General features: G+C 42.1%; 1 protein-coding gene and 1 long non-coding RNA gene across 2 annotated transcripts; one reads left to right on the top strand and one right to left on the bottom strand.

Moving 5' to 3' along the window:
- The first annotated feature begins 26,438 nt into the window (after window positions 1-26,438).
- MTNR1A (melatonin receptor 1A) lies at window positions 26,439-93,764 on the top strand. The gene is made up of 2 exons (XM_083460086.1): window positions 26,439-27,058; window positions 89,959-93,764. The coding sequence occupies exons 1-2, from the start codon at window positions 26,875-26,877 to the stop codon at window positions 90,825-90,827; spliced, it is 1,053 nt and encodes a 350-aa protein (XP_083316212.1). The 5' UTR covers window positions 26,439-26,874; the 3' UTR covers window positions 90,828-93,764.
- On the bottom strand, window positions 68,314-129,967 carry LOC310686459. Its single transcript, XR_014515940.1, has 3 exons — window positions 129,932-129,967; window positions 70,064-70,224; window positions 68,314-68,358 (listed from the first exon to the last, which is right to left on the bottom strand). It is a non-coding gene; the product is annotated as an uncharacterized lncRNA (long non-coding RNA).
- Between the last annotated feature and the right edge of the window lie 5,401 nt (window positions 129,968-135,368).

The following is a 135,368-nucleotide window of genomic DNA, read 5'->3' as shown; positions in this document are numbered from 1 at the left end:
GACATTCTAATACTTATTTACTTTTAAAATGACAGTAATGGGAGTCCCTTAGAAAGAGAAGAGGTGCAGGTTGCCATTTCCAGCATTTGTTTAACACTCTTATCTGCCTGTTGTGTCTGATAACTTGCTCTGTGGCAGAAACCAGTGAACCAAATTCAAAACAGTCTGCGAGAAGTGGAATCTAAGCTTCTTTTGATTAGTAGCTTGTTCCAGAGAGAGTCTGTCCCACATGAGAAAGCATTTGGAGGGAAGCAATTATAACTACCTTTTCAAGCCGATGCCATAATACTTTGATATATAACTTAACTATGATGAGGCTTATTATTTACAGTCACCAAAAGAATTAACTATCACAACAGCCTTGCAAGTAATTCTTTTCTGCTAACCCACAAGCACTGATCTTTTTCACTTAACTGTGTGCCCAGACATTATCTATGTTACAGTCTTAGCTCCACAGTAATGCTGAAATTTGGGGCATTCTCCATCAATTAAAGAGAAAAGGAGATTGCATTTTACAATTCTCAAAGGGAAGAGAGCATTTTAGTGAAATTCCAGCGAGTAAGGTGCAGGTTATTTGCTGCATTTAACTTTCCTTTCAAGGGGTGTTTGTGAGTGCCTCTTTCTTTTTCTTTGCTACTATAAACCATCTCTCTAATGGTCTGCCCTCTGCAGCCTCCTCAGGTGGTTCTGCTCAGGAGATGGTGCCACAAGGCAGTGGCTCCCAAGCTTTAATCCCCATGGACCACTTGAAAACCGCTGACAGTCTGGGTGGACCACCTAAATGATTGTTCTGCCCCTCGTGGCCATTGTAATGTGCTTTGCTAGATGCCATATGGATTTTTTTAACCATATCTTTCTTGCTTCTTATATATTGCATTTTATTGTATTGCAATCTGAACTCTATAGAATTAACTTCAGAATACAGCTGTGGCATTTGCCTGTTCTTTTGAAAACGTCTGTACAGGGGGAGAGAAAGAGTTAATAGGTAGACCAGTAGAAAAGCCAGAGGCAGAGCCTACCTGTTTATAAAAGGGCTTAGCCCGTGTTGGCAGACAGATGGAAAGAGAGAGACAGTTAGTGCAGTTGGTTCTTGTGTGAGGGGAGGTAGAAGAGTTAGAGACAGAATAAAATAAGACTAAGAGGGTAAAGGGTAACAGCGTTTCAAATGCATTTTAAGTTTACTTGTGTTTGCAATAAACTACAATCTTCATTGTTAGCTTGAGAACCTGATTGAGACTAAGTGAATTACCGGAGAGAACCTGGTTGGTGGCAGTGGATTGGTGGTGTACGGGTCAATAGTCCGTGAGACGACCGGGGGCTCCGTACAAACGCCACAAAAGGCAACTCCCATTTTGTGCATGTTTGATGCATACGTGGGGGGGGGGGAGGTGCAATGGGGGCGGGGCAGGCTCATTCATGCTCTGCCAATGCGCACGATGACCCGGAATGTAACTCCCACATAAACTCTCCTGTAAAAAAATACAACACAAGAAATAGAAGAAGCAATAAAGATACAGTTACAAATAGACGTGACTAATGAATGGATGTGCTGTCTCCTGTCCTCAGTGGCAAATCCACAAGCATGCTACAGAGGAATGAAGTTTGTGATGCACTGGTTGTCCACAGCAGGGGGACCCAGGGGTGTCAAATTTGAATAAAATATTGAGGGGCAGGTAAGTCTCACCTCACATAATTGATCACAAGATGTGGCGCACGAACACCAGTTGAATGGCAATGCCAATCAACTCTGGGGGCCCTGGCCCCATCAAATATTTCATTGGGGGGGAGGGTCGAAGGGACCTTGGCCCCTAGGAGTTGGTTCCCATGTTGGGAGCCCCTGTCACCAGTTAACTCCTCACCTGAGGCTTGTGGGCAGCTGGAGGAGTCATAATGAATGCTGGAGAGGGGGGAAGGGGAGAAAGATTCTTGACCACCCTTGACCATCTCACAATAATAAGCTCAAAACCACACAAACATCCAAATTCTCAAGCGCTCTGTGGACAAGGATAAAAATCTGAAACATAAGAAAACTTATGAGAAATTGGAGGGCCAGACTCAACGCTAATGCTGGCAGCCTGATACCGGATGAAGAAAAACAGTATTCCAGTTTGCAGAAGCTTCCCCACCTGGACAGCTGGTAGCGATTCTTTCCTGACACAAGTAACCCAGAGACTAGCTTATAAACTGTGTGTTGGAACACTTGTTTCCTGGAGGCTTTAAGCTTGTTTGAGGGAGATATAGGACTCATTGTAAACCTGAGCACCATTGCTAGCCGAGGGTGATGGACACGGTAGAAGTGTTCTGTGTTTCATTTGTGATTTCTAACGAAGGGAGACGATTCTGTAGTTGGGGGATTTGGCTTGAAGCAAATCTGACGGGCTGGCTGTTAATTTGGTTTAGCTTTGTAGGTGGATGGGGCATGGGGGAAAGGGGGCTTGAGGGATTGTACCTCAAAGGCTGGTGGAGTTCTAAGGAGTCACTAGAGAAAATGCTGGAAGCAGGTGTGCATAAAAAAGTACCTGGCCTTTCTCTAAGCTACTGTTGGCATTTGACCGAAGGAAGCGAAATGTTAGTGCTATGAGATGCGGTCCAGAGGCATTTGCCTACTGATGGAACCACTCTGAGTGCTTTAAACACCACTCTTTGAAAAGTATGTTCTATCAGAAGAAGCTTTTGTACTGGACATCAGTGGGTAACAGGTGATCATTGCCTTGTTTCTTGGGGTGTGAACCCTTCTATCATAGGCTCTGGTTGTATATATGATATATGGTTTATAAGCACATTCTCTGCTATGCCTCATTTCCAAAGGAAACACAGACTTCAGGAAAGTGACTGGAAACTCTGGAATCTTACACCACCTGGAGATTGTTTTGGTGTGTACAATATACCTTATGGTTGGAATTAAAGCTTACTTGCATACTGCATTATGTATGTATACAGCTATATAAACAGCTTTTTACCTTAACTCTGGTTTTTTGCATAAAAAAACCTGACAATACATGAGACCCAAAAAGAAGAGTTGGATTCAGTCTAAGTAAATGAGTTTTGATTCCTAAGTCATTAAAGTTTCCTCTAAGATTGCAGGAGATGATAGTTCATTGGCTTATGTTATTTTCTTGACTCAAGAAAAAAGGGTTTGATGCTAATTTAATTTTACTCTGGAGACAGGAGACATATTGGAAGAGAAAACTAAGGCAAAAGAGGAATCTCTATTTGCCAAGAGACACACTGTCTGAATACCAGTCTGTTTGCTTTCTCTTGGTGTGAATTGAATATAATTTCTCTTTACAACTTTTGGTTTTGTATTCACCAGATCATCTCTTTTATATCTCATGCAGACATCAAGCTAGGTATTTTCTCTTTCCACTCCCTGCCATCAGGCTGGGAAATATTCACATTTTATTACCATCTTCATTATAAGTTTAGATTCCACTGGACTGAGATTTGCCTTGCGCTTCAGTGACACCATCTTTTCTGGGCTGCTGATCCCAAATCATTTCTAAAATAACCAAATTGTGCAACTAAAACATGAATTGCCTGCTCAATGGAAGTAAACAGAACAAGCACAGGCACCGCCAATAATTCATGCAAATGTGAATTTGTCAGAGGCTGATCACATGGAGGAGAAAATAGCTAGCTGGTGACCAGATCAGCTGAATCAAATTAAACCTCCACCCCCCTTTGTTTTTTTATAAAAGGGGCACATTTGATAATCGTATATTGCTTGATAACCGTAGAAACATTACCCCATCTTTTTGTGTGTGTGTGTGTTCCTGAAATAATTCAAGGCACAGATCTAAATAAATACAAGAACTCCTATTTCCTTGCCTCTGGCCAAATTTGAGTTCATATGTTTTACATGCTTTTGGTTATGAAGGGTATCCATTTATATTAAAATGAAAATTCAGCCCTTCTCTTGTTGGCTTAGCAAAAACTGTTGTTTGCCAGCTTTATTCCCTGTTCCTGTGACATCCCAAAAAGCTGTTATTTGTCTAGTGGTGAAGAAAACTTATAAATCAATAACCCTGACAGTACACAGGCTGAAACTCTTTTCCTTAATATGCCCTGAACAGTGGTTCATGGTATGGTGTATATTTTTCCTTCTCTCTTTTTCTTTTGCAGCAAGTGTATTCAAGAATAGCTCATATACCAGCTCAGTCATCTGCAGCTGTAGGATCTGTAGGATATTGTGCAGAACTTTTCTGCTCTCCAGACAGACTAATACATTTATACTTGAAAGCAAGCAACAAGGCGTTGGAACTTATGAATAGCCTTAGAGCGCGCTCCTGCTTCTCACCAACCAATTTCATTTTTCTGTAATTCAAGCCACTGGACAATGAACGTAGTAATTGCTAGGAAATTGGGCTGGTAAATTTGCACAGAAGGGTTTGTAATAATTCCTGCTTGCACAAAGGTTAAAGCATTTTGAGCACAGCTTATGACTGGAACTTTAATGTGCTTTTGAGTCTGTAACAGCAAAGGGGGCCTGTAGGTATTTGAAAGGTAGGCATCAGCTAAAGCTTAACCATCCTGCTTATACTGGGGTATAATATGATTTCCTGAAGTAGGGCTGCTTTGTCGTGAATTCTGCACCATGGTGGGAAAATTACTTCACTCGACTTCGTATATCATCATTACCTGCCTGATTCCCAGAGGCTGATAAATGGAAGCACCAAAGAGCAAGGAATGAAAATGAAGGGGCTGAAGGGGGGGGGGTCTCTCTGTGTGTGCCTCCTTCTCATAAATAAATCATGTTCATTTCCTTGGAGAACTTCATTTCTCCTACTCTCAGTCTCGTACTACACACAATCTGGATGATGCCTGTTTAACGGGGAATCTCAAGTCTGAGGCCCAAATGCATACCTTCCAACATTTCTCCCATGAAAATGGGGATGTACTATTCATTGGTGGCAATGATAATTTTATTATTCATACCCCACCCATTTGACTGGGTTGCCCCAGCCACTCTGTGTGACTTCCAACATATATCAGAACATAATAAAACATTAAAAACTTCCCTATTTACAGTTGCCTTCAGATGGTTGTATAGTGACTTATCTCTTTGGCTTGGTGTCCGGTGTGGAGAGTCCTTTCCTCTCCCAGTAACTTCATAGGCAAGAATCACAAGCAGTTTGTCTTTGATAGCCCTTTCCATTCAGTCATCTGGCTGCACAGCAAGAATCTATATCTCTCCACAGAGAGAGGTGTTGGCTAGTCTGAACCCTTCCACTTCCATCCCCAGCAACATCCTAGGCACCAACAGGAAGTTCCAACCCTCTGCATTTTCTGTTCTTTAATACGGCTGGACCTGTGAGCCTAAGGGGAGGGGAGATTGCCCCGGCTCTCTAGGGAGGACTCTGCTGGCTGTTCCCTCCTTTCCCCCTCTTCTCCAGTATCTCATAGCTACGTAACTCCTGCGGAAGTTGTCCTCTCTCCTACTGAAACTACTCGGAAGAGGGTGGGGCAAATTGTTCACCTCCACCTCCTCTTCAGAGAGAAGCTGATCTGGTTGAGGATGCACTTTGTAATCCTCCTGTTCAGACCATTCCCTGACACTTAGGGATCATATAACCCTCCAACATTTCTCTGATGAAGGGACCCCTGACCGTTTAGTCCAGTCACGAATGACTCTGGGGTTGTGGCACTCATCTCACTTTATTGGCCAAGGGAGCTGACATACTGCTTCTGGGTCATGTGGCCAGCATGACTAAGCCACTTCTGGCGAACCAGAGCAGCACATGGAAATGCCATTTACCTTCCCGCTGGAGCGGTACCTATTTATCTACTTGCACTTTGATGTGCTTTTGAACTGCTGGGTGGGCAGGAGCAGGGCCCGAGCAACGGGAGCTCACCCCGTCGCAGGGATTCGAACCGCCAACCTTCTGATCAGCAAGCCCTAGGCTCTGTGGTTTAACATTGCGAGAAGCAAAGCTACAGGGAACCAGGCAGAGGGCCTTTTCGGTAGTGGCGCCCGCCCTGTGGAATGCCCTCCCATCAGATGTCAAAACGATAAACAACTACCTGACATTCAGAAGACATCTTAAGGCAGCCCTGTTCAGGGAAGTTTTTAATGTATGATATTTTAGTGTTTTTTTGGTTTCTGTGGAAGCCGCCCAGAGTGGCTGGGGAAGCCCAGCCAGATGGGCGGGGTACAAATAATAAATTATTATTATTATTATTATTATTATTATTATTATTATTATTATTATTATTATTATTATTCTGGGATCAAATCAGAAACTGAAACAGCTTCTGTGAATCCGGGACTGACCCTGGAAAACAGGAACAGTTTCAAACTTGGAAAGTCTGCAAATACAGCCCTCTAGGACTCTCTATCCAGCCCTTGGGATTCTGTCAGGACACATAACCCACTCCAGCTTTCACTGACTGACCCCTCCTCTGTGTCTTCTTCAAGTGATGTTGCCTGGCTGGAGTGTGTCCACTTGAACCGTGATATTGACCCTGGCTTGCCTGGATGGAGCATGTTGAGAGGGATTAAGCATGGCTGAATGTAGCCTTCCAAAGTTGAGCTCCTGGTCTCGCACCCTGGAGCAGCAGCATTCCTACCCACCCTCCATGTCTCTTTCCCACCTCTGCTCTCTTGGCATTGGGAGTCAAGGAGGTTCCACATTCCCTTCACAAGCAAGGCTTTGGGTGTGGCATGCAGGTGGCGCTGTGGGTTAAACCACAGAGCCTAGGACTTGCCGATCAGGTCAGCGGTTCGAATCCCCATGACGGGGTGAGCTCCCGTTGCTTGGTCCCTGCTCCTGCCAACCTAGCAGTTCGAAAGTACATCAAAGTGCAAGTAGATAAATAGGTACCACTCTGGCGGGAAGGTAAACGGCATTTCCGTGTGCAGCTCTGGTTCGCCATAAGTGGCTTAGTCATGCTGGCCACATGACCTGGAAGCTGTACTCTGGTTTCCCCGGCCAATAAAGAGAGATGAGCACCGCAACCCCAGAGTTGGCCACGACTGGACCTTTTACCTTTACCTTTTTACCTGGTTGATGAGCTGATAGCATAGGCTTGTCTCAAAGAATAAGCCACGTAGGTCTAAGTACACATGGGTGTTACAGTTATATTAAAGCAGTTACAGTTCCTTTAGTTGTTCCAACCATTACTTGGATAAGTGGTCATGGTGTTGCTACTTAATTTACATGGGGAAAACCTGTCCATCTTTGCTTTTATTCACAGCTTCACAAGTTAAAAACCCTCACTAGCAGGAAATAAAATTGGTTTCTGAGTCAGCAAACCACTTCCCTACTTTGGAAAGGGGTTTTTTTATTTTGTTTTTGAAAAACACCCCATGTTCCTCTGCGCTAGAATTATTTTCATCATTTAATAGGAGAAATCAAATAAGCAGCCAACTGCTTATGTGTTTGTTTGCTTATTTGCATCTTCCTTTGATGCAAGCATTTCAAAAGCATTCAAGTAGGAGTTTAGTTTATCCCCTTCCTTTGTTAATGGCTCTAGTTGCCTCTCTTTTCCTTTCAGAACAAACAGGTACAATTTTATTATTATTTTTGCTAAATTTCTGTCAGCTGATGGGAGATTTATAGTAAATGTAAAACCAAATGTTCACTTGGGCCTTGGTTTCAGGCAAGGTTTGTATTCTTTTAACAAATGGGTGATATGCAGAAATTTAACACTGAAGCTTTCCCAGTAATGGAGTAATGCGCCAATGGTGAAAGCTTGGCAGTCTACCTGTTATTCATTTATTTAAAGTTTTATATCCACAGTGTGGTTTATGATAGAACTGTGATGCAATACTGTTTGTTCAACTTGTGCTTTAATGAGTATTGTGCATTGTATTCTTCCATTTGTATTGTAGTGTGCACTGCAATGTAACTGATGGGGGAAGTCTTCCATCTGGTCAGGTGAAAGTTGGTTTCACTGTCACTGGAGAACTTTAACTGACACAGATGAGGAGGGGTTGGTGATAGAACTCTCAGTATGCAAATGAAGGATAGAATATATGCATATTCTGATTGGTGGGTACAGGTTTAGAATTTTCAGTTATACCATTTGATTGGACGGGCTGGACTAGAGGGGTCAGGAGAAGTGTATATATAGCTGAGTACTAGTCAATTTGGGTTAGTCTGTAGTGGCCAGAAGGAGGCAGCAGAGGAAGAAGGAAGAAAACCTGGAAGGAAGCCAGAGTTGCTTTGTTGTTTGAAGACTTGCGGGGGTAGCTAAATCACTTGGTTTAAGATGAAGAGATAAGGGGAAGAATCACAGAGAGAGAGAAATTGAGAGGCAGTTTGGAATACCAAGCTCTGGTGTCTGGTAGGAAGATTACACAACAGGGCAGCAAAATCAGAGCTGTGCTTCAGAAGGTGAGTAGAGGCAAAACAGAGGCCTCAAAAAAAAAAAAAAAAAAAGCCAGGTGTAACTGGGGTGCAGTAACTACTACACCAATATGGCAAAAGAGTTTTAATGATGTATCTAAGTGCTTCTTCAAAGTTGTCTTGCTGTACTGAAATAAGCTTTTGGTATTTAAAGCGACAGTAACAAGTTAACAAAGTGCACACCCATTTCAAGAGACTCCTATTTCAAGTACTCCCATAAGCTTGTACAATACATAATCATGAAATAAATCCATGTAAAAAAAAATGTTGGTTATATCTGACCTTTAAGCATGATTTTAGTTTACAGTTACCAGGGGTTGGGGTTAGTTAAGGGTGCAAAGTGTACATAGGCGCCAACTCCATGGGGCTTGAGGGGGCCCGAGCCCCCTCAAAAATTCATTTGGGGGGGCTCCGCCCCCCAATAATCTCCGGCGCCCCTCCAGCAGAGCGCCATCGCCGCCCCTTCCCCAGCCCAAAATGCACAGGGTCGGGCTGCATGCCTCCTGCCCTCCCTCCCCAGCAAAAGCTCCACCCAATTTCCTTCGGAGCTGATTAATAGGCGCAGCACGAGGAGGAGGCGCCACCTTATTTGCATATTCATGAGCTTATTTATTATTCATGAGCTTTCCCGGGGCCCCCCAATATTTTTTATAAGTCCGCGTCCCTGAAAGTGTATAAATGATATTAAATGGTGGCAGTGGTGTGGATTTAGGAAAACCACTGGAGAGGAGGTTGAGGAAAATATCCCCTTCCTTCCACAATCCAGGCACTCTTGGAGGAAACTGATTTTCGAGATCCACTTCAATCTGAGTTTAGTTTTGACAAAGAAACTGCTTTGTTCTCCCTGTATGATGATGTCTGTCAGGAGAGAGACAGGGGGAATGTGTTGATGTTATTTCTCCGCAACCTCTCAGTGACTTTCAATACCATCAACCCTGGTATGCTTCTGGAGTGGTTGTCTCAACTGGAGGTGGGTGGCACTGCTTTGTGGTGCTTCCAGTCCTACTTGGATGGTTGTTCCATCCAACCTTGCCTGATTCTGCTGGGAAGAAGGGACCTACTGAAGAGTGTCCTTATGTGGCTGGAAGCTACCACTGACACCATCCAGCAGTAGCCAGTGTAACTCTTCTCCCACCCCCACCCCCAAAAAAACCCAAACCCAAGATGTTTCAGGATCAGGGATGGTGTGTAGTTGAGTCAGCACTGCATCCATTCCTGAGCTAGCACTGTTGCCATCACTTGTTGGGTAATGGCATCTTTGCTGAACCAGCTAGGGAACTGGCATTCTGAAAGATATATTTTTTGTTTGCTGGCATGATTGGTGGAGCTGTAGATTTGGTTCCAGCTACACCATTCCATGGTGTCAGCCAGGAGCTAGGATTGCAGCATAAAACACCAATCCTGAAGGCAGCAGTGAACTGAATATGGTTGAACTCATCTCATCTAACACCTGCTAGTTAAGGTAAATCAGCACTCTTGCACTCCTCTGTCCTTTTCTGTTTATTTTCCTCCCCTCTTTTCCATTTTCCCTCTGCGATAAACTCCTGAGGCAGCATGACCAGCTCTGGGTGATTTAAACCTTGTCACTCCCTGTCAGAAACAACTGTGAATTCAGGGATTTTATGTAAATAGTTAATTATATTCAGAAACAAGGGCACTTTGTATTGTAGTGGGATTCATGTGGCCACTTATTCCTTGAAAAAGGAATAAATTAAAGATGAGGCATGATGGAAACAAAACTGGAATTTTATTAACAAGCACTCTTTGAGGGATAAAGCTTAATAGTTACACTAGAAAAGGCAGAATACTTATTTTTAGTCAAAACACTGTTACAGATTCAGCTAAGAACTCTACTTAAAACTTTCCTCTATAAGACTGTTTTTATTAAATCCTATTTCTCCTAGAATGGCTATTAGGTTTACCCTGACAGTAAAACGTCTCTAGCCCCTTTCTGGGATTTCTTCATTTCCCTATGGAAATTAAACCAGTTTGTCCTTCCTAACAATCCCTTAATCATCCAGCTACTTCCCTAGCCAGGCCCCATTTGTCAATTAAATGGTCAGATTCTATCTTTTCACGCTCCACTCCCTCCTGATTGGTGGTTGTTATGCCATCTTGATTACTCCATCCTGCCAGGATTGGCTAGTGGGTCTCCAGGAGGATGACCAAAGGTCTCCCCATCACACCCTTGCCATTAGCATATTATTCTCCCATGTTTGAAAGGCTCTGCTTTCCTTGCATCCATGTCTTCCCCACTCCAGCCATGGCACAATCCATTTGGAGTTCTGCTGACACCAGAAATCCAACTTTGGTAGGGCAAGGGCTGCAGATGTTTTCAAGAATAGGGAGTGGATGTCCAACATCCCTCTCTAAGGGTAGATCTCTCTTTCTGCCCTTGGAGACAGAGATTTGATGCTGCCAATGACCTTCCCAAAGGATCATAGCATTGGAACACAAATAAGATAGCAGCATAAAAGCATCCCAATCCAGACTGACAGTAATAATAAAACAGAGAGTAACAGCCATTTTAAAACTCCAGACCAGCTTCTGCAATGAAAAGAAAATTCCAACACAAAAGGAATTTAAGGCCCATTTAAAAGCATCAGAATGGTTGGTGGGGAGGGAAGTAGAGCCTTTGGGAGGGACAGTGCTTTTTTCGGGGGGGGTGCATACCCCTAAATATTTTGTGATTCTAACAGGAGAAGAAACTTTTTTTTTAAAAAAAAATATTGTTTCTTCTCTAGCACGGTGAATTGTCAGTTCCGTTGCTACCCCTGATGGCGGCCTCATTTCCTGTCACAGTGTTTCCTGAGTCTCAGACGGAAGCGAGCGTTTAATATGTGAAGTAGGAGTTGGAATCTAGCATGGTGATTGGTCACTTTCCTTATTACCACCTCCAATGGTGGCTTCATTTCCTTTCCCAGTGTAATGCATGTTCTTTGTACTTTTGTCCATTTACTGTATTTATTTTCCCTGATTTGAACTATAAAATGGTGATTTTCTTGAGTCAAAATGAGAGTACCCCTAAACATTTTATTTTATTTTATTTTGTAGGGGAAAAAATCATTGGTAAGGAGAATTTCACAGCATGGGAAATGCTAGGACCTCAGTTTTCACTGCATTGAGAAACACATCACTCTTTTTCTTGTTATTCATGGAGACCTAGCCTTGTTTTCTCTAGCAGCGTTGCAGGTTTAGCAAATAAAAGAACTGAGCAAATTTATCTTTCTTCATCTGACGGTGTGGACAGAAGTGCTTTGGGGTACATTGAAGCAGTGTTGCAGCTGAAGAAGAATTTGTAGGAACTTCCATCCCGGCAGGGCCTCTTCCACTGTCTCTTGTTTGCTCTGCATCAGTGGCCTGATATCACTTATCCTAACACAGCCCATCAAAGTGACAGATACTCTGCAAGACATATGATAACAACCTGGTGGGAAAGTGTCAGGAAATGACTTTCACCCTCCACCCCTCTCCTTATGCCATGTGGGAGTGATGAGAACTGGAACGGATAAAAGGGCCATTTTCTTGCAGAACAAAAAGGGCTCACGTTTGTCATCTTGTCCAGACACATGCAAGCAACACACAGAGCTTCCTTTGACGTCACAGTCATTTGTGCTTGGGGTAAGATGACCCAGAAGCCCAATAGCACACAACTATTGAAAGGATAGGAAGGAAGCCGGTTCTCTTTTGCAGCTGGTCAGTCAGTGCTGGGAGAAGGGATGAGTTTGGGTGCTGGATGTAAGCTACATGTAAGAGATTCAATATTCCCTATCTCCTAACCATGGTTAAAGGATTAAGAAGAGGCTCCTGTAGCTTCACACAGGCTTGGCACGACAATTTAGTATCCTCAGGCAGCTACCTACCCACTGGATGCTGACCAATGATGTCTGCTACGGCTTAGCATATTGATTAATACTAATAATAATTATTTTATTAAAGCTTTTTCATAATACAATAAGATAAAAGAAACTAATATAAATAAAAACAAAAACAGAGAAAGAGAAAGAAAAAGAAAAAAGAAAACACAGAAAATAAAAGGGGGGAGAAGAAAAAATTAAAGGACTTCCAATTTTCTGCCTGTCATATACATAAAAGAAATTATTCTGCTTTCTGTTAAGCAATAATTTCACATTCTTCAGACCCAATGTCTCCAATACAATTTTCTTTTCACGCAAAAAGTCCAAATGAACAGATGATTAATGGGAAGGTACACCACTCAGGATGAACACACAATGTCACACAACAGCCCTTCAAACACATCAGAATAAATGCTCAATAAAGACCATAGTCTAACCTCTGCATAAGCTTTGTGTGAGCAACTCAGGATAATTGCTCCATAAAAGGTCATCTGGAGAAGTCTTCTCCCAAAGAATCCTGGGAACTGCAGCTTGTTAAAGATACTGTGAATCGCAGCTGTGGTGGGAAACTACAGTTTCCAGCATTCTTTGGGGGAAGCCATGAACTTTAAATGTCCATTGAATGTGCTTTAAATGTATGATGCACATCTGCGCTCACTCTATCTTTATACATATACACCCATAAAGACAGACACATATCTGTAAATGTATATCTTTTTCCATAGATGTATACTGATAGAGTTGTCTATACGCATGTACAGAGATGATCCATTTTCACAAAGTCACAGGTGAAGCAGACAAGCGAGTCAAACTAATAATCTAATCTGCTGTGAGTGCCTCATCCTGGCAGCCAAATGTTTCTTGGGCAAAACGATGGCGCCACAGCTGTTGTTTTCCAGGCCAATTATTGCACAGTTTAGCACATTTAAAGAAATATCTTCTGAATGTTGCACGTATTGATTGTCGGGACAGGCGAGGTGGCATGCCTCCCTGTTGGCAATGAAATGACAAGCGGAGAGAAATTCTCAGCTCTCCGGAGTTTTATCAGTCTTTCAGCTAAACATTTGATTGGGATATTTACGCAGTAGGTAACGATTTAAGCAGTTCACACTGTGCATAAATACACAGCCCCAGTGACACCTCGGAGACAAGGGCAATGCCAGCGGGGGGACTTCACTGGCACTGATCTCAATCATTTAAAGGTACTGTTTTTGCCATGAAGGGCTGAGTCAATTCCTAATAGGATTTCAAGGCTCCTTGCATCTCCTAAGAAACTTCAATGGCTCAAAAGTTCAAAGTCTTCTGCGTCACGGAGATTTGCTAGCAATTTTCAGTTGACTTTCGAAAAGCCCGCAGTTCCATGGGGTGCCATGATTAACCTTTAACTAACCTTGAACAAGCCTGGTTTATGTTATTTGCTCTCTCCTTTTGTTATACTGATGGCATGGATTCAGGGCCAAAGAAGATAATTTGTCACACAATGCGTAAGTTGTGGAATGCGCTCCACAAGTCGTGATGGCCACCAAGCTGGATGCTTCAAAAGAGGACAAGAGAATTCATAGAGGTTGTCAATGGCTATTAGCTAATTGGTGTTCCAAAAATCCTGCTCTACCTGGCAGCAAGTCAGTAAGTCAAGTCCCAAGTTCAACAGGTAAGAAACGCAGTCAGGGGTAAGTCCAAAGTCCTGTAGCATCCCAGCCAAGGTCCATCAAGATGAGCAGTTGAGCAGGCACAGAACCTCAGCTCTGCTGCCCTTTTGTATTTTATTTTTATTATTATTTATTAATTGAATTTATATACTGCCCTGTACCCAGAAATCTCATACTTTGCATGCTGATTGCAGCACCTGGGCTTGATGAGTCATATGCCCCTCACCTGTTCCAAGCCTACTCCAGCTGAGGAATCACACCCATCTTCTCAGAGCTAGAGAGCTGTGGACCCATGGCTGTCTCAGCCTCCTGGAGCACCCCTTCCACTGCTCACTATACCTTAGAGCCCACCATGTTTATAGACAGAGGCCCCTCTGACTCTGGTGATGAGTCCTGCTGCTCTGGTTTCTTGGCACTGATCCCCTTGCCATCCTCCATCATCCTGTGAGTACTTCATTCCCCATCCCTAGCTTGCCCCCGGTGTGCCCCATTCATGGCTGGGCTGCACCAATTGCCAGGACTCCTCCCTGTCGCCCTGCCAGTTCATGACAATTGGCTGTGTTCTGCCTCTGAATAACAGTTGCTGGATGCATCTTCCCATTGGTACCCAGTTGCTGTGCCATGAGTTCTTGCCAACAGATTTACATGCATGTGCATGCAGAGGCTTCAGTCCAAATGCACAGTACCAGACCCAGGAAAGCATCCCTGCCAGTAGGTCTACAATGTCTGTACAGTCAGGTTTCCATTGAAGCCCACACTTAGAGGGGACTCCTGTGTCACCAAAGCACAGGCAGCTGTTTTACGCAGTGTCAGATCATTTGTTCATATGTTCTAGTGTTGCCTACTCTGACTGGCAAGTGCTCTCTGCTAATGCTGTATGTGCCTGCCTGATAACACCACTGGAACCTCCTAAGGTCCTGGATAATGTCAAATAGCTCTTTATTAGCATTTTAAAATTAAATACACCTTGCCACAGTTTGCAAAGCAATAATGGAAAGGGAAAGGGGCAAAATGCTAAAAAGGAGGCTAAATGGAGATTGTCAGCCTTTGCAAAATCACACTATGATTACTCACGATATTAGAAGACTTGTCATTTCAAAGATCTCTGTGAAAGAAGGTCTACTCTAAATGACTGGCTGCAATGATGAGACAACTAAAATGTGACAAAATATTGAGACTGTCTGTATTCCACAGCTGCTAACTGTACATTCCCAGCTGCTGGAGCTAGGATGTGTGTGTGTAATTACTGTATTTACTTGAATCCAATGCTCACTGTTTTTGGCCAAATTATGTTGCGAAAATTAAGGTGTGCATTAGATTCGATGGAACATTAGACTTGAGTGAATATGGTAGGTACTGCTGTCATTACAAGAAAGCCAAAAACAGCAATGATTTTAGAACAACCATGAGAGTAATAGCCTTCACTGTGATGGAAGAAAGGACAGAGAGGGGTCAATTCTACTGCAGGGACTCCTGGCTCCCTGTTGCTCCTTGCCAGCAGAACCCAGGCTGCTTTCTGTAGGGTCTGCAGCTACTTTTCCCATGAAGAGTCAATGACAGTGAAATGACCTCAAATAAGAGGAAATTCATCTGGGGACAGAACAGGCAGCAAACATGGTCCCTGATCCTAAAGTAAGGATAATGGGGTGAGGAAGCTTTGTCTGTAGCCAAATGGAGGGCAGTGAATGGCTACCATGTACTTGAATGGCAAAGTGTACACCAAGGATCTTAACTACACCATCCACAAGGAAGCAGAACCTGTCCCTTGTCTATGATGTCTATTGCGACGGGTTAGGCTTTGGTCCCAGCTCAGGAATGTCCCAGAGAGTCACAATTTGCATTCTGACACAGAAATCAGTTGGCCCCATTTACTTTTTTTCTTTCCCCATTTGTATTATCTACCCATCTGTTCTGGTGCTGGCAACACGTGCTAGTTACAGCTCACCTGGACTACTGCAGTACCCTCTGCATGGGGCTGGCCATATTGACTTGGGATCAGATGGTCTGGAAACCTGTCTTCTTCCACATGAAGGCTTAAGAGCTCCAGGGGAAGAATCGTTGCTGTCCTGCAGGCATATGATGTGTTTTTGGCAGGTAAAGCACAATCTGTACATGGTACCCAGAGCTGAAGTGGTGATTCCCCCAAAGTGCCTCTTGGCACCTCTTTGACTCGGACACCAAAAAAGCGCCATGGACAAGTGTCTACTAACAGTGAAACTGATCTCCCTCACTCTCACCTTGCCATGGAAGGAAAATATCAGGGTGGGGGATGAGGGGGAAGGTAGAGGGAACACCAGCATGAGGAGAGGGCAAGCTTGTAATCAGAATGATTGTGCTGGAACACTGCAATCCCAGTGCTTCAGAGCACAAAAGCAAATCCCTTTTAGTTCTCCCTCACCCCAAATCAACATAGTAGGAATGGTGAGTTTTGCTGAGGAATGCCGGCTGCCCATCCCAGAGGTATGCTTTTCAAGCATGAGAAGTGACAGAAGTGGCCTCAAACTGCTAAATGGGAAGGCCAAGCTCCAGAATGGTCATGTACATAAAGTGTGCAGGGTAATGCTGAAAGCATTACCCAGAAAGCATTGCCACAAATGTGAGATGCTCAGTAGTTGCCACTAGGACAAGGGGTAAAAAAGAGAGGCTGCCACGAGGGCTCCCTCATCACAGGGGAAAAGCTGAGCCATAGGAATAGAAGCACTTCACTATTGAGCAGTCTGGCGCCCTTGGCTCATGTTTAATATTCAGCCACAGAAGTGTGCAAATAACTTAGCTTTCCTCCATTATCTGAATATAAAGCCTGTATCCGGAATAGTCAAGTGATCTAGCAATGAGTTTCCTTGGGTGATTAAAGTAAGGAGTCAAACCCCAGAGTCCAACTGAGAATTCACACAGGTTGCACTGCAAATAAATAAAAGCAAAACGCTCTAAATAATCTTCTCCTACATAAACTTATAGGGAAGCAATGGTAGAATGCGTTTCTTGCCAAACACAAACTTACAAAATTACTGCACAATGTTATTGTTAATGACATCAGGTGCACCTTTGGGTAGGAAAAAAGACTCCCAGACAGCAGTAAAAGTAAATACAGAAGCACCAGACGGAGGAGAAGCCAGCCGGCATAATATCCCAAAGAGCATTTAAACCTGATTTTTTTTAAGCATCTCTATGAGCTTCAGCCGAAAAGTAATTAGAAAAATCAAATCAAATGCATTGAGCTACTCCATTAGACCAAAAGTTATCAAAACCTCCACAAACAGTTGACAGAAAACAGAGCAGAGCGAATGCTTGCAGGGAAAGTACTGTGTTAGCATGAACATTAACTCAGCAGAGAGTGACCTACTTGGATATCCTAGACACCATCTGTTCCCACAGATTTTCTGTTCTCCTAGGATAAAAGTTGGGGGATTGTTCTCCATCGTACACCACCTGACCCGATAAGAGTTGGAGAGACCACTTTTGTGGTTGCTTTCATTTGCTTTCAGAAGGCTTAGGCAAACTGAATGTGAAGCAGCAGTTAACATCTTAAAGGGGAAATCTTATGACTCAGGATGACCAGAGAGAGTCAGTCACTGGCCACTTGGGCGAGAAGCATCATTCAGAGCAGATCTGTGCAGACTGGCTGTGGTTACTTAGCAGTCAGGTTGCTTACACTCAGAGCATGATGTGACAACATGAAGGATCCTCTGATTTATTCTAAGCAAAGGAGGACGATGTTGCATGTATGACCTTAAGCAAACTACTTGAATGGCGGTTAGGAGTTGCCAGCAAAACATTAGAAACCAGACGAAAAGAGAAAATAAGTTGCAGTGTGATAAGAGAAGGGGGGTGGGGCCACCTCTCCCAGAATCTGAATAGCCTGCTTTGTCTCCTAGTCCTTGACACACGCGGGGACACACACAACCCTCCTGACAGCATTTTGGAGCTGTTGCAACTGACTGCATGTAGCTGATCTGGCTTGAGCCCAGCTGTGGCTTGGTTTTGCCTGATGTTTGAGCACGAGGCAGCACAGGCTCATTAAAAAAAGAGAGAAGCCACTACAGCAGGATCAAAAGTTCATGACCTCATCCTGGCAGCATTTTGTGAATGGGGTGGCCACCATTGCACACATGCCTCTCTCCACCCGCACAGTGCCCTGGACTCTCCACTTTCTCTTTCCTGCCATGACCTGGTCACTCTGCTCTCCCCTCCCCCAGGTTGCTCCCCTCCCTCCTCCCCTCCCAGCAGCTCAACAGGCAGGATGAGGTCCATTTCATCTTTCACCCTTTATTATTTTTTTTACAAGGCAAAGTGACGCCCTTGCTGGTGCGCTACCCACCCACCCTCTTCACCCACAACCCAGAGGCATTCTGGGAAAAAGCATGGCTAATGGAATGGTCTGGGAGATGCTTTAGTCCAGCAACATCTGGGCAGTCACAAGTTTCCCGTCCCAGATCACTGGAAATAAGGTATTTTTTTCCAGTCTAACCAGATGGAAAACCGTTTTTTTTTCCTTTCTTCTAGAATCTGTTATGACTGCAGGTGTCAGTATAACATTGTGAATGTACTTTGGGGTAGCCCTCATGAGAACTGTAGGTGGTGCTATGGGACATTGAGAAAAAGACGAATCCCACAGTGGGAAGTGACATGGAAAATCTCCAGTGGATTGGCTCTGAAAATCTGCAACTGGGTTGACGTATTTTCAGATTTTGACAAGTGTTATAGATGTTTTTGGAGCTGTGAAGGTGTAAGAAGAGTGGAGCAACAGGAATAGCTTATTCCAGTGGGTGGGTGCCCACAAGGGGTCTCTTTCAATGTAAATTCAAACTGTATGTTCTTGTTTATTATGCAACCATTAAGCACCCGATAGCTCCTCTTCTTCTCAGTCCCCTTACCATGTCACTGTCATTAATGAGGAATCACATATCCAATCAGCTGCTTATCATTTTTAAAGCTGTGTTGGCCTTGTGGTTTTCATTCTGGGAGTTCCAGATGATCTGACTGAACAACATTGCCTCTGGTTCTCAGCATCTTGTCAGCATTACAACCATCTGAATCCCAAAGATTTAAGAACTCCAATCTATTCTATAGCTGCTGTGCTGCCACAGATGGTTCCCCCCCCTGCAAGCACTGTGTCTCGATGTGATGCACTTAATAGCAGATAGATAGATAGAACAGAAGGCAATGCTGATACTGAAAGCAAGTGTGCATATGCTACCCATTCACATTTTGTCACATGGATTTGCACACTCTTTGTTAAAAGGTAACATAAGTTGTACATAGCTCATGAAGTTCTATTTTGTGTGTGTTCTCCACCCTTCTGTCTGCTAACATCTTCATTAAGTTGCTTGCTTTGGGATTTACATGACCAAACAAGATCAGCCATGCAGAGATAACAGCGCACAAGCAATGCTGCAGTATCAGGTGAACACAACAAGGGCAAAGCAATGACAAATGAGCACTGATAGTTAGTCAGGGTTGAGAGCAAGGAGTTGAGGCGGCAATAGCCTTAGGACTTCTTGTGCATCAAGAGACATGAGAGTTGAGGGTTTTCCTCATGAGAATCAAGATTGTGTTAGTGAACAAGATGTTACTAGCCAATTGTAGAATGCCACTGGCACTGCCAAGTTATTTAATAATCTTTTTGAAGCATGTGGCTATGGTACAAACGTAGTGGGAGGCCTGTAGCTCATGCCTAAAAGAAGATCCCAGGTTCATTCCCTGGTGCCCAATGTTTTTTCAGGGGGTACTCAAGGGTACACAGTACTGGCACTTCTTTTTTCTGTTAAAAAGTGTGGCACTTAATGTAACTTCATGGTGAGTAAAGGTAAAGGGACCCCTGACCATTAGGTCCAGTTGTGATCAACTCTGGGGTTGCGGCGCTCATCTCGCTTTATTGGCCAAGGGAGCTGGCGTACAGCTTCTGGGTCATGTGGCCAGCATGACTAAGCTGCTTCTGGTGAACCAGAGCAGTGCATGGAAACACCGTTTACCTTCCCGCCAGTGTGGTACCTATTTATCTACTTGCACTTCGATGTGCTTTTGAACTGCTAGGTTGGCAGGAGCTGGGACCGAGCAACAGGAGCTCACCCCGTCACAGAGATTCAAACCGCCGACCTTCTGATTGGCAAGTCCTAGGCTCTGTGGTTTAATCCACAGCGCCACGCGTGTCCCTTTATTTTTCTAGGAAAAAAAGCACTGCTGGAACCTTCTGGTAGGGCTGAGTCTCCCTGTAAGAAACTCTGGAGAGCTACTTCTAGTCATTGCAGGCAATACTAATGGACCAATGGTGTGACTCAGGAGGGGCTGCATCCTATGTCATATCAATAGCATATGATAAAATGATGGATTCTAGCCCAGTTCTGACTTCCAACGTTTGCCCTTACTTGGGAAGAACAGATAATGGGACACAGGGCCAGATTCTGCTGACCGTGACAATCCACTCTGACATTTCTTAGCCTGCATGCAACAGGTGGTGGCGGAAGACAGAATAGAAAAGGACCCACTAGGATTACTTTATCCCATCTACTACCTTTCTTTCCTTGCAGGGGGACTGTGCTTCCATCCACTTGAGAATCTGAGAACAGGACAAAGTTTTCCTTCTTCTCCAGCACTGTCCTCTCCCACAGGTAGGCATTTCCCCATGTCTTTCTGAAATCGACACATAGTTATTCTCACATCAACCCAAGTGGCTGAGTGCCAACAGGATTGGAGCCAAGAGAGAGCCACTAGGAAACAAGAGTGAGGTATCACATACAGTAGTACCTCGGGTTAAGAACTTAATTCATTCCGGAGGTCCGTTCTTAACCTGAAGCTGTTCTAACCTGAAGCACCACTTTAGCTAATGGGGCCTCCCGCTGATGCCACACATGATTTCTGTTCTTATCCTGAAGCAAAGTTCTTAACCCGAGGTACTATTTCTGGGTTAGCAGAGTCTGTAACCTGAAGCGCCTGTAACCTGAAGTGTATGTAACCCGACGTATCACTGTACTTTGGTGACCTTTTCAATCTTACTTGTAAGCAACTGGACCAGACCGCATTTTTTTACTGGAACAGTGGCACTGCAGAAGGACATATTTAATCTTTCCCTTGCACTCCTATAAAGGTAAAGGTAAAGGTAAAGGTAAAGGGACAGGGACCATTAGGTTCAGTCGTGGCCGACTCTGGTGTTGCGGCACTCATCTCACTTTATTGGCTGAGGGAGCCGGCGTACAGCTTCCGGGTCATGTGGCTAGCATGACTAAGCCGCTTCTGGCGAACCAGAGCAGCGCACGGAAACACCATTTACCTTCCCGCCGGAGCGGTACCTATTTATCTTCATGCACTTTGACCTGCTTTCGAACTGATAGGTTGGCAGGAGCAGGGACCGAGCAACGGGAGCTCACCCCGTCATGGGGATTCGAACTGCCAACCATCTGATCAGCAAGTCCTAGGCTCTGTTGTTTAACCCACAGCATCACCCGCATCCCTTTGCACTCCTATAGCACTCTTCTAAAAATGCTCTCTTTTGGCACTGCTACTCCAATCAAAGTCTGTGGCTGCTTTAAAATGGGGGTGGGAGAGTTAGGTGACCCTATTACAGATTCCCCAAATTACATCTATTTTACTATTGGTAAATGTCTAGTGCTCTGTAAGACATGATTAGTCTTTAAGTGGCTTTTAAGCTTTTGTCTAGAGACTTTCCAGGAGTTCCATGGATCATCATTATAATAATGAAGGAAAGTGCTGAAGAATCAGAGCTTTCATTGACATTTCCATCACATGCTGAAGAGGCAGCACCATTTCCAGTTTAATGTCAAATGAAGAGCATCTTGTCCCTTCAGTAGTACACTTGCTTGGACCACAAATGTTAAATAAACCCTGCTGGGACAATGATCCAATCTGTACTTATTCAAAATTATTGCAAATTTATTTCCTGTCACACAGGGGAAAAAATGTCTTTTATGGGCCAAGGGCTGCATTGATAGGCATCTCTTCAGCTGTCACATACCAATGAAGGGCGTGGCCAACGTATGTGCACAGACACACAAGGTATTCTCACTATAGATGCACATTCATCACACATATATGTACCCAGACATATGCAGCACACCCACCCACTACACAAGCAGTCTCATAATACTGCTAAACACTCATACACTGTCATACCCAGACACAAAACCAGCATTTCCAGACTTATCTCAGCACTGTGATGCTTAGTGCTAAGATCAGAGATAAAATATCCTTCTAGCTGTCTTTCAGACAGCAGCCAGAGGGATCTTTTATCTCAGCACTGAGTACCACAGCGCTGAGATAACTCCCATCAGGACATAAAAGACCCATTTAGCTGCTCTTTAGAAAGGATGTCTGAAGAGTAGTCAGAAAGATCTCTCATGTCCATTCTCACTGCTAAGCACCACAGTGCTGAGACCAGAGATAAGCCCTCTGCCTGTTCTTTTAAACAACAACGCCCATTCATTCATTGGAGGGAAGGTGAGAGAAGATGCTGCCTTTTATCTCCATCTCAGTGCTGTGGTGTGTTGAGAGCAGATCCTCTTTAAAAAAAGAAGACTTGTGTGTGTTTTACCTGATCCCTTTAGAGATCCCTTTAGAGATCACACTCTATGGAACAGAGCGCTTTATCACTAAATCAGATAGGAGATAGAGCTGTGGGTGTTGGCAGGCCACAACTAGCAGTTTGTCAGGCTGGATTTGGCCTGCAGGATACCACCCTGGCTGTGAAGAAAGACCATGCGGTGAACTGCAAAGAGCAAAGAAGAAGAAGAAGAAGAAGAGTTTGGATTTGATATCCCACTTTGTCACTACCCGAAGGAGTCTCAAAGCGGCTAACAATCTCCTTTCCCTTCCTCCCCCACAACAAACACTCTGTGAGGTGAGTGGGGCTGAGACTTCAAAGAAGTGTGACTGGCCCAAGGTCACCCAGCAGCTGCATGTGGAGGAACGGAGAGGCGAACCCGGTTCACCAGATTACGAATCTACTGCTCTTAACTACTCTTAACCACTCTTAACTGCTCTTAACCACTTCACCACACTGGCTCTCAAACACAATACAAACAAATGGTAGGAGCACTGCTCTAAATCTTTGCAGAAGCTGTGCTAAAATGCCTAGCACAGCCCCGCCTCCTTCAACACTGTACATTTTATTAATGGGTCTTGGCTGCAAATGCGTGGAAAGTAAGAACATTTTTCTTAAGAAACTGTGCAAGCTTTTCATCTTCCTCTGCAGTACACAGCATGGGTAGCTTGAAGATATGAATGACTGAAGCTGCCTTATGATAAATGGGACTATTGACCCACCCCTAAATTAGACTCCATTCTAACTGGCCTCAACTTTCCAAGGTCCCAGGTAGGATCTTTCCCCAGCATTTCTATTGAAAATCCTTTCCCTTGCGGGTGGCAGGGTTTGATCTACAAGGCATGTGGCTCCAGATGTTCACATCAGCTATCTTAGTTTAATTTCATGTCTTCTTTGTTCCATATTTGTGTGCATAGTGATTCTTGGTTGAGAGTTATCACAAGTTCTTGGTGGGTTCCCGCAGAGGGTGAAAATTGGCACCTGGAGAGGAATAATTCAAAGAGAGAGAAATTTTCAAGGGTGAACACCTCCTGGTAGGAAATGGCTGACAAGCAGCACAGAGATTGTCAAGGGTTGTGGCTGACATATGTCTATTTTGTTATGTTTCCATCAGACAGGAAGCCACAGTTGGGTGCATGGGAGACACTCACAAAGAAAGTAGTGGTGGGTGAATGAGATCTTTGGGCTGAAAAAGCCCCCCCCCCCATTCCTGCCATAAAGAATGCCATCCTTTTTAATGACCCTTATAATTTCCCTTTCCTTGTCCCTGTTACCCAGCAGCCAGTTCATTAGGTTACTTTTCTGGAATATCCAGCCTGAGAAAGAGTTCTGTGAAACTCAAAATCCCCTGTGACATCTTTCAGACTGACCAAAACCATCTACAGCGGTACCTCGGGTTAAGAACTTAATTCGATCTGGAGGTCCGTTCTTAACCTGAAACTGTTCTTAACCTGAGGTACCACTTTAGCTAATGGGTCCTCCCGCTGCCACCACACGATTTCTGATCTCATCCTGAAGCAAAGTTCTTAACCCGAGGTACTATTTCTGGGTTAGTGGAGTCTGTAACCTGAAGCATCTGTAACCTGTAGTGTCTGTAACCTGAGATACCACTGTATATTGTTTTGCTCAGAGAATCATAGATTTGGAAAGGACCTTAAGGGTCATCTAGTCCAGTCCCCTGCAATGCAGGAATATGCAGTTGTCCCATAAGGGGGTTGAACCTTCAGCCTTGGTGTTAACCACACTCTAACCATCTTATTCCTATTTGAAGCATCCTTTAAAGCAGCTGTAGTGTGACTCTTCATGCTCTTCCTGAGGTTCTGCTGGAGAAATGCTTAGATGAGAGATACATGCTTGCGCTTTTGCCTTCATAAGGACTAGATACTTTCTTTTAAAAAAAAACAGAAAGCTGTGATTCTCGAGAATATCACAGTTTTGAGGAAGCTTTCTGGTGAAACCACTTAGATCAATCAATCCAGAAGAATAGGGATTTGAAATCAAGCCTGAATCAATGTGGCACTTAGGAAAGCTGCTAGGTTCTTTCTCTGTTTTAATTTTTCAAAGGCTGGTTTAAAATAGCTTTGTTTTCTCCCAGCGCTAGACTGTCTGAGGATGGGTAATTCCGTCTCAGTGCAGTGATATACTTAGAAGCCCTTCAGTTTCCTTCTCATCATGCATTCCTATGACTATGTGATGAATACAAATAATAGAAAACTTTCCTTCTAGCATAGGGCACATGTTAGAGCACTGGCTGCTATTTTTAGCATAGCTTCTTCTTCTTCTTTTTTGAATGAGTGGTGTGCCAACACTATGGCAAATAGAATGCTACTGCATCTTCTTAGATCCTGCTTATTTTAATGCCAATCACTCCCAACAATTTTTTTTATTGTTATTCAGCTTGTTAAGCAGCTCTCTGGTTCATAATTATCTGATTCCCCTTCTTTATTCTTTCTTTACTGTTCATAATAGGTTTCAAAATGCCATTGTAATAACAAAATGGTAAGGATCACATTGTTCAGCCCAGAAGATTTTATGCCATTTAATAAATGGCAACGGTGTCCTTAATTGGCTAAAATGTTGCTATTTAAAACAGTGCTCTGTTAAACACTGTGTGCCGTGCTCTGTTAAGACTTTCCTCTACGTTTTCTCAAATAGACTTGAAACAGGAGAGAAAAGAGAATTGACTCCTTGCTTATTGGCTGTCAGTTGTTAGGGCTGTATGAATAACGTGAGGAGGGGGAGAATATGAATTACTGCAGTATTTAACAACACACACCTCTGGCAAACACAGCTGGCATTCTCCTTGAGTTGGGAAAAACCGTATTTCCACGACGTTTTAATGCCAACCAGTCTTTTTTATAATTCCCACTTAGCAATACACGAAGTGCGCCCATCTTTTCTACTATGTAAGAACCCCTGTTTTACATTACACCCCCCCCACCCGCTCTGTCCCGTTGCTATTCTGGGTGGTGGCCAGAAAGCGGGAGGGGTAGCCTCTTTTCTAAGTTTCAGCAATGAAATCCCATTTGCCTTCGGAAATCAGGGGGGAACTGATATTCAAGAGGAAATGCTCCCAATATTGTCTCCGATTTTGGGAAGTAGATGAGGTTGCTTTCCAAAAGGAGGAGAGAGAAAAAGTCCGCCTTTCCCATATATTTCCGAGTCCGAAGGGGAGGGGGAGATGTAGAACGAGGCAGTCTTTTCTTGTCCTCCCCCTGCTGCTTTCCTCCTCTCCTCCCTCCCCTCCTCTGTGAGGCGAATGCACGTGCTGCTCTGGGGGATTCGGGTCCCGAGGTACCTCCCTCCCACCCCCCATGCTGAGCAAATAACTGTACGAGGAGCTTTTAATAGCACAGCCTGATCAGAACTGACTGCCGCTCTCCTCGCTTCCAAGCAGCCCGTGCTTCCTTCTGTAAAGCTTCCAGCCGTCGAGAACCCATCCGGAAAGTGTTTAATTAAAGTGATATTTATCCAAAGTATTATTATTTTTAAAAAAGCAAAAATGCAAAAAAAGCAGCCAGGCAAACTTCTTCCTTCCTTCGTCTTCTCGACGCCACCCCTCCCAGTCCCGTGCACAAAAACTCGTTAAAAAGGCTATAAAGCACCGTCGCATCTTCAGGTGGCAACGGTCCCTCAGCGACCTGCAGCCTCCAAATCCGTGAATGAACCTGGCTGGCTTTCTGAATGGGCGAAAGAATGAATGAGCGGACGCGCGAATGCATGAATGAATGGGGAAAGCGGGGAAAGAATGAATGGGGCTGTGCTGGAGGCGCGCGCGCGCTCACCCTCCCTCCTCCCCAACGTTCCAGCTTTACAACTCTACCATGAATGGAGGCGCCAGTTCCGGCGAGCGCCTGCTGGAGGAGCTGTGGCTACGTCGCCCGCTTCGGCGGCAGCTGGAATCCCCTCGTAGCGCACGTGTCCGGGGAGGGGGAGGCCAGGCGCCAACGCTAGATGTCACCTGGAGGCAACAGTGGTGGCGGCGCGGAGGGGGGGGGGGCTGCCGCTGTTTGGGGAGGGGGGCTGGCTATGTGGATGGCGGCTGCAGCTGCAGCAGCGGCGACGGGGCGGGCGATCCGCGCGGAGAGTAAAGGAGGAGGAGGAGGTGGAGGAGGAGGAGGAAGCGGGGGATGCTATAAAAGTAACTCGCCGTGGCACATGCACACTTGGGCGAAACTTCCCAGTCCGGGCAAAGAGGCGATGGCAGGAGCTCGGGAGAGGAGAGGATCGACGGCAGCAGCGGCGGGCTGGCCGCTTGGCATCGCGGCGGAGCCCGAGGGGGGGAAGGAGGCGCTTTAGCATCCTGCTGCCTCCCCTCCAGGCAGCCCCTCTCTCATGCCGGCTAGGGCACAGCCAAGGTGACGCTCCCTGCCAGCTGGCGGCGGGCGCCCCGTCCTGCCCCACATCACACCTTCCCTCCCCAAACTTCGCAGCCCCCGGGACGTGCGCGGCTCCCTCCGGGCAGCATGCGAGGCAATGGGAGCGCGCTGAACGGCTCTTCCCCGCCGCGGGACGGGCTCACCTTGGACAGGCCCCCCTGGGTGGCTTCCACCTTGGCCGCCATCCTCATCTTCACCATCGTGGTAGATATCCTGGGCAACTTGCTGGTGATCCTGTCCGTGTACAGGAACAAGAAGCTGAGGAACGCGGGTGAGAATCGGGAGGCGAAGGCGGGGTGGCCAGGAGGACAGAAGCCAGGAAAAAAGAGGGAAGGAAGACCATGAGAATCGCCTCGGACGTGCCTACGAGCAGCAGTTGGGGAGGGGGCTGTGCTGGAGCGGAAAGGGGAGGGGGCAAAGCGGGCAAGAATGGCAAAGCCCTCCTTTCTTGGCGTATGCTTTGGGGGGGCGCGTTGATGCACGACCCCCCCCCCCTTCCTTCGTTTGCTGTGATTGGAACGGCGAGTTTCTCCGGCGCGCCAGGAGGAGCCGTGCGTGCGCTTTGCTTGCCAGGCTCAATCGAATAGTGCGGGGCAGGCGGCGAGGGGCATTCTGGGAAAGCAGCGCTGTCGGGCAAAGGCAGTGAGCGAGCGAGAGCACGAAGCTATCCTTGCCGGGAGATTATATCAGAATGGGCGCGCGAATGTTGTGGGGGGGAAACGAGATTGCCTTACCTCTTTTGCCCATCCTCCCGGCTCCTCCTTTCCTCGGCGATGCGCCTTAGAACTTTGACGCGGCTTTGCATCCCTTAAAGAGTGACCCCCGCTGCTCCCCGGTTCATTGCAAGGCAACAATTCCCGCTTGTGACAGATGCCGAAAGCGGTGCATGTGATGGTTTCACCTCAGATCAGTGATCAAGAGGCAGCGTGTATTTTTAGTGACAGCCACACAAAAAATAACACACCACAACCCCAGCTGCTATTTAAAGTCCCGGCTCAATATATGATCTAGCATAGGGCAAGACAAGAATTGTTTTTCCCCCAACGATGCCCGATATGGGGTGGGGGGGAATACTTATGTTGTCCTTAGTGATGGAGTCTACGTTATTGTTTTTCTTTGGTAGATGCTTCTAAATAGATCTGTATTGAAAGTATTTGTGCAGAATGAAGGTGTGATGGTTGTGAGATAACTCTGCAAACTCGAGGAACGTAAAGCTGGTGCTGAGGTAAACTCAGTGGTGATAAGCTCATTTTGCCCTCTATCCACTTGTTATTTACTCCGTTTAACGACTGAAACCATCTGATAGCTACACAGATTTTAGGCGGGGGGGGGGGGGCAGGAGAAGATCAGTGATGGTCTCTTGAACAAATCTGTCTTAGTTTATGGATTATTGGTTAGACAGACAGGGAAATTCTCCTTCAGAGTCATTCTGCTTTATCATGTCAGACCAGCTGGTGTGCACATATACTAAATCTATGCACTCAAGCCCGCTTTTAAACTTTCATTGAGGGAGGGGGGGAAACAACCCACAGAGAGGCGAAACACGTGCAAGGATTTGCGTCAGCAGACCGAGCAGAAAATTTGCTTCCACATTTCTCCACCCACCTTTCCAATATTGCAAAGCACTGGTTTGTAGTCTTTAATGGAATGGCAGGATTTTGTTGGACGGTAGTACCCGGAGACCTTCCTTTGGGAGTGCTTGTGCTGTTTTTGAAATCTGGTAAGAAAAGATAATTAGATCCTGAGGACAACTTTGCAAAGCTCTCCTATTTGCCTGAAGTTTTTGTGATGGCCATAGGGCGATTTTCAGGACTCTCTGGTCTTCTAGAATAATTCTAACTTAAATGGTTACTGAATGAGTTTGTGGGCACTTTTTGCCGTGAAAATAATAAAGGGTTTTATTTATAATCCCCCCCCTGCACATATATGTTCTTTTAATTATGATATAGCCAGAATTTTGTTGGTTGAATAAAGGAGAATATATAAAGTTGGATTGAGACACAATCATGCTTAGATTTCTGTGAGTCTATTCTAATCATAACTAAGTCTGGATATAGTAACCCATAGCATTAAAAGTGTTGTCCCTTTGAGATCTGCTGGAGCTGTTCATTAAAGTTAGAGGATTTCTGCACTTGGAAGTTGATGTACATGAGGGATTATAAACATTGTGTTGTATTACATATATGAAATAAGAAACAACAACAAAAGTGTTTGCCTTTCTCAGCGTTTGAACATTAATTTTAGATTTCATTGGGGTTGCTGCATACATTACATTATTTTCTACATGGAAAACACTTCCATGTTGCAAATAACACGTGGACCATATATGGATTCTTATGTGGGACAATGCAGTCTGTGCATTCCACACTAAGTGCGTATATGCATATCGAGAAACCATGGTTGGCTGCAGCTTCTCAGGGCATGCAAACCGTATGTGAATGTGGGAAACATTAAACCTATGGGATCATTATGCATGGCAATTTAGGTATATCTTGCACATTACTTCCTATATGAATGTTCTTTTATTCTAAGGCAGGTGACATATGAAATACTCTTGTATGAAATCGATGGGCACATACACAAATGGTGCACAGGGTTCAATCATTTGCTGCTTCTAATGTCTTGTTGAGTTTTTCTCTAAACTCACCAAATCAAGCTTCTCCTAAGTGGGAGGGCCATAAATGAGTGGTGGAGCTAGTCAAATTATCTGATGGATGAGCTCCCCTGATTGTGATTCAATAGAAGATCATAGTGGGCTAGATGGCCCAATGGCATGGCTCAGTTTATAGAATGCTATTTAAGTATCACGGTTCCTTGGGTGTTCTTTCCTTGAACTGAAATAGTCTTGATTATGTTGTGGCAAGGAAGTTTGCCTCAACTTATAGAGAGCTCATCTGGACACAGGGTGGTTTGACCCAAGAGGTTAATTCCTGCTGCTTCCTGTAATGCAATTGCAAAAGTTGCAAGGGCTAGAATGTACAATAGTATTCTCTCCCTCATTTTCAAGTCAGGACCACTTCACACATTATGCTTTTCAAATTAAGATGATTTATATCTACATCTAACACAGGAATGTGTACTCTTTGGGAAACTCCTGTCTGGGAAATGTGATTGACTGCTGCTCTGTTAACCGCTTTTAGCCAGCAGATCGTATCAATCTTTTGCCTTTGACCCAGTGGGCAAGGCCACTCTGCCTAATGTGTGAACTAGCATCCTGGTGTGACACAGAGATTACAAGGGAAACTTGAGTGCTCTTGAGTGTCTTGTGTGAAAATACCCATATATATTTGTTCTAATTAAATGCTGGAACCTGTGGGGTCAGGAGTGGGGTGTCATGGCTGGGAGATGGTCAATTGGACTTCAGGCTTTCCTAGAAAAAGCTACCACTGTTCAAGGAACAGCTCCCCCATTTTAAGAGACATGTTGCTCTCACCAATGACAATCACATGCATGTCTACTTGCTCGATAGCATCGTGTTTCTTTTTTCTTTTCTTTTGCAATATTGCAAATATTGCAATATTGCAAAATGTAATAGTACACAACTGTGAGATACAAAATTCTTGGGATCTTCAACCACAGTTTAGTAGGTCTTGGGAAAGTGACAACCATAATTAACTTAATAAGTAGAACAGGTCTGTCTTCCTCTGCTCTAATATAGCAATTTTAACTTTTTATGTAAGTTCCAGTAAAATGACATTTAAAAGGCTTTCAATTAATTAAGCTTTCTGAAAGAATAAAGATGTTCCCTTTTATTAAGACACTTTTGGTTTGTAGATTATTGAAAAGAGGGAAGTATTTAAAAGCAAATATCCACCAAATGGCTTAGAATTTTTGTTACAATCAAGTGGTATATACATTTTGTTAAATAAATAAGCTATTCTTATAATGTGGGAGATTTGCTGTCACATTCTGAAATATAGTATTAGGCTGTAACTGTTATAAACTCTGTGATTTTGAAGTCTTCAGTCACACATGTGCATATCTGTGCAACTTTACACACTATTAAAAGATAATACACACTATTAACAGGAAAGCAAGTTAGGATTACCAATGTTAGTGAAATTGCACACCAGCTGAAAAGTATATTATCATTTTGTGGGTGTATGAGCAAGGATTTTCATTTGGTTCTGTTGGTGCTACTTAATGCTTTGAATAATCATAATTTTATTATATACAACATACATCTATCCTTTTATTTTTATTTGCTAACAACAAGGAAAATGCAACTATTTGCAGAATCAAAATGGAACTTTGTATATTAACCTGACATTACTGTTGTGAAAAACTGGACATTGGCTGGACTGGCCCACATGGATCAGGTGAGGGAGGAACAGAAGATGCCTCTTGAAGAAAATGTAACTCAATGAAGATTGCTTTTGCTCCTCTGCCAAGGAAACACAAATTAAGACAACTTGGAGATGGTAGTGGTCAGTGGGGGATCCTTTTGTGTCTCTGTTGTTTCTATCTCATTGCAAAATGGTTGAAGAAAACATCACAGTGGATATCTGGACTTCTTTTATTGACTTTGGATTAATAAAACAGAGAGACAGACAGGACTATGCACAGTAGAAAGGCCGTAAAAACACCTTGACAAGAATTGGTCTCTCCTGCCCGGCAGTCAGAACATTAGTAAGAGCCAAAATGTGCTCAAAACAGAGGAGTCAGTATTCCTAAGAAGCTATGTCCCAGCAAGCGAGGCGCCTCTTGATACAAAGAGCTCCTTCATAGTCACAGGCATGGCTTCAGTAGATGCTCTTCTAGACAAAGGAGCTGATGATGCTACTGGTAGGATCCTCTTTTATTTAATGTACTTGACTGTCAATAAGTTTCATCTGATCTTTTTTTGGATTTAACAGAACCCAGGAGAAAAGTCCAGTCCCTTTTGCTTGCAAGTGCTCTCCACGCTGTAGTTGCTTACACTAGAACCCTGTTATTGATGTGTTCAGTGAGGTCTTGCATGTATGGGTTGCCCCCTTCATTTCAAATGGGGACAAACAGATTTGCGTGTGCGCATGTGCGCGCGCACACACACAAGATCTGCTGCCTCCGTTTACATGTATGGGATAGGAAGGGTTTTGTGGGTACATGGGCTTCCAATTTGATCTGATTTACCAGGTTGAAGAACTCATTCCCCCCCCCCCCCTCCATGTCTGCTGGATTGTAACCTTTCTAAAACTTGCAGAGGATACATAGAAGGCATAAGGATTTTGATGTGTGAACAAAACTGAGCCTAGAGGTCTTCAATTGATTTACCATTATTGATCCATGGGTATCTGTGGTTAGCTTCTCTTTATCGGGCATATTTGCAAAATGACATAACCCCAAAGAACACAACACTTTCCTGTTATGCCAGAATGGAACATTTCTTTTGAATTCAATGGCTAATTTTTGTTTCACAATTACTGTTAATCATTTGGGCAATGCTAGTTGAAGGAAAGGAGGGATGGGAAAAACTTTCAACCATGTTAGTGTTCTTGAAAGTGTCTTCCCATTCTTTCTCTACCTATCCTAAGCCCAACACCAGAGAAAGAACTTGCAGTTAGCCAACCCTTGTTTGGGGTATGAACTATCTCATGAAACAATCTGAGGCCTGGCCAGCCATGTGAAATTATAATCAGTAATAAGAAAGTGAAAAATATATATTTTCAAGTGTGTGTGTGTTTGTGTGTGTGAGCGAGAGAGAGATTCCACTCTTGGAGTTCCATGTATAGAGTTCTGGGTGTATCCTGACACATGTACTGTGTGAAGTTCTCACAGTTAGTTGATGCCCAGTCTTTTTATTATACAGCCTTACTGCCCATGAAAGGGATTGGTTGCACTGCAGAATGTACTTATGTCCTACATGGGCCACCATCTTCAGATCAGAGTGACCTGCAAGTGTTGGACTACCATACTGGCCTTTCGGCAGCTCCATGAGCTTTTCCTTCCCTGTGGCTTGTGAGCTCACACAGTAGCTCATGGTAATCAGGGAAATTAGTGGCGCAAGTCAGGTAACTTTAGACTACGAACCTTGTGGTCTTGTGACCCTCCCCTTGTTTAGATCATAGTGTATTGATTTAGAATTTATTTAGAAATACAGTAAGCTAAGCTGCTGCATTCCAACACCCCCCCAACTCCCCCGCTGAGTGGGTCTTGGACTTCTGTCAACATCACAGAAAAACTACACCACATGCAAAGCACAGGTCTGTTTCACTTCACGCATGAAATACTTTAATATAGAAAAGCTATGTATAAATGACATATATTTAGTCAACTGAATATTTGCCTGTTTCTCTAAGCAGGGATGTACTACCAAACATGGTGAAATAGACTTGTGCATTTGCCACAGTGTGTGTGTGTGTTGCTACACAGAAACAATTTTAATGTAGGATATTGCCTTGTGTGCAACTAAGCCCTGAGAAGTCTACAAACCTTTGTGTAATCTTTCTGTGGTAAGGACAGACTTAACACCCAGACATGGCTGCTTCTTCCCAGAATGCATCTGGGAACTGTTTGCTTGGGCAGATCCAGGTCACGGGAGTGGTTAAAGAACAATAGGGTGGTCTGTGTAGCTCAGTAGAGACTCTGCTTTGCTTGCAGAATGTCTCTTGTTCAATCCCTAGCAACTCTATTATGGGGGAAATATGCCCTGCCTGAAACCTTGGAGAGTACTGCAAGTCAGTGTAGATCCGGTATCTTTAAGGCTTTCTGACCTGGGACCCACCTTTAACTCAAATATGCATTTGGGGACCCAAATTCTCCATTTTTACCATACATTTCTATGGTGGCTGAAGACCAGTGGTGCAGGCAATAATGAGTGAGATGGACCAGTGATATAAGGCAACTTCCAATGTTTCTAACTAGCAGAGAAGTAATCCTGTGCGTGTGATAGTCCCTCCTTTCTTCCCTGCCAGAAAAGGGGACAATGGGAATGACTTTCAGATTGTCTGCCAGTCGGAGGGAAGAAACCACAATTCAGCACATGCTAGCTTCATCCTTGCTTCTTTTGATTTGGCATTCACTCTATTATGGAGATTCACTACTATGCAGATATCAGGCTGATAGGTTAAAATCAGATTCCTGGAGTTGAGAAAAAGAAAAGAGCAAATGAAAAAGAGCTAGGGCAAGTGTGCACAGCTTGTGGCACATCAACCTTAACAGCTGGCCTAACAATGTGTGGTGGCCTGAATCATAGAATTGTAGGGTTGGAGAGGACCACAAGGATCATCTAAGTCAGGCTTCCTCAAACTCGGCCCTCCAGATGTTTTTGGCCTACAACTCCCAAGATCCCTAGCTAGCAGGGCCAGTGGTCAGGGATGATGGGAATTGTAGTCTCAAAACATCTGGACGGCCGAGTTTGAGGAAGCCTGATCTAAGTCCATAACCCCAGCAATGCAGGTATATTTAGCCCAACATGGGGGTCAAACCCACAACCCGGAGATTAAGTGTCTCATGATCTGCTGACTCAGCTATCTCAGTGGAGGGCTAAGAAGTCTTTGCCAACATCCTGGAATTGCAGAATTGAGGGAGGAGTCTCACTTTCAGGCTGTGGAGGGAAAGTGGGCTCTAGTATGGCCTGTGAAGATGTGTTCACCCTGGCGGGTCATGTGTTATACGCCCATTAAGGAGTATTATCCCATGTACCTGCATGTTAGATGTCTGTCAGTACACTCCTATGCAGGCCTACTTGGAAGTAAGTCTCACTGCGTTCTGTGACTTTTGCTCCCAGGTAAGCCTGTATAGGACTGCAGGTTCCAGAAAACAGGAATGATGTCAGATATGCTTAAACACTGTTCATATTCTCCTCTGAATATTAATATCCTTATGCCTTCATTGTTATTCATGCAAAGTAAGCAAAACCTCAAGAACAAAGGAATAGAGCAAATGTACACCACATTCTATAGAATGATTATTCAATTATTATTACTATTTTTAAAAATATTTGAACTATTAGTGACTAGACCTGCACACCTTACACACGCAAAATACCCTTGTTTCAGTGAACAGGGGCCAGTCATTTGGCATTTTATTACAGTGAATGGACTTGCTGCTTTTAGTCATAATGCCTCCTTTTGCAATATCTTGTGTCTTTTCCCTGTTGCTCCCATTTGGCACAGGCTGGGGGTGGCACTGGGCTGCTGTAATCTGCTGTTGCTAAATACAAAAACAAACACTCATCCACAGTACACACAAGATTGGGGAAATCCCTCTTTTTGTATAATATCCAGATTAATTTTTGTCACACTAGAATCCTTCCATAATGAGAACGCATGCTTTAAACCCATTCACAGAAAAGCTTTGACATACAGCAAAAAGGTTTATTCCAGGCTCAATCAGAAAAAAAATATATTTATTTGAAATATGTCAATTTAATGTTGGGTTGTTGGGTTGGTTTTTTTTTTAGTTTGGAGGGACCGAGCTCATTCTTTTTGCACACTCTTGATATAAAGCACAAAGCAACCCAAAATAGGTTTGTCTCACTCTCAGCTCCCTGTTCCCTTGCACATTTTGATTGAGACACAGCAGCCCAGTTACACAACGCTGATTGCTTTAAACCTTCTCCTTAACTATTGTCATTTGGAATGTCAATTGGCCCAACTTTGTAGCCTATGACTCCATGTTCTTTTGAATGGGCATCACTTTAAGGTTCCCTTGTAAGTATATGACTGATTAACCTCTCTGTGCAAGTCCCCCCCCCCCCATCTTCACTTCCCTCAACCACCTTAACCATGGTTTAGCATTGTATCTGCACCATTACTAACCATGGGTAATTCAAACCAGGGTTCCTTCCTTCTTCTTTTGAGGATTGGCTATGATTTCCTGGCTGTGATTTCTAAGGGCAGCATTAGATGCAGTGCTAAACGTAGTTAAGGCTGACAGAGGAATGGGAGAAATTCATGCTGAAAAGTGGAAGAAATTCTCAAGGCCTACCCTCAGTTTGCATGGCTTACCTTTGGGCCTTTGTTTACAACAGAATCAGGCAAAGTGTACCCAAACTATAAGATCAGCAGGATCATGTAATACAGCAGGGCTGGGGACTCTGGGAACTTCCAAATATATTGAAGCTCTCACCTTCAATGACCATTGGCCATGCTGGTTGGGGCTGATGCAAGTTGGGAGTCCAACCCTGGGAGGACCACATATTCTTCATCCCTGCAAGACAACTTTGCTGGATGGGACATTTTTCAGGAAGGAGATTGCATAATTGAATGTTCTCCTATCAAATATGCTTTTATCTCCTTTTTCGTTAACATGGGAGGGCATTTGAGTCTTCAATCTTCCATCTCCAACAGAAGGATAGTCTTAAGAGCTGCACTATGTGATTCTGTTGATTGTGGAGCTTGGCTTTCAGTTTATTCTAATGAACTGTTTAAAGATGTAATAAGAAGCCCATGATGGATAGCTCAAGCGATAGAGAATGAGATCCTTAGTTTCAGAGTCATGGGTTTGAGCGCCACATTGGACAAGAGATTTCTGCATTGCAGGGGCCCCTGTGGTTCCTTCCAGCTCTATGATTCTAAGTATATGCAAGTCTACATTAATATCCTGATCTTAAAATTGAAGACAAGCCTCTTGATTTTCTGGGCTTGTAGAATTGGACCTGGGTTTCTCTTTCTCTTTCTCTTTCTCTTTCTAAAATATGTGTGATATTTTGAATATCAGCCTAATTCCTCTGCATAGGTATTTGTTGAAAGACCAATGCCAGGTGCAGAGTTGAAATGCTATTGAAAGGAAAAACCACAAGCTGCCACTTTCAATCACATTGTTCTTGATGGTCTATGAGTACAAACTGAATTCTGTTTCTAGTCTTATATATAATATGTCTTATTTTTCATAAGAAACAGATTTATTTATTATTTTTTGCTATTGTTGACTTGCATTTTGGAGTAAGTACATCCTTGTCATTACAGGTGCCTTTTGAACTGCTTCTGGAGATCCTCAACAAAAATGGAGGATTCAAGAAACACCTGGATCATCAGAAACACCATTTTACTTGTAGAGCACCAACTCCCAACACACGGACTCAGGATCTGAAGAGAAGCAAATGAACAGTGGATGGCAATGAGCATTTGTGTTTCAAACTTGCCTAACACCCAGTAGCATAAATGGTAAGAACATTATGTATGTTTCCAAGGGGGTGGGTTGACGCTCTGAGAGGTTGAATTTTGTCTGCGGGTAGACAAAACCGAGAATAATAATTTTTTATTTATTTTTACAAGTTTCTATTCTACATGTTTTTCCAAGAAAGACTCAAGGTGGCTAACAAATAGTAATAAAAACAGAACAATTGTAATCCCACTAACGCATGGATATGCTTTGAAATTTAATAAGTTATCAAACCTGTTTGACAAGCTTCAGTAGCACAAAAATGACAAAACTGAAGAGTCGAGGAATTCCAACAACCACCAGAAGCATTAGAATTATGAGGCCCGATGGACCTTTCTTGACAAGGGTGGCCTGAGACATTTTTGCACCTGATATGAAATGCCCTTGATGGGGGCAGCATGAGGCACCACAAGGACTTCCTCTCAAGGCAAAACCCTTGGAAAGCATCACTGCTGGGTGGGTGGGTGGGCAAAGCTGGGTGGTGGAACACCTCCTCTCTTGCTGACTCTGCAAGAGGGGAGACATTCTGCAGAGCTTTTTTGCCAGCCTCTCTCCACCCCTAGGGATGGCAGGAGAGCAGCAGCAAAGCATAGCTTCTCCACTGGTGGTGGAAATGTTGGATGCCACCTCTTGCGTTTCTGCTGCCTGAGGTACCTGCTTCACACCTCCATATTTGTGGGTCGGTTGCACTACTTGGCATGGCATCCCACACCAGAAAATGCTGTACCCTTTGACAAGATTGGCAGATTTTCAGCATGGCCCAGATGATGACTGGAACGTGCAGGGAGGCGCATACATAAAAAGGCAGATATAATTTATAAAGTGTGCCTGCTATTCAATTCTGAAACTCAAAGTCTTGTACTCTATAAAAAGCTCCCAACGCACATGCGGTTAAATGTAGCATAAGATGTGCATGAAATTAGGCTGCACTTCCATACGTCTAGCAGTTTCTTTCTTTCTGAACCGAAGGTTAGATGAAATTGTTGCCATCAAAGGGAGCCAACCATTCTTCCTCAATTAGCTGGGAACAAACCCTATTGAACTCATTGGGACTTCCTTCTGAGTAGACATAGTTAGCCTTGTGTTTTGGGTCACTTGAGCCACATGGAAATGAAGACCTTCCTCTTTAAAGTTTCTGGAGACCTTTCAAAGTCTCCTGGAGGGGGATGTTAGCAAAACAGCTTTGAGGAATGTATCACTGGGGGGCTCAACACATGCTATCTGATATATTAATTCTCCAAGTACAGCAGAGGCCTCCCTCTGAGTGTCTCTGCCTTATAGAGTAGCTGTAGATGCATCACCAGAAACAGAAGAAATGTATCTCCACAAAAGTGGATGAAAAAAGACAGAATTGCATAAAATGTGCATATGCTAAAATAATTACTATAATATACATCAGAATGCAATAAATTTCACAATCATGGGCTGCAATTGTATAACCTATGTGCCTGCTCAGTCTGCTGCCCAGAGGATTGATGGTCAGTTTCAAAGTTGGTATTCTATGGTTCTTCATCTTTAAACTAGATGGTAGAGGACTCTCTGAAGGCAGTAGGGTTATGTCCCAAAAAGAGAACATTTCTCTGTTTGAAGAGCCAGTAGAAGATAGTCCTTTGATAGCTCTTCAAATAAAGGACCGTTGTCTGTAAAGTAGGACACATGGCCACCTTAACCACATTCAGGGTGGCTTCCAGAGACGGGGTCTTTTTCTTGGTGGCACTAGCTATAGAGCTTCCTCCCTGGGCAGGTGTTTCCTTTGATGCTGTCTTTGAGGCACCAGGCAAAATCAGTCCTGTTATATTCTATCTTTGTAAATACATTTAAACAGTATGGGGTGCCCTTTTCATGAGCTTTCTGCTGCTCAGCTGTCATTTAATTGGGATCTACATGCGCTGATTCTATCATTTTTATTAGCTGCCTTCTATTCTATGGTTTTTATCTTTGTATTTTTGTTAGGGTTTGTTTAAGCTTCATTGTAAGTCACATCTAGGCCATTTGGCAATAAAGTGAGATATGTATTTGGATTTGTGGGGGGACATTTTAATGCCTATATTGTGATGCTTCTCTCTATGAATGTAAACATTTGTAAACATTTTTACTTTTCAATGTTAACATAATTTTTAATGTTAACCTTTTTTAAAAAAAAACTTTTGAGAGTTACACTTTGCACAAGTGAGTACAATCAACAAAGTCTAGTTGTCATTTGAGTCTGTTGCAATCAATAGACCTTAGTAGGAATGATGTTTCACTCCTTTGCTTTCAATAGGAGTTAATCACAATTAGCCTGCAGTGAATCATGCCCTTGATCTCTTTCCTACTTTTTATCTGCATTTATGTTACCCTCACAGGTGGCCCTTTCTGCTTTTCTTTTCCATGTTTTGTTGTTTAGGGAAGTTTTTAATGTTTGATTTTTTCACGTGTTTTTAATATTCTGTTGGAAGCCGCCCAGAGTGGCCGGGGAGACCCAGCCAGATGGGAAGGGTATAAGTAATAAATTATTTTATTCATTCATTCATTCATTCATTCATTTTATCAGTCTCTGTTTTTGTAGCCCAACTGTGCCATATGCTAGTAAGTGGTCTTTAAGCCTTGTAGAAGAACAACAATCTCTTTGTTTACTATTTCCCAACCTACTAAACGACTCAGGGGGCAAGGGTGAAACACATTTTATTTTGTATTTGGGTCGTGAACAGATTCAAGGTGGGAACTTGCTCAGAGTAGCTTGTGGCTGCCTCTGTTCTGCTAGCAACAGTTCAAACAGAGTGCTCACCACCAGTGGGTGACATGGTGGGGTGGCAACACTTACCTGACCTTCTGGCAGCTGAGTGACTGCCGTTTATCAAGAGGGAGATGACAAGGTGGTAGGGAAATCAGTGCAGTGCAATCATATTGGCAGGAGTGCCAGCTTGACTCCACCAGTGCGTTTGCCTTGTACCAACCTCCTTGCTGCCTCACCCCTCCCACTATGTAGCAGTGATTCAGCTGTCGGGAGGTCAGGTAAGCCCTGCCCAGTGGCGTAGCGTGGGTTGTCAGCACCCGAGGCAAGGCAAGTAATTTGCGCCCCCTAACCCGTGGATTTGTGCCCCCTAACCCGTGGATTTGCGCCCCCTAACCCGTGGATTTGCGCCCCCTAACCCTAACCCCCAGATGTTGCGCCCGGTGCAGCCGGCCCCCCCTGCACCCCCCACGCTACGCCACTGGCCCTGCCACCCTATCCCACCATCTGCTACTGGTGCTCACCTAGTTGAGTAACACACTTTTTGAATTCTTCACCCTTCAGTTCAAAATATTTGTATCCCTCACACCATTGTAAACTTTTATTTTTTTAAAATGTCGCAGTTCATACGACCTTCTCATTAAAGAAATGTTGTGTGTATTTCCAGGCCCTGAATGACATTAGAATCAATAAGGGGTTTCAAAATTTGATTAGCAAAGTTCCTTTAACTCTCTTATCTCTCAGTTGGTGGCAGTGGTTTTTCCCATTCCAGAGTAGTATCCACTTAACTTGTTTTCAAATGCTTGAAATCATTTTTAACAACTCTGAGACCAAAAGTTTATCCTGGGCATAAAATTTTGTTTGAAGTGCTTGAAATGTATGAAAATGTATTACAGATGCCACTGATGCAACATCAGACATTAAAGACAATATTTTCAAAGGTAGAAATCATTGTGACATGACTCTTTCTCTTTGACCCGTCCTCGTTTAACTAGAAGCAAAGTTACTTGGAAATGGATTTTCCCGCTCTAGCTGTGCTCATAGTTTCTTGAATTGTGTGTCTCTCGTGAGGTAATTGCTCTGCATGTGCAGTTTGTTATGATAAATCTCTAAGTCAAGAAGACACTTAATGATGAGCTCATAAATGTTGGCCAAAGGGCCTGTGATGAAGGGCTTGGGGCAGCTTGTTCTTTTGTTGTCTTCTGTCAAGGGACAAGGGGGATACCACACATCAGGTGTAGCTATGTGCTAAAATGTACATCTGTCTCCATCTCCTGTCTCCACAGTCACTGTGGCCCATTTTACAGAATGTATTTGTGGTGTAGGTATTTTACCTTGGTAAACAGATTGTGTGAGAACTTCCCATGTTGCTATCAGTGGTCCCGATGGCATCGGCACAAGAGTGTGTATGTGATGAAGGAAATCCATGGATATAGTTCCACATTATGGAAAAAATATGTGTAGATGTAGTTTATTAATGCTTGGGCCATAGGCTATTCACATATAAGACATATAAGACAAATAAGTAAAATACAAAACCCAACAGGAAAAAATACTGCAAAAAAATCAAATTGCTAGGAGTGGCCACAGTTGTTTTCTGTGGCAACGAAGGATACGTAAACTTTCATCCCAAGACCATGCTCGGTCCTGTCAAAAGTTGAAGATAAAGGAATAAAGAAGGGCAATCTAAGTTTACCACATTCTTTAAGGCTTGGAGAATGCAAAAGTTTATGAAGGACAGTTGTGGTCTGCATTGTTCAACATGGCAGTCAAACCAACCAACTCAAAAGGGGGTGATCATGGCGGTGACACAGGTGCTCAATCATATTGCAATGACTGGAAAAGGAAGCAGCGTGGGAATGTACAATAAAGGGGATAGGGAATTTGAGGCAGGTGTTCCCGTCTTTCCTATCTGCCTTTGAGGCTTGCTTGAAGTAGATAGATTGATCTATGCACTTTCAGAACTACAGTGGTACCTCGAGTTACAAATGCCTTAGGTTACAAACGCTTCAGGTTACAAACTCCACTAACCTGGAAGAGTTACCTCGAGTTGAGAACTTTGCCCCAGGATGAGAGTGGAAATCATGTGCCAGCAGCACAGCGGCAGCAAGAGGCCCCATTAGCAAAAGCACACCTCTAGTTAAGAACAGTTTCAGGTTAAGGACGGACCTGCAGAATGAATTAAGTTCATAACTAGAGGTACCACTGTATTCTGTCTGGAGTACATGGTTATATAATAAGCCATGCTTTAATTCTGATTTGTTTAGGTACAGTATTATAGTTAATTTATTCATACACTCTTAGAATGAGGAGATGCATTTAATAAGTTAATGAGCTGTTCGAAACTTTTGGATAAATCCAATTGCTCCTATGCTGTATGAAAAATGAAGGGTGTGATTGAAGCTTCAGAGTTTATCATTATTACTGTACAATGGAATTTAGGAAAGCGTGTTCTCCTTCATGGAGAGCACGTGTTGCGGTGGGGGCCGCCAGGACACTCCAAAGTTGGGGGCGGGCTAATTGATTGTTGGCCACTGATGCGATTGGGGCTTCCCTTGTTGTTGGGAAGAAGTTAATGTTGCCATTTATTGATTGACAGCCAGAAATAGTAAAACTCCTGGCACGAGGCTAGGGCTTCCTCTTTTCGCACGTGCATCGGATTGCCCGTCCCTCCCTCCCTAGAATAGGGTTGTTCGCTTTGACCTTGCTATGCCTGTCATGGGGTCGTCTGCTTTGGAGCGGGGGCCTGGTAGGAATTTTGTCCATCTGGCTGATTGGCTGGGGCCATTTGGTTTTTGCCTACTGCGTAGCAAATCGTCACAACTTGTAAGGTTCGCGGTTAGGCATTGGTTTATGGTTTGGTTGGTTGAGGGGCATGAATTGGCTGTGCCTGCCCCTCTAATGCTGCTGCTGCAAGGGATTCCGTTAAAGGAATTGGGAGCTAACTATTGCTTGTCCACTCTGTCAAGGGGGCTCAGGCCATAGCAATGAGCTCCTGGTTGCATTTGGGGTGAGGGCAGGTTCCCTGCTCCGCGTAACCCCCAAGTGTATTCCCCCGTTCTGACTTTCGCATTGTGCGGAATGTCAGACTGTCCCCCACGGTGGGGGCAGCTAGTCGCAAGCAATGCCTACGCAACCACTCACAAATTTGTATTTTAATAAAGTTGTGGCCAAAATTATGCCAAAAATCTTAAACAAAAATTTCTGTGTGATGTGTGAGTTATTGGGGTGGACTGGGGACCTCGACACGCAACACAAAATTCATCTAATTCTTACAAATGGCAAATCAGTGTCTGTATGTTTTTTCTGCTGTTGCTGTTGTTGCTGCTACTAAATAATAGTAATAATAATGATGATGATGATAATAATAATAATAATAATAATAATAATAATAATAATAATAATAAGCCTGTACTATGTGCTTTAGTATGTGAAGCATGCTGAACATTCATTAGATTGGCATAATCCTTACAGCAGCCCAATGTGTCAGTATAATTTTCACTATATTACAAATGAGAAGCAGAATAGCTTAAGGCCCCCTCGTGGGTTCACCGTAGAGTTGAAATATGAACCGAGGGTTCCCCAAATCACAGCTGAGTCTCTTAATTAAGGAACCATGTACCAAGACACTGAAAAATAACAGAAAGGTTTCTATGAATAAGATAATAAAAGGGAGCCTGTGGGTTGGATCTGAAGATTTTCTTCCTCTAATGGAAGAGGTTTTCTTCAATGGAAAGAGTCTTCCATTGATAGAAGGAGTCGTCATGCTAAGAGAATGAGGCCTTTTATCAGAGGGAAGACTCCTTCCACTTGAGGAATGGAAGAATGTATGCTATGAAGAGGCATAGGAATGGTACGTATATTGTATGGAATCTCCTGTTTCTTGCTGACCTAGAAGTTATTTTAATTTCAGAATGAATAACTGCCAAATAAATCAGCCATCCTCAGGACTTGGCACAGATATTTTTTTTCTAGTTCACTGATGTTCAGTTTAGCTGATCAATACCATCCTTTTTGTTAGCAAGACATGTCAGCTTCATTCGAATGTTAGCTCTATTAGAGTAGGTATGGGAAATTTTTAGGCCCCAGATCTTGCTGAACCAGAACTCCCATTTTCCCTGGCCATGGTCTGTGTTTGTGGAGGGACAAAGTTTCCTCACACCTGGGTTAGAGTGTCACGATACAAAACTGTGAAATGAGTAGGTATCTATCAATCAATGCAATCAATCAAATACCTTTATTGGCATCACGGTTTCAAGTAACTGGAATATTAAAAAGACAAGGGTGAAACTATCAAGGGTTATAAGGTCACAAATGAGCAGGTATTTATTTGTACAGTTAGCATAGGATCGCATGCTTGGGGATTTTCCTCAGCACTGTGTGGCTGTTTTAATGATGCAATGATGAAATTGTCTGACTGAATATTCCTAGTTTTTAAATCAGTTGGAGTTGCTGATTCCTCATTATCACTGCCAATGGCAAGATTTCAATAGTTTATTGGTCCTTTTATTTTTATGGGCATTTTTGCAGGTAAAGTTGGCTGTGACTGATCAAGCATGTATTCAACCTGTTTCCTGACTGAATAACCAACCAAGAGGCATCTTGTCACAGGAGTGGCAGGCCCTAGGCTCAGTTATTCGCTAGCTCTGAACCACTGCAGATGAATAAGGAAGTCAAGTCCTTAAGTCAGCTAGCCATTTCCAGGTAGATTTAATCCTGAGCTTCACAAATACATTATAATTCTTTTAAGGAGAGGTAACAGAAGTTTGTGGGATGCGGGTGGTGCTGTGGGTTAAACTACAGAGCCTAGGACTTGCCGATCAGAAGGTCGGCGGTTCAATCCCCATGACGGGGTGAGCTCCCGTTGCTTGGTCCCTTCTCCTGCCAACCTAGCAGTTCAAAAGCACGTCAAAGTGCAAGTAGACAAAGAGGTACCGCTCCAGCGGGAAGGTAAATAGCGTTTCCATGCACTGCTCTGGTTCGCCAGAAGCAGCTTAGTCATGCTGGCCACATGACCCAGAAGCTGTATGCCAGCTCCCTCAGCCAATAAAGCGAGATGAGCGCCGCAACCCCAGAGCCGGCCACGAGTGGACCTAATGGTCAGGGGTCCCTTTACCTTTACCTTTACCTTTAACAGAAGTTTGGCGAGTGAGTTGGACAGAATCTGTGTTCAGTGCTCCAGGATCTTCTCACAGCTGCAGCTAAGGTATATTTTTTAAGACTTGTGCCAGAACGATACAGAAATGAGACCTTGGTTTTAAAAGGGGGGGAAAGCACAACATTTCTTGCTTAACAGAAAGCCTAAAGTAGCTGTTTCACCTTATACAGCAGGGTATTTTTGCAGGCTAAGCCTGGATTCCATGAGTGGGAGAGGACAGAGTCCCTTTGGGACAACAAAGGTGGATACAAGACATTTCCCAAATCATGTTCTGGGCCAGGAGGGAAGGGTTGGTGGGACAGTGGCTGGATTCAAGAGATCTTAAACCTTGCTTGGGATAACACTAGCATAGGGCAGGGATGGGGAACATTTGGCCCTCCAGATGCTGCTGAACTAGAACTCCTATCATTCCTGGCTATGGGTCATGCCCTCCGGGGTTGTAATTCAGTAACATTTGGAGGGACAAGGTGCCTCACACCTGACATAGGGGACCAGCTGTTAGCTCCTGCAAATTTTACTAATCCAGGCAAAACAAAAGGAAAGAATCAGAGTATCCATCTCTGGGCTTCTTGCTAGTCAAGAGACAATATCTCTGTATATTTGAAAGAAAGAAACACACACACAACGTCTGTGTGTCTGCTCGCTTATGAAATTATGGCCAAGGGTGTTTCTACCAGTTTGGGTTAATAAAAGCTGGTTTATTCTCCCCATACTGCATGAAAAAAATGGCATAGCCATCAACATCTCTTACAAGTTTACCTGAATAGATCAGGCCCTGAATGAATAAACCAAAGCCAGATGTAAAGTATGAGTCTCAAAATCCCTTAATGCTGAGTATTTAACTAATAACATCTTTAAGGACTCTGTTGTACTCATAGAGGGATTAAAGAGTTAAGAAGGGAATAATGCATAATTATGGGTGAAACGAGTCTGTGTTTGATGGTTGAGTGGGAAAATAGAGGCAGTTATTCTGGATTAAGTAACGTGCACAAATATGTACAGTTATGATAGAATCCTGTGAGTGGATTTTTTCTCACAGTATGTTTATTTGAGTGATGGAGTTGTGACACACATCATTAAACAATGCTGTTCAAGATGAGAAAGAGATTTCTTAAGAAAGAAGTCACATCATCAAACACATAGCTTTCAGCAGCTCCAGCCTGGCCAGCTAGTTTTCTTCTCCCCAGCTCTATAAATAACCCATTTGGAAATCAAATGTGCCATCAAAAACAAGACCTTCACAAAGCTTGGCCTTTGTGTTGAAAGGTTGTATCTGACTGAGTCCTTTGTGGTACAGGTCGCCCCCAGGAAAGTGCCTGCACCACTGCTGCTTTGCTGCCATGCCAGCAAGGACTGTTGAAAGTAACTTTAAGTATTGCAGATCACTTCATAATGCTTAAGTATTTGCAGCACTGAGATTGCAGCAAAGCATTGAGATCACCAATGTTGCTCCTGAGAAAGAAAGCCCAGGGGCCAAGGATGCAATATGGTGGCCTCCTGTCAGGGACAGTTTAGAAGCAGAGGAGTGGTGGGAAGAATCAGCTGGGAATCACCAGGGAAAGAAGGCTCAGAACCAGGGGCATGGTGGTGGGACAACAATGAGTGGTCAGAGAGAGAAGAGGAAGAAGACTGGAAGAGGAGGTATTGGAAGCTGAAGAGATAACAGGGCTTATTGTGCTGGGAGAGTTGGTGGCAGAGATTCCAGAATCAGATGTAGAAGCTGAAGCAGGAGAGTGGTAGGAGGGAGGCCAAGAGGCAGAGATGAGACATGCTGGTGAAGAGTCACAATGTCTCCTCCTGCTGCTGCAACAACAGACTCCACTTCCCTGCTGTCTCCCAGAACCAGAAGAGGTCTAGAGTTTCCTTTCCTTGCTTGACTCAATTGACTGAGACAGATAGACTCCAACTATAGATCCAGTCTATGCTCCCCACAGGGATGTCAGATACCAAATTTGCTGTCATTTCAGTGCCAAGTGACTATGTACATGTTCACTTAGATACTTCAGATTTTCTGATGAGCGACTAGTTTTAGCTTCCCTTTGTTTCTTGATACTTTTAGAACAGGCATAGGCAAACTCCGGCCCTCCAGATGTTTTGAGACTACAATTCCCATCATCCCACCCAGACCACTGGCCCTGTTAGCTAGGGATGATGGGAATTGTAGTTCCAAAACCTCTGGAGGGCTGGAGTTTGCCTATGCCTGTTGTAGAAACTTGCTTTTCGTTTCATTAATGGTTATTATGACTGTTTCCATCCCACTGGTATCAGTATTGAGCAGCGTGGCTTCTTGTTTATGTTTTAAAGAAATTAAATAGATGTAAATTGCAAAGATCAAATAGCTTAATTCAGGCAGGAAATCCATTTTTTGTTTCAGTGTTGTGTTATGTGTGTCTCCTTTCAAAGTTTAATATATATTTTTATTTCTGTAATTGTATATTCCGTTGTGCATTCTGAATCACTTGACATCTTTATAGAGAAAACGTCTCCGGAGTATTTTCATTGGAATTATATCTGTTACACTCTTGGAATCCTACAATTCTATTAATCTGATACAGCAAAGTTGATCATTTTAGGAATGTAATGGTTAAGAATAAGGCGTTTCAGATAATTGCTGCAAGCTACCCACTTATAATGTGATTACATTTCCAAATTGTTGGTACTAATGGATACAAAGACCAAATGGGTAGTGATTTTGTAGCAGCATGCCTCCTAGGAATTTTTTGTGTGCCAATTCTAACTATGTCATCCTTTCTGTTATTGGCACCTAAACATATTTCTGCACAAAAATAATTAAATAAAATGTTTTAATAGTATTCTGTTTTCGAGTATGAGATTTTCATTAATCTGCTTCTTTAAAAATGAATGGCTCTGTCTGACTTTTAAGATTATCAAATCTGAATACTTTGACTGCAAGCAAAATTAGTCTTATAAGAGCTTTGCTTGAATCATAATAAATTAAGTCTACAAGGGCGGGAGTGGAAGTTCTTTAATATGCTTTCCTTAGCACATGTTTAGATTCTTCTCTCAATCCTGTTTTATCCTTTTCCCTTCTCCCACACCTACTGCCCTCACTTCAAGAATTTGTATACCCCAGTTACTTTGCTAAGCAGTACTGTGTTTTTACAATGCAGACATAATGTTTGTTAAGATGTTAAAAGAAGGCCACAGGCTCTATCCTCTCTTCTCTTCTCTTCTCTTCTCTTCTCTTCTCTTCTCTTCTCTTCTCTTCTCTCTGAACAAACACCCTTCTCGTTGGTTTAAACCATGGTTTAGCATGGCATCTTCACTAGTATTAACCTAAAAAATAAGAGATCTTTCCTTAACCAGTGTTTGGGACACCTTTTGAAATACAGCAGCCATTTTGTGATATGCCATGCTTGCTCGGCAGCCATTTTGTGACTGGTGCTCAGGGCACTTTCTTAAAATTCCCAGATGTACCCATTCACCCAAAAAAGTTGGTGATCCCTGTTCTAAATTATGATTCAAGTACGCCAAGAAAGGAAAAAAGATATTGAATCAGAAGAGATGGAGCCAGTGAATCTGAACCCCCACCAATCTCTTAACCATGGTGAGAGATTACTAGCGTTCCATTGGCACCTGACTTGCCCCCTCCCGTCTCAAGCAATTTATTCTCACCCTTCTATATCTGTGAATAATATATAATAATTGCAACCTGCTTGTTCATTTGTCTCTCACTTTGGCTTAGTGACAATTGTGTGAATGATGTCATATTTAGCTTGACCTTAGTTTTGGGGTGACTAGCATTCCTTTGCTTTCCCATCTCAGATAGCATAAGGCGTCATCATGGTGCATGGCAGGTCAATAGTGAACTTCAAAGACAACGCATCTAAAGTTCATGAGACCTGAAATGTGGATCTACCGTATTTTTCTGTGTATAAGACTAGCTTTTTAAAAAAAAAACAAAAAATAGGTTTAAAATTGGGGCTCGCCTTATACACGGGTAGTGCTGAGGGGGGTTTTTCTTGATTTGGAGTCCCTCAAAATAGGGGGCGTCTTATACATGGGGGCATCTTATACATGGAAAAATACAGTACAGTGGTACCTTGAGTTACAGATGCTTCAGGTTACAGACGCTTCAGGATGAGAACAGAAATCATGCTCCGGTGGTGCTGCAGCAGCAGGAGGCCCCATTAGCTAAAGTGGTGTTTCAGGTTAAGAACAGTTTCAGGTTAAGAACGGACCTCCAGAATGAATTAAGTTCTTCACTTGAGGTAGCACTGTAAATCCCATCTTTCTCTGTCACCAGCAGTAGATGAAACTAAAACTGAATACTTGAAAATTCCAAATCGACACCCAGGGAAGCACCATAATAGTGCAAGTGAAGCTTGGGCCAACCTCTCCGTGGCATGACAAATCCTCCCATGTAAATGTGGGTCTGCGCTGTTCCCATGTGGGAAATGGGCCAAATGGACATGTGGTCACGTGTGGGTGCTTCCTGTCCCCATCTCTCACGGTTACTTTTCTTCAATCCAAGTTCACTTCAGCTGAAAGTCCAGTTGAAAAGAAACTGCCTGGAGGTGTAGACTTCCATGTGAATGTCATTGTATGGGGGTGTGGTTTGCCAGTGCACCCCACTGCCCCTTTAAATTGTTGCAATGGGCCTACAAGAGGCAGAAGCACAGGAGAAGGCAGGCAAGGGGAAAGTCCCCTCTTGGGCTACAGTTTTCCCCATCCCAGACCCTTAGCTATTGTGGCTAGGGCAGTGGTTCCCAACTTTTTTTTGGCCATGCCCCACCTAAGTATCTCTAAAATCCTGACCCCCCCCCCACCCATGACATATAATACTTATTACTCAAAAAATGAACTCCTATTCATGTGGAGGAAGCCTAAAAGACCATTAACTTGGTCTAAACATGCTTCCAAATTGCCCCCCTTAAAAATCAAATTGCCCCCCTGCGGAAACCATGGGGCTAGGGGCTGGTGGTAGCTGGGAGTCCAACAATGTTTCTAATCCCTGGGGTAAAGGCATAGAACTGCTGCTGTCACATCAGTGGCGTAGCGTGGGGGTGCAGGGGGGGCCGTCCGCACCGGGCGCAACATCTGGGGGCGCACGCTCGCACTCGCAGCTCTTCCCCTACCTGGCTCACTCACTCTCTCTCACTGCAGTGCTGGCTGTGCGAATCTGATCCGAGCCACTGGGTCGTCGCCCACTGTGGAGGGGGGGTGCCAGGCGTGCGGTGCGGAGAGGTTAGGGGGCGCAAATTACTTGCTTTGCCCCGGGTGCTGACAACCTACGCTACGCCATTGTGTCACATGTAGTTTGGGTCTGAGGATTGCTGGCTGAAGGACCTTAGATAGTGCCCTGAATGTTTCCCATTGCTTTGGTTTTCATTCTTTCAGTCACATTGCTTTTACGCAAACTGTAAGAAAAATGCTTTAGAAGACTGTTGTGTAATTTTTGTATTGAATGACACCATTTGGATTGAATTTTGTGCTTTGTGAGGAAAAGGAACCTGACTGATTGTGAAGAGGGCTTCTCAGACATTGTGATTTGATGTCAGTGCTTGTGGGGGCTGTGCAAATCATTGGCATTTCTCTCCTTTGCATTCCTGAGGCAATTATTTCTCTGCAAAGGACACAGAATTACACATTATTAACTGTGACTGAAGTCGGGGGGGGGGGGGGTTGTCTTTCAAAATTGCATCTGTAAGCTTCACATATATTTCCCCCAAATGGCTTATGTGTCAAATTGCTATATCTAATTGTGTAGGTCAAAACATAATCCCCAGCAATGATTAACTGTTTCCCTCAGTTCTTCAGTGGTAATATTTCTAATAAGTGTTACCCTTAAGAATTAAACAAATGACTGTAAAGGAAATAAAGCAGGGGTAGTATTTTGCCTGAACAAAATGTTGTCAGAGAAAAGGTGTTTCTGGCCATAAACACAGAAACAAATTCAATTTACCTGCAATATAGTGTTATTATGGCAGGACCTTAATAAAAGTGCTCATTGCTTTCTTTCAGTGAGAGGGGAAATCTGCTATAGCTAAGCTCTTTGGATATAGTAAATAAATAAATCTCATTGTGTTTAATGTGATTTACTGCATTTCCCTGAGAGTAAAGTGCCATTGAATTAAATGAGGACTTTATTCTGAGTAGGCAAGTATAGGGTTGTTCTGTTAATTTTGCTTTAAGACTTCCCTTGTCACTGGAAAAGGGTCAGAGTGGGAAGGTGAAATATTTATTTAAAAATAACCAATTCAGCTGACAGTGAAATATAGTACCAGCCTTGGTGCTGTGCCAATTCCTTTTTATTTAATAGTGACAGAGTGATGGCAATATGCATAATGATATTCCATGATCTGACGTGTTGGGATTTTTCCTATACCAAAGCTTGACAGAAAGGCATGTGTGGGCATGAAACTATTATCTGTCAAAATGTCACTGGTATTTTATCAGAAAAAAAACAGGTACAGTGGTACCTCGCAAGACGAATGCCTCGCAAGACGAAAAATGCGCAAGACGAAAGAGTTTTCCGTTTTTTGAGTCGTTCTGCAAGACGAATTTCCCTATGGGCTTGCTTCGCAAGATAAAACGTCTTGTGAGTTCTTGCGAGTTTGTTTCCTTTTTCTTAAAGCCGCTAAGCCGCTAATAGCCGCTAAGCCACTAATAGCCACTAAGCCGCTAAGCTGCTAATAGCCGTGCTTCGCAAGACGAAAAAACCACAAGACAAAGAGACTCGCGGAATGGATTAATTTCGTCTTGCGAGGCACCACTGTAGGTCCCATTAATTTTATATTTCTTTTCTGTGCTCCAGACTTTTGATCTGTAGTTCTATATTTTGTAGTTGCTGTTTTTTAATTATGGTATGTTGCAGCAACCTGCCTTCAACATTATTTTTAAAAATGCAAAGGTACTTTCCATAAACACTTTTAATGACTAATACAGTTTTAAAAGGCCAAAAAAGAAGAAAGGTTGTCAGCTAGAGGACCATCAGTTGTTTGATAGTGGGGCTGCTGGGCAACTAGAAAGTCCAACCTACTGATTGGTTCCTCTCCTCCCATCTTCCACTTCCACAAGTAGGGCTACATGGTATCATCAATGCAAGTAAAACTTGCCCTAGAGCCCTGACACAAGTGCCGTTAATGTATAGGAGAGATCAGGACTGTGGAAGGTATTTAAGCTGGTTTGCTGACCAGCTTAAATACCTTCTCCTGACTCTCAATAGTGCTTTCATTCCTGACGTGTTACTGAAGAGTTTTCAGCTGCTTTTAGGATTTGTAACCCCAGCTGGATGTTGTTTCATTGCTCATATTGGCAGGGAATTTCAGAATTCTCTTTACTACAGTGGTACCTTGGTTCTCAAACGCCTTGGTATTCAAACAACTTGGAACCCAAACACTGCAAACTCAAAAGTAAGTGTTCCTGTCTGCGAACTTTTTTCAGAAGCTGAACGTGCTCTGTTTTGAGTGTTACTCTTCTGATTTGAGAGCCACACTTCCGTTTTGAGCGCCACACTTCCATTCTGAGTGTTACACTGGGGTCTGTCTGTTTTTGCTATTTATTTTGCGTTTTGGTTTTTGTGGCTTTTTGTTTTTGTGACTGTGTGGAACCCAGTTCAGCTACTGATTTATTGATTGTGTGACTACAGTACATTGTTTATTGCTTTCATTTTATGGATCAATGGTCTCGTTAGATTGTAAAATTCATGTTAAATTGCTCTTTTAGGGTTGTTTTTTAAAGTCTGAAACAGATTAATCCATTTTGCATTACTTCCTATGGGAAAGCTGCCTTGGTTTTGGAATGCTTTGGTTTTGGAACAGACTTCCGGAACGCATTAAGTCTGAGAACCAAGGTACCACTGTATGTTGTGATTTACAGGTATTTTAAGCTGTATGTATAGTATGCAGTTTTCCACTACAGGATGGAAAGGAATAAGCTTGTTTTGTTCTCCTCAACTCAGTGACTGCTAGTCTCTGTCTTTCCTTTATTATTAACAAATTGATTTTTTTAAAGAGCAGAAATCTTTCAGAAATCAAATCACCACGTATAGCATCCACGTAGTGCATACTCATCAATTTATGAATTATATGTAAAATGGGCATCATGGACAGAATGATATCACAGGTGGTGCTTCCATATTATCTTATATCACTGCAAACGCAATACTTTTCATCAGAAGCAGTTTCACATAGTAACCTGCAAGCCGTCGAGTTTCAAGTTGATGAGATACTGATTGATGTTCATGCATCTACAACTCAACACTTGGAGCATAGCTCCACTTTTGAAAACTGAGCTATTTAGGTAGCCACCAGGATGTTTCGTTTGCAGTATCTTCTAGTCTGAAGTAGCCACGTTGAGCCAACCCTATTTATAAATAAAGGCCAATCTCCATAAAGCTTTCTGGGAATTTATCTTGAAGAAACCATATCTTCTTGATGCCAGATGCAGGGTAATTAGTTTGATTGTATTCATATTTGGAGTTAGAACCTAATTACTGGAAGGAATGGATATCTGTATATTTACCTAAAATTCTCTGCAGAAAAAATCAGATAATCCTTCTGTTTTATGGCGGACAGAATGGTAATAGTGCAAATGGCCGAAACTGAAGTAATGAGCAGCACTTTATTCTGTAATTTCATTGAAAGAGCTAGCTAGGCTTGCATCATTGATAGGCCTGCCAGATAGTGTAGAAAACTGAGAGTTGGTGGGGGGGGGGGACAGCTTCATACCCTCCTATGAAAACCACCCATAGAGAAATGTTAATGATGAAACTTTGCTAACATTGCATATCTAACAGACCTTCCAAGTGTCCCTGTTTTCCAGGGACTGTCCTGGATTTGCAGAAGCCATGCCGGTTTCTGATCTGATCCTGGAATCACCCGCTTTTCCTCGGGACATCCCTATTTTCATCAAAGATATGTTGGATGGTATGCAGTGATGCAAATCCCAAGCCAAGGAGATAAGTAGCTATACAACCTTTAGAAGACATCTGAAGGCAGCCCTGTGTAGGGAAGTTTTTAAAAATGTTTTAAAAGGGAAAGGTACCCCTGCCCGTACGGGCCAGTCGTGTCCCACTCTAGGGTTGTGCGCCCATCTCACTTAAGAGGCCGGGGGCCAGCGCTGTCCGAAGACACTTCCGGGTCACGTGGCCAGCGTGACGAAGCTGCTCTGGCGAGCCAGCACCAGCGCAGCACATGGAAACGCCGTTTACCTTCCCGCTATAAAGCAGTACCTATTTATCTACTTGCACTTAGGGGTGCTTTTGAACTGCTAGGTGGGCAGGAGCTGGGACCGAAAGACGGGAGCTCACCCTGCCACGGGGATTCGAACCGCCGACCATACAATCGGCAAGTCCTAGGCACTGAGGTTTCACCCACAGCACCACCCGCATCCCAAAAAATGTTTTACTATGTTTTTAATATATGTTGGAAGCTGCCCAGTCAGATAGGTGGGGTATGATGATGATGATAATGGAATAGGACGTCCCTATTTTCATCAGAGAAATGTTGGAAGTATGAAGTCCACAAATATTCATCACTAAACTGCTATATATAGGATGCATTTAGCACAATAGTAAGAGATATAGTGGCATAAAATAATACTTCCAAACATGCTGTGTCTGTTATATTTCCACAGTCTGTAAGGAATATTTATACTGTCTCTTGAGATAGATGAAGCCTGAAAGGATTCAGGAGCCCAGATGGAGTGCTTCAGACTGAAATATTAAATGCAGCAGAACTCTAAATCTATCAGTCAATCAGAGTGATGTTTTATTTACATGGATTCAGGTCCCTTCTAGATCATCATTTTATGATGCAATGAATACATAGTTCTGAGTCAGTTGTTGTGAGAGATAATGCCTTTCCCTTGACTAATGCATTTGTTGGAGGGAAATCACATTTTCCCCAGCACTCAAGCTGCAATGAACTGTAATATTTGGGGAAAGGAAAAAATAGAGCATAGATCATCTAGCTAGCCCTCTTCCTTGGCCAATTTATTGCAAGAGGTTGAGGTATAAACTCCTGCTAGGTCCAAGTGAACACTGCTTTAGCACTCAGTAAAACCTCTATCTGTGTGGCTAAAAGGGCAAAGCAGATATGACTCCCCCCCCCCAATCCCTTTTTATGTCTTAGCTGTTGTGAATTCTTAATCACTGGTTTCACATCTAGAACAATAGCTTTTGATAGCACCACTGTCTTCAGCTGACAATTATGGAGCTTCTCCAAGCACAAATAAAAAATGTTCCTTTGTGCATCAAAGAGATGATGGGGGAAAGGGAGGAATACAAAGAAAATGAAATCTAGGGAATGTGGAAAAGACATCTTTCAGAACCTTCTACTAGTCATCAACATGATTATAATTCTGTGTGATTACACTGAAGTTGAAGAAAAGGAAGTTGACATGCTCCTTTTTATACTTGGTGTAGTATAGCTTTGAAAAATGAACCAGTTTTGAGCTGTAATCATTAATACACTTCCCTAAGGTTGCCATTTTATTTCTGTCTATTGGGCTTTAAAAAAAACCAAAACATTTCCCAAGCTGTAGTGTTTATATATTTAACTTTTAGTTCAAAAATATTACACTAAAACTACAAACATATAAACCAACATGTACATGCAGATCGTGCTGTCAGAACCTTTGGAGGTTAACTTGTCATCCACTTTTCCATAGAAATGCTATAATCTCCATTCACACAGCTCTGAGGAGATGGGTCATTAGTGATTTACAGAGAATACATATATTTGTCCTGCCCCCAATGAGAGATAATATAGCCAGATCCAGTTCAACTTTGAAATGTAAAATATCAAAAATTACTCTGAATACCTCATCCCAAAACTTATGAATATCAAGCTTTAATGCATTGCCCTATTAACAAGAACTCAGAATGCGGCTTTCCCCACTGTCATGGGAAATAATACTTGTCACTGGAAAAGGAAATGTGAATTGAATGAGGTCATTGGCACATTAGTAGAAATAAGGAAAACGTTTTAGTATTGTTCATTTACAAAAGAAGGCCCGAGTTCTTCTTAGATACCTTTTGGGTCACAGCCAGCTCAAGCCTGAATTTGACACAAGTAGAAAGGATCTATTTCTCTGTTGTCATAAGAATGTTCTGCCCATAAGCAAGTTTGTCAAACTACCCACAATAGTCATTAACTGGGTCTTTTAAGATAGATGTACATGGCACTAAGCCAGTTATCTCTACATCTTCCATTGAATGTCTATTGTGTAAAGGTCCACTGGCTTAAAAAGTTAAATTATTTCTTCCGTACCTCTCTGCGCAATATGTGTTTATGGCTTCTTCTTTTTTAAATGAACATTGTTTTAAAAAACATGGTGAGGTTGCTATGGGAATAGTACAGTTCCAGCCGACAGTCATGCACTGCCCTCAGTCTGGTATGTGAAAATCTTGCTCATGGCAAGCGAACTATGCCAGGGATTCAGGGAATGCTCCGATTCTGCCATGTAAGAGAATGACGCTCTATTCTCATTCTACTTACACATTCCAAGCATAATCGAACTACCCAAAAAGAAACATGATTATTTTGTGTGTGTGTGTGTGTGTTATACCCCACTTTTCCATGAGCAAGCCTATTCCACTCCTATAGGCTGAGCTCTGAGAAAATGAACACAACCCAGTTCTGCAAATTTCAGCTTGTTTCTGATGGATCAGCCTGTGTGATACCACCAAGAAACCTCCTTCTCTGTTCTTGTATTTCCTTTTCAAAAAAAAGTTTCCTTTAATAAAAGGCAACCCAACAACAATCAGGCAAAAAGAATGAACAATCACATGCCACTTTTAAGACTAGAAAAGGAAGGCAGTCCTCCTGAAGAATAGTGGGCACAAGCAGGTGGCTGAGTCAGCACTTTGATTCACCGCTTTGTGTGTCTGTTATTACCATTGTGATTTGAAGCTTGAGCTTTTGATGCGAACTCTGTTTCTCCCTTGTATGTCTTCATTCTTTGTCGATTTAAACCCAAGAGGAGTCTCTTATGTTGTTCAAGGTGGGGTTACCTTGACAACATCATGGTACAGTTCAGCGTTGCACTCCAAGTTTCTAAAGGCTGATTTGGTCAAAGCTGCAGTTAACTTTTTTTCCTTGTATCTTTCTTCATAAAGACTCATTTCCCCCACTTATATACACACTAATTTGCATTAATATGGAGTGTGCTATATTTGCACATCAGTAGCACCAGGAAAAAAAACAAACTTTCATGATTTTCCACTGGTTTAAATGATTTGCATACCCTTCAGCTAAATTCATTCCAAAGTTGTACAAAAAGAAAACAACAAGGTTTGTTTTATGTTTGATAAACAAGAGGCTTGCAGGGCTGAAAAGTGCTAGCCAAATCTGCAAACCCTTTCTAAAGAGACTGGAGGTATTCCATCACAACAAATGTTAGCAATGTTGACTTTGTCCCTCAACCCAGAAAACACATTTTCACATTTATATGTTTCTAAACAGTGCATGCACACACAAAAATAGAGTTGTAATGTCCTTTCTCCTAATCCAGGGGTTGCCAATGTGGTGACTCTGGATATAATAGTGCCCTTGAGAGAATGATGGTTAATTATCTGCCCTTTGCCCTAAAGGCTCGGGGGTTGCTTATGACAATTCAAACACAACATTAAAACAGTTTTAAACAACATACAAACACAGAAATAAGGCAGGTCCTTAAAATGTACATCTCAAGTATCAAAAGCCGGGGGGGGGAGAGATGTGGCTTCATCATTCCCCCAAAACTATATAATGACACACCTCAATGGACAGGGAGCTCCACAACTTAGGGGCTGCTGCAGAGAATGATCTCTCCTTGAGCACATACACTCCCTAGCTTCCGAGGGAGGTGGAACCTTCAAGATGGGCCCCTCTGCTGATCTTAGCACCCAAGAGGGTCTGTAGGGAAGGAGGTGGTCTTTCGGGTATTTGGGGCCCACGTCATTTAGGGATATAAAGACAAACATGACCAGCTTGATCTTCCCCTGGTGCCCATAAAGCCTCTGAGGCCACCCATTTGCTGCACCGTTGGTCATGAAATGGTTGGGGCAGTTCCTTTTTCTTCCTTGAAAAACACATAGTGCTGAAGGAGGAAGTCCAGTTCTTTCAGCTTTACATGTTTATCCAATGCCCTTTTAAAATGTGTTGGGGAGGGGGAGATTATTGGGATATTCTTGGTTTTGTTTTTATTATGTATTTTGTGGTTTTTATGTTGTGGTTTTATGTTGTGAACCACCCTGAGACCTGTGAGTGTGGGGCAGTATACAAACTTAATAAATAATATGTTTTTATCAAGGCTCAGACTGATTCTACAATATCAGACTTTTTATGTAGATCCCTTTGAAAAGCTAAGTGTCTGTGTGTTCATATGCGTTCTGTGTTTGTGGGTGGGGAAAAATAATCCAGGGGAGTGTGGAATGAAGTTACCAGAATAAATGGCACCCACAGCATTTATTCAAAAAATGAAATGTTCCCATGGGTCAAAACCACTAGCCTGTGGTTGCCATGAGCCAGTTTGATCAGAAATGGACATAATCGTATCAATGTCACACGTGCAAGAAACTGGATTACATTTTACATGAAAAGAAAGCTGATCTTTGCGATAGTCTACTATTTCAGGCTTGTATTTACAAATCTGTAGGTCTTGGCTATACTGTGCTTCAGTTATGGTTGGGAGATGGCAGAGCCGCATAGCAGGAGGTTTTCGGAAAAGTGTTTATCGTTATTGAAGCGAACCTTCCCCAAATAGACATGTGATATTTAATTAACACATGCACACTTTAATTATGGATTTTTCTACTGAACACATTCTCAATATGTGCAGTCCTGCTGGTATATTTATCTTCAGACAGGATTTTGAAGGGATCCCCACCAAGCGCCTCAATCTGTTCTTCCTCTTTGGTGCCTTTTTCTTTTTCCTTAAAAAAAAGAATCTATATGATTGAAATTAACAACAGCCTGCCAAAACTCTCCTTGAGTCTTTTCCATTTTTCTCCATTTAAATGATAGATTTGTCTCATTTAACTGTGTAATAATGGGTATTCAAGAAATAATGGTGCAGTGCGTTGGAGGTGAGCTCTTCTGTTGACTGTTTCGTCATACTCTCTATTCAGATCTGGCTTTAGATTGGGGTTTGTGTGTTTAGAAGTGTCTTGGCCCTATTTATTGGTGAGGATTCTCCCATAATAATAATAATAATAATTTATTATTTGTAACCCGCCCATCTGGCTGGGTTTCCCCAGCCACTCTGGGCAGCTTCCACAAAGACCAAAAATGCACTAAGATGTCACACATTAAAAACTTCCCTGAACAGGGCTGCCTTAAGATGTCTTCTGAATGTCAAGTAGTTGTTTATCTCTTTGACATCTGATCTCCCTTTGTAAAGGGAGAGACCCATGTGGGTGGATTTAATTGGGCAGTATTGCTGCTGACCTTTGGTTTTAAAAAATATTGACTTCCTGGGTTGGGCTTGAGCCAGAGTCTAGGCAAGCTATCAAATGTAGTCAAGTCAATGAAGGGATGGATATGGCAAGTCATGAAACCTACTGGCCACAGCTCCATCATAGAGCACACATTTTTCAGGCAAAACATCCTAGGTTTAATCTCCAGCATCTCCAGGTAGGACTGGGGAAGACCCAAGGAAGCTTCCATCAGTCAGTTCCGATCAGTCCTGCTCAACCATTTGCCTTTTAGATGTTGATGGCTTACATTTCTCATCGTCCCTGACCATTAGCAATGCTGACAGGGCTGACGGGAATCACAGAATAATAGAATTTTAGAGTTGGAAGGGACTGAAGTGCCATCTAGTCCAACCCCAGCAATGCAGAAATTTCAGCTAAAGCATCCATGACAGGTGACTATTCAACCTCTACTTAAAAAACCCCAATGAAGGATACCACACACCTCCTGAGGGAGTCTGTTTCACTGCCAAACAACTCTTAATATCAGAAAGTTCTTCCTAATGTTTCGTGGGAATGTCCTTTCATGTAACTTAAATCCATTGGTTCAAGTCCTACTCTTTGGAGCAGGAGAAAACAAGCTCGCTTCATATTCCATGTGACAGCCCTTTAGATATTCCAAGTTGACTATCCTATCTCCTCTCAATCTCCTCTTTTCCAGTCTAAACATACCCAGCTCCCTCAACTGTTTCTCATACGGTTTGGTTTCCAGACCCTTGAACATCTCAGTTGTCCTCCTGCACACTTTCTAGCTTGTCAATATCCTTCTTAAATTGTGACGACCAGAACTAGACACAGTACTCCAAGTGTGGTCTGACTGAGGCAGAATAGAGTGGGACTATTACTTCCCTTGATCTGGACACTATACTTCTGTTGATGCAGCCTAGAATAGCATTAGCTCCCCCCCCCTTTTTTTTTTTTGCTGTTGTATCACATTGTTGTAGTCTAAATCATTTGGAGGGCGGAACACTAAGGGAGTCTGGTATAGTTACACCATTCTTCCGATATGATATACAGTGGTACCTTGGGTTACAAACTTAATTCGTTCTGGAGGTCCGTTCTTAACCCGAAACCGTTCTTAACCTGAGGCACATTTTTGCTAATGGGGCCTCCTGCTGCCGCTGCACTGCTGGCACGCAATTTCCATTCTCATCCTGGGGCAATGTACTTAGGTACTACTTCCAGGTTAGTGGAGTTTGTAACCTGAAGTGTTTGTAACCTGAAGCATTTGTAACCTGAGGTACCACTGTAAAGGGAATCACCTGTGTCCAGAATGTGGATTTTACTGGGTTTCGTAAAACTGTAGCAGGGTGTGTGGTTTGCCAACCTAGTAGGCTGTCTACAACCAACTGTAGGTACCTGGCTAAAGACAGAAGGGTTAGGGAGATCCTGGCTCTGTAAGCAGAGCACACTCTGAATATGATGGTTAGTGTTTATCTTCTTATTTTATCTTCTGATTGAGTTCCATAAGCCCAGCAACTGAGGCCTTGTCCTGTACTTGCAGTTCTCTGAACTGGTATGCCCATATAGAAGCACATTTCTTTACATTGCAAAAAATAAAATAAAAAAATAAAAACCACTTGATACAGCTTCTGTTTTACAGTCACTGGACAGCTGAGGCCATTATTTTTGCACCATTCAACCTGTCAGATTTCATTAGCTTACTGTCTACAGAGAACTCCCTCTACAACCAATTGCTTGCTAATTCATCTACAGCAAACTCTAAGGGAGTTCCCTAAAAAGCAATTTTAGGCAAAGTATTTGATTTATACATCCTTTGGCAGCACTTAGCCAAAGTTCGGCAAGCGTCAGATGTTTGCACTTGCTCACAAGAGCATTGTGAGATTATTTTCAAAATCTTAAACTGGGGTGTGGGGGAATCTGTTTATGGTCATTTGGAGTGGAGGATATCATGTTAGAATATGTGCTTGCTTATGATATTCTGCAAGATACTCCACAGAAGTCCTCTTTGTCCTCCTAGAGTACTCATCTTCTGAAAATTGTTATTGATGTAATGTGACACAGTTAACTTTTTGTTTGAAAATTGTGTGTCAGACCCAGAAGTGATTCATACAGAGTGTATTATTTTGGATTGTCACATAGAATCCAAATACATTTATATTAAATAGGGCATTGTTTGGCTTTTTTTTTTTAAGCTTTATTTTTCATTATATCCCTCCCAGCTGTCTTCTACAAAGTATACTGAAAATAATGATAACAGATAGCAATTTGATTCTGTAATGGAAAGTTGAATACCAGAAATTGTTTGTGGCACATAATCCATTAGTTTCATATTGTTCCTCAGAGTTCTGACTAGTTCCCAGGTTCTTGTTGTTTTTAAATTGAAATCCCACCAATCAGCTGCTGGGCAGGGAAACAGAAGTGGGGAGTGAATGATGTCCAGTGCTTCTGCAATCCCTACCAAACAGCTGATTGTAGTTTGCTTCTTTTAAAGTGATAGAGGACCAGGAGGTTTCTTGGACTTGGCTGAACTCTGTGCACACAGCATCCAGGATGTGATGAGCCCTCATCCTGCTAGGGATATATGTGTGCACACAAATTTGTAGAGAATGTACAAATGCTAAGATATATGTATGGATGTAAATTTAGATATAACAACTATAATTTAAATAGAAATAATACAATACAATAATACCTCTCACCCTAGCAAAGAAGACTGTAACCAGCTGATCTGTGTACTGTATCTGCTTAGTCTGCTGTCCACCTGCTGGCTATTGAAGGGCCAGTTGAAAGCCCCTGCTGTTTTTTCCTCTGATTTTTTTAACTGAATTTGGATTGGACAACTCTTCAAACAGACCATGCTTCCAGGCAGATGATTCTAAAAAAGTTGAATACACAATCTCCCCAAGCTAAATAGGCTTGCAACCTAATTCTGCCACTGAAATAAATAGCATTCCAGTTTGTGTGAATTGTGCATTTATATTTTGCTTTTTAATAGTTTAATAAGTGCTTAAAGGTAAATGTAAAGGGACCCCTAGCCATTAGGTCCAGTTGTGGCCAACTCTGGGGTTGCGGTGCTCATCTCGCTTTATTGGCCGAGGGAGCTGGCGTACAGCTTCCGGGTCATGTGGCCAGCATGACAAAGCCACTTCTGGTGAACCAGAGCAGCGCACAGAAATGCTTACTTGAGACTAAATACTTATCAATATCTTTGTATTTTCAATAGAAACGTTACAAAAGGGTATGTGCATCTGTCTGCTGTAAAATGAAATGAAATACTCAGAATTAAACTTTTCCAAGAACATTAATATTAGCAGGAATATAACTGGAACAGTTCTAAATAATAATTTTAGGACAATTATCTCTCACTGATGTTCCCAGATTCCTGTTGAAAAAAATGCAAGTCTTCACTGGCAGAAAGGGTGAACTAAAAAGATAGTTCATTATATAGTACTTATTTAGACACATCACATGTTTGATATTGTTCATTGATCTACGACTGTAGGGATCATTGAAAGAATTAAAACTCTGGAAATAATTTGTAGATGCTTGAGAAAATTCGACAAATAACTATTATAGGATTGTCATATATTAGGGTCTGATCCAGTAAATGTTTCCTACATTTTGCTTTTCTTGTTGTTTGATGGGTTTTGAAGATTAATGAGTGAGATATGATGGAACTGAATTCCCAGTATTATAATGATCAACACAACACTTTAGCTCTCAAACAGTTTCGGAGTAGCAGGTGAGGGCCAACAAGAATAGCATGGATCTGAAGTTGTTCAAAAGCATCCAGCTAATTATTGTTTGTATTCTTCGAGTGCTGGTATATTAATGGTTTACTTTCCACATGAGTGGATGTTGTTGCCTCAATCACCTCAGAACATTGGAGGCTTATCTGAACTTTGCAATGATGTGTTGTTTAATTAGGTATTTCCATGTATATTATGTCCTCAACTGAAAATCCAAGGGGGGAAAGGATCAAAACATACACAAACATTCACTTACAAAAAGCCTGGAGGGAATACACACTTTATTAATCTTAGCAATATAGTGTGTGAGGGAAAAATGACATAGACGCTCTGAAACAGCAAAAAGGTAATCTGACCCATTTGTCAGGCTGCAATAGCAAACAGATGTTTAGGTTCATATAGACTTTTTGGGATCCCCACACTCTCCATAACCATCCAGGGGTCCTTTACCCATAGCACCCCCACCCTCCTCATAGCAGCTGTTTTCTGACCGGTACCCCCAGCAGTCTCTCAAAATCTGAAATGTGCTCACTGATCCAAAAGGTTTGGCGACCCCTGCTTTAAGCCACAATAGATATTTTTAAAATCTTGGTTTCTTTGAGGCCAGTGGCTGCACATTTGGGGCCCTCAGGAAGAAGATAGTTGGGGCTTAGCTTGTAGTTAAATCTGCCTTCTGACCTTTTCACAAAATTTCAGTCTTTAGAAAATCATTAAAATAATTGCTTAGAAATGCATTCAAGCAGCTGTAATTTACAGTATCAGTCACTAGAGGGGAAAATGGTCCACAGTTTTGGAATGAAGAACAATGCTAATACAGTGCTTTCCACCTTCCCCACTATTTCTGTGAATAGCAAACTAGGTATTTTAAATAGGACTTGCAAATGTTTTGAGACAAGGATGTCAAGCGATTGTTTAAATGCTTCATAACGTCGTAATAACGATGCAAACCTCTGACCGCTGAACATGAAGCCATGTTGGTGCAGTGAGATTTTGTGTAGTTAAGCAGTGGGAAGTGGGCTGTGGGGTTCTTGTAGTCCCTCCCTGCTCCAGTACAAATCCCCCACTTCTCTTATTGGCTTTACCATAATATTATGACTCCCCCAGTGCTGACCATGGCTAACATTAAGCAGATACACTCTTAAGTATGGTTTGCCAGCTTGCTTCAAACCCTAGTTTCAAACTTTTTTAAAAAACAGCAACAACATGGGAACCATGGTGAACTTTATTATTGCTCACGCCAGTGCAGACATGAAACCATAGCAAAAGCCAACAAAGGAAAGGAGAGAGGAATGCATACCAGAGAGAGGAGGAGCAGGCAGTGAGGCCATTCATGAATGCAAAATGAACTGTCATTTCAGCCTCTTTGTATATGCTGTGAATGAGCGCTCCTCAATTTCTGCCTCAAAGCTTGCATAGCCTAAGTTTGAACAAACGGAATTTGGTTCAGTGTGGTGTGAAATGGAACAGTATCAAAAGGACATCACCCTCCAAAACCTCCCAACGTTCCAGTTTTGTGTGTCCAATGCATTTCAGTCTTTTGACTTCTGTGTGGGTAAGATCATATTCCATTATCTTGGCCTAGCAGCTTCCAGAGGACATGTTCTTTCAAAAACTAAATGTTGATGAAAAACAACAGGAGTAGCTGGGCACAAGACACGGGCTGACTCTTACTCAGTGCTATCTGATGGGTTTTCCCATACCCACCAACTGTCCTGGAAAAAACGGGACATCCCATTTTTTTCTCACGAGAGGATGGTGGCAAAAATGGCCGCTGTGATCTCACACAATTTGGGGCCTGACTCTTGCCCCCAAGAAAATGCTTTTGGGGGGCAGCGATCCCATGTGGGTCATGTGACCTGTGTGGGTGTGTGGTCCTGGAAGATGGCATCCCAGTTTGTGGACACTTTGTATTGGATAGTATGGTTTGCTCTATTCCATGGCTGATTTGCCCCCATATGAAGCAATGAATCATTCAGGTCCATGTACATGGTTTAAAAAGATGGTGAACTGTTGTTGTTTAGTCATTTAGTCGTATCCAACTCTTCGTGACCCCATGGACCAGAGCACGCCAGAGCACGCCAGACGGTGAACTAGAAGGCATTAAAATGCTATGCATCAAGGTTGTTTTCTCAATAGATAGGAAATATTTCTTTTTATAGCAAATTCCATTATCATGGTTGGAATGATTCCCTTTACTGGTCCTTCCTTTTTTTGTTTTATCTCACTTTTTGAGGTGTCTTGTGCCAATAGGATCACTGTCCAGTGCTAGATATCACCCTTCTGTGGCCAATAATGTTGGCATTATCAGCCGTTAGTTACTGACGTATTTTTTGCTTCTTTGCAAAAGGGCCACTTTTCTTATGAAAAATCTTAGCTATCTTTATGGTATATGCTAGAGCAATGCGTGGTACAGTTTCTGTATTGTTGCTGGTTGTGGTGTGCACTTAGTTTATTGTTAAGCATAGAAATAGTGGTGTTCAAAAATGGGTTCATCCCACTCAAAGACTTCCTGTAGCAGTTAGTGGTTTTTGTTCAGTGCACACATTAGGAGATTTTGATAAGGAGCTCTATTCTATTCCAGCAAATTATGTCCATGTAATCTGTAAGAAACTGGGAACATACATTTTGTTAATCTAGTAATAAAGATTAAGGGCAATTTAAAATGGATTAACCCGCATCCCACAAAATTGAACTCTTCAGTATGCGGTGTTGAGCTAGCAGTTTTATAGCATTGAAAGTAATCCTCAATCAGCAAAAATGTCATTAAAAGAACTAGAGAATCTGCTTTTATAGAAAAAAATGAATATAACATTATTTGCAAAAATATGCACTTTAATTCTAAATTTCCTTAATTCACAAATTAATACTCCACCCCCCCCCCCTTTTCGGGTGATATGAGCTGCTAGATCTTGAACAGAAATCTTCAATTAATTGCCCAGACCAAAATAGACTGTGACCTCAGTGAAAGCTATGGGTTCTTTTACAACATACACACCAATTCAGGGCACAGTGATAATTGAAAACACCATTGGGGATCCCCAGTATCCATGGCTGACATTCTCACCTACTCATCCATGGCAGAGATTCTCAACTACAGCTTGAGAACATGGAGGGAGAGCAAAGCCTTTACAGGCAGTTCCCCATTCAGTGTGATTGTGTATGAATGGGGAGCATGGTTTATAGGTGCAAATGCTGGTGTAGAAAGGAAGTAAGGAAAAAGCTTTGGTGTAGGTCATTGGGAGCCACTGTGGTACCCTATCTGATACCCATCATCCTCTACCATTAGCCATGATGGCTGGGACTGAAATGTGTTGTACTGCAAAACATCTGCAGAGCACCATGTTGACAATCCCTGACCAAAGCTCCTTCCTTCCTTCCTTCCTTCCTTCCTTCCTTCCTTCCTTCCTTCCTTCCTTCTCTAGCATTTAGACCTGCAAACCATTGGTATGACTTTCATTACAGCATGTTAAAAAGCAGAGACATCACTTTGCCAACAAAGGTCCGTATAGTTAAAGCTATGGTTTTCCCAGTAGTGATGTATGGAAGTGAGAGCTGGACCATAAAGAAGGCTGATAGCTTGAGTTATGGTGCTGAAGGAAACTCTTGAGAGTCCCATGGACTGCAAGAAGATCAAACCTATCCATTCTGAAGGAAATCAGCCCTGAGTGCTCCCTGGAAGGACAGATCCTGAAGCTGAGGCTCCAATACTTTGGCCACCTCATGAGAAGAGAAGACTCCTTGGAAATGACCCTGATGTTGGGAAAGATGGAGGGCACAAGAAGAAGGGGACGACAGAGGACGAGATGGTTGGATAGTGTTCTTGAAGCTACCAGCATGAGTTTGACCAAACTGCAGGAGGCAGTGGAAAACAGGATTGATGGCGTGCTCTGGTCCATGGGGTCACGAAGAGTCAGACACGACTAAATGAGTAAAAAACAAAAGGAAAGTGCAGTGCAATCCTACCTATCGGTATGTTTATTCAGAAGTAAGTCTTGTTGGGTTCAATGGGATTTACTTCCAGGTCAGTGTGCATAGAATTGTAGTCTCAATAATCACCAATATATCCTAGATTCAGGTAGGTGTTGGTCTGACACAGTCGAAATATATATATAAATAAAAAAATTGTTCAGTAGCACCTTAGAGATCAACTAAGTTTGTTCTTGGCATAAGCTTTTGTGTGCATGCACACTTCTTCAAATACCAATATAGCCTGTGAACCTGGGAGTATGACAGGTCTGCGGAGTTGGGCCCAACAGTGGCAGGGGGGGCTGTTGCATGTGCATGACATCACATGCACAATGCCCCACCCTCCATCAGGCCGCACCTGCCGGGACGTGCTGGTGCCTGCCAGGATACTCTGGCGATCGCAGCGGGGGGTACAGAGGGTGAAAATCGCCCCCAAGCCTTCCTCCTGGTGGGCTGGCACTCAGGTGATTGCAGCAGGGGGAGAAAATCACCCTCCGAGCCTCCCACCCAGCATGATGGCACTCACCCAGGGGGAAGGATGGTGGCCCCTCAATATTGGGGGGGGGCTTAGACCCCTGCCTCAAAATATTGAGAGGGCTGAGGCCACTTCTGCTCCCTATAGCTGGTACCCCTGGAGTATGATCCATGGGACCCACTAAGAACCAATGTCTGGCTATGCTTAACTAGGATTGCACTGTGACGCAACTTCATGGGCCTTAGTTCTGAATACACATCCATAGGATGATGCTATAAGGATGCAATCCTATGTACACTTAACCATGGATAAGTCTTATTTGACTTAAAGGGACCTGCTTCTGATGAAAGATTGGCTTGTAGCTATCTGTAGTTCTAAATGTCCTCTAGTTTCTAAGATTTCAGCAAAGCCCTATTACGTGAAGGCCATTTATCTGAAAATATTATATGTCCCCCCCTGCTGCCGCCCTTTTTGGGAGTTCCACACACTGCCTATTGCACATTCTCACTAGTTTAATGTTTTTCATATCATTTTTGGATAACAACATTAGTTAATTAAGATGATCAATTATATAAGCAGCACCTACCAAAAATACATCAGAAACGTTATACTGTTCCAGCAGACACACACACACACACACACAGAGAGAGAGAGAGAGAGAGAGAGAGAGAGAGAGAGAGAGAGAGAGAGAGAGAGAGAGAGAGAGAGAGAGAGCGAGAGAGCTGAGAAATAGCCTTTGTACAAAATTGCTGAGGCCACATCACAGATTGAAAACCCATTTTAACAGCACCCAGAAGTAGCTTCCAAATCCAATTAGCCCACTATGACCTAGCTAATCCAACACAGTTCTTTAAAAAGGAGTTGTGTACTTTTCATTATAACTTCTTATTTCTTCTATAATAATATATCACATTTCTGCAAGTCTGCCTGGTTTCTACTCCTGAACTGCTTTGCTGGTGTAGCTGGACGAAGGCAGATTACAGCGGGAGGTGGATGCAAAGCTGATAGACTGCATTCAGGGAACCCGTATCTTCTTGCCTGCAAAAAGAGACCCCCATTAGATCCTTTGATGTTATGCTAAGAACTACCCAGAGGAATACCACAGCCCTCCCTTACTATAAGGAGCCAGTAGGACTTTGACCTAAGTAGCCATTATATTCACCCCAAATTCATCCCAGCCTTCAGATTTATTCTAAAGACAAGTATCAATGTATCAAGCATCAAGTCTCTAGTGTCTAACAGGCAAGGAAATAAATGGTCTAGAATGAATGTGGATATATGAAGGCAATGAAAAAAAAATATGTAGTTTCCTATCCATTCAGCTACTGTCTATCTTTGTATCTGCCAACATCTCAAGAACACTTGCAGTATGATATTCTGCTTCTCACTCAATCCAAAAATACCGCCTGAGCTTTTTGACAAACAGCCGACTGTCTGTGAGATTCTTTGTGCTTTTCAATTTCTGTAGCCTTTCAAGAGATGGTAGTTGCTTTCAGCTATGGAAGATTTTTTAAATAAATAAATAAATAAATCACAGTTTAATATGTTGTTTACCAATTAGTCTCAAATTCAGTCTGAAAACCGCAAGCATCTTTGATTTAAATCAGGAGTAGGGAACCTCTTTTAGCCTGGCAAATCTTCCAAGGTCACATTCTGATGATGGGTGGGGCCAGAGACAAGAGGCAAGGCAAAAGCAGGTGGGATAATTTTTCCTATTCTAAGGTATTCTATGTAATTTTATGTATTTTACTTACATTTTATGTGTTTTATATGGACTGCTCCCTTAGTCTTAAGGAGAATTGTATGTAAAATATGTTAAATGCCCATAAAATACATAAAAACCTAAGGAAGTGTGGAAAGTGTTGGAATGATAAAAATGATCAGTTATGATTGGTGGACGGGTGGAATTTGCTAGAAATAGCCTTATGGACTACTTGAAGGAATCTGGCAGGTCCATGAACTGGGGGTTCCCCAACACTGATTTAAATAACAACAAAAGCCTGTCTGGGATCATCTATTCCAGCTTGTATAGTCAAGGAGGATCAATAGGATGGATTTCTTAAAATCCTGTCAACTGTTATCTTGACCCTGGTGTTTCTTACCTTATTGCATGTACAATTTGCTTCTGGCTCTCTATTTACCACCTCCAGTTTTGATATACAGTGGTACCTCGGGTTAAGAACTTATTTTGTTCTGGAGGTCCGTTCTTAACCTGAAACCGTTCTTAACCTGAGGTACCACTTTAGCTAATTGGGCGTCCCGCTGCCGCTGCTGCATGATTTCTTTTCTCATCCTGAAGCAAAGTTCTTAACCTTGTATATTATTAGAAAACTATCCTGTGGCATTAGTGTCAAAGCTCATAGAATGCCAACAAATTCCTTTGGTCATTGCATGTAGAGGCAGGACAGCTATTGAGCTCTATCCTGAACAGTTTCTAGTGCATTGATTCATATAATAATAGAGTTGGAAGAGTCCTTGGAGTCACCTGGTTCAGCCTCCTGCTCAGAGCAGGACTTACAGTCCCAGATACAACTACAGTAAATCTGGCAGATGATCATCTGACCACTGCTTAACTTCTGCAAAGGTGAGACCGCCATCTTCGGAGACAGTCTGTTCCACTATTGAACAGCTGATACATTCAAAGGATTATCTTGCTAGAGAGAAGGAATAAACATATCATACAAACCTTGTCCTATCAAAACTTGTTGCATAGCATGGTAACACAATCCTGCGACTCTCCTACCTGATGTTGATTCTTCCTGTACTGAGTTTCTCCAAGGCTCACTAGCCATCATTGAGAGAATGTGTTGGTCCAGATGAATTGGGTACCAGTTGTCCACCTGAGCCCATCTTAATTATTTGTTTTGGTTCTTTTTCATTAGCACTTTTTGTTATAGCTTCTGCCTGTGGGGAATAAGACAGAGAAGAACATTTTGTCACTTCTGGGTTCTGTTTTATTTTCTCAGCAGAGAAAAGGTAGAGCGGTCTATTACTCTCATTTCATTCCTTGTGTTAGTGGGACATATTCCTTCCTGTCCCACTAACACCAGGTTTACATCATTAAAGAGAATACTTGTAACCATTCAACTAATAGTTTTATAGCCTAGCCATCTTTCCTCCCCCCCCTTCCTTCCCCTTTTCGGTCATGAACCCAAGCTATTAAAGGAGTAGGTTATTGCTTATTTGGAAGAAGGATCGTAGACGTAACCTTCAATGGCTTTGAAGCTCTGTGTTATATATCTATATATCTATATCTTTATACCTTGTCTTTTGCCAGTTGACTATAATTATTGCTAATAACAATAAAAAATAAATAAAAAGAATGCAGCTGACAAGTGAGGATGAGTTAAAGTAGCCAACAACTTAACTGAAACAACCTTCAAGTTCAACCCAATAATTTTCTTTGAAAGCCATAATTAAAGAGACTTTAATACCACAATTGAAAAAATCCTCTCATGTACCTCTGCCCACCATACTTTAGATGACCATTGCAGAGTGGCGTGGAGAGTGATTTATGCCATGCTGAGCTTCTTGGGGGAAAGCATGAGATATCAATGCCACACTTCAGATCATTACTATGGCAACTGGTAAGCCCTGATGTGGCTAAATCTAAGACAGCCTAAGATATTGTATAAACTGCCCTGTGATCTTTGTATGAAGGGTGGTATAGAATTTAATACACAATTGTAATAATAATTGAACTCCAAAAAACACTTGGAAAAAGATAAGTGAAGCCACTTAGACTGCAATTTTAAATAGACTTGCTTGGAACTGAAGCCCATTGAACTCAATGGGGCTTAAGAGTAAATCTGGATAGGTCTGGGTAACAATGGATAATTTGATTTAAGTTATATTGTTGCTTTCAAATAGCAGTTTACCAAACTTTGGGCTGACTAGAAGAACATCTCTATCTCTTCCAAATTTTGGCACCTGTTCCTTGACTTCATACCTGTGGAACATATCCAACAACCTAATTTAGCCACATTATTGCTTGTAGCAATTAAAAACTGCAGTTAGCCAAATTATGATATATACTTTTTCATGCACCAGTCAGCATGGCAGTGCTAGCTTTGAAATGACTGTGTTCAAACTCCTTCCCTACTGTGCAGACTTTAATTTGTTCCTATGGCTAAGATGATTATGTTTTATTTGTATTGCTACAACTGGAAATGTGTTCCTGTAATTAGGTGGTTGATATATTCATCAGTTTCACTGGAAGTTAATTTATTCAAAGCAGTCTCATTTTTTATTGCCCAGATAATTTATGTACCATATATTCAAATCCATACCAAATGTAAAGACCTATTTCTTTGTGGGGTGCTTATGCACTAGAAAAATGAGCCAAAATTGACTTTTCAGAAGTCAGTCACAGCCAGAGCCCCCCACATCCCTGGGCCACTTCCAATATTATTTTGGAGGGTTCCTCCAATCCCCTGGAGCATCTTTTTCTTCTTCTTTCAGTTAGTAGAGTATGAGACTCTTAATCTCATGAGTTTGAGCCCCATGTTGGGTGAGAGATTCCCTCACTATAGGCTGTTGGATCCTCCGTATTGAGGAAGTTTAGTTTTCATTTGAGACAAAAAAATCCCACTTCTGCTTATGAATGGTGTATGTGGGACATTATTAATCCATCTGCAGCCCTGTGCCCTAAACATTGTCTCCAGGGAATCCAGAGAATCTAGACAGTCTCTAGAGAAGCTCTCTTTTATTTTATTTTTGTGGGGGGCGGGGGTTGTCATGCATAGAGTGAGTGTTATTAAATGGATGAACCTGTTGAGCTATGCTTTAGAAGAAAGGTTATGCTGAAATCTCAATACAAAGCTATTTTCCATTCAGGAGGGGGTTGTTTAAAAAGTGTGTCAGTACTGTGTTAAATTTTGAGAGCATGCCAGCTATTAGTCTCACTTCAAATGCATGTCTTGGCAGGTATGTAAATATTGTGTGTAATTTATTGCATGAAGAAATAAGTCTGAAGAACAGTCTGCCTTGGCTTTTAACTCCTGGCTCAAAGCTGTTTAGGATTAAAAAAAAAATATTACAGATGTAAATTAAAACTTTATGAAGCAGTCAGAATCTGTTTAGGAGAAAGTTGTTCATTGAATTAATGACTGCTGAAGTAACTGCATCTATTCCTAGCAGTAGTCATTGTATCTATTCCTAACAGTAGCAGTGGTTGGTTGTGGAAAGAACCTTTTCCAAAGCAATTCGGAGTTTCACACATTTCCCATGCAAATTCTACCCTCAGATGTGCAAATTAATTTCTCCAAATGTGACTTCAACATTTTAACTCGCTGCTGCAGAATAGAATCTGATTGTTTTAAACTATTTGGTCATCAAAACAAACAAACCAGTACCAAACAGCATTTGCAATGATCATTAAAATTACATTCTCCCACACTACTGGTGGGATTTTTTTGGACCCAGTGCACTACAGATGGATTCAGCCCTCCAGTGCACTTATGAAAGAGGAAACCAATTTGCTGATGCTTTGTAGCTAAAAAAAATTGCAGGTGGGATGGAGGGTCCAAAAATAAATCAGTGGCCCCACATAAATAATAAGATGTCTGACAGACAGAATGCCAACTGGTTAAGCTTTCAACATAATAGTATTTACATACTAGGCAAGCTTGAGGTTCAATTTCTGCCTGCCACGCAGCTGTTAGTCACAAGACCCCTGCTTTCCCCAAAGCCAGTCCTAAACCATGCAAAGAACTTGCAGCTGTAAACCAGATATGTTACCGTAGGTCTTTCATCAACTGATTTTAGTTCTCGATGCAAAACCAGATGTGGTATTTCAGATGGCTGTGTGTGCACTTTTCACAGCTTAACTGCATCCCTCCCCCCCCCCAAAAAAATGCACACGCACCACCCCACCAAGAGGCTGGGTAACAACAGTGGATTATATTGTGGGGTTTTCATACACTACAGCATGATCAATGTCATGCATTATGGGTGCTGTAGTCCAGCATCTGGAGGCTACCACATTGGCTACTTGTAGCATAGACAATTCTGAACTGGTTGGAGCAAAAGTCCAACTCAGTGTAAAGTTGCACCCTATGTTCCTTTTGGGCTGAGTAGACATGTATAGGATTGCATTTGTCCAGCATACCAAAAGGGAAAGAAAGTCAATGATTTTGAATTACAGTACTAATCAGCCCTAAAAACAAGTTATTCTAGGTTGTATCACCATCTCTGTATTCAGTTGTCCAAAAGCTCTTTTATTCATGTGATTACTTCCCTCCTCTGCTGCATTTGCAACTACTTCAGAGTGAGATCTTTGTAGAACTGGGTCATCCACAGGGGTTTAATACATGAAAGACCCCACTGCTAGTTAGCTACTGTACTATAGCCACCACATGGAGATCTTTAGAGCACTTTTATCTGTGTTAGCTTGCAGACAGAAGGGGAAAGTATCTGTTTTCATCCACTGAGTGTCATGAACAGAATGGTTAGCTGCCTGGGAGCCACATGGTGTCTCAAAGCTTACTGTGTGGTCCTTATGTGGAGGAACGTGCCTCTGGCCTTTCGCCTCAGGATTAAGCCCTGTTTTTCTACCCCTTTACAGCAATGTGACTGCCAGTTGTCTGACTCTATCCTGCATAGATTCCAACTCCTAGGGGACAAGGCAGTTCCAGCCTCCCCCAATGCATTTTTTGAGAGTTTTGGGCCCCCTCAGTTTTCAGAGGCTGTCCAGCTCTGCCCCTGGCTCCTTGCGGCATCATGCACATGACACTCAGACTTTGCACTATGTCGCATTGTGCTTCCTCAATCCTCTGGAGAAGCTGGCGCCTCTGCTATCCTGAGTGGTTGCTACCCTGTGTTGGAATTCACATCTTCTGCAAGTTGGATCATTGTGGAAAAGGAATTAATATAAATAGTTAGAAGCACACTAATGGTTTGTGGTATTATTGTTTCCTGCTTGGCAGGGGGTTGGACTCGATGGCCCTTGTGGTCTCTTCCAACTCTATGATTCTATGATTCTATGAGACTGTGCTTATAGCTGCTAGCTCAAGATTTGTATTATCTTCATAACAAACTGACCTAAAAGTATCAAACCAAATCTGAATTTTAAGCAAGTTTTAAGGAGCGAAGCACATGAAAATCAACTGATAAGTTCTCACTTTTGTTGGAATATCTAGAACAAATAACATTTATGGGTTGAAGTAGATGTTATAAGAAAAATGGCAATCCTGTCAAATTCTCCCATTCTTTCACTCTCTTTCCTGCATTATTTACTGCAACTTACCCTGCATTTTAACATTGTTGCAATGCGCTCTACTTTAGCCTTGTTCAGTTTTATACCTGTGAGCATCAAATGCAAGAAAGTGGCATCAAGAATATATGAGATAGGCAGACCAGCTGTGCCTTTCAGACAATCTGTGATTGGCATCAGCCTGAACGGGACTACAGAAATATATGTAGGGCTCCCTCAACAGAGACAATCATATTGATTGATCAGGATTTATGTTGACATGTAGAGAGACCTACATATGCACATCTGTGCTCATGTAGGCCCCCTCAGATTGCTGCCAATCACACATTGACTGGGCCCAGGTATGGCATGTCCAGTCTACATTTCAGAATCTGGGAGGGTCACATGATCTGGATAGTCCTTTCACATGTCTGTAAACTATGGGTGTCACTCACATATAGGACATCTATATACAGACCACATGTACGACAGCATGCACAAGGAGTGCACTTGTATCTATTTTGCCATTCATATGAGTGCTAGGAATCGGAGACATGCTACATACTTGTCTGAAGCAGACGTGCATAAGTGTGACAGCGGACATGCAAATTTTTAAATGCAAGTAACATCCTTGAAGGAGATTGTAAAGTATGATACAATCTGTATTCTGCTTTTTCCCAGGGAATTCTCAGCTCTCATGGTCTGTTCCATCATTTTGTTTCGCATGGGATCGATGACCAGCTGTCCTGTGTGTTAGCGCCACAGACATACCACTCCATTTGTTGGTATTAATCTTTCCTCTGATGTGAACATCTTGTGTCAGTTTCCATGTCCAGCTTGGACATGGCGATTCTGATAAACGTAATAGCCAGAGAGATGCCATGTAAAAGCAACAATAACTAGCTTCTGATTTCCATGATATGCTTTGCCTATACACATTTGTAAAATTCCCCACCTCATATCCATTTGTGTTAATACTCTGCATCTTCTATCTTCATAAGAAGAACATAATGGCTTCTGTTGACCATTACTGTGTGGTAGCCAGTGGAGTTCTAGTCATCAAATGACTAGCCCACACAAGGAAGTTGACTTATTACACCTTTTCTCCTCCCATATTTTTCGCACAGGAAGATATATTCTATGCTAGTAGACTACTCCCTGACTTCCTCCAAGGCCCAACAAAGGAACTAGACGGGGCAAGGGTGCCGACTTGCCCCACACATTGTGGGTGCACATCACGTGATGCATCATGTTACGTGTCATGTGACACGTCCCGCCCCCACCTAGTGCAGCATCGTCAGGGAGGCAAAGTGGGCCTTGCCGGGGTCCACGCTCTGCCTCCTCCTCCCTACGCGACATTGGCAGGGAGGAGGTAAAAATGGGGTGGGGGCTGAAAACCCCTCAGCCCCCACCACTTGGCACACCTGCACAGGGGCTGTTCACAGATGCCCATGCTGCCTGCCCCACTGGTTTCATCCCTGATATCCATGAGGATTCTATGTGGCTAGACAAACCTATGGAATGGGCATATCACTGATTTCTATAATTATTTATTCATCGTATTGGTAGCTGTACCATTTATTGCAGCTCTGCAACTATGCAGGGATGTTTTGCCACTTTAAAATGATAACAGTTCCAGCTTCACTGCAACTGAACTAAAAGGGATATAGTTTTCTCTGTATTTTGAGTTTAAAAAGTTGGCGAGGAGAAAATAACCCAGAGCTACTGTCCATAAATACATTTCAAATAGCCCTCAAGAAGATGAATGATATACTGGAACAAAATGGTATCATTTTAATTCAGTTTGCTTCCAGACATTCTGTTTTAATGAGAGGATCAGAGTTCAGCCTGACTGCTTTGGTATTGAAAGCGAACAGATTAAAAAGGGAATCAGGAAAATATACAAAATTGCAAGTTTTCTCATCCCCTGCCAGAGCTAAGAAATTCACGATTTGATTATGTGTGAGAAGAAAAAGGAAGAATAAATGTTTTAACAGTGATATAAGCTTCACAACAGCCTGCGTTTCTATTCCTCTTGGTACGATTTTGTGATTATAGATGCAGCACACTGTACATTACTTTTACAGTAATAGCAGGACTATTAAAAACATGCATACAGGCAATAACTGCAGTAGGGGTCTGCCTTTGTGTCCTTTAATTCTGTCTTATAACCCTGAAGGGCATCATTCCTTTTAAAGAAGCTTCTTGCACTGCGCCCCGTTTTCTGTTGCAAGGGTACAGTGCCAAATCAAAGCTGCCTATTTCCATTGCCAATGGAGCAATTGCAATTATGCTGATAAGGAGCAAAAGCCCAAGTGCAAGAACTGTCAAACATAATTTAGTGTAACCAGTATGTGGCTGGAAGCAAACCAGGGACAGAAAAGCAAAGTGTCTGACATTATTTTTTCTGTGCAGAAGACATTGGAAGAAGCACTAGCAACAAATGTCAGAGGGATAATACTGGGAAGGCAATGGAGAGCACAGAAAGCAACAGCCGAGGCATCAGCTACTTCTTGCAAACTTTGAAAATCTGTTTTACTCCATCAACTTTTTTGTTGCACCTACATCATCCCACTTGCCTAATCTCTGACAACATTTCCCAAAGAAATGACATTGCCTCTTTGACCTTTCACAATGTGTAACAGCTGCAGCACTTAAACCCTTGGTATGTGTGTGCACTTAATACTCCAAGTATTGTGCTGAGCTTAAAGAGATGAGATTCTTGCTCCTGGTTCACCTTTCCTTCTTGATGGGATAACTGGTCAGTAGCATCATTTTTCCCCGTATTGGCAGACTGTGTAGTTCTGTAAAGAATCACAGTAACCTATGAATGACATATAGTGCCTCAAACATTCCCAACTGCTGGTGGTGGTGGTGATGGTTGTTGTTGCTGCTGCTGCTGCTGTGACATGGTTTGATATCCCAGAATAGCAATCTATATCATATAGATCTTATCACATGCATAAATAAATCTTGAAAACTACACATGCAAACTTAAACACATATAATTCATATATGTGTTTCATTACTAATGAAGTCTATATTTCATTTGTAATGAAGTCTGAGTTGGTTTTCTAGTATCAGAGAAACACAAAACAACTTACATAAAATTAATTGCATGCTTAAACACCTTAAACAAAACATATTCTAGTAACATATTCAATACAACTCCACCCTAAGTGCAAATAAGAGCAGCAATATTAATAATAAAGGAAAGCTCAGTAATCAAGGTCCATCCACCTCAGGAAACAAAAGGAGAGAGTTGGCAGATATTTCTCTAAAGCATAATATTCCAGCGAGTGTCTAGTATGCATAGTATTTGGCAGCTTTCAGAAAGCAGGAGTTCCATGTCCCATTTCCCACCACAGGGAAAACTGTCTGCTGGTGAGGTACAGTCAATAAAGTCACTTGAGTGTTGTTGGTCTATCTACCATTTGGATTAGATGTCAAAAGTGGGAAGAAAAACAAAAAACCCTCTGAAGGGTTTGAGATAAAACATGCTCAGGACTTATAACAGTCTCACTTTCTCATATATATGCACTACACTGTAATGTTGAGCTCATCAGTGTTATTTATTGTATATTGATATTTTGGATTAGTATATATGTCTAGTTTCTTAAATTATTACTTATTACATCACATAATATTTTATAAACATTTTTGCCTTCTTTGTTCATGTGGTTTGGTTCGTGGTTAATTAAGATGTGTGTGTTTTTTATTTTCTGGAAAAACAGTGCAAATTGTTTCTTGGTGTAATACTCCTCTCCACACCCACACACATACTTGCAATTTGGAAGATGACTGCAATTAGCCAGTTTGTTCTAACAAGCAATGCAAAAGGAAGTGGATTGTATGAGAGCCTCTGTCCCATTCAGTTAAAGAATATTTTTGTCACTTCAGTATGCCTTAACAGCTGCTTATGCCTTAATGTTATATTGGAGCGAATCTCTGCCATGTATTGTTTAGCCTGTTTTTAAAAGGAAACCTTGCATATTGTTTTGAGAAGTTGAGATAGTGATTCATGCAATGGTTTCATGTCCAGAGCGGAAAAAGCCAACAAATCACTATGGTATTCCCTCCTTAATATACACCTGGGCAGGGGGTAGCCTGTACCATGTGAAGTCTGTTATTTCTCTCACACACCACCATTAATTCTGATTCTTAAGAGCCAGTGTGGTGTAGTGGTTAAGAGCGGTGGACTCGTAATCTGGTGAACCGGGTTCGCGTCTCCGCTCCTCCACATGCAGCTGCTGGGTGACCTTGGGCTAGTCACACTTCTCTGAAGTCTCTCAGCCCCACTCACCTCACAGAGTGTTTGTTGTGGGGGAGGAAGGGAAAGGAGAATGTTAGCCACTTTGAAACTCCTTAAAGGGAGTGAAAGGCAGGATATCAAATCCAAACTACTACTACTACTACTACTACTACTACTACTTCTCTTCTTCTTCTTCTTCTTCTTCTTCTTCTTCTTCTTCTTCTTCTTCTTCTTCTTCTTCTTCTTCTTCTTCTTCTTCTTCTTCCTCTTCTTCCGGATGCTCATTTACATTCTGTTCCCACCCAAAATGTGAACGGTTTTATTTCTCATATTACAGCTCCAATATCTCTGATGCACAGTGTACGGTGATCTTCTCAGTGCTAACCTTAGCCAGGTCCATAGAGCAAACTCCCTAAAAGGGCTCACTTACGTTGGATGATGCCTAATATCAAAGCAGCCCATTGGTTCATCTAGCTCAGCACTGTTGACAGTGACTTGCAGCAGTGTGCTGAGATTTCAGACCAGAGTCTTTTCCCAGCCCTACGTGGAGATGTCAGGGGCTGAACCTGACACCTACCACCGAGCAACATCCCTTCCTTCTTCACCCATATGAGCCTCCTTGTAAAGATCTTCAGCTGTGACCTTTAATGTTTCGCTTCCATCAGAGATGTGGTTGACAGTGACACAGGACAGCACTTTCTTGGCAGTAGCATCTAGGTTGTGGAACCTCCTTTCTTTGTGAACTCCATGCTATGGGCCTTCTAATGCTCTTTAAAACCTTTGGTTTTGAATGATTTGTTGCTGCTCTGCCTTAGTGTTGTATTTGTTGTTGGAAGCTGTTTTCCTGATTCTTTGCTATATTTTACACCTATTTTGCTTTGTTCAGATTTTAGACTTCATCTGTTTTTATCTTGCGTTTCACTTTGAAGGTCTCCAGGTGGAGAATCAGCCTAAAATGTATATAAGCAAACAAATACCTGCAACATGAGTATTCACCAGTGGCTTTTTCCTTAAATGTTTTCAGTCTAAGCTAGGCTTGTCACTTAAGTATGACCAAAAAAAAGGAGGACAGTATGGAAGCTGAGGGCTAGCTCAGTCGGTAAAGCAAGAGACTTTTAATCTCAGGGTTGGGAGTTTGAGCCACATGTTGGGTGAAATATTAGGTGATCTTTGTGGTCCCTTCCAAATCTACAATTCTATGAGTCTATGAAAATGTGTATCTAAATCATATTGGCATAATTCAATGTTGGAAGCCGTGGAAGCCCTGTTGGACATTTGGCTTCCAAAAGAACGTTCAAAAACCGGAACAGTCATTTCCAGGTTTCGATCATTCAGGAACCAAAATGTTTGATAACTAGGCTGTTCGAAAACCAAGATACGACTGTACCTTGTTCACCCTTCTTAAGGTTTTCATCTTCAAACTGACCTTGATAGCTCCTCAAATTGAGGACCGAAAGCTGACAGCTCTTCACATAGTGAACTATCCTCTGTAAAGTAGGACACTTGGGCATCCTAGATGAAGCTTTGAGAGCCATGTGATTTGTCCTTTCCAGAGACCAATACTTGCAATTATCCAACTCTACACATCTAAGTGCTTTTTCTATCCTCTGCTTAACCTGTTTAGGTTCTCTATAGCCTAAACTTTTGTGAAGAAAAAGCTGGTAATTTTGAGCCCTTATTCTGAATCAGCTAGCTGAATTGAGTTGATTTAATATCTGAATCCAATTTTTACAACAACAAATGTTGAGCTCAATAGCATAAAAAAAACCGAAACCAAACATTGCAATCACTATAACCCAAACCTGTTGCAGTTCTTGGCAGCACAGCCTGCAAAAGCAGCAACTTTATATCTTTTAGGTTTTATTTTTTATGTCACAGTCATAGAACCAGTCCAGTTCCTGCTCCTAAGACCTATTGAATGGACTGGCCTTCATGCATTGTTCCTGGAAATGCTGCCAACTACTATGTGGAACCTGTTTTAGATTTGCATATCCTTAGGGATTGCTCATTGAAATAAGTATTAAATTTTCACTGGTAACAAACATATTTATCAACAATGCAAACAAAGGAGAACCAGCATAAAAAGAGCATTAAAAGTTCCCGCCTCAAACAAATTGCTTTGGTCTTCCAAATGGAAATAGATGACTAGAATAAGCTGCTGCAACATTCTCCATGGTCTTTAAAAGCAACAAACTATCAAATAGCAAAGACATGGTGAATTATCATTAAAATAATTTTAAAAAGCAGAGAACCACTGCATATTATGGCAACTGTATTGAATCTACATTAAAGTGCTCCACAACTATTATCACGTGATGATGAGACTCCATTGTGGTGACTCCATATGCAGCTGAGGCAATTTTTTCTATGCCACCACATAATCTTTTTTTTTTAAATAAATTTTTATTGAAGGTTTCAAAAGTTTTTTTTATCACAACAAAAAGAAAACAAAACTATACAATAAACAAAACAAACATAAAAACATAAAAACACATATAATTTCGACCCTTAATTTCTTGTATCTTACTTTCTCGACTTCCTCATACCTCCCCTTTCTGTATTCCAATTTCTAATTAATTGTTCAGCAAATCCTTACTTGTTTTTGACTTAATTTCAATCTTACTATTTCTCTTTAACATATCCATTACCGCTTATAACCATATATTTTCAAATCCAGCGTCATTTTAACATTCATTGATTTTGCAATATTTCTTTAAATAGTCCTTAAATTTTTTCCAATCTTCTTCCGCTGTTTCTCTTCCCTGGTTTCGGATTCTGCTCATCATCTCTGCCAAGCCCATATAGTCTATCACCTTCATCTGCCATTCTTCCAAGGTGGGTAATTCTTGTGTCTTCCAGTACTTTGCGATGAGTATTCTTGCCGCTGTTGTCGCATACATAAAAAATGTTCTGTCCTTCTTTAACACCCCTTGGCCAACAATACCCAAGAGAAAGGCGCCACCACATAATCTTTAAGACTCTATGTGGTACATGGTGTGTATAGCCTTACAAATTCAGTGGTGGCATACTAAGTGTCCATATGGTGGCCTAACATGTGCACTGTTAAGAAGCTGGTGTTTTGCACAGAGATATATGAAAAAAACATTGTCCACTTACATCAGGGCTGGGAAATGCATGGCCCTCCTTGTTGACTTGGGCTTTCATCAGCCCAAGTCAACATGGCCAAGGACCAGAGATGATGGGAGTTGTTGCCCAGCAACATATGAAGTGCCACAGATTCCACAACCCTGATTTACATGGAGGAGACTGTCTTCCTAACCTAGAAGCCCATTCAACCTGCTGCTGGAGAAATGAGTGATATAATTCTGGATGGTTTCCTTTTCCTGAATCTTTATCCAGGAAGAATCTCATTGCCCCTCTGCTGTTATAAAGCTGTTTAAAGATAAAATATTCTTGCAGCCCTGAGGCAATTACTGTGGAGGAGTCAAAGAGTGTTTGTTGAACTGAAGAAAAATAAAAGTACCTAGGAGACTAGCTGTCCATAAATCTTTTCCCCGTTACCATCATATCAGATAGATGCCGACAAGAAATGCATTTATCAAATAATATTTGATGCCACATTGTTGTTATTATGTGCCCTTGGGTTACCTCCAGCACATTTAAAGTGGCTAAATGTCAGAATAATGCACTCACTGAGGTGAAATTCGCAGGGAGCATTATCGTATCCAGTCATTTTCCATTTGATATCTTATGACCTGTGTTGTTTGAAGAGAAACTTGAGAGCACTAGGGCTCCAAAAGAGAAAACCCCCAGCAACGGATTCTGTGCTGAAGGAAATTGGAGGGTGTATATGTATGTTTGTGGAGTCCAGTGGCCTTGATGGATGCCACAAAAAGGGCCTGGAGAAAAAACAACCACATCCTGTGTCCTTGAAATTAGCTATAAATGCAGTGGTATATTTTAAAATGCTCCTGCTTGTCATGACAACCTCCATAGCTATGTGCCAGAGAACAGGCCAACAGTGAATCACACCATTCAAATCTGGAGTTAACTCTTTTATTAGCACACTTGACTGTCAGGTTTAATGAGCACAGCGGCTCATCCATGGTAGGCCTTTCCCCATGAATGAGTTGCTGATGCTGAAAGTCCTCACCCCACCCCCCACAGCCATCTAAGTCCCCTCCTCTCTAGGGTTTGTCTACTCAGAAGTAAGTTTCATTGAATTCAACAGGGCTTCCCCCTAGATATGTGTGATTACAGCCTCAGGAAAATTAAAAATGAGATTGTAAGTGACATGTTGTGGATATAATGTCTCTGAGATGTATTTTACTTGCCTCCTTGTTTATGAACCTCTCTGACATTTTGCTATCCCATTTTAAAATGTTCTTCTGTCAGTGAGCTGTTCTTGCTCGATTGTAGGCACATCACCCCGTAGAACACCAGCTAGTTCACTGATTCATATCCATTATCAGGTGTCTTGTATGTGCAAATGAGCTATTAAACAAAGCAAGCCATAATGGGGAGTTGGTTCGATAGAGCTAAGCTGACAGCAATACTGTAAATCTCACAGAAGCACACCAGACATTAAGGGATGGATACAAGAACTCCTATAATTGGCAGCTCACTAACAGGCCCTATTTAACACACCACAAAGGGAAAATAAATTTCAGAAAATCTAGAAAAGAACTGTTTGAGGAATCATACCCACTGCTCAGTTCATCACCCTGAATGTGGTATCATTATTTTCTCGGTGACTGTTTCTTTGTTGTATTTCAGCTATTTTCATACTCTGTATGTGCATTGCTATTTTTTATTCTATTTTGGTTTATTTAATTATTTATTATTAAAGGGAGGCAGCATCTTTGGTTGGCGGAGGCAAGAAGGGAAACTTTTGGAAGTTAAAATAACATGTGGAAATTTGGAATATAACTAATGATGAATGAAAAAAGCAGAAGCAAACAGCATAGACACAACTTTTGTTATCACCTCACATACCAAACCTTTCAACTGAGTCAGTTCACATGTTTAGCTTGTGAGGAATGTACTGGTGCACATGCGAAGCACCCACATCTCAACTAGCACAGCAACAGCATGGGAGTTCACACAACCTCTTCCATGCATAGAAAGGACCTGTGGAGAGGGCCATGTGGCTGTGTGGACATGTGTTTAGCCCAGTCCTCAGCTGTGTTCTGATGCTATGCTTTCATAATACCTGCACATTTAATATACATGAGGAGTTATATGTGCATATAGAGTTCCTCCACTTGACCCTGGCCCAGTCAGGGTCTGTTGTCACACAGAGGAACTGTATGCTCATACATTGGTATGCACAATTCTTCTCAGTGTGTATCCAACTCGTGCACATCGAGGGAGCATTGCTTCAGTTGTGACAGTGGCAGAGAGGGAGGCCTGTGACTATCTCTTTCTCTGTGCAGAGAGAGGTTTGAACCACTTTAGAATATCTATTGTGCAGTTGTTGTTGTTTTTAATAGAGAAGCAGCTCCTACATTTATAACTAATTTTAAACAGCTTAGAGAGATGAATGCAGCCTTTAGGCAGCAAGTTGAACCTGGCCACACTGCCCTTGGGCTTAGATGGTGTGATGAGTTATGTTCAAATGATGTATATTTCAAACAAAACATAACAAAATGCATTGCCAGCCAATAGCAGCAGGTGGAACTTTGGAACTATTGTCCCACATGTCACAATTACTTACAGATTTCAATTACGCAAAAAGTTCAGACCTAGATTGTCTTCAATTTATACACAGAGTTAATTATCCCATATTTTTTTCCTGTTGGTGCGTTCTTTCTATTTTTAGCTCCTTAAGTGGAGAATTTCCTTGTTGTTTTTCTGCTTTGTTAGATCTTCTTAAATAATAAAGCAGGTCTGTAGACTCTACATGTGTATCTAAAAAAAGGACGGTGAACTTAAAGCAAAGGTTCAGAGGGAGAACAACTGTGTTCCTACTGAATATTTAAAATGAAACTATCTTTAGCTGTCTATATATAGCCCTTCGGTTTATGTTCAAAGGCATTCTCCCCCTTGCATTTTTCTACTTGTATTTATTTTGAGAGACAAACTGACTGATCCTGCTTTGCTTATTGAAGCAGGGGCAATGAAATTCATGGTTTGCTGCACACAGCCTTAACTAAAGCAGAAGAAGGTGCACAGTGTATTTTGTGGCCACCACCAGCTCAGAGTTGGGTTGACTTCTATAGTCATTGACTCCATTGCCATACTGCACTTATCATCACTAAGTTTCTCCTAAAGTTTAGCCAGAATTCACCCCCTTGTAACTTTAACCCTTTAGATTTACTCTTGCTTTTCATGGTTGCAGAGAATAAATCTTTGCCCTCTTGGATGTGACAGCCCTTGCACATGTCCCTTCAGTTAACTCGTATCCAGGCTATGCATACCCAGTTCCATCAACGTTTTCTGGTAAGACAAATTTTCCCTACCACTGACCACCATATATAGAAAGCATTTTCAGAGCACTGCGGACAGCAGTTTCTAATACAAGAAACTAGAGAGGTGTATAGATCATGCTAGCAGCTATTGTTGTTATTAATAACAATCACAAGAACAATTAATATAGGCATTCACACAGGCACGGTTGACTACTATCATGCATAATGATAGTAGTACTCCACAAAATCCACATGAAAATGTGTCAGGCTAGAATTAGTCAAATTCTGATGCAGAACTGTGATTGACTATTCTATTCCTGGTAAGGGGCTGGAAAGATGGGTGCTTGGCAAGCAAATCTCTCCTTGCTGAGCAATGCAGCCTATTTTTCTCCAAGTTACAGAAGCAGTGAGTCTAGGATAGCCTAGTAACATCACTGAGGCAAAACTAATGCCATGATTTAGCTGATGGGAACCATTTTTTCATGGCTAGGAATGGTGGTAGTGGTTTTTGTCTTGGCAGTTCCAACGCTTACTCAAGTGGGTTGTTCTGGTGCTTACCTGATCTCTCAAGTCTTTCCTCTCCACTGTATGGAGAATTGCCTTGTTATATTGTGTGCGGATTATGGCTTTGTTTGAGTTGTGTTTAATAGGAATGATGATACAGTTAGCAGAATCACTTAATTAAAGCAAATGGACCCCAGAGAGGAATTCTGGCAACATTTCACAGAGCAAACTAAACAAAACAGTATTTGACTTGAAGAGAAAGAAACAGAGGGGTTTAGTCTTTTAGGGGCAGGCCTTGTTGAGAACTGGGTTAGAATCAACTAAATATTCAGAGTAAAGCTCCCAGACACCTACACAAGCAATCACAGCTACCTCACTAAGAATCATGCTACCTCCCTGGTTGCTAAGAAACACCTCCACCCCCTCCTTTTGACCAGTTTGCTTACTGACAACCAGATTAACCCTTAAGCTGCAAACTGAATGATCCCTTCCAACAGTTGTAAGATTTTTTTTTAATATTTATGCAGTATCATCAAATGTACAGAATGCATCATTCAGTTATGCAAACAAGCACTGGCCTTACCCCTTGAGGGGTTACAAACTAAAACTGTCACTGAGGAAGAGAGCGAGGGAGGAATGCTGAAGATAATAATATGAATGTGAGGAAATACACCTTGTGCACCTTGACTTAGAATAATATCAGATTTGTCCAATGGGAAATGGAAATATACTGCTCTTGAGTACTGGAACAATTGTACTCTGAAACAGAAACCTATTGAGAGTTCTTTAGGCATTCCTATAAAGAAGCATTCACAAAATAGGAGAAGTTCCTATGCAATAAAGGAAGGCTCTCAGCTTTTTCCAGTTCCCAAGCTGGGCATGGAGAACGTCTGTGAATACAGTTAGTAGTGCACAAGATTTATTCACAAGCACTGTTGAATGCACGTAGGCGAGAACAGAATTGCAAGTGCATACTCTTCCAGGGATTCCAATGCATGCCATGCTTTGTAAACGTTTCTATTGCAGAACATCTATATACTATCTATCTTAAACTTTTGCTGTGAGTGGGGAAACACCTGAAGGAGTGTTTTTGGTGGACAAATGGCAGAAAAATAATGCATTAATAATGTGCTCTTCTTACTCAGCCTAACTGTGATCTTAAAGTTTGGTGTGTATTATCTACCACACATTTTAGAAAGTTGTCTGTTTGCCTTGCATTTGGATACCTTAAGATATCATAACCACATTTTCCATGGTGGATCTTGACAACAAGGAGCAGGTTGTCCTCTATGGTTGGATGTAAGAAGGCAGGCTGAACCTTTCACAACTTCACTTATTTAAGCTGCTTATTTCAAAACTGCACTGATTTCTTTGGTTTTTTTAGAATTCCTGAGCAATATAGGTATGAGGATGGTGTGTGTGTGTGTGTGTGTGTGTGTGAACATCACATGTTTTAAGCCTTACTGAGAACAAACACAATGTTGTCTTCTTAGCATTGGATGCCTCCATATTGGTGACAAAAATGAAAATCTACACAGCTGTGAAATTCTCAACACACTTCCAAAATGATTAGCTGAGATAAACTGAGAAAGACAAGAAACTATTCATCTTGAATATCATAACAGATTAAGGTTTACACAGCACACAGTACTTCAAATATCTGCCAGACTGCAATTACATTGTGCTGTTCGTCAGTGATTCTTGAAGATATTGAAATGAGTGGTAATATATTGCCAGCAGTTCCTGGCATCTGAAGCCTTCACATGGCACCAGAGAATTCAAAATGCATTTTAGCCCATAGTTTCTTCCAAACCTAATATTCTGGACCTTATTCAACTTAAGATGCAATATATTTTTCCCTAGGAAGAATGGTGGTCAACACTTTGCAAAATTACAAGAGTCTTTGTAGGAAAACGATCAGACGTGTGGCTTTGATTTAACTCATGTTTATAAACTTTTCCCATAATTAGACTTGCATAATCAACTTCCTTTCCAACCCTAATATTTACTCCCAACAGCACACTAAATAAATCCTCAGCAAAGTCTCTAAAACCCAACACCTGCATGATTGTGCAGCATCTAATCCCTTTTTACTCAAGGGGACTCAAGGGGATCATCCTTTGCTCAAGACTGGTCTTTTATCAAACGGCACTCCCTGTAATCTGTTCACAATCCCAGTCTAACGTTTCAAAAAGAGAAGGAAGCGAATATCTTCAACGTGTACCAGAATAAGGGTGGGCTGGGTTGGGGTGTGTGCAGTGGGGTGTGTGGGGAGGACTCTTAGGATTCTAGGGATCTTGAATCTTGGGGTATCTCACGAGCAGCCCTTCTGGTCTCATTTTTAGCTTGATGGTCAGGCTTTAGCAGCTAGTCTTGTTAGAAGGCTTTTGTCTGGAGCAGTCTGCCCCAAGGCTATCTGGGTCCCTTCCTACATGACTGGCAAGTTCCACTTGTACCTTCTGCCAAGCAGTCACTCTGCTGCCCACTAACGTGACTGCTGTAGAACTCTCCCAGCTGAGCAACAAAAATAGAGCCTTGTGAAAATTGCTAAATAATGTAACATGTAAGACCTATTTTTAGATGGGGAGATATGTTGGAAGACACGTGCTTGAATGCTTGAGTTTGAAGCCATTCACATTCTCTTGCAAGGCCACCTGCAGCACCAGATTTAATTTGTTAATCAGAAGTCAATCCCACAGGCCCCTGTCACATAATTAAAATTTAATATGCACATGGAATTTTTGATACAAGTCAGGTTTATATATAGAACCTGGATTCTAAAATAGGCATTCCACACCTGAGGGAGAGGATACCAACTGTAAAAGGAATAAAACTTCCCTAGAGTAGGTGTGGAGTTCATACGGTGTTTCCTTCTCTCTTCATGGTTGGAGTGCCATTTCAGAGGGTGAACTTGAAGGCTGGTGCCCTGACCAGTCATGCAGAGCTGTGTGCAACCAGCTGAGCCCAGAGACTGGCTGGCAATGTGGATACTGGGGGCCTTGCAATTGCTGGCATCTCTCTGCATTGCATTGCTTTTCATTGGATGCACACCTAAGAGGGCAGTCCTTTGCATGCTTACTCAGAAGTAAAGCCCATTATGTTCAGTGGAGCTTACTCCCGGGTTTAGATTGCATTCTGATATAACTAGCTATGCACAGCTATGCACAACTAGTTAGGAATGGCTACTTGCAGCTAGAGATGAATTTTGGTGTGTGATAGAGACTGGCTGGTTGATGAAGAGTGGTGGGAGCTGCCTGTCCAAGAGACACCCCCCCCTCACTTCCCTGTGATTTTTCTTCCTCTTCCTACTATTGTGGATTTAGACACCAGCATAGAAAACACATCTTGTGAGGAAAGGTCAAAGGTATTGGATATGTTTAGCCTGGAGGGGTAAGGAAGACATGATAGCACCCTTCACATACCTGAAGGGCTGTCAATAGAAGAGGACAAGAACTTGTTTCCTACTGCATCAAAGCACAGGGCTAGATCTAATGAGCTTAAGTAAGGTTGAAGAGTCTTGTTGGTTGTCAGCATAGTTCAGTAATGGGACTAGTTACCTAGAGGGATGGTGTGGGTTCTCCCTTGCTTGGGTGTTTTCAAGCTGAAGTTGGTGCAGAAGCTCTAGAACTGGATTCCTTGCACTGAGCAGTGGGGTTTGGCTAGATGGCCTACAAGACCGCTTCTAGCAATATGATTCTCTGGTTTTATGAGCTTCTTCTATTCTTAGAAATTGAACATCTCAGGCTGGATCTACAAATATATCAGAACAGGGTGGTACAAATATTTTATGACTTCAGACCTGTAGTTGTCGGCCAGGCAGGGCAGACAGGGTGCCATAGCTAACCTGACATTGGTTGCCAGTTACCAAGAGGGAGGGGGCAAAGTGGTGGGGAACATAGTATGGGCATGGTGGCTTCAGACTGCAGCAAAGGTGGTGGTGAGGATGTTTTTAATGCACTTCATTGTAAAAACAACCACAGCCAAAAAGTAAAAGGAAGAAACACCCAATTCCTTGCAAATAGCAAACTAGCACAGCAAGGAGTGAACTATTTGCCCCCCCCCACCATGAGTTTATAATATATGGGAACATTCAGAATGATACCCCGCCCTCTCACCTGCAGTCCAAAGTGGAACAGCCACTGTATCCCTTTCAGATTTTAACCCCTCGCTTAGCTATGTATGTAGGCAATGTACTATTTCTGTCATGTGCAAAAGCTGTTAGATAGATGTATGAAGTTGGGAGGTCAATTGGAATGTGCTTTGGTTAAAACAAACCCTACCATTGTTAATTTATCAATTTCTGTATGCTTCATTTTCAGGCAATGTCTTCGTTGTCAGCCTAGCCATCGCTGACCTGGTTGTGGCAATCTACCCATACCCTCTGGTCCTGACATCTATCTTTCACAATGGATGGAACCTGGGATATATCCACTGCCAGATCAGTGGGTTTCTTATGGGCCTGAGTGTTATTGGATCCATATTCAACATTACTGGAATTGCAATTAACCGATATTGCTACATCTGCCACAGCCTCAAGTATGACAAGCTGTACAGCGACAAGAACTCTTTGTGCTACGTCATCCTTATTTGGGTCCTGACATTTGTTGCCATTGTGCCCAATCTTTTTGTTGGGTCGCTTCAGTATGATGCCAGGATCTTCTCATGCACCTTCTCCCAGTCGGTGAGCTCAGCGTACACAATAGCTGTTGTGTTTTTCCATTTCATGCTCCCAATAGCCATAGTTACATTTTGCTACTTGAGGATATGGATCCTGGTCATTCAGGTACGGAGGAGAGTTAAACCCGACAACAAACCCAAACTAAAGCCACATGACTTTAGGAACTTTGTCACCATGTTTGTGGTGTTTGTACTCTTTGCCGTCTGCTGGGCTCCTTTGAATTTTATAGGCCTTGCAGTGGCTGTCAACCCAGAAACAATAATTCCCCGAATTCCAGAGTGGTTGTTTGTTTCCAGTTACTACATGGCATACTTCAACAGCTGCCTTAATGCTATCATCTATGGACTTTTGAACCAGAATTTTAGACGAGAATACAAACGAATTATTGTGACAATTTGTACAGCAAGAGTTTTCTTCCAGGACAGCTCAAATGATGCAGTCGACAGGATGAAAAGCAAGCCCTCGCCACTGATCACAAACAACAATTTAGTCAAGGTTGACTCGGTGTGAAAAGAGAAACCTTGTTAACTGACAATTTATAGACACTCTGATGTACTCAAATGTCAAATCTGTTAGCCTCATGGTTCAAGCTCTGCAATGAGACACTGGTCCTCTAATGTACAATTGCACTCAGATGAGATTATATGTATAGTATTTTTGAGCCAAAGTAACAGTTTTTAAGGTAAAGTTCCTCCTATTGCACTACATGCTATGTTTCAATACAGTGGACATGATCCAGCCAAAGCTAAGCACCTCAGACCCATCAATGCCAGAGGGATAGTTAAGCATGCAATTAATATCTGAAATTATTCTTTTCCTTCAGTTGAGTAATTCCTAGTGATTCACTGATACACAACTGTAGGCTATTATGGAATTAAAGAGCAAATCATTGTAAATCTTTTGTTTAATTTAAGTAAGCACTAGAGATGGATTGGAACTAACAAAGGCATGTTACTTGGATTTTTTTTAAAACAAACAAACAAACCAAGCACCACCCCAATCTTGGTAAACTATAATCTAATGCTGCAAAGCATAAGCATAAGTACATGTAACTAGAAATAATAATTTTTAAAAAGATACAAGGAACTGCTGGTAAATTATCAGAGTATATACATCGCTAAACTACAGGATGACAAGTTGTTGAAAAGAGTTCTGTATGACAGGGAAACTTAATTTTATGGAGGAACAAAGCCTCCGGAATCACTCAGGTGTGTGTATGTGTGTATATTCTGGACAATGAGCACCAAGGATGAAAGGCCTTTCAGCCCCCACCCCTGCAGCTGATAAGGAATGATGGTGAGGCAGGCGGGTCACTGAGTCTCACTTCAAAGAAGAAACTGAGAAGCATCTTCTCGGTCACAATATGGCTGTTGCCTGTTCAAATGATCTTTTGAAGTATTGAGATTAGAGAGATGCATACTAAATTGTATTCCTGTGCTTTAAAACCTAGAGGACAATCAAAAGACTAAATGAGCATACGTGGATGAAAAACTATTTTCAATTTAGCATCTTGCAATATTTCCAAACCTAAAAATACTCCTAACAGAAGGGGCAGAATATGAAAGAGAGTGCTGTTGCCCTTGCATCCTGGTTGCAGGTGTCACAGAGGAATGTGGTTGGCCACTGTGAATACAGGATGCTGGGCTAAATGGGTCTTTGGTTCAGATCCAGCAGAGCTTTTCTGGTGTTCTTAGGACTTGCCTCTTCCTATCATCAATGAACCTCTCTTTTATCAAAGAATAATCTGTTAGCGTACCTCGATGTTCCATATAGCACCTGTCGTTATCAGCCTGGAGGGAAACAGACATTTCTGGGAAAGCATAAACCTGTGATCATCATCATCATCATCATCATTTGTAATTTGCATGGCAAAATAACCAAACAAAAATGACCCCTAAGAAACTAGTGGGAGCTTTTCTTGCAGTGCAAACTGCAGGCAGAAGGACCTTGATCCAGTTACAGACAGCAGTGGGCGAGAAAGGGTTAAATCCCATGCTATGGTCTGGATTGGGGCCTCCATGCTGACAAGAGGTGTATTTGTTTGGGGGGAGCTGCATTCAGGGCAGAACTGTGCAGTTTAGGTTACATGTTTGTCCCTTCGTCACCCACTAACCTGTATCTTCAAGCATGGTCCATGATGCTGCATAGTTCAAACCATCTCTTAAGTCGAGAGGGGTGGGGGAATAGTTTGATTTTTTTTAATTGTAAGTTATAATTGTAAAGTATAGCTAAACAGATTTATCAAATCACTTCTATATACTATATTCTCAAATATTTTGTTTCCATCACTAGATGCAATGCCTTTTCAAGCACTAAATATTCATCGTACTCTATAGAGCTCTGTAAGATCTAGGCATACGATAAAAAAAAAATCTATTTCCTGAGGCATAATATTACTGTGCAATTTAATGTAGCTCATGCGGCAAATGAATATACGTTCGTACATACTTGAAACTGCCACGTGCAACAAAATAGGTGTTTTTATCTTAAAAACAAGAGCCTTGTGTGTTGTTCTTCGCTCACTTTGAGTCTGCAACAGAATTAACAACTTTTCTAGGTAACAACAAGCTGGTCAATGCATTTGTCAAGGCACTTGACTCACCATTGTTTACACTCAAACCATTCTTGCCAATCAAACCACTGTGTAAATAGTCAGTGCTCTCCTATTGTGACATCATGTGGTATGACTGACCAAGTAAATTCTAGATCACAGCTTCCTCCAGTGTGATTCCATCCTTAGAGGATGTTTTGTTGTGTATTGACATTGCTTTGTATGTAGTGATATCAGAACAATAAGGTGGCCAGACCATCTGATTTTAATCATATAAGAGAAATACACTATTTAAATTCTTTCAAACATCTTGCCTTACTTAAACAATATTATGATTAATAATATAGTAATGTTTTATGATGCATCTGACAAAGTAGCATAAATGTAGTTTCAGTAGCCTGGTTAGTATTTAGAATCTTTTCTGAAGAGCTGGTTTCTTTTTCATTTCCCCTGTACAAACTGGTAGATCAAATTGAAAATGAAAATGTACATGCCCTAAAATAATTGCTAAGAGTAATCAGTGTAGGTTATTGGAGGAATTAACAGTTTTGTTTTGTCCCTTTCGCACAGAGTGGTTGAGGTAATCCAGTCAGATGGGCGAGGTATAAGAAACAAATTATTATTAATGTCTACGCAGAAGTAAGTCCCATGGAGTTCAATGGAACTTGCTCCCAGATAAAGAAGTATAGGATGGCAGCCTAAAATATGTATTTATGATAATTCTGAAAATATTGTTTGCTATGCCAAAGGACTATATTTTGGGGAAAAGGTTAGTTATTAAAATGGTTAGCATTTTCAGATCTGGTATTTTAAAATATTTGTATTAAATATGAATTCACAGAAAATATGCATGTTGGTGATGTTAACAACCTGCTAAATATAGCAATAATTTTAAAGACGTATTCTGTTTTCTTTGCTTGGTTGTGTGTTAAAAAATGCCTCCAAATTAATGCATATGACCTGCTGAATGGAATCTTTAAAAATGTTTTTCCTGACTTCTTTTAAACTACTTTCCCATTTGAAGGTTTATTTTTTCATTAAAAAAGGCAATACATTAACAAACACTTCATTAACCATTCATTTCACCACAATTTTTCTCATACTTATTATTTTTACCGAGTGACCAGAGATGAAACTTATTGAAAGTATTGTACACAATATATTACAAATTATGTGTTGGCTTTCTGAACATGTTTTAAACTTGGCTCATGTTTTTTGTGAGTGTCATTGTAAATACAGGAAGGAATCTACCAGGCCTATAACACATCTCCCTTCCTGAGTTCAACATATACTTGAAATGGGAACCAGTTTTCCTAGAACTCACCCTTAAATCTGAGTACAAACGAACTCTAAATGGCACAAATCATTTGGCTACACTGACAGGCAGCAGTCCTCTCGAGTTTCAGACAGGGAGTATATTCCCTAGCCTGCCTGGAGTTGTCAGGGATTGAACCTGGTATTGTCTGCATGAAAGCATGTCTTCTGCCCCTTCCCCTGAAGGTCTACTATTTCCTTTGGTGCACTTGAAACTTCTCTTTCTCCAAGTAACCCAAGAAATCCACAAATGGGCTCAAGAGGATTGTATACCCATTATTGAACTTTGTAACAAACAATGCAATCCTAACCATGTCTACTCAAAAGTAGGTGCTACTGAATTAAATGGGGCCTACTCCCAGGTAGGTGGTGTTATGACTGGAGGCTCAAGCTGCTGGGTGTAAGTCCCATTGAACTTAATGAATAGACTTGTATTGGATTAAACTCAAGATCTACCCCAATATCTGATTACTTTCGAGCATGGCCACTATAGATGTAAACACGTTCCTCTCTCACCACAACTCTTCTAACATTTAGTAGAATGTTAATATACTGTAATGCATTTCTACCATGGCATTATACCCTTGTGTCATCACTGATAGTGAAACAAGAGGGGATGACTTCCAAACCTTTACTCATATCTCCTGATTTCCTGCCCCCATTTCGTTCCTCATCATGGTTCTTTATCCCAGCTATTTGTACAAGGAATAGACAGCAGCTTTGGAATAATATAAAACTTTCGAAACACACACAACTCCTGCAGACCAATGCAATAACTCCCTTTTCAGTGATAAGACATGAAAAGAAATGTTAATTAATTCCTACCCTCTTGAATTCAATTGCCAGATTGAATTCCCATGCCAGATTGCATTTTACAAACCATACCAAAAACTAGCACCCAAAGCCAACTTATTTGGCAATAAGCCATACACATTTATGGCATTTTCTCTGGGACACTGTTTTAAATTCTGTAGGATCAAAAGTTATCCTACCCATAGGTGACCTTTCTTAATGACACAGAAACATGGGTGGTGGTGGTTGATGTGGCTAACTTTGCAAACGAGAGAGTCTGAAAAGATGAGCTCATGTCTTGCAGTTAACCTTGGATTGGTGAAGTATTCTGAGCCTGTTTAGGACAATTAGAAACACAAGTGTTATGAAGCTCCAACAAACCCGCTAAATAATGCTTCTTTCTCCTTCTTGCAAGGTGTGTCCATATGCTTCCTGTTCTGCACAATTGCATTTAACCATAAATACAGCACATGCCACTGGGAAGGGAAGGCATTTTGGGGTGGGGGGAGAACTCATCCCTGACATCAGCACACACTGTTCGAGAAAAGCACATGGTACAGTTTCCCTAGGACTTTCCCTCTTCTGGCTGGAGGGGTCGACTGCATATTGGAACACTCCATGCTGTGTTCTTAAAGCACCCGACTTCAGCATTGCACTTGCAGGGAGTATCTGAGATGGGCAAGCATGAAAACATTGCATGGCTCACCTGCTACCAGTCCTCCTAGTATGGTGTTTCTCCTATATGTATTAATTGGTTCTGAGTGACTGAAGTTAACATGTCTTAGCGGGTTTCAAGATCCAGGGCGTTTATTAAGAGCCAGGACAGCTGAATGCCTACACCTGACATGTGTGAACCCCAAGGGGTCCTGCGCTAGTCCACTGCTGGTAGTTCAAACACATATTTGAGATGCTATGAATATCTAGTTTCAGTTCACAGCTTTGCTGATGTGTCTGTTTGGGTGGGTGGGTGGGTGGGTGTGTAAAATGTGTCTACTTCTGCATGGATGGCACACTGTACCAAAGTTACACCCACATAAAATGAACTCCTTCAGATCAGAAAAGCTTCCAAAGAGCACTGGAGCATTCTGAATGACTCCAAATGCATTCTGCTCCCCATTTCCTCCGTTTGCACTCAGTATGCTCTTATCAGGTTTCCTCGCTCGTTAGCTGAGCACAGCAGGCATTGAGCCGGCGCTATTATAATGGGTCGGGGCGTTCAGGAAAACACCTTTGACTTTGTCATGATATTCAACATGATGAAGTCATAGCTTGCTGATTCAAGATGTCCTGACAGCAGGAGGTAATTGTGAGGGTTGCTGCGATTCATTTTGGCATGTGAGATGTTCCATGATGGCTCCTTTTAAGGGAGTGCATATGTTAATATAGAAAGAACAAATAGCAACAAGGCGTCATCACAACAATGCTCAAATGTTGCCCGGAACTTCTGTAACATGTTTGAAAGTAGCCTCATCTATGCATTATTACTATTATTAATTGCCCACACTTCACCCCAAAACCCTGGGGTGGGTTGCAACAATTAAAACATAGCATTAAAAGCAGTTTAAAGCAAATTACAAGCACAACAGAAGGAGGGCCCTGAAACTCTACACCACAAGTGTCAAAAACCAGGGTACATAGATGTGTCTTCAACATTCACCAGAAACTGTATAATGAAGGAGCCAGGCATGACTCTGTTAAGTTTTGCCCAAGTTTTTAAATGTTTCCCCTCACAGTGTTTCTAAGGAGAGGAAAGGAGATGGAAAGGTTTAGTCACACTCCTGAATGTCTCTAAATGTTCCTCGCCTGCCCTGTCCCTTATCTGCCCTGAAACAACCTCTTTTTCACCATACCAGCACTGGCGCTTTGGCAGCAGTGGGATAGGAGGGTGCAATATCAGATCTCCCTCTTCAACATCAGAGTGGAACCAATGAGCTATCCTATAGCCTCTGAGATGGCCTCTGAGGAACCATACTACTGCAGCATTAATGTATTTTATCCCCAAGTATCAATCTTGAGTGCCTTTTAGTTCATACTTTGAGCCAGGAAGCAGATCATGAGATTCAGAGAATTGAGACATTTGAATGATAATTTCTTTCTGCACCACATATTTGTCTGGGAGATAAGGATCAATGGCATTTGCATTGGAATTTACGGAAGCTGAATTTCTCAAGCATCTCTGTTAGGAACTTAGAGCTGAGGATTTATTTCCAGCCTAGAGTTCAGCAAAATTTATGAACTAGTGAGACGCTCCCCTTTCTAAGCCAAAAGAGTCACATGAGGGTAATTAGTCATCTGAGGAGTGTAATGAGTCTGAATTACACCATTAGTTTATTGTGAGAGCTTACCATTTAGCTACTCAGCACCACCATGAAACTAGAAATTCAGTAACGAGATAAATACTGGCAAGTCAGAAGAGGCGATAAATCTCAAGACAACAAGGGGAGCAACATGAGCCAAGAATATGAAGCAGGAAGACTCTCAGGATGCAAAAAAAAAGTCTAACTTCAAAACATTCAACTATGTCGTGTTCATCAATCATCTCTCTGTTTAGCTCAGCATCTGTTACTCCTTCCTTTTTTTTACTTAGCATTTTCAAACAATTTATTGTGGGCCCCAGCAGAGTGAACAAATCAGAAATTTGTCAGACAAATCAGTTGCCTGCTGTGTAAATTGCACTAAGTTATGAGAGCGCAAGGGCTAAATAGGATCTCTATAAAAATGAATATAGCACATTGCGAAAAACTGTTCTTGCACATTTACACCCACGAAACACAGTGCTACGCTTGTTTTAGATGCCTTGCTTAGATTCAGGACATATAATTCTTGGACATTCAAAACAATGCTGTAATTTAATAGCAGTGTGTCAATGGACAATTTTGTCATGTGCCTCTCTATATGCCCCTCCCTCTCTATATCTGCACCTGTATACTGATGGCTCCAATCCTATACCCATTTACACTGAAGAAATCCGATAGATAAGTGATGCTCTCTTAACTACTCTGAAATCTTGCTTTCAGGGAAGAGAAAATGCTGACATTGTCAGTTTGACAACTAATGGCTTCTATTTGCCTCAGGATTTCAGAGACCCAAGATTAATATGGCCCCATGAGCTCTTCGTTTAAGGAAATAAAACTTCAGATTGGATTTTGTGGAATGTGTTCTCACACTCTAATTCTGAGATGATGCAAACAATACACAATCAGTGACATTACATTTATGGGTTTGATTTTACAATGCAGTCCATTTACACCTGCTGGAGAACAGTGAGATATTGATTTACAGTGGATCATGTGCATATCTGCTCATGAAGTTAGGTCCTCCTTCATGAGTTAACTTGCATGAAGGGGAAAAGAAAGTACAAAGGGTTCCTGGGGCTGCATATCTGACCCGCCTCTGGTGTCCCATGTCTCCACCCAGCCTTGGACATCTAATGCTAAGAAGCCTTTGCACATTGACCTTTATGCACATAACCCTCCTCGACTTCTGGAATTTTCCAAACTCCTTTTCTATAGACTTTTGTCCTTCATGTGAGTAATATGCCAAAGGCCGAAAAGTCCTAGAAGATGGAAATGTTCTAGAATGGTTCCTGAATATTGTCCTTTCTGGTGTTTGACTTGGGCCTTCTGGCGGTTCCCTCATTGCAAGAAGCGAGGTTACAGGGAACCAGACAGAGGGCCTTCTCGGTTGTGGCACCCACCCTGTGGAACGCCCTACCTTCATATGTGAAGAAAATAAGCAGCTATCCTATCTTTAAAAGACATCTGAAGGCATCCCTGTTTAGGGAAGTTTTTAATATTTAATGCTGTATTGTTTTTAACACTCGATTGGGAGCCACCCAGAGTGCCTGGGGAAACTCAGCCGGACGGTGGGGTATAAATAATAAATTATTATTATTATTGTGCCCATTTATTCTTTTGGCTGGTGACTGACCTGTTTGTTCTGTGTAAAATGCAGATGGGTATTTGCTGGTAGACAATGGCATATACCCCACTCCAGAAATGTGATACTATATCCAGTTGGGGGAAATGGCAAATATTAATTAGCTTTTCCATACCAGGAAGCTTTTTGTTACCATCCACAGTGCTTCGGGTCTGATCACTGTAATTATCATTCATACACCAAAGCTGGGATGCCATTTTCACGGTCTTAGACATTTCATTTCCTCTGAACTCACTGCTTCCACCCTGACGCCGTCCCCTGCAAACTCACACATGTGTGTTAACATATCCCTGCCAACTTAGGATAACATTTAAAACTTCCATTGAAGGGTACTGTAGTCCACAAAAGCTTATGCTATAATAAACGTGTGACAGAGCGATCCAAACCCCAACTCACTGCACGGGGGGGGGGGTGATTTTAGAAGAGGTGAAGGTGCCTCTCTGCTTAGCTCTCCTTGGCTGTATTGGGCTCTCCAGTGGGAAGGCTCTGCTAGCATGGAGGGCCTGCTGCTGTGGAAATCCCCATTCTGCCCAATGAAATCCCTAATGGGCAAAGCTGATGGTGGTGTTAGGTAGCCTAAAGCCCTGAAGTGGGGCATTTGGGAGACAGGAAGGGATGGAGCTGTGGTGGTGAAAGATACTGGATTAGCCCAGTGAGCTGAAAGTTAGGGAAGGGGAACCCAATCTTGGCTCCTTTGACCTGGGGGAGGGGGTACAAGCGGTGGTGGTGTGAGTGTGGCAATAGCTGTGTGGTTTCGCTAAGCTTCTCTGCTTTCCAGGTTAGGATTGCATCTTTAGTCCTTTGAGGTACCGCATGCCTTATTGTTTTGCAGAAGCAGACTAAGACACCCTTCAGACATCCTTTTCATCTTGCACTCATGATAATCTATGCTCGTGGTGGTATTGGGGCAGTTTTAATATTGTTGGTGATTGGAAAAATTTCAGGGCAGATGCATCCTTTCATTTCCAACAAGCACATGAACCTTAACTTCCTGCTGAAGTGTGGTAACCTTTTATACCACAAACATTCTGAGCTGTTGCTGTTTTAATCCCACTTCTGTTGCATTATAGTGCAAGAGTGACCCGTCTGACAGAAATAATGTAGATCAACACTGGGGAAACATTGCAGAACAACTAATAGACTGGAATGATGTGTGGGCAGTCTAGTGTCAAACCACCACTAATGCACTATTATTATGCCAATGGCATGTTGCAGGTAACACACACAAATAAGCCCATCAGTCTGCTGGGCCTCTAAGAGGGCTATCTAAATAATAATAATAACAATAATAATAATTTTATTATTTATATCCTGCTCATCTGGCTAGGTTGTCCCAGCCACTCTAGGTAACACATATAAAACATAATAAAAGCTTCCAGATACAGGTTGCCTTCAAATGTCTTCTAAAAGTTGTGTAGTTGTTTATCTCCTTGGCATCTGATGGGAAGGCATTCCACAGGGCATTCACATTTAGTCAATGCTAAAAAAGCCCTCTGCCTGGTTCCCTGTAACTTAACTTCTCACAGTAAGGGAACCATCAGAAGGCCCTCAGAGCTGGACAATTCTTAATGTAAGCATCACCCCATGTCCTGAGAGAGGCATAAATGACACGGGGAACATCAACATCAGAGCTTCCTCCCAGGTAACTTTGAGGTTTCCATGATACTCGACCATCATAGAGTACGATCAGATACAGTCATACCTCGGGTTACAGATGCTTCAGGTTGCGTTTTTTCGGGTTGCGGACTGCCAAAGCCCGGAAGTACCAGAATGGGTTACTTCTGGGTTTCGGCAATCGTACATGCGCATGAGTGCTAAATCACGCTTTGCACATGCGCAGAAGCACCGAATTGCAACCCGCACGTGTGCAGACGTGCCGCTGTGGGTTGCTAACGCTGCAGGTTGTGAACGTGCATCCGTGCGGGATACACGTTCGCAACTCGAGCATCCACTGTATAGTCCTTAAAACATATTTGATCTGAGGGACACATCAGGACAGGTGATGTGAAAGTCACGAGATTAGTCATATTTCCTCATTTAGATTGGATGTTTACTTCAGCCAGCTTTAAAAGCATCCTGAATGACTTACACTTACTCCATGACATGACAAAACAAAAAAACAAAACAAAACCCAGCACCCTTTAGTGTTTACAAATTAGTAATTCTGCCTCTCATAGGGAGAATTAATGAATCGCCCAGCTTCCTGGAAGTCATTGCTATAGCAACGGAAATAATATATTGAGCACGTCACCCAGTCAAAATGATTCCAGGCATGTGACTCCACTCTCACATTCTCTCCTTTGCCTTAGTTTTTAGCCACAACAACCAATGGAACTCATTGTCTCGGCTGAGGGTACTTACAATTCTCATTCAGAAAAACGGAAATTACATCCCACAGGGAAAGAATTGGCTAGTGTATTCAAAGTGATATTTAAAATTTCTTACTTTGTTTATTTCATTGCCAGCTTTCTCCCTCTTCGTTTAGCACCACCACCAGCCATCTCTTGGCAACATCTCTTGGCAACGTCAGTCATATTTTTATATCCAGACCCACCATTTCACACACTCCCTTCTAACCTTATGCATTGATATCAGGGGCCTCAGTTCCCTGTCTCCCTTGCCATTGTCCTAATAAAAAATTCTCTATCACCTTCACTTCACTCCACTTCACTCTAGCCCAGCTAAATGCCAAATCAGCTACCCTGGTGCTATCAGAATTATGGGTTTCCCATTGGGGCATCTGGTTGGCTTCTGTGAGAACAGGATGCTGGACTAGATGGATCCCACTGGTCTCATGCTGTATGCTCTTCTTATGTTCTTGTGACTCCGACAACCATCAGCCTGAGCTAGCACAGCCAATAATGATGGGAATTTTCATCCAGCTATATCTGAAGAACCACACGTTCCCCACCCCCTGGTCTACTCTATGTTATTCCTCCACCAAACCTTGCCTGTAGGTTCCCTGCCCATGTAAGGGTCACAAGGGGTTATTTAATTCCTTCCCTCTGTCTCCTACATCCTTCTCCATCCACATTGCCTGCTGGTGTTCTCCTTTCTGTGGGCTTTCAGAGAGAGGCAGAGGAGTGGGTGGATGAGGTCGGAGGGACAGAGGGAAAGGGGTAACAATTTATGGGTTTCGTTCTTCCAAAGAGGCAGGAGTCAGAGTTGGAGGATGGTGAGGGGTCTGAACAGTTGGATACGGGAGGAGCGGCAGGATATGGGGAAGGAGCCAGAGCAGGAGGAAGAACAGGACATGCCTGGGGTGGAGGGTGAGATGGTGCCCGAAGGGAAGATGGTGGCGTCAGGGCTCTGATGAGTGTGTGGCAGAGACAAGGGGCCAGGAAATTGGTCCAGGAGAGGGGACCAGCAATTTGGGGGGTTTGGTGCCACCTACAAGACAGGGCAGAGGGAGGTTCAGAGCAGTTTGAGGTGGAGGGAGCCTTGATAGTTGTGTTGGAGGCAGAGGAAGAGACTGTTCAGGTGAGGGATGAGCCAGTTGAATCCCTGCCATTCCCTGCCCGGCTGTCTCCTAGAACCTGGAGGGGTTGAAGAGGGAAGAGCAACAGCTGCTTTCATGTAGGAGATGTTTCAGGTTGCGTGCATGTGCCTTGTCAGACGAGAATACATAAACCAGTGAGGGGGTCATGGTCCCACTGTTGCTGCAACTGCTCTGCAGGGCACAGACATGGGAACAGCTGACTAAAGGCTGGAATTGTTTGATGCATGTATATCCGGAGCACCATGGAAGCTGCTTTATTTTGTCAATAAAGAATTACCTATCAGACATACACCTTCATTGGTTGGGGTTGCCCAAGACAGTGGGCAGCATCCCACCATCCTCACTGTCTTCCAGCACCAGGTTGGGTTAGCAGAGGCAAGCACAGCAGCAATTTCCATGTAGGGGAAGTTGCAAGGTGCTTGTGCTCATGCCGTCAGACTAAGGTACTTAAGTTTGTGTATGGGCATGGTCACACTGTTGCTCCAACAGTCCAGCTCAGAGCACAAGCCTGGGGAGGGTGCCAGCTGCCTAGCCATTATGTGGCAAGCTTAGTGCACTTCAGCACTGTAAGTTCATGCTTTGTCAATAAACAAACTGCTGGTTGCTTGTCCTCCTTGATCTGGGTGTGCTTAGGACATGGGCTCCCTACGCAGAGGTGGACTTAGGGGAGTGCAGCCAGTTTGTGGTGTTGAGGTCTTGGTGATGGTGCCAAGGTATGTTATGAGGCCCACGTCATTGCATTGATCATAGAAATCTGTTCTGAACTTGTCAGTGCTCAGCACAGGCAGGCAATGGCAGAGAGCATAGGCCTCATGCAAGATCTCGTGGCTGAAGGACACCTCCCCTGCTTCCGAGGCTTTAACATACTCCGAGATGAGCTTGACAAGGCTGTGAAGCATCTTTACGGCACTGTGCTGGGCAATGAGATGCTTGGCCACTGTGGAGTTCTCGCCACTGCCCGTCATTGTCATCCGTGCCACATGATCAACCCCATGCACTTGGCCTCCTCTGTGGCCAGAGTGTACATCAGTTTAGCAAACAGCATTGTAGCCTCTCCATTGATGATGTCAATCACTGACTCGAAGACACTGACAGGCAGAGTCGTGTGTTTTGTCATGGGGTTCAGCTTGAGGAAGAGTGGGCTCTCGATAATCCCACACATCTGCACAGCGGGGGAATGGAATACTAACACCAGGCACCATGACTATGATGTGGAATGAAAGGCAATTGGTGGGGGGCACCTAATTTTGGCATCTCACAAGGCACTGCTGAAATTTGAGACCCCATGTTCCACCACTGCTCTGCTCCTCCCTCCCTCTTATCCACACCATCATGCTAACAGTATGCAGTAGCTCCCCTCCATACATTCACTAAATGCAGTAGGAACAGAACAGTGACCCCAATCCCACCTCCATCTCATTACAACCATTGGATCAACCCCCAACCTACAAGGGTTTGGCAGAAGACCTGATAGGGGTCTCTGTGCACAACTAGCCCATGTCACATCCAGATGCTATGCATGTGCATAAATGCACATGAGACCGTTCCTTATCTTTTCCTGAAGACATGGAAGTTAGTGCACTTTCCCCCATTCTGTGAACATTTGTGGGAATAATGTTCAAACAGGGCTACTGTGTCAGCCAGTCAGTTTCACTGCCATCCTTTCCATAGCTTCAATACAATAGAGATCTTTTTAATTAAACACCTTCTGTTAGAGGGCTGTCTTTCAGATTTCCCATGCTGTAAAAAAATAAAAATAAAACAAACACCAAACCCATCCACACCACAGCACTCAAGCCATTGCCAATAAACACACAGTATATCTTTGGAATAAGGCTCCTTGTTCCGTTTGGCATGCACTTCAGTTACAAGCTTGTATTATGAATGATAGGAAATGTATAAGATGCCATCATCACTAATTTACACCTACAACTTAGTGTAAAGCAAATGTGTTCTCATTTAGATTCCTGCCATCTTCTCAGGCTCTAAACTATTTCAGGGAATACAAAATGCAGGATCATAAGTGGAGAGCTTTCCAACAACTGACAAAATAATATGTTCTTCAGTTGCTATGGTTACTATCCATAGCTATGGTAACTACTGTATTCCAGGAAAAGTTGACATTTGGTAGATCTCGTCTGAAGCGCAGAGTTTACAGAAAGCCATTCCCTTCCAAATGTGATCCCTCACCAGTGGATCTGACTTGCTGGAGTTCTTGTTGTGGGTGTTCCTCTCCAGAGCTCAGATACTTAACAGGTTTCAGGTAGCCCTCAGTGGTGGGAAGCCTTAGGCATGCAGGGCCAAAGGCTAGCTAGAAATGCTCTTGGATTGCAAGAATCCCCTTTTCTTGATAGGATGGAGGGTGTGTGTGTGTAGAAACCTGACTTTTGCAAGGATGAAAGGTAGTCTACTGTACAAAGGTCAGAGTCTCATCCATCACTTGACTCACCTGTTACCTTGCCCATTTTGGGCTTCTGACCAAATCCAACACTGGCATGTGGCCCCAGGGAGGCTGCACACAGAGGAGTGTGGCCCTCAATGTAAAAAGGAGTCTCCACTCCTGCTCTTAACAGGAGCTCTGGTTAAATATTCATGCCTTCCAGGTGCAACATATCCTAATTCATTAAGAGGAGGGAAGGAAAACTAGCAGCCTCTCCCTCTATGGGCTTCAGACCACACGGGTGCCTGAATTTCTGTCCAATTCACTTATTCTGCCCTCTGTGTGACTATTCTTATAAACAATTTAAAGCTGCAATCCTGTGTGAGAGAGAGTAGAGATGGGGGAGAAATTTGATTCAGGTCTTGTTTAAATCTGAATTTGACAAGTCAGCCCTTTCTGAAACAATATGGGAATAAAATCAAAGGTAGTCTTTGAAATTTGCACTTCTCTGAATTTTGTGATACACTTTGCCACCCAAGCCATTTTTTTTAAAAAAAATGCATATATTAGAGGAAAGTTGGCATAAAAATAGGAGAGACTGAGCTCAGAATGAGTCTGGAGCCCCACATGGGTCTGAAGGTGACATTTTATTACAGAAAGGATCTACAGAGTGGTCAAATCTGCCTTTGTGAACAGCTCAGCATTGGAACGGTAGCGGCAAAGCAATCTGAGATGCCCTGCTGAGGCAAACAAATCAAGGAAAAAGTAGCCCAAACACTGTAATTTTCAGAATGATCCTGTAGAATTAAATTAAAATCTACTTCAAGCTGCATAGTCGAAACTGAAGAGAGTTGTTTGTTTTGCTTAGCAAAAAACTAAGGAAAAAAGTAAAGAAAACTGTCAAGAACTCTGGAATGTTTACTTTGTCTTGATTTTGATGGTGAAATTAGATCCTTAGGGAGGTGAGAAATTAATTGTATTATATAGTGGCCAAATCCTTGTGTCTAGCTGACTATGAAATGATTGTTTCAGATGAACCAGATAACTAACTGTTTGTGAAGAAGCCCCCAAGGAATTTGACAGCTGGGGGAACACATAGCGAGGAACCTATGACTGATGGAGGTACCATCAGATTGGTACCAGTTTGGTGCCAATGTGTCAATACTGCTGAGCAAGACACTACAGGAGTGAAAAGGGGGCAAATCATTACATAACATGCTGTCACCATGTTGTTCTTGTTCCTTTATTACAGCATCTCAGATTTTTACAGGTATTACCATAGTTTGGATTGCTGAAGTGTGCTGGGCTTTCTATTCCATGTTTGTTCCTGACAAACCCACATTATTGTTGCTTTTTTAAAAAAGATCTTATTATACAATAGATTTTTGTATACAAAACTGAACAGATGTGTGTTCATCAAGAAGAAGTAGTAGCAAACATGTAACAACAAAACTTCTGAGATACTTTAATAAAGGAACAGCGACTTACAATTTTTTAAAAAAGAATACCTTTGTTCTACTTTGCTTTTTCTCGCTCCCACATTTTTCTGGAATATGTACAGCTTCCTTCTGTTTCCCTTCATTATATGTATGAACCTTCTGTATGATTTTGACACTTTTTATGTTTGATGATACACTTAAATTTCTCTTTAATCTGTTTTGGAAACAGGAGTTCTTTCCACACAATTATTTTTAACACACTATTTACCCAGTTCACTTCTGTAGGCGTTTCTATAGATTTCCATTAGCAGTTAATCTGTGCATGTATCTCATAATGCGCACTTTCTTTCTCATCACAACAGGGATTCCCCACTCTCAATATTTTTTGTATCTTTAAAAAACAAACAACCCCAAGAGCATAAGGAATGTGCACATTAAGGACAGCTGAATGTTAAATTTGACACAACAGTGCAGTGTTTTTCTTTTATATCCATTGTCTTTCAACTATATCCCAGCTCTGTGATTTCATGGAGTCAACCTTCTACAAACAGACCTTCTCTAGAGTTGCAGCTGAGTGAGGCGTATGCACAGATTGAATCAAGACTGCCGGTCCTTTTTTAAAATGAAAGTTTTCTGAATCAAGAAGAGCTTAGCATGATAAATGTGCAAAAGCATGTCTGGATACAGCTGTTTGAGGCTGGCTAAGCCTATTTCCCCACACCCGAGGTTTAAAATAGCTACCTAGCATTCCCTCTCAAGTTTCTAGCTGAACGCTGCCTGTCAAAAGTTTGGGGGGTGGGGAAGGGTTAGTCATCCTTATAGGAAACCAGAGAAACTAATTAAATCTGTAACATTCGGCATGAAATCTTTAATTGCAATTAAATAGGATTTCCACCCCCTTCCCCCAACACCACTCAAAGAAAGGGCCTAAAAGCTGATGAGGGAAGAACAGAAATTATGCACATTTGCTAATGCAGAATATGTTGCACCCAGTCCTACAAAGCAGGGAATTAACTTCTAAATCGTCTCCTTTCACACAATAAACAACTTCCATGGAACCAAGCAAAAGCAGCTAATACCAGAAATGTCCCGTCTTGCAGGAAACATTCCGCATTCGCCACTCCTGCTTCATTTGAAAGTCGAGATTTCACAGCATTCATATCCCGCAAGTGGAAGAGCATTAACACAAGGCTCCTTCACCTCTCAGAAGATAAGTGCTCCTCAACAGCTGTGAAAGTGTACAGAAGTGTCTGATATCAACAGGGGCTTGTTGGAAGGACTTGTTTCCTATTTTGTGGGTGGGGTTCAATGTGTATTCCAAATTCAAGTTGCACAAATAAAGTGGATTCAGTGCTCTTCTGCAACAAACCCACTTACATTGCCCTCAAATTGGACTTTTTGTGGTACGGAAAGTGATGGGGAAATGCAACGGAAAGTGGAGGATGACAATTGATGTTGTATCACCTCCTCATGAGCAAATCACAATGAATGCTCAGTAAACAGTTGGCGGTATATAACTTCCTTACAACACTGTAGATACAGCTCAGTACGAATGCTAAATAAACATGTTGTCTGGGATCTACATTCTACTGTTTCTCCAAAGCCAGACATGTTTCGGTAGGATCATGATAGGGAATTCCAGGTGAAACAGGAGGCTAAATAAACAAGATTAGGGAGGATATATGGTAGGCAAGTGGTATCTGCAACAAAATGTTGCAATGTGGTGTGGCCATGCTCAGGGTTCTAGCCAGTCAAGCAGCCATGCCTTTTTCAGGATGTTTCATTCCAGTTCCCAGGATTTAAAATTTTGGGTGGTGGGGAGGCCATAACTGTTAAGTGGTATAAGAGTCCTTTAAATGTATTGTGTGCATGGGACCTTAGCTTGCCCCCACTAAATGTTTTTAAGCGTATGCAAAATTTAGGTTTCGCCCATTTGTGCTGATACCTTCCTCTTGCGTCCCTGTAGTCTCATTTTGACTGCATTGTTAACATTAGTCAGCACCAGAATTCATAATTAGTATATGATACCTGGGGAGAGATGGTAAGAGAAAGGGCAGGGTAAGTTACCCTGAGTTCAAAGATGCAGGTAATGTTTTTTAACTTCTGAGTTTGACAAGAGTTGTGAAAAACATCTCAGTAAAGTTTTTGCTAGTCTTCCAAGTTTTGAAATGAGCTTGCTTTGCGACAGCAAATCAATATCCCCTGCTAAGGATGTTCATGTTTTTGAGCTCCATCTTTCAAGCAGGGTCAATTGAGTCGGGCTGCCAAAGCCCTGCTGCTAGTATGAGTCCTGGCCCACTTCAAGACAGACAAATACCACCTGCCAACAATTGAGCTTACACATTTTCAACATGTCTCTTCCCCAGATTTGAACTTTGAAATAGTCAAGGGGAACTGCCTGGATCTACCTTAACATTCAGATTCTTCCAAGAAAGAAAAAATTAGTTTCTCTTTTCTACTGCCAAAATATTGTTACAAAAGTTGGAAGCCACCCACACTCTCTGCTGAGTGGTAGCAAGATGACAGGGGGTTCTGGGGTTCTGTGCTCCTTTGGAGAACTGAAGACATGGCAGACTGTCATAGCTTTAAGAAATATGGTTTATTCACCTTCAGTCTGCATGGAGGGAGTCCAGATCTTACGGTATGGTCATTTCAAGAAGAGCTTGTTTCCCACAGCAGTGCAGCACTGGAGGCAAGGCATCTCTCCCAGCCAGCCTTCAGCCAGCCTACCCAAGATGGAGCTTTCTCTTGGTTCTCCTCCTCTTCTTCCCAGCACACCTTGCTAAAGACTTTCTTTTTCTGTCACCTTGGCAACTTCTGTCTGCGCAGGCTCAAGATTCTTCTTAGACCAACCATCAACACCTTTTGTCATGTTAATGCTTCTATCCCAGGTGAGGCCATGGCTTGGAAAAGAAGCTTTGCCTGTATTTTTCCACTGGGCTGCAATCTTCCCTTCAGTACTTCAAACAATCAAAATCATACCACTTACCAACTTCTAGGGTTTAACCCCCCCCCCCCCAAAAAAACAACTATAACAATATTTATATAGTATGATGGGTTTGACCAAGGGGTTTTATGGGGAAAATATACTTCAAATATTTTCTTTAAAAGTGTGTGTTTGTGAGGCAGGGGACTTCAGTGCTGGTCAGTGTGTGAAGTGTTTGCTGTGGGACGGGATGTGTACAATGTTGCATTTTTAAATCTGCTTTCACCAAAACTGGAAATAAATATATAGAATGAGATTTTTTTAATTAACTGGGGAAAAGAGATTAAAGTGTTGATTTCCAGCACTTTTTAACTTGCTGTATTTGTGGAATTTTTTATTGGATTTGTTTGAAACTTGGCACTTCCATAGACTGCATCACATAGATCATGTGCACCACATTTTAGGTTATTAGCCCAACAGATATCTTTTTTAAAAAACAACAACAACAAGCAATCATGTTTATAATGAAGGAACCTTAGTTTTGCTATTTACCTTAACTCTAGCTGCAGTCCTATAATTTCTAATTGGCCACAAAGACCACTGACATCAGAGGTGCTGTGTATCTCATGAATGGGCCAAGCAACCATTTGACTGAGCTGAGGAGCCAGTTTCTGTTGGCCTCAGATTCCCATAAAAATGTAATGCTTCACTCTCAGTCTTTGTCTGTTGCAGCCATCTGGCCAGATGACCAAATATGTGCTCTCTCAGAGCCTCTCTTCTGTAAGGAACTCTGTACATGATCTGAAACCCAAGACTCAAGCAGGTAACATGTAACCAGCTTTTTGCCTTTTTTATTTCACTGTTCATCTGTGTGTGATTCTTCCGTTCCCCTTCCCTCCCCTTTTTTCTTAAATAAACATATCTCTTTTTTTAACTTGCACATTTGATTTTCTTAATTTAAAAATGGTTTTCTCATGCAAAATTTCACAGTTGTTAAGCTATCATTCTCCCCCCTGCCCTGCCCTGCCCATTTTTTATTTTTTTTACAATAGTTCACAAGATTTTGTGACCACTGGGTTTTGAAGGAAGAAAACAGAAGCTCCTCTCTATTTCCCCCCAGAGTCAAGCTGAGATGGAGCTGAGTCAGGCTCAGAAACATTTCAAGCAATCTGTACAGCCAGGGGAATCTCAGTATGTTCATCTTGACTGGTAGTAGTCTATCATAGTTTTTGTGTGTGGAGTAGAATACTTGCCAGGTGTGTGTGTGTGGGGGGGTGGAAATAAGGAAAAATCTCTCCTTCTAGAGATGCCACAGGTTGTTAATGTTCTGACCAGTTGCCATACATAGCAGATGGGCTTATTTCTACCTGATGAGCCAGAAGTTGTACAGGTGTGACTGAGCTTACCTGTACATAGTTTTGCCGCTTGTTTGTCATCTGGGCCATAGCCAAAATGTTTAGTGCAGTGTAAGTGTAGGTTGTGTGAACTAATTGTAAATTACCATATTTTTCGCTCTATAACACGCACCCGACCATAACACGCACGTAGTTTTTAGAGGAGGAAAACAAGAAAAAAAAATTCTAAACGAAACAGTGGATGTATGATTTTTGTGGTTCATGCTGTGGCCACAGACATGTGATCTGACAGTGAGTTTGGAGTAGCCCAATGCAAAAATCCTGAGGATCCATGTGGATCCATGCTTTGTAACCATGTTTTAAGTGGGGAGGGAAGGAAAAGCACTCAAGGGACAAGGAGCACGCGTGGGGTGGATGGAGAAGGATGCTGCTAATAATGAAGAAGAGGGGTTTAAGGGGAGAAGGCTCCTCTCCTCTCCCACTTTGCTCCTTTAAAGCAAGCAGGCTCTGCTTTTTTTCCTCCTCCCCACTCATCTCCGGCTTAGCGAGCTGAAAAACTTTGCTGCTATGTAGTGAGCTGAGTGGGGAGGAGAGGGGGACAGAGAGCCTGCTTGCTTTAAAGGAACCAACCGGACAAGAGCCTCGTACACTCATGTAAGCGGCTCCTCTCCTCTCCCGCTTTGCTCCTTTAAAGCAAGCAGGCTCTCTGTCCCTCTCTCCTCCCCACTCAGCAGCTCTTCTCCCACTTTGCTGTTTCAAAACGAGCCACGGAGGAGGGAAGGAAGGGGAACCATGGATCCTCTGCTCACGACTGCAGCAGATATCCCCCGCCACCCGTAGGCATTCCCTCCATAACACGCACAGACATTTCCCCTTACCTTCTAGGAGGAAAACAGTGAGCGTTATGGTGCAAAAAATACGGTAATTGTAAAGGGCAGGACTGCTCAACTTCGGTTTCTAATACCAGCTATTTCCCCCCTAAGGAGCTATGTGAGACATATTGTGAAAGTGACATGGTACCCAAATTGTTCTTCGTCGCCCTTCTTCTTCTGTACCCCATGCAGAAACTCAATAGAAAGCTCAAAGACAGCATGCCAACTGTCCCTTCCCCACCAATAGCTTTTGCTCTCATAATGGTCACTGCCCTTTGATGTTGCTCAAAGGCTCAAGCCTAGATCTGTTTCCTCTGAATATCTGCTGACCTAGTGTCTGCTCGAGCATGAAACAGCAGAACATGATGATCTGGCTCCAGTACCTGTCTGCCCTGTTCCAAGCTGTTTATCAGTCAGTAGCTGACCCTAGAGTCGGACACGACTGGCCCATATGGGCAGGGGTACCTTTACCTTTACCTTTTAGCTGAGCCAAAAGAAGATCGAATTCCTTATTGCATGGGTTGGCAAACTAAGGAGCCCACTTGCCTCCTGGATCTGGCCTGTGGACAGTCTGGGAATCGCTGCATGGATCGCCAGCGCACATTCTTTCCCTCTCCCTCACATGGTGATGGCGCCTCCTCCCTCCCTCTTCCTGGCTTCTCTCTGCCCTGCCTAGAGGAGGAAGGGGGCTGGGCTTTGTTGGTACCAGCAGCAGCAGCAGCGCTTGAGCAGCCGCCATTTTAAGCAGCCCCTCTCCGGAACCCTTTCACGCACTGCTCATCATCCCTCCACTGCTGCCGCCGCTGCCGCCAGCCCCTGCCACTCGCAAGACACAGCTAAGCAGCCACTGGGGTTCATCTGGTGTTGTGGAGAAAGGAGGGAAGAGTCATGGGGGGGTGGCTTATAGTCCGGCCCCCCACAAGGTCTGAGGGACAGTGGACCAGCCCCCTGCTGAAAAAGTTTGCTGACCACGGCCTTATTGCCTCTTCCAGCATTTCAATAGGAACAGGCTGATCAACAAATTCATCCACTTGCTCCTCTGATCTCTCCTTAGTACATTTCCATTTCTCCGCCTAGGTTCAGAAAACCTCTCTCTCAGCTTTCTCACCTATCAGGCAACCCCCGAGGATTCTTACACAATATCTATTGACCTTGCCAGTGTGCTTCTTTGTAATTTATGCTGGCATACTGACACCCGATTCAGTTTTTCTCTTTTCCATTGTTCATTAGCTATTAACTTCCTGGCTACATTCATGTTAATGAACCAGAAAATGAAAAGGGAAATAGCTCGCTTGAACTTTATTGCTCTACCTATGATCCCTGAAGAGGTTTATGTTGTTATTGTTTAATAACATCAGTTGCTTTCCTGAAGGATTTATGAATTATTTCCTTTGACACATACTTAAACTGCAATGAATATATGACATTTAATTCTATCCTTTTGCTGAATGTTAGGTATGGCATGGCATGGAGAGAGGAGCCCCACACTCGTGCAGAATGATTAAGGTGGACACTGGCACTTCCCATGCAGGAAAACAAAAGACATGTGGCCATTAGACACAATCACTACCACCACCACCACTTATCCATCCACCCATCCACCCATCTCTCTTTCCAACCTTCTGTTCTGTTCTGATTTGTTACTTTCCCCCTTCCCCACCCCCACCCCAAAATCCCAAGGTATGCAGTGAAAATATAGCATAAGAACACATAGTCAGCACATGATATGGTTTGAAACAGAGCAACCAAAATCTCTGGATATGTGCTAAAGCTGAAGATTATTTTATTCTTCATGTAATCAATAAAGTGTACCAGTCAGTTGTAAATGAGTCTTTGTGTCTCTGTCCTTTAGCTAGTCATATTTTGGTCGATTTCTCTATTAGGGCCAAATGCCAAACTCTTATTGAATTAAAACAATTCAATAAGAATGCCCCTTTCAAGTCATTCCCAAAACCCAGCTATAACAAGCCTAATTACTAACAATAAATAACCAACAAGAGACTTAAATGAAATATCTACATTATGAACCTGAAATATATTTAATAAAGCTACTGCAGGGGCTGAATGGCTTGTTGACCAGTGATATTGTGTATCTCTAGAAACTCTGTCTCCCCAAAGCCCAAAGCCCAACACCGTAACACAATGCTACCACTTCTGCTGTCAACATCCTCACCACATCTTCGCCAAGAGAGCGAGCAAGATAAAGAGATGGGAGGTGCCATTTTTGCAATCTTTTCAACGAGAGTTCCTTTGTAGACACTGGTGTAGATTTGAACAGAAATTTATCCTATATTGCTGCCCAGCTGTCCTCATCAATATGTATATTCTAGTCCATCATTCCATTGCAGAACTGACTCTTACAACATTAATCCCTGCTTCAGTACCCCTTTGGAGAAATGGGTTACTCTAAAAGTATTATGGCTGCAAGCCTTCGGCCAATGATATGCTCCAACCTCTGCACTTAGAACCAATCAAAAGCAAGCCAGAGTATCCAGGCCAAGTGAAGGCGGGCAACTTAATTTCCATGACTCACACCACACTTCCATGCAAACTAACTCAGAGGCACATATGCTTTCATTTTAAACCCAATTCATGCAAGCCATTGTTCACTCACATCTCTAAATATAAAAACATTGGTTGCAAATATAAAAAGACTGGCTGCTGTCCAAACACAGCTTGCACCCATCGCTACTCCATTTTAAAAATAAAAATAAAAAGAGGTTTGGAAGGATAGCAAGCTTTTCCAAACTTCTCTCAGGCAAATGTTAAGTGACTCTTCTCTAAATATCTGATTCAAAGAGCAAGGAGGAGAAAGATTGAGCAGTGATGAGCTATGTAAGAAATTGATAAGCTCCATTCCCTAATCTGCCTTAATTTTAGCCGGATCTTGCTCTCCCATAAACGTCTATAAACATCAGCTCAGTGGACCCTATATAAAGGTAAGAATGCTAGGGTTCTCTCATATCTTTTTAATTTGAGCACTGGGACTGACTGCACCTGCCTTTCTGAATCTGAAATAATTAAAAGATTAAATTAAAAGGTCTGTTAAGGTGAATGGGGCACTGCCCTAACAACAACAGTCTGCTCTCAGCCAGCTGCTACCCACCTGCCTTCTCACAACAAATCCAAGAGACAGCTCTGGCTAGTAGCTTCCCTTTCCACAGTCTCAGTGTTATCATTGTCAAATTCAGTAGGAAAAAGCAGAAGGGCAAAATCAGGATTAGTTGGTTCCATTTACTGTTGGCTTTAAAATAATAGCACTAGCAACATTGCATTCCCCCCCCCTATCAGTAACTACATGTCATGTACAGCTGTGCAAGAAGAAAGCCCATTGTGTGGATTCCAGTAGCTCTGTGGGGTCACAACACCCAAAGAACCATGGGTCCTATTCATGCGGCGCTCCAGCTCATGTGCAGGAGACCTGTCAGGTTTTCTTCGGGCACAACATGCTGTTACTGAAAGAAAAATGTGAGTTCAGCTCTCTAACCATGTGCCAATGCAATGTGTGAATTGGGCTTATGCGTGTTAGAAATTGGGGTTGCATCCAGCAAAGTTATACTCAGAATAGACCCACTGAAATTAATGGACCCAAGTCATGTCTGCTATTTTTAATGGGTGTATTCTGAGTAGGACTTAGATTAGATACAGCCCATGGCACCTTTGAATGGGATTCCCACTTAGGGTTTGATTGATATATCGGAAGCCCAGGATCATGGCGAGTCTACTCATATCTATGTTATTCTCTCCTCTTCCCATGATGAACAGCAGGCCGAAGTATTAGCTTGCAAAGCTCCAACAATTGGAGAGGGGAACCACATACAGGATCTGTTGGGGCACACAGTTTCTTAACCACCTGGAGATAATCATGCAGAATCTTCCTTCCATACAGTCTGTGCTCCCCAGCTGGATTAGGCTGATAATACAAAACGAGAAACCTCTCTTCTGCCACATCCTTCTGTGCCATTTGAAGATCTATTGCTGTGATATAATTATGCTATCAATACAAGGCCACAGAGATGACTGCAGCCAACTTGTTCATTACTGCAGAAATGGGCAATAATAGGGGAATTATGCAGATATAGATGAGGTACTGTACCATTTTTTTAAATTATTATTGCATGCAAAGTTTGTGCAGTAGACTGTGATGGATGTGTTATATGCAGGAAATGAAGATAAATAGATGGTTGTTTTTTAATCTGGGTTTTGATGAACATCATCTGTTTTAGATAATAATTATGTTTTCACTGGGGTTTACATTCATCTTTTTCCTTTTCCATATCTAATTTCTCTGTAATTGCTCTTTATCATTTTTTTTTTTTGGGGGGGGGTGCTGAAATGTTTCCCAGTAGTAAATCAAACAAAAATATTTGCTTTGTTAAATATCCAGCAGGGAAGAAAATAATGCCTTTTTTCCAAGTCATGTATATGATCATTCTGTATATTAACCAAAATGCATTTGTTACAAAAATCTTCTCTCCCTCTCTCTTACAAGCCTCCTACTTTTCATGCTTTTTGGAATTGTGTGCCTTTGTGTCTTCTGCATTTCACCTTTAAGTAACTCCCATCCATTTTGAACTACCTTCTGTTTGGGGATTTCTGACCATGAGATCTCACCCTGTTGATGAGGGCCAAGTCCAAAATGGATGATCCCCTCGTTGCACTTGTTCCCATGATACCACCATGCATTGCTGTGTTGGGTTGGGCCAGAATGAATATAACACTCTTTAAACTAGGGAGAAAGGAAAACTGCATTTCTTGTCTCTAGCCTTGAACCAAGGACAGCTCTATGAAATATCTGAAACACAACCCCAATCTTAACTAGGTCAAAGGCCTCTCAGGATCAAAGCTTAGTAGGCATGACTCCCACACTGAATTTCCTGAGCACAATGTATAATGCTTAATATTAGCACCAGCATTATGAAGTAGGCCTGTTTGATCTGGACGGACATGATAAGGGGAAGGCTATTGTGAAACCTGTTAGCCATACTTTATTATCAGTGCTTAATAAAAGAAGAGGTTGATAAGAAGTCTAGACTCCAATTTTTACACTTTCAAAGGGGAGGCACCATTGAGGGTATGTGAAAGAGATCTTTCAGAGCAGACAACTCTGATAAATTAGGGCACTGGGATATAGTTAACAGTTTCTCAGTGGTGAAGAAATGTACTTAACCAAATAAGGACTAATATATTCTCAGGTGCCTTGGCTCTTGTTTAGATAGAATGGTGTAACATAAATATCCTTAATGAATTACTGTACATATCCTAAACACTTTGGGATGGTAATATTCTCAGCTTGTAATGTTAAGACCTTCCAAAGAATATACCGTATTTTTCGCTCTATAACACGCACCCAACCATAACACGCACATAGTTTTTAGAGGAGGAAAATCTGTAGGCATGCCACCCGTAGGCATTTCCTCCATAACAGACATTTCCCCTTACTTTCTAGGGGGGGGAGTGTTATGGTGCAAAAAATGTGGTAATTTTAGATTTATGCCTATTTTAATTTCAGTGAACTGCATTATGTTGAGCTTTAATATTTTGCTCATTATTTTCATTTTAAAAAATATTCTCCCAATACTTGTTCTTATGCCAGTTCGATTATACACAAATAATCAAGGTTCATTTAAATGTAATTGGTCAGTTAATTAGATAAAAAGAAAGAAACTCATCAGCTACATCAAATTCTTATGTGTGCAACACCACACATATTGTGCTCGTATACCCGTGAGAATCCTAGCTGTTGTGTTTTGAACCAATCAAATCTTTCCCCAAAGCAAATAAATAAAGCTTTGATAGTAGCTCCCATGTACAGCATATTTCAGTAGTCCAGTCTCGATGCAAACTAAAGCATGCCCCACTGCGGCTAGCTCCAACATCTCTAGAAAAAGTGCAATATTTGGTATGCCGGTCTAAACCGGACGTAGGATTTAATAACAACAGGGGGAGGGGAAATATCCATTGTTGAAAACAAAGCGTTTTTCAGAATGGTCTGCAAATGTTAGATAATCATAATAATAATTAATAATAATAATTTCTTATTTATACCCCACCCATCTGGCTGGGTTTCCCCAGCCACTCTGGGCAGCTCCCAACAAAATTAATGATAATAATAATAATAATAATAATAATAATAAAGCGATAAAACATAATACGTTAAAAACTTTCCTAAACAGGGCTACCTTCAGATGTCTTCTAAAGGTCAGATAGTTTTTTATTTCCTTGACATCTGATGTGAGGGCGTTCCACAGTGTGGTCGCCACTGCTGAGAAGGCCCTCTGCCTGGTTCCCTGTAACCTCACTTCTCGCAGTAAGGGAACTGCCAGAAGGCCCTTGGAACTGGATCTCTGTGTCCAGGCTGAACGATGGGGGTGAAGACACTTCTTCAGGTATACTGGGCCAGGGCCTTTTAGAGCTTTAAAGGTCAGCACCAACACTTTGAATTGTGCTTGGAAACATACTGGGAGTTTATAACTACCATACTGGGAGTTTATAACTACCATTCTATGAAGAGGAGATCCATACTGCTGACTTTTTTCTTAATTTTTGCAGAGAACTAATGAAGCCCAGTAATACCAGATGGAAGGAACTTTGCCTGGGGAAAGGAATTCTGGCATAACATTTTTTTTTGGGGGGGGGGGTTAGTGAGAAAGGGAAGTTAAAGTGTTGATCACGTATTCCAGGTCTTTGAAGTCTGCTTTAATGTAAGAACAGGTGCAGAGAGGGCACGCCCTGGGAGAAGAGGTTGATGGTAGATGAGAAGGAAAAGAACCAGCCAAACCCCAGGGTGTGACTGCTCGAAACTGACAAAAAAATTTGGATCAACAGCTTTGATGCACAGTGCCTGGATTTGACTTTCCTTTGTGCTGTCTGCTTCTTCGACCATTCATGTGCAGAGAAGTGTGCACCTACCTCTCTCCCAACTGTTCAAACCCCACAGGCCTCGACGAGCCTTCCAATACTCTTTGCAACATCCCTGAAATGGGCAGGGAGCCTGCTTATGAAAGAAGGAAGGGCTGGCATGGAACATTCACTATCTCTCCTGAAATCTGAGCACTGGTTCAAAGTTCTTATTTGACCCCAGGTTGTTATTTAACCAGAAGTTAACCTTGAAACTATCATTTAGCTTTCGGTGTGAAACCAATTGCTCAAATAATAGGGGCAACTGATGAAGTCCAAACCACATTGCTATACAGGAGCTGCTGAATCCAATAGCAAAATGCTGTCAGCTTGCATGCTATATATCAGGAAAACAATGCACAGGCAATACAAATGCATCAGGTAATGTGGGGATTATTCTGTGCACTTCACATGAAATTTTGTGGATTTGAAAAAAAATAATTCCAGCATAATTTTTATTGAATTTTTCCATATTTCATTTAATTCAATACACATATTCACAACTTATATTATTTGCTCAAGATGGGCTTAGACTTCCTTCTATCTCTCTTTCTGACATCCCTATAATCTATAACATATTTTTCACATTCCTGTAGTCATTTCTTTATCCTATAGTCACCATAAAATATCACACTCTTGTTTACAAATCAACATCTTAATTTCACATTACAAAACATTTCACATTAATGCTACAAACGTTTTTAAATGAGTACAATTTTCTTTCAGGTAAATAATAAATTTGCTCCAGTCCTTTTGATATTTTTCTTTGGGCTTTGATATTTTTCTTCGGGCTTTGGATTTGAAATTTTTGGATTTGATGGACTTTCATATGTAGAGCTGTGGTTCCCAAAGGAGGCACTACCACACCCGAGGGTGGGGATAGGATTACCTGGGGGTGCTAAGAGGCAATGAGGCAGCAGTGGGGGCACTGGGGGTGTAAATGACTATCCGAAAATTAAACTAAATGGTTTTAACAGGATTGTGAATAAATGTGCAATTGATTGGTACTGTTTTGAATTTTATTATTTTATCTTCCATCATGGGTTGTGCAAATTGCTATTCTGAATAATGTTTTTATAGGGTGGGGGACACTGGGGGTGAGCTCATGGAACCAAGAAGGTGGTGGGCCCAGAAACTTTGGGAACCACCAGGGGGGCGATTTGCCCCTCATGCTGATGCATCACATGATGTGTCAAATGATGCTGCCTAGGTCGGGTTGTGTAGAGGCTGATCTCCATGCCGGCTCGTCCCAGCTGCAGCTCAGCAGCCTGGCAGCCCAGGAGCTGGGCTTCATCTGGGACGAGTGCAGGTGATCGTTGCTTCACTTGTCCCAGCTGCTGCCTGGCTCCTGGGCTGCCGGCAGAGGGCACCCAGCAGCAGGAGGGGGTGGCAGTCCCCTCAATATTGGGGTGGCTGTTGCCCTTGCCCAAAATATTGGGAAACCTGAAGCCCCCTCTGTCCCATATACCTGGCGCCACTGGGAACCACAGATCTAGAATTATCAAGATAGCAACAGAACATGAATCAGGACCTCCAATGTCCACTTTACATTAACAGCCTGGAGATACTCTGGAACAGAGATGGGGAATCTTTTTGAAGGCTCTAGTCCCTTTCTGGGCAACCTTCCAGCTTCCAGCCACTCATGCCAATGGTGGGTGGGACCAGAGGTGAAAGTGGGTGGAGCAATGAATGCAGATTTTATCTTTGCAGTGTAGGTTAGTTTTTTTTCGCACACCCTTTTCTGTCCTTCAACCAGACAAGAAAGAGGCATGATAAAAGTCCAAGGATACATCCCAGCCAAGTGAAAGAACCTGGGGTATGAATGAGGACCAGTGATGGGTGTGGTCCAGGAAGAGTTTTGATGGTTAGACAGAGAGACCTGGAAATCCACATTCAAAGCTTGCACCTGAAGTTATCCAGCCCTGATGTAGAACTCACTTGTGAGATCCCACCCTATGGTGACATTTTGGTACCTAAAAGATTCCCTTGCTTTGCTGATTCCAGGCCCTGGTTCAGCACTAGAACCTCAAAGAAAGAGTGAGGTCATGTTTATCAAGCTGGAAGCATTAGAGGAAGGCTCTGATATACTTTAATGCTGATTTCTCTCCCTCAGGCAGAAAATATTCACTTAAGCCATTGATTGTGTTCCTTAGCATTGTGGCATACTCGTTAATATCAGCTACTGTACTGTGCTCGTATTGATGTATTATGAGGAACCATTTAAACCTAATAAGTTTAATCAAATGTGCCATTTAAAAAACAAAAGAAAATAAGGTTTGTTTGGAAATCTAATGCTTTTGGCAATGGAAAGGGAAAAATGAGGCCATACCTCATCTTAAATTCAAAAATGTTTTTAGCAGTGATTTCAAAGCCCTCAGCAATAACTGTGGAAATGAAAATATTCAAAATGCAGTGAGCTCGACATTATGCAAAACTAGAGAGGCGAACAAAGAATGCTGCTTGGAAATATATTTATTTGAGCAGTGTTTTAAACTGACACTTGTAGGTCTGTCACAGGTAATTGAGTTATCTGCCACGAGGCGGCAATTGCTTTAGGAACATGAAAGAACAACAACAAAATACAGTATAAGGTTCACCAGTGGAATCTAAGGCCCTTCTTTCAGGTGGTCAGCAGGTCTGGTGTGGGGTGGGGAATCTCTGACTCAGAAGCAGGAATGGAGGAGAGTGTCACTGATTCCACCTCTGTGAGCAAATTTGCACCTCTCAGACATATAGATGGACTGGAACATAATTATCATACAGATTTTGTATTTCTCCAAATTTTACTCTACTGTACTCAGCTCAGAAAATGTACCAAGGTGACCTGCAAATTCATGGAATGTTCCATATTTTAAAGAAAGAAGGAAAGAAAAATGTACCAAAATACCTGTGCACTTCTAGCTCATGTGTCTTAAAGGGATTTCATCAATTCACTAAATATTGAATGGAAAAAAACCTGGTGTAAATAGACAAACAGGTGAAGTTAAGCTCTCCTCGGTGTGTTTACATATTTCAAAACACATCTGTTTGAACATATATTCATTGCCTTTTATGTACTGATTTTACACAACAGCACAACTTCTGAGCGCCTTTGATTAGGTGGCAATTAACTAGTACCAGCAAACTCACACTTGCAGCCTTTCTACTCCCCAAGAAAGAAATATCTCCTTGTATAACCATTAGCGTTTGATGTGGATGTCATGCAATGCAGACTTCTCAGTACAATTAAGCACCCACTTTTCAAAGTTCAAATGGTGGCAAAAGCTCTACAAAGTCGAATTAGGTTAGAAATAATCTAATAATAATCTTTATTTCCTTCTATCCACCCACTTCCACAGAAAGTGACTTTTGCTTCTACCAGTTCAGAAACGGTGTCCCTATTTGTTGCTCAGCACAATGCAGCTGTCACCTTTGGTTTCTACATATGCCAAAGGATGCAGATGCCAACAGTAGCAATGTATCAAAGGGCATGACATGACACTGGGTAAGAAAAGAATTCTGGGCCACATCTGACAGTCAAAAGAAACCAGCTGCATGAGAATGAATGCTTGCAGCTGCAATGAGTAGGCTTCATAGCCAACAGATATGGAAGGGAGCTGACGGGAAGGCGATTCTTATAAAGATGGTGGCCTGGCTTCATTATTGTAACTGGGAGCAAAGACTTTGGCAGTGGGCAAAATAACTGACTTACCTCTCTAAGTATTTTTGCTGCAATCAACAACAAAAAAAGAAATTTGTTTTTTCTCCCTTTTTATCTGGCTTGTGGAAATATTAAAACATGGTAACTGAGAGATTAAATGTTTCTTTTTTTAAAAAAAGTGGTGATTTCATATGTGTGTGTGTGTGTCTGAAATTCAGACTTCTAATCTAATCACAAAAGTATGTATATATTTACTAATAAATTTTAATGATCGGTTTTTGGAGAAGCACATTGTTGCAAAATTGTGCAAGTTTTTGGTTCTCACATTTTTCCTATATAAAATGTAAATCCAATATATGTATTAATTGATCCTTAATTTGTCAGTATGCAAGAAATATGCCTTTGCATATTGCATCTCTTATAGGAGCCAGAGTCGGTGGCAGATTCTGGTTTGCTTCTGTGCTGTCTGTGAAATATAGGCCTTCTGCAAATTTAATGTGTCTTATATTAGTGCCTAGGCTGCGTATTTCTTTCCAGCACAAAGGTTTTCCATATATGGAAGCAAGTATCCTAGAATAATATTGAATAAAAAAAGCACAACAATTTACTAGCTGTGGACCAGCATGCTCCACAACTATACCAATGATAAAGACATTATATTAATTAAATGCAAATGCAAATATTAAGGCAAGCTGCTGCCCTCCAGCATATGATAATTTTTCCATCTTCGTTATTCAGGAATTAAAACGAAACCTTCAAAATGCAAACTGAAACTGGTGTAATTTTGTTCTTTTTAAAAAGAGTTGATTAGCTCAGACCCAGTGGGGAACCCTGCTATTTTCCCTGCTGTCACACTTCTTACATTTAGGGAAGAAGGCATCTCCCCAGAGTTTAAGAAAATACAATCTGCTCATGCTCAAATTTTTATTTTTGTTCAAACTGTGCCTGGTACTGAAACAAATTTCTGGACTTGCACATTAGGGACCCTGAAATCAACCAGCAGTGGAATCATGTTTATTTGTAAGAAAATCCCATTGCATTCGATGAATTTACTCCCAGGGGAGCATGCACAGTAAAGATTGCAGTCTCGTCTCAATATGCTGAAAGTATCTTTTGTCAACAGGCAGGTTGCAATTCATCCTGAAATGGGCTGCAGCACAACTAGTGTTGTTCCTTTAAGAAAGAAGAAAACTCTCCTTTTAGAAAAAAATTGAAACCTCTGCTGGATGTTGACATTCTGACTGCATTCTCTGTGACCACACTGATGGTGGTGGGAAGCGTATTTTAGATCCCTGCAGCAATGAATGTGCACTCAGCCAGAGAGGTGTGTCTCCGCTGGGGTCACAGGTAGTCCTGGCATATATGGACAACTGGGGTCCCTGATGCAGTCAGGTTGTGGAAGTTGAAATGCGTCTTAGTATTATATCTAGCTGACACATTTCTAGACTGTCCTTCAGCTGATCTTCACAGAGTGGTGTGCAGGTTTTGTTAATACAAGAATAAAATCTCAATGATAAAACTGCGAAACCACAATAATGGAAATGCTTGCAAGCAGCCCAACACACAACCATCAGCAACCATTAATCCTATTATAAGCCACCAAAGACCAGGAAGAACAAATAAAATCTCCAGTTGGTAATGGAAATATATCAATGAGGAAGACATGCAAATCTCTACTGAGAGGGAATTCCACAACCATGGCAACAGAACTGTGTCACACTTGTGGTGCAGGGATACATCTTTATTATTTGTGCTATTATAAACATTAATCGCCCATCCTTCATTTGCCATAACAATATGCAAGGCCAGTGCTATTTTTCTAGGAAAAGAGGTGCTGGAACTCACCATGAACACCTCCCTCATTCTTTTAGAATAGCAATGGTACCACCTGAGAAGTGCTGGAACTAAGTTTTGGGGAGTTCCAGATGAAAAAAAGTCCCGTGCAGGGCAGCGCTCTCTCTCTCTCTCTCTCTCTCTCTCTCTCTCTCTCACACACACACACACACACACACAAAACCCCTAAAGTGCCCAGTTGGGTCTGCAACAGGTGAAAAAGCATGTTGAACGCCTGCCAGAATAATAATGACTTAACAGCATGGCAAAAAGCCCACAGAGAAATGGCCCACCTCTGGCAGGAAGGTCCATCGCCTGGGTGAAGCCATGCAGAAAGCCTCCTCCTCCTTTTTTGGGTTTACACAATGGAACCCATGGTGGAAGAAGCCTCTGCAGCAACACAGGAGATGCTGGAGATTATGACTGGAACCAGAAGCTGGGAAAGAGGAGCAGGTACCAGCATTCTGATATTGCCCATTCTTTGACTAAGAAGTCCTGTGGATACAGGGGAGAAGGAATATTCATTTGAAGGCATCATTAAATACTCTTTCTGAGCTTTTCTCTTCTTTATGCTAGAAAAAAAAAACCATTTTCTTATACCTCTTGATTCTCTTGCTGCTTTTGCCCTCACCTGCAGAAATCACACTTATCTTAAGGGCCCCATTACAGTTGTAGTTAGAGTTATTGAGAGGAGTTTCGCCAAGATGGATTTAACCAATACTCTAATCAGGATTATAATAATGTGGCTGGACAATATGAATATATTTCATACTTAGAATAGAATTCCTCAGTTTGGAACAATCCTAGACTTAAAACTACAGATAGATCTTGCTTGAACTTCTATCCCCCTCCCCACCATAAAATAACCAAGATGTTCTTGCCATCCTTTCCCCTTCTATCATATTCAGATCACTTCCATGGGGATGTGGGAAAACTTATTTTGGATCTGAAGTTCAAACTTTCACTGTTCCCAAAATAATATGTGAACCAAAACACAGCTCTTCTTCAAAATCCGCACTGCTCTGAATTTTGTGTTGCAACTCACCAAACAAATAGTGTTTAACAGTAGGCATATATTACAGCATGGTGTGCATAAAAATGCAACTATTAGTGAAATGCATTATATTAGGAAGAATTGCTTGCAAAAATGTGTATACTGTATTAGGAACAACAGCATACAATAATGTGTTTATTAGGAGAAATTTGCACTAAAATGCTAGCAAATTTTCACGAGGACTTTAAAGAATTAATAAATCCCAAACTGATGTAGAAACATGAAGAATTTAAGACTTGAAACTGAGAGAAATCTAAATTGAAAGATTTGTCCATCTTTGCTGCTCACACATTTAGCTGTAGACTTAAGCTACTCCTACAACCTCACAATAGCTGCATCTCACTGTAAATGCATTTAGTTAGTACGGAACATTGGCTTCAGTATATTGCAAGTTATTGTGAGAAAATTCCTAACCCCCACTTGATTCTCTCAGGCTAAGCAGTATTCTCGAGGCACAAATTACCATCCAGACTAAATAATGGCAGGAAATTCTGGCCTCTGTTCAAACATCCAATATTGGCTGCAAGCTAAAATTAATTCAAATTAATCTGCTCCACAGAATTTATTGGGCCTCTCCACATCACCTAATGTATTAGATTGCCAAACACATACTCTCTGGCAATGCAATTTCCCGTTGGGGAGAAGAGGATGCAAGATATGTAATCTTGTCCTAAGGTCTAATTATACCTTAGCTAAAACAGGTGCGTGTGTGTTTTTGTGTGGGATATGATGAAGGTTTTCATCAATGGAAATGTGAACTTCTGCTTCCATACTAATATGGATAATGGGTAATGGAGGACAAATATTTGGTGGGGTGGGCATGCAGCAACTATTATTATACACTCCAGAAGGTAGCATCTCTTCACTATGAATGCCTCCCCACCACTGCCAAGATGGGAGATCCTGAGTAAAGGCCATGCAGCAAAGGAAAGGCATAATGCATGCCTAGTGATACTTGAAAAGCTTTTGGAGTTGTAGCTGCTTCTTACTATCCCCTTTTGCTAGTGGCAATGCAGAACTGCAAGATTATTTTTAATACAACGTCTCCTTTCAAGAGCAGCTGAGTTTAGGCTGTATGTTTCTTTTTGTATTCTCTCTGAATGCAATGGCAACAAGCATTACAGTCAGGGCTGCAGTACTCTTCTGCACAGACTCTGCAAGTCCTGACAAGTACTGCTAACCATGCAACAAACTAAAGAATTGCCAAGCATGCAGACATCAGAAAGCAGGCATGCTACAGCCCTGAGCAGGCTTCAAAAGTGTAGATGAATACAGACATGGAAGAAAGTCAATTATCCTGTGTTTGCCTTTGCCTCACAACACCCTATTGGACCTCATCCATTCTTGGACTACCTCACTGTGCTATACCTCAGTTTCTCCTAAAGACCCTACATAGCTAGATCGTTTTGATATCTGACTGCTACCACACCAGCCTAGGCCTTGCCAGGTGGCACTGTGGTCTAAACCACCAAACCTATTGGGCGTGCAGATCATAAGGTTGGTGGTTTGAATCCATGCGATGGGGTGAGCTCCCGTTGATTTTCCCCAGCTCCTGCCAACCTAGCAGTTCAAAAGTATACGAGTGTGAATAGATAAATAGGTACTGCTGTGATGGGAAGGTAAATGGTGTTTCCGCACATTCTGGCTTCCATCACAATGTTCCATTGTGCCAGAAGCGGTTTAGTCCTGCTGGCCACATGACTGCCAAGCTGTCTGTGGACAAACATCAGCTCCCTCGGAAGAAAGCGGAGATGAGCGCCGCACCCCATAGTTGAATTTGACTGGACTTAACCGTCCAGGGGCCCTTTACCTACCTTTTACCTTTATATACATAAAAATGTAAGGGTGTCATTGTGCAGCCCCCATTGGAGGATTAGTAGTCACATCATAATCCTGGATTTGCATTAAGTCAGAGTGCTACCCCAGTTAGAGGACTGGAGTTGATTTAATATTTGTACTCTTCTTTTCCAATAGAAAGCAAACAGCAACATTAATCAAAACAATTAATACAATTCAATCAAGTCATAGTGCCTCATGGCAATCCTGGATTTGCATGAAGTCAGGATGAGGGAGGGGATCAAGAGAGAAGCCAGGTTGCACAACAGCAGAGGAAAGGTGTAGTTTTAAATGACAGCAGAAGTTTGAATAAAGCAGGGATGGACACATAGGAAAATTGAGGTTTTGCAAAACAGCAGAAATTAGGGGGGGGAAGCAGCATGGAGGAGACACAATGTATGGGAGAAGGAAGATGCAGGAAGTTACCATGGGGGTTGTTTGTGTGCAGAGGGGATGCGCAAAAGGAAGATGCATGCGGATGAAAGTAAAAATGGATGCAAAGTGGGGCTGCAGATTATAATAAAGAAGCGGCTTCAGAAATGGGGTTGGGAAGGTGAAAAGTGAGTTTAGTGGTTGCATGGGGTGGGAAGAGAAAGCTGTATAGGATTAATTTGGGGAGTTGGCTAGTGGAGCAAGCAGGGGTGCAGCCGTACATATGTATGTTTGTGTGTGTGTGTGCATTTATAGTGAAAACCCACCTTATGAAAGAGCTGGGCTTCAAATGTGGTGGAGGACTCACTGTTCTGTGCTTCCCCCTCGCCCTATGCTTTCATAATTATTTTCATATAATTGAACACTCAAATCTATTTCATTTCCCGATTTTAGTGAAATATAATTTACAACCAAAGATTGCATTTCTTGTGAAGTTCCTATCGATCCAGCGCTGCTGGTCTATTGGTGACTCACTTCACATTTCTAAGAAGATACTATTATTATATTACTCATATCCTCAACTGAGGTGTGAGCTCACAACAATAACAACAAGGAACCTAGCCAGCTTTTCCAGGGAGGCTGGCATACTTCAGTCCTGACCAGCCTACATAAGGTTTCAGCTAGCTCTAGCTGCCCACAGAGACAAGATAACTTGTGGCTGCCTTAGCATAGCCCTCTGGAGCTGTCCAAGGTCCTGTATTCTCTCTGGGCAGTGGGGACTGGGCAGTGCCTGTTTTCCCTATGAGTCTCAGGTGCCCACAGAACTGGTCACTCTTAGAATCACAGAATCATAAATTGTAAAGTTGGGAGGGACCACCAGAGTCATCTAGTTTAATCCCCTGCAATGCAGACCACCATTTTTGTGGCTTGAGAGCCCACAGCATGTATGCTGCAGTCCTACATAATTTTGAGCCAGTTCTGGATAACAGTCCACCTTCTTTTTTATTTTGAAAATAATTTTATTTATAATTTTTCAACTAATAAACAGTTTGACAACATTTCAAATTTAGAAAGCAATAATTCCTCCTACAACTTCTCCTCCCTCCCCTCCATGGTTGCCTCAAATTTTCAATTTATGTTGCATATTATAGTTACTCTATTCTATACCTTTACCTTATCTCACAATAAATACAAAAAATCACCCACTTCTGTTCTTACTCAAATCCTATTTCAGCAGCCATTCTTCTTGGGTAGGTACCACCTCAACACACCATTTTTGTGTGTATAATATTTGTGCTGCCGTGGTTGTGTAAAGAAATAGACTCATCTGTTTGGGGGGGGGGATTTCTGCTTCAGTTATCCCTAGTAAAAATGCTTCTGGTCTTTTTGGGAAAGTTGCCTTAAATATCTTTTTCAACTCATTATAAACCAACTCCCAAAAGTCCTTAGCTACTTTGTTACTCATTTGTAACATGAGTCTTCTACTTTACATTTCCAACAAAGATTTGAAGTTGATTTATACAGTTTGGATAATTTACTTGGTGTTAGGTACCATCTATATATCATTTTCATAAAATTCTCCCTCAAGGTATGACATACTGTGAATTTCAACCCGAATTTCCACAACTTTTCCAGTGATTCTAATGTTGTGTCCCACATGCCTAGCCCAATGGACCACAGTAGATTTAACCATTTCATCTTTGGTTTGCCATTCTAACAATAACTTATACATCCTTGATATCACTATTACTCTATTTTTTATTAGTTTGATTTCAAATTGAGAACTTTGCTCATTAAAGCAACACTTTTTATCACATGTGAACATTTCATTCAGGTGGTTGTAATGCAACCAGCTCCTTACCCAATTTCTAATATCATCAAACTTTTTCAGTTTTACATATTTTTCTGTAAAACCTAATAGGTCTCTGTATATTATTGCATGTTCAATTTCTTCTGGGAAATTGTTTCTATAGGTGAAAGCCACATCTTTACGGCTGACATTCTACCCAATAGTGATAATTTCACCCTTCCCCATATTTTCAAGTTCTTTCTAAGCTTTTCCATTCTATGACATAATTATCTTGGAATATATTGGGGTTCTTAGCTATCAGCCATACACCAAAGTATTTAATTTTTTTCTCAATCTTTATTCCACTTAACACTCCTAGTTCCGCTTTTAACTGTGGTTCATAACTGTGGCACAGTTAAGAACTCCACCTTCTTTTGAAGAAATATTGCTGATACTCCCACCTCTCAAATATCTCCCTAATTTCAACCTGTGCTTTATGGCAACAAGGGTGTAAATTGAAGCTTGATTTTGTTAACACAAATAAAAGACATAGCCATTTGCAGCCTAAAGACATCTAAAACCACATCTGTTCAAACACAAGTTTCTTCTTCTGCAGTAGGTCTCTTGAATAAAAAGAGAGAGATGTCTTACATTTATTGCAAGTAATGGCTTTATATTGTGTGTCCTTGAAAGATCTTGGAGTTAAATACCAGTTAGGATCACAAAATGGCTACAATTGGTACTGCTGCTCAAGTTTACTACTTTTGCATGTCTCTGTGTGTAACAAAGCAGCAAACACTACACCTAATCTTAGCTCACTGAGGGTGCAATCTCATCCATGTCCCTTGAGGTGTAGGCCATATTCAGTTCAATGGGAAATACTGCTACGAAAGTGTGTATGGGATTGCAGCCTGAAGCACTTGTTCCAATTCTCCCTATTAGCAGCACAGAATTCTTATAACACTGTTATCCCACAGCACACATTGCACTTCAGCGCTGAAACAAGCCTTCAAAAATTAATTCAAAACCTTCTCTATGGTGGCACCTGATCTTTGGAACATTTTCCCCCACCCCAAATTTGAGAGGCTCTATCTATAGTGTGTTTAAAATACTGGAAACGTACCTTTTTGTCTAGGCATTTCCTGGTTTTTGATTGCTGGGTTGCACAGCTGAACTACTGTTTGTTCTGTACTATTCTTAGTATTTTTTATTCTTTCATCTGCTGGTTATTTGTTATATATAGCTTGCACCCTGCAGAGGTTACTTCAGTGCTGCTAACGCAGCATTTTGACTTCCTCCCAGAGGCACACTCCATTGTCTCTCAAGACAGATGAATGCCAACAATAACAACAACAGGAAGCAGTCCGTAAGTTGACTAAATAAATAATAATAATCACAGTTACTTAGATACACCCTTATTTGTTTCCCATTGCACTGTTATATCTATGGAAAGAGTCATCTATCCATTCATTTAATCAAGAACATCAAGCGTTTGCTTTTAATAAAATTCCCATGATAGGTAGCCATCATTTCTCTAGAACAAATTCTAACCCTAAACTAGAATATTTGCAACAAGAACAGTCATATAACCAATAATGTTAAACAATGAAAACACAAAATTCCTTTCTCTCCATTAATTTCATCCCTGATCTTATGACGGTGCTCCAGTTCTTCATTCTATTTAGTTCTATTCTCAGTTGGCCATAAGCACAAGCACATTTGGCCTACAGTCTTTAACTTCCAAGTGAGGTCAATCCTATTTATAGAGAGTGTTTTTGTGACAGACAAATGGAAATGTTTTAGGAATCCATTGTTGCTATTGTAAAAAGTTCACATGAACCACTCTTCCAATTAGACTAATCCAATAGTTCACCTAATCCAATATCCTGACTGTAACAACTGACCACACCAGGTGCTCCAAAGGTACACTGAAGGCCATTCTTCACATGAGGCCATTCTTCACATACAGCAAATAGTCTTGTGTGACAGCCACACAAGTTCAGCAGCAACACTAAAAGTCTGGATTTCTAAATCCATATACCAGGGAGTGGGATTTCCTACCCGAGTAAAACTGTTTGAGATTGCACTGCACAGGACTTCGGTGGCTGTGTTAGAAAACCATGATCTGAAATACCACACAGACATGGCGATCTGGCCTTTCTGATGAAGGGAGCTTGTACATGTTCAGGCGTACATATCTCAGGGGTTTCTCACTGTATATGGCACAAAGTACTTTATTGATCCTTGAGGCCAACAGCAGGTGCTTAATAGATTGCTCCCATCTTTCTCAATTTTGCTTTTGTGCTGACTAACCAAATTATTTAGTGGATGTTTCCCTTGAAAAAGAACCAGGGAGAAGGAAATCTATGCATTCCTCTCACCATATGGCAAAAAAATAAACTCAAGCAAGGCTCAGTTGTAATCTAGGGAAAGGAAGTCAGTGAATGACACATACATCAACAATAATGAGAACGCTCAGCTAAATGAATCATGAGTATATTGTGTCATATATAATCACTGACAAGGCAGAGCAGCAGGGAGAACACTATTTTATCGGATGCAAAGAGTTTTGCAGAGTATTTAATCATAAAAGCACCGTACAAAGGGGTTTCCCTGTGATCAACAGATCCTTTCATCATTAAGTGACATGTTATTCATAGGTTAAACAGCCAAAGGTAAAATGCTTCCAGATAACTCTCTTTTTCGGGGTCTCAGTCGTCTAGATTCAACTCCGTAGTTTTGCTAGCAGGACCCTCTCCTCCCCCCCCCATCCGCCTCCACTGGCCAGTTCCCTTGGCAACGCCCCCCCCCCCAGCCAGGATTGGCTAATTGATTAGGCTAGGCAGGAACCTCCAGGTATCCAGCTCGGGGGGGGGGGGCGGCAAAACCAGCTACCTTGCCAGGGGTCTAGTAGTCTCGGGGGGGGGGCTGCACACCACCATGCAAAAGCTGTCCCCCAGTTAATACGGGGAGTGGTCATTCTGTCAGACAAGTGGAGAGAATGTTTGTTTTAGCCCTACATTGGATTACAATATTTCAATGTTGTTGTTTTTTAATAACTGGTGAACAGCATCTTTCATGCTGGTTTATCTTCCGAAATGACCTGTCCCGATCCTTAAGACACCCCTTTCAATATGACTCATTTGACTTATGGGTTTGGATGTTCACGCCCAAACCAGTGTGTGTGTGTGTGTGTGTGTGTGTGTCTCCTCACAATGAAGAATAATAAAGCTATAAGAGGAAATTTAGGATGAATCTTCTACAGCAGGGACAGACAAAGCCCTTCAGATGTTATTGGAATCCACTCCTAATAGCACTAGCCACCACAGCTAGTGGTTAGGGATGATGGGAGCTGTGGTCCAACAACATCCAAAGGGTTATAGGTTCTTCATCCCTGTTTTACAGAATCATTTGAGTTTATTGAAAATGAAGTTCTCCCCTCAATTTGCCCAAGACTACCTACTGTGATTGGCAACTGAGGGGGGGGGGAATGTGAATCTGAATTTCCCTCACAAATAATCACTATACTTAAACATGGTAGCAGATCAGATAACATGGTTACAGTGGATTATTTTAAATTGATGTTTACAGAATTATAGCAAGCATTATACCCATATGGATTAAGGTTTCATGTATTCCAGGGTTTGTGAAGCATTTGGATTTTTAGTGGGAACCTCTCAGGGTTCATGTTAGGTCAAGGCAAAAGCCTTGAAGATTTTGGTCAGAGTGGAATGATATTACAGTGGTTTTGTGGGTTCTTTGTGTGATGCCTGGGAACTTGCTGAACAACAACATGATTTCAGATTAGCAACACATGAACCAGATGGTTGGACTAATATGCAATCTTAAACATAATGAGAGAGATCTGTTTTATTTGTGATAATTAGAATGAGGATTTAATGAGTAACTAGGAGTTTTTTCTTCTTCTTTTGATTACTTATTATTTTCAAGGAACAAAATAATTTTATGTTGTATTGAGAAAGTACTTAGTTTTGGAGCAGAAATGGTCTGGTCTGAGTATAATTATGTATTTTATTTTATTTTAAAAAGCCATGCAACAAAGAGTTTTTTAATCGCTGCCTCAGTATCTGAAGACTTACAACAGGCATGCCCAACCTGCAGCCCTCCAGATGTTTTCACCTACAACTCCCATGATCCCTAGCTAACAGGACCAGTGGTCAGGGATGATGGCAATTGTAGTCCAAAACATTGGGAGGGCCGAAGGTTCGGGGTGCCTGACTTAGGATGAGAAAACATAGGTTCAGTCCTTAAAATGCCAGGCTGATTACTGGTGATGAACTTCCTTATCCATTTACAGCTCAATCTTTTTCAAGTCTACTCGGTAGTAAGCAACATCCAGTTCAATAGAAGTTAAACTTGAATAGGTGTGTTATAGCCTATACACAGTGATGTAGAAGTGGGGATGGAGAATAAATATAATTCAGTTTGCAAACCGATCTAATTCAAAAATAAATAAATCACACTTTCTGAAACAATACATGAGCTGAAACATAGCCATTCTTCAAAATTTTCAATTCTCTGAATTTTGCAGTGGAACTCTCAACAAAGTACCGGTAATGTGAACAAAAATGCATATGGTAGGTTAAAGTGTCCATATTTTTGACATATATTAGACAAAAGAACATAAAAGTGCATTATATAAGGGGAAAATAATCTGCAAGAATGTGTATATCAGGAGAAATTCACTCTAGCATGCTGATGAATTGTCAAGAGGGCTTTAAAATCACAAACTGATGTGGAAATGTGGAGTGCTGAACTTAAGATTGGAAAAGTGAGAAACCAAACATGACACAGTCACCCATCTCTACCTCAGAGTAAGTCCCATTGAACTCAGTGGGCTTACTTCTGAATAGTCAGGAAGCCTCATAAGTTCCCAATCCACATTGAAATACGACCTGAATGTTCCATCTTCTCTTCTCTCTCCAAATACCATTGTGGATTATAGCAATATAAAACTAATAATGTCATGCAATGGGTCTCTGCTTTTCCTGTCCCTTACAATCATGGCTGGGATTTAAGAAACCTTTATAGAATTTAGCCACCTGTTCACTGTTCCAAATTCCTAGCAAACAATGGTGCTGGTGCTTCCATACAACACATATGCTAAGCTTAAAGAGTTTACTTGTTGCACAGAAGTTTAGGTGGCAAGTTTTGCTTTCTGAATAAACTTCTCTCTTTGTGTAAACAGCTCTTCTCTTTTTTGTAACCAGAATGATAGTACTATTTTCTTTTTGAAACTTGACATGGATCCTATGATTTTGTATTTTGAGTGCTATCATTGGCATCTCATTAAAAGGATAGAAACAGCTTTCTCACACGGCAAAGCAATAATTGATTGATCATCTCAGGTAGAGCATCTGTGGAGGTGTTGTTAGTCTTAATGTTGAACCCCCCAGCATCCCCAAATCTGTCTTGTTAACAAGCCCCTGCTGTGGGATCTTTTCTAATAAGTGATCCTTCACTTTTAGCTTTGAATTGGCTCTGAGCCCTGCTGCATCACAGGTAACAAGTCATTCGCAGATTGCCTCGGCCAGTGCTAAGACAGCCATGATATTATGCTTCATTACAAAAGCACAGCAGGCCTATAAATGAATGCAAACAGGGCGTAAGGGTAAGTTTTCAAATGCACGTTTATTCTTTGATGCCTCCAACCTCAAGTGACAATCTTGTCGTGTGTAACAGTTGGTGCAGAAAAGGTTTTCATGTTGTCTCACCTTGCTGCTCAAAGCTAGGATCGGAGAGGTAGCTCAAGTGATCATAGAATCATAGAGTTGGAATAGACCACAAGGGCCATCGAGTCCAACCCCCTGCCAAGCAGGAAACACCATCAGAGCACTCCTGACATATGGTTGTCAAGCCTCTGCTTAAAGACCTCCAAAGAAGGAGACTCCACCACACTCCTTGGCAGCAAATTCCACTGTCGAACAGCTCCTACTGTCAGGAAGTTCTTCCTAATGTTTAGGTGGAATCTTCTTTCTTGTAGTTTGGATCCATTGCTCCGTGTCTGCTTCTCTGCAGCAGCAGAAAACAACCTTTCTCCCTCCTCCATATGACATCCTTTTATATATTTGAACATGGCTATCATATCACCCCTTAACCTCCTCTTCTCCAGGCTAAACATGCCCAGCTCCCTTAGCTGTTCCTCATAAGGCATCGTTTCCAGACCTTTGACCATTTTGGTTGCCCTCCTCTGGACACGTTCCAGTTTGTCAGTGTCCTTCTTGAATTGTGGTGCCCAGAACTGGACACAGTACTCCAGGTGAGGTCTGACCAGAGCATACTCTTCAAGTGTCTTCAAGTGATACTCCTATGCATGTGTTTCTCCTATACACTGGCACCTCAAGTTATAAACACCTCAGGTTACAAACACTTCAGGTTACAAACTCTGCTAACCTGGAAGAGTTACCTCGAGTTGAGAACTTTGCCCCAGGATGAGAATGGAAATCGTGTGCCAGCGGCACAGCGGCAGCAAGAGGCCCTATTAGCGAAAGCACGTCTCTAGTTAAGAACAGTTTCAGGTTAAGGACGGACCTCTGGAA

Source organism: Podarcis liolepis, assembly GCF_965112155.1.
Source record: "Podarcis liolepis genome assembly, chromosome: 9".
Lineage (NCBI taxonomy): Eukaryota > Metazoa > Chordata > Lepidosauria > Squamata > Lacertidae > Podarcis > Podarcis liolepis.
The sequence above is the reverse complement of the archived record's forward strand: the minus strand, read 5'-3'. Positions and strand labels throughout refer to the sequence as shown.

What these genes read in the sequence shown, in the direction of transcription:
- MTNR1A (XM_083460086.1), top strand. Translation starts at nt 26,875, where the DNA reads ATGCGAGGCAATGGGAGCGCGCTGAACGGCTCTTCCCCGCCGCGGGAC. An exon ending in CAAGAAGCTGAGGAACGCGG is followed by an intron (nt 27,059 to 89,958) that starts GTGAGAATCGGG and finishes CTTCATTTTCAG; the next exon opens with GCAATGTCTTCGTTGTCAGC.